Below are 141,824 nucleotides of genomic sequence, written 5' to 3' on the forward strand. Positions count from 1 at the left end.
TGACATCGGGCCATTTTTCCATGGTCTTCAGCGACCAGGCGGGGGCACTGTGGGATCTTCATCCCCCGTAGACTCTGAGTCCCCGTTTCTGCTGAATTACCTAGATCCCATGAAGACAGATCGTGAACTATTTCTAACTTATTCAAACTGCTCGAGTGAGTTCACAGCGGATCAGTGCTTCGTGTCTTTGTGACCATCACATTTTTCATCTGACAGGAGGAGTCCTAAGGCCAGATTTACTGAGGCATCCAGCCCTGGCTCTAGCTACAAGGGATTCTTTCCAAATCCTGGAGACAAGTGGGGTGGGAGGAGGGGAAGGTCCCTTGTCTGCAAGTTTCATTATGCATCGTCTTTTTTTTTAAATATCATCTATCTTTATTTTCTGGTGATAATTTCTAATTAGTGCTTCTAAAAGTGTAAGCAACTTTGTCTATGTTGACTGAATGGAGAAATGCTGAAAGAAGCTGTGCGCTCTTTCACAGGATCGCAAAGAGATGAAACCCTTGATAGTGTCTCACCTGATATCTCTTTCACAGTATGCTCTTCAAATGTAATCAACTTTTGGGGCATGCTCTGCATCCAACTGTGCATACAATGCTCACATCGGAATTAATAGAAGCATGATGATACTTTTGAAGTGAGAATCTGGGACAGAAAAGTTAAATTCTTGCTGGTAAAATCAATGACAAAAGCTTCTTTGGCTTTAGTTGTCACTTTAGAGGCATTTGTACGTTTAAGGCTAGAAAGAATAATTTTTATGGGTATATGTGTCTTAGTAACATCCTAAGAAACAAACAAACAAAAAAAAACCCCATTAACTTTGGATACATTTTATACAAGGAATTTAGAAACATGTCTTTGTGGCGTCCCTTTTAGCAGAAGTTTGTTGCTGTGTTTAACCCCACTGCCTCAACCCCAGCCCTACCCTGGGGGATAGGGAATTGTTTGTGATTGATGGGATCATAATACATGTGGACAAGGTGCTCGGCTTGAATTTATATTGGTGACCATAGATCTGGCATTTAGTAATGCTCCTATTGTGTTTTTGTTGAGTCTATTGAATTGCTAAGAGTCCTTCAGGAGATCTTTCACATGCTTGTCCTTCCATCATGCCAGCAGGATGGGAAAATGCTGTTCCCTACATTCAGGTCACAAGGTCAAGAGCAGATTTCCACCCTTCCTAGATGGCTGCTCATCCTCATGCCCAGGGGAGTTGCTCTGTGTCACTCAGAGAAGAGATCCAAACCCGGGCTGCTTCCAGGCAAAGACTCACTCTACTGAGTCCTCCTTCCTCTCCCCGTAATGGAGGTGGTCTCTGGATGATTTCACATACCTGCGGTCCCCTGCCTTGACTCCGAGGCCACCGCAGGGGAGACAGAAGCTGAGCCGCACCAACTCCTGCAAACACACATCATCTCACGCACGCACAGGCTGAGCCAGTGGCTTGGCATTATCCAGGCAGTTATGGACATGAGTCCCAGACAGCAAGTACATTGTCTAACCAGGGGCAGGGGCCAAATAACAATGAGTTTTGGGCTCCTTTTCCATTTTTCTTAGGATTAACTCTTGTCATTGGATGTTGATGAAGTGAAGCTAAGCAGCGAAAGATCTCAGACCTGAAACTCTCCTAATCTCTGTGTAAGGGTGGAAGGAAGAAGGACCCAGTAGGGTGGTGGGGAGCCAGGCAGGGAGATTGTGTGCCCCCTCTCGGCTCACGCCTCCAGGGCAGTGGGCAACACAAATCTCAAGTGACTTCAGCCATGGGACATGGTCCCTGTGGGTGCAGTGTCATCTTCCCCACCACTCCATGCAGTTGTTCTGAACACTGTCACAGCAGAGGGGTATTGATCCTTGACATGCTCCCATCCTTGCAAATCTCTCTGCATGCAGAGCACCTAATTACTTCTTGCATAATTAACCTCTCCACTTGTTAAAACAGCCTGAGACCCACCAAAGCTCTCACCAATAGCTGGCTTACAGGACAGAGAGGACTAAACAGAGTAGGACAGCTCTTCTGATCTGCAGCCTTACTCAGAAGGGACACTACTATCAAGTGTAAGCCAGTGAGGTTTAGGGTCCCTTCCTGAAGGAGGATGCCTTTTCAGCTGGCACTGATCATTTGCTTAAACGGGAATCTCTGTAGGAAGAAATGAGGAGAGTCAAAACACTTGGATGCTCTCATGGCATGAAGTAAGGGGATGCTTGGAATAGGCCTCCTCGTTCAGACTGTCCTGTCCTCCCTAGGACCAACTGAATCGCAGCCCACACTGGCAGCTGGATTCGAGGCTCTCTGTGGACTCCACCCCCCCCGCCCTGGCCCTGATGATTTTTCCTGTCCTGTTCTATTAGCCAGATGAAGCAAGCACACATTTCCCAGAACAAGCTGCATGCCTGCCACTTCTACTATGTAAAATCAACCAGCAGCAGCTTGCTGCAGAGATTTCGTAAGAGGGAGGAAGTCACGAGCCAGAGGCACTTGGTCAAGGGTTTCTCTGGCTGCAGCTCTGCCTGGAAGACGCTCCTGTCCCTTGTCTCATGAGCTGGACCAGATATGCAATCACGAGCAGACAGTGGCGGGTGATGGGAGTATCTTCCATTTAGGCAGAACAACCTCCTGTCTCCATGGACAGAAGAGCTGAGATGCAGCTCCTTGCACCCAAATCATCCATCCTTCCATTGCACCATGGCCTCCTACTTAGCCTCCAGCTGGTGTTGTGGCCAAGGGGATGAGAAAGGCAAGAGTGGGATGTAATTCTGTCACCTTGCACTGACAGTGAGCGTTCATCCTTTGCAGCTTCCTCTGAGCATTTGTAGCAGTGATTTTCCCGTCTCAACTCTGTCCGGCTCTGCAGGTGAATTCCTGAAAGCGCTGTGAACTAACTGTGGTTCCTAAAGGTCTGAAGAATGAGGACATTATTTACTTTTGGCTGTCGATGGGCATCAAATGGTGTGAAAGAAATGTATGCCTCAGCTCCATCAATCTCTGGGACCAAAATAACAGATAAAAGAAGAAAATCAGTGGGAGTTATCATTATATGGAGTTGCCATGGAAATAGCATGAGAGAACTTGGAGGAGAGCTAGCACACCATGTCTCCAGGAGGGCAAAAATCCCCTGCTAGCCTCACTCCTTTTTATCACATTAACAAGCAATATTTCTTGCTTTAGCAAGAGGTAAGAAAACATCAAAGCACAGTTCTGACATTTTTACCTATCCCTTGATTTCCCTGACCAAGACCTCCCTGACCCCTCAAGAAGCAGAAATGTGGACTCTAGTGCTATTGGAAAGTTGTCCTGGAAACCATTTCATAATTTCACTAAAATGGTAAGAGGGATATAATCTTCCCCAGAAAATATTTATTGACTTTTGTAAAATCATATGAAAAAAATGAAAAAACTTTGTGTAAAAAATGTACTACTCTAAGACCTTTTCCAAAGAAAAAGGTTGTATTTCAATAAAAGGGGTTTTTAATGCTGATTTCAAAGGAAAAGCATTACAATTCAAATTATCTCAGAGTTTTGGTGAAGTTGCTGTCTTACACTGTTACACCATTCTAGGAAGCTCATTTTACTCTCCTCTCTCAGTCTCTAAATCCCACTTTTAAACTGCCTCATCCCCTCTGGTCGAGATAAGACAACTGTGTCTGCTCATGCACTATATCCTGAGACTCCACAAACACAGCTCTGAAGCATGATGTTGTGTGGGGGTGGCATCCTCCAACACACACATCCAGTTCTCCACTCTGTGCTTCCTGGCAGGCTGTGAGTGACCCCTCTGGAGGGTAGTCCCCACCCAGGACTATCTGTGATCATAGAATCCTACAATGGTTTAGGTTGGAAGGGACCCCTGAAGGCCATCTAGTCCAACCCCTGTGCAAGAAGCAGGGACATCTCCAACCAGACCAGGTTGCTCAGAGCCCTGTACAACCTGGCCTTGAATGTTTCCAGGGATGGGGCATCTCCCACCTCTCTGGGCAACCTGTTCCGGTGTTTTACCACCTTCATTGTAATTTTTTTTCCCTTGTTGTCAAACAAAATCATTGTCCTCTCCTATAAGGCCTCACATTGAATTCTACTGCATTATCATTCTGATGTTGCAATATTTTTTTCCCAAATACCGCCTTCCCCACCCCTCACTCCTACCCTTCTCTGGGACTTTGGCTACTACGGGATGTGACAGAGCATGTCTAGAGGTAAGAAGGGCCCTCAGCCTGCAGCCAGGCTCCCAAGGGGAGAGGTCAGACAGGGAAGCCTGGGGCAGGGCAGCAGTAAAGCCTTCGTATTTGTACCTGCTCCCTTTCACCAGAGTAAATAAATGGGAAAGGAAAGATGTCCAGGAGCCTCCAATGAGACCTCGTCACTCACCAGTACAAATGCTTTATCCCTACATCAGTGCTGCAAGGGCAAGTGAGATGAAAGGAAGCAGAACAACAAGAGAGGAAGCCAAAGAGCATGGTCCCCAAATGCTCCTTCGAGAGCCAATTCAAGTTATATCCCAGCTGCTGACCACAGTTCTGGCTCAGAGCCCCATTTCAGCAACTGAATTTCCATCACGTTTGTGACTCCACTTGCTGGGACCCCAAGTGATATACAACCCTGAATTTGGAAACTTCTCTCCTACATGATAGCTAAAGCTGTGGAATTAATTTGTACGAGATGACAACTCTGGCCTGGGCTGCTGCTTTGGCTTAGAGTCATCGCATTTGCCATGATGGCAGTAATTTCAACTTTTTTTTCCCTAAAACCATCTAAAAGAAAGAAAGGAAGAGGGGACAAGGGGAGGAAGGTCTCTTTTGACATCTGCATTTCTTAGGCAAAAGTCTTACAGTTATCTAAGGTGTTACCAGCAACCAAGGTTTTTCCTCAGAACAAAACTTGTGTGCTAAGTTCTTGTTGATTGTTTTGTCTGTTTGCTCAGCATCAATTTAAGATAAAATTATACCCATAATTTTATAAATGCTATTTATAAAGCTCGGAATACATTTTATGCATATTTTGTGACAAAATGGATCCATTTTTACCCCTATGAAATGACAAGTCCCAAACACTGAATAATTCCAAAGGGGCTATTTTTATGGCACTTAGTGGTACATTTGTTGCTGAGTAGCAGCTCTCTGTCTATAGCCATGGGAATAGACATCATTTTTAGCGTGTCATAATTCTGGAGCTGGATTCATTCCAGAAGAGTTTGTCATAACAGTAGGCTGTGCAATGGCTATTTATGACAAATGGATTCATGGATAATGGGATCAAATATTTTGGAAAACAAAATCTTTGCATCAGGACTGTCTGGGGAGCTCCCATGCATCCCCTTGTTGCATCTCCCAGGACAGGGAGCTGTAGTCACTGGGAAACTCTCTGGCTGGGTGGCAGTTCCCAGGACAGTTTCCTCATCTCCCTGATGTGCTTGGTCATATATTGCTGCTTTCAGTAGAGTTATCTGGAAGCAGCTGCCTCCAGTGTCTCTCTAGGATTGTTATTTTCACATATTTCTTTACAGGGGAAGGGAAAATATCCAGAGCCTTTTCAAATGCTACTGCCTTACCATCAGGAGCAAGAGTAATTTGAAAGGTGAAAAAAAAAAAAAATCCCTGTCCGTATCTATGCAATTTTTTTTGCTACATTCTGTGCATTCTGGGCTTCCATTCAAAATAAATATTTTTTTTTTAACCAAAAAGTAAATCATACGCTACAGAAAAATCTTACGTTTTTCTCTCTTGTTCAGAAATAGCACCATTGCAATGTGAAATAAATGAACTCCTGCCTCCTGTTAACAAACTAGCTCTGTGGAGAGCTGTCTCCAGCCCAATAACTCTCTTGGTTCAAGACTGGGACGTCATTCCTGGATCCAGAGAAAGATCTTCTGTGCAATCATCAACAAGCTGATACCATCCATGCCTGGAGTGTGCAACTGAGGAGAGAAGCAGGAAACAGGGCACTGCCTGCTCTGAAGGTGAACAGTGCCACCGCCATGCCTAGGGAGATGAGAGAGGTGAGGCATGAAGCTACGTAAGGGTCAACGCACGGTCAGACCAGCAAATACACCTGGGAAGAACAAAACCGCCTCTGGGCACACCCATGTGCCTGAAACTATACCTGTTTTTTTCAGCTATCTTTCCTCCAAAATCTGTTTTCCTATTCAAATCAAGCAAGCACTCCCAAACCTGCAAGACTGCTTTCCTTGTTTTGAAATCGGCTGGGCAGCTTCCCAACTGGAGGGTGTTTTAGGCCAGGTTCCCAAGAAACGGTATCTCATAAAATCGGCGTTTCTATTCTTCCCCTCCCTGAGGCAGGGAAGGGTGCTCAGAGCGGTCTCAGCTGCTCTTGCGGCTCAGGATTTCACCCCTCCTGGGAAGCAGTGCTGAGGATGTCCTTGGAGAAAAGAGCATTGCTCTCTGTGAAGACATACATCAAAGTCTTGCACAAAGCAGATGGCAACACAGCAGGAGTAGAGTCATGCTTGAGATTTCCAGGGAGATCTTTGTTCCCTGGGCCCTGGTGTAGGGAGGAGACATGGTCTGGCTCAAAGCAGCATCTCTGGTTCCTCTCCTGTGTTTAACTGTGTTGCAGCCATCACAGCATAAACCCTGTTGGAAGGGGTTTGGCAGTCTCCCCTTCCAACACCCGCCAAGGCAAAGGGACACTACGTGAGTTATGGGGCAGCCAAGGCACTATGTCAAATCGACCACTCTCACATCACCCTTCCCTGAAACAGCACAGCCACGGCATCAGCCCTCTCCCTCCTACACCTCCACAGCATTTTTCCTTCCCCTTGGATTTTCCCATGCATGGGTATCGGTGCGCAGGTGGAAGCAAGGCACTGGAGAATGAGAGGCATGGTTTTATATGAACTTAATTTCCCCAAATAAATACAGTAACCATCCCCTTTGAGGTACCCTGGCTAAATAACACTACAGCTTATGAAAGGGATTTCAATGAACCAGCACATGTTAATTTTGAAAGACGTTTCTTGGCAAAGCTGAGTCATAAAGAGGATTGAGAAACTCTGTGATCAGTGATTAAACAGCTAGAAAGATCTGCCAGCAGGAAAGTGTGCCCAAAATTGTCGTGCTATACACTGCCTTTCATTTCAATGCTTTGCTTTGGGAAAAAGGTTTCATTTGTTTAATTTGTCTGAGTAAAATGTATTTCAAATTTCAGATCCTCTCCTCTCTTACAGCAACATTCAATTCTGTTGATCTTTTATTTCATCAGTCATGTGGGAAGGTGACTGAACTCTTTGTCTAACGATAGAAGATGTTTCAATTGCTTTTTCGGACTCCAGTTAGGAAAGGTGTTAAATTAAGCACTAGGGATATAAAAAAAAAAATTGATAAGTTTGGAAAGCTCTGCAAAAATACTCAAGGGAGAGCAGTTGCCATGGCAACGCTTCTGTTTTCCCTTGGGATAACAGAAGTATGTGCTGAAGATAACACACACCTCACTTAGACCCAGACCCACTTAGCTTCCAAGTCCAGGCCCGGGGAGGGGGGGTGGTGCAGCTGCCCACGTAGCAGAAGAATGGGCTCTGCTCTCCCACCACCGGGAGCCCCAGTGTCGGGTCACACTGCCCATGTGACACCGCACATCCAACCTCACACTGTCAGCCAAGTCACGACACAGGTCAGGGTGCTGCAGCGTATGGCTGAGGAACCGCTTTTCCGCACCAGCTGCCTCTCGATGGCCTCACAGCTCCAGAGCATCTCTGCTGCTTCTTGGTCTCACAAAGCAAGTGGGGTTGGTGAGAAGCTCACAGCTTACAGTGTCCAGTGGCATCAGCCTGTGGGATCCCAGAGTGGGAGAAGGCCCATGGCACTTCTAAATCCACACTTCAGGCCAGGCTGCAGGGGATGTAAAACAGGAGGCACTGGCCTGATCGTATGCTTGGTACATGGCTGTGAGTTGATCTAAACACATGAGAATTCAGATCCTCAAAGACACTGAAACACCCAAATCCCAGTGGTATCTTTCAGGATTTGGTTTCTGGGATCTTTCACTTTTGAAAAATCTGCACCAATCTGAGAATTCAGGCTCCTCCACCCAGTCTTCTCACTGAGACTGCATAGAAGACACGTCTAAGGCCATCCTGGCACCTTGGGCTGCTGATCAGCCAGACCTCACACTCAGTCTAAGAACAGTGCAGCTCCTTCCAACCCATTCACTTAAGTTTCTCCTAACGGAAACTTGAGGATGGGCTGCACGCATGCAGCTCTCCACCTAGGCATGGGGTAAGGATGTGGAATTAGACAGACGGCACCTTGGGAATCAAGCTGCATTTGCACTGACCCATCTTCTGCAGCAGCTCCCACAGAGGACTAGGAAAATAGCATTCGCCATGGCTGAAACCTGTCTTGTGCAACAGACTCTGCTGAGAGCAAAGCAGAGATTATGAATGAGCTGACAAAACCAGCCTGCTGTTGGCATAGGCACCAAGCAGAGACAGAGTAGCTACACTGGAAGTGTTTCATCCATTACTGTCAGATAAGTCACTTTTACCACTGATCCTGCTCCAATAAATCATGTTGCCAAGCAGTTTTATAGAGGCGTTATACATCCAAAGCTACTTATGGTCCCGTTAAAAGAGATGCATTTCTTTTTTAGCTCAGTGTGGCTGAAATGCTGTCACAGAAGAAAGAGAGTTGCTGCTCGGAGTGCTATTGTAAAAGAGGTATTACTGTAATTACAGCAGGGGGGACCATGTGAGCTAGGAGCCACCATCTTCTTCCCCTGTCCCATCGCCTTCAGGCAGCTTTGCAAAGCTGAAAATTTGCTACCACAAGCACAATAGCTGCTCATGCGCCCTTTGCCATGGTGATTGATGAAAATGGGGAAATAATGATGTTACTTCCCCGCTCACCATAAATCGTCCATCCCCTCAAAGTGACTAGAGTATTATAAGTCTGGCTAGATTTATATGGACAACTTAACCAATTAGCTCTTTTATAAAGGCTGTCTTCTTCTTAATGCAGTGTTAGATATATTTAGGCATGTGTCTACAGAAGAAAGTACTTCTTCCAGAAGCTAACAAAGCTCTCATTCTAGGAAACTTAAAATCTTGGTCTGCAAATGCTCACCCTGTGGCTGTGTTTGCATTAGCAAGTTATTCACTGACAGCAGAAGCCAACCAACAGATGAAAGCAGGGGGTCTGGAGACCCCTACACATACACTACATACCTGTGTATATGTGTACATATACACATATTTATACAGGTACACATGGACATATATATAAATATATATGGATTGCCACTGTTGAGGCCAGCAGAAAAACTCTCACAGATTATATTACTAACAAGTGGGGCCGCTTAGGAAGCCAGCATATTCAGTATGTCTAAATCTACATGGCATGTGTGTAATTCCCATCAAGATTAGGCTTTTGAATTTGGCTCTGTTTAAATGTGGCCCTTCCTGTGGCCAGCCCTATTGCTGTCACACCCACACTGTGCTCCACACTGTGCTGGGAGGGACCTGCCTGGCTGCTAATCAGCAGCAAGGCCACTCCTGTCTCTGGAAGGCAGAGATAATTCCCAAGGCGTTACCCCGCTAAGCCTGTCCAGCTCAGCACCAAGTGCAGGCATTTGGAGGTACTCCCCTTCCCCGCCAAGCGGGATGATGGGAGAGAGGCCGGGGGCAGCAATGCAGCCTTCGCTGCGCATGCCCACTGCACCTCAGCAACCCAGCAAGGCAGCCGCCAACAGCACCGAGGTGCCTAAGCAAGAAGAAACATCCTTCTTCCAGTTTCCCCTACATGGTCTTCTTAAATCCACGCACTACTGTTAACATCATGACTCCCTGTCAAACATCAGAAAAGCATCAAAATGTCCCCATTTCATTTTGCTGGAGACAGAAAATGGCACTACACAGGCACAGAAGAGAAGTGAGGAGGTCTCCAGGCAATCTACTGCACTATTATTCCTCGGAGAACAAATACTGGAGGGACAGATAAAAATCTTTTTTTTTTTTTTTTTAAAAAACATTAGTTCAGGAGTCAATTGTGTGTAACGGAGCAGCTGAGACCACGCTGGCCTCAGGGCAAAATCCAGAGCGCACCTCTGACTCCTGGCCCCAGCACAAAGAGGTTGCTGGAAACCCTCTAATGTCAACGACAAGTCTGGCTGTCCAAACAAACAAGCATCCACAGTGACGGAGGCATATCAGAAAGCTGGCTGACCTAGCTGCTTACGGAGCAGAGAGACAATCGGCTGGAAACCCTCAGACAAAGAGTATTTCTGCCCTTCCACACGCAAGGAACTTCTTGCCATAGGACAAAAGGATGCTGCAGATAGTAAGCTTACCTAGTCTAAAAAGCAACTGGACAAAAGCATGGCATAAAGTCTATCAGGGTCTACCAAGCACAATAACAAATATCCCTGAGCCACACTGTACTAAAGATGAGGGAGTATTTAGAGGACATATCAGCCCACAGTTGCAACAATCCTATGACCTGTCTCAGGTGTCCACTACTGTCCAGGACACTGAGCTAGATGGACCTCAATATGACAACTGAAGTCTAACACTTCCAGGCAGTAGGTCATGTTGAAAACCAGTCATGAATATTTGCCTGAACACTGCCTGTGAACTCCAGTCACAGGAACACACAAGTGAAAATACAATTTTCTAGTTTCTACATTAACACAAATACATTAGTCAAAGTCTCTCAGTGGCTGGAACCAACAAAGGAGGAGATTACTTCATCAGATCCCATCTTACGCAGTCAGACAATGCAGGGCCACACCAGGATCCTTAAAATAGCAATTTACTGGAAAAAAAACCATTATGATTACAGATGCTGTGACGTGATTAATACCCCAAACAGAAAGATAAACTGGCAATCTAAAGTCTTTCAAATCAACAACTCCCACTGAGCTCACAAAGTCAATGATCAGCACAAAAATTGCATATCATTATATTATTTTATTTATTTAAAAACTCTAGAAAATGTAGACAGAACACAGGCATCTTTGTGTGTGGAAGAAAAGGCAATAAGCTTTTGATATCACTTAACACTGTTTATGAAACTGTATCCTGCCTACTGCATGCAAGAGGCCAGCAGCAGGGCTGCACAGGCAGAGCCTACAGATGCGACTACTCTCACCACTGGGTCAGAAGCTCTTGCTCTCTATTCAGAAAGAGTGTATGCATATTATTAAAAAAAAAAAAAAACAAAAAAAAAAACCCAAAACCATGCTGTTGAGATGTGCATCTCTGTTCATACCAGATTCACTATTCATCTCCCTAACATCTCTGATTTCACAGAAGAAATTTTGAGAAATTTCAGGATATTGATCACTGCAGGATATTTATCACCAGTAGCCAGAAAGGACTGCGTCCACAGTTTATACACAAGTTACAAAATGAACTTGGGAATGCATAAACTGAACAGCACTGTGCCCCTCCATTCCTCATCCACACAAGTAAAAATAATCTGGGACATGAATAGGTCACTTTCAATTCATGGATGGCCTTCGCTCCTCAAAAAACTCCTTCAAAGGCCTAACTCTTTATCTGCCTTGATCTCCCCTTTGATTCTCCTCCTGGCACTGCAATCACTAACTGCAGCCCATAGCTCTTCCCTTGGTTTTTTTTTTTTTTTTTGAAAATTAAATGATATCTGCTCTTTTCACCCATCCTGACTAGCTGCTCTTGCATGCAGGTGACTCTTGTGAGGTCCGCAGCAAAGCTTTTATATGGCTTAGCAAGACAGAAAAGGGAAACACGTCAGAACCTCAGGTTTTCTCCTTTCACTGCTGAGATTTGTTCTTGGAAAGCAGGCACATGTCACAGCTTGACCAGCCAGAAACTGGGATACCATCTGACAAATCTCTTCCAGCTCCAGGGGGAAAATGGCTTTCAGAAAGCACCTGAACTTTGAGGCACTTCAGCATTACAAGAGTGCATCTCTTTTAGTAGAGGTAATAAATTACACAGGCACCCACGCTGGCATGGTATGTGAGCATGTCCCCACCACAGGCAACCTCTTAGCAGAGCCAACAGCTAAAATGCTGGCTTGATGCCTAACAGTTAAACATTGCCCGCCTTCCTAAGACAAGACCCACCTCTACTATTGTATCTGAAGTTTCTGAAAGGCTACTCACTATTTGATGTAAATCCCTGTTTTCAAGAACAGTCAAGTTTTCCTCCTCCTTTAAAGAACACAGCTGCTCTGGGTAGCCCTTCAGAAACTGACACCATTCAAGATGAGAGGTGTTTCAAAGAGCTGCACCCACAGTAGCTCCACTAGATGTCCAGCATTCTTCAAATGCACCCTCAGATCACAAGTAATAGGCACCTGCTTTTTTCACAGCCTGTATTTTTTTAATTCAATGAGATTACCACACACATTTCAGCTTTGTCCCTTGTGTTGGCTAGTTTTAAAGAAATGTTACACACAAGTAAGAGGAAGGTGACAAAATGATCTTGGGGTCTCCATGTCACATTGTCCAGCTGCTAGTTGAGATCAGGACATAACACACCCAAAAATGTCCCACCTCCAACAGGAGGACAGCTGCAAAGAGAAAACTGGATCTTCCTCTAAATGACATTTTGCAGCCAGATGACAGAAGTATTGCTCTCCTGCACACTATGAGACAATGTAAAGGATGCTTATTTTCACCATGCTGTGTTGATAGCAATACCCATGTCCCTTTAGACTGCTTTTGGAATGGCACAGATTAAAGCAGCATTTTACAGCTGCAGCAAGCTCAAGAAGATAAAAAATTCCCTGTATGCACTTTTGTCATGTTCTCTTGCCTGCCTCAGGTGAGACTAATAGTCTGCCAGCACTGGACGTGACTCCTGTCAGGCGCCAGTCTTGCTAATTAAGTATTTTTGGCTGTCTCGGCATTGAACTCTGGGAGCATGAGGGAGATAAAAGCAAGCCACTGAGAGATCACAAGAGTCTGTGTGGTTGAGGACCTGGTCTGCAATGAAGAAGCAGGACCATAAGAGGGGTCTGAAGTGTTCTTCTAAAATGGTCGGTTGATAAAAGACCAAGGCATAGGTGTGGAGGGAGGGAACGATGATTTTCTGCCTCTGCCAAATTGTTAGTTTATTTCAAAGAGGACAGGAACATAGCGTGCGGAGGTTATCAGTGCAAACCAGCACCACAGGAAGCCAGATGCTCACTCTTTCACAAACCAGACCTCATTGCGTCGCCCATAAGGCTTCATAGGGGGGTCGTAACCATTGCAGAAGTAGAAATCCTTGCGGTATGCAGCTTCACTCCCCAGAGCAGACTTCAGCTTGGCAGCATAGTTCACGTAATCCACCTCTTTGGCGTAGCCACCAAACTGCCTGCAAAGAAACCAAACACAGAAAGGAGGTGAGCAATCCTGGCATAGCACAGAAAGGAAGAGAGAGAGTACAATAAATAGCCACAATATATTTAGCCATGCATTTTGATAAAGGTCCAGCACGCACTTGTGCAGGTGCTGTTCTTTGTGAACCAGCACACTTTGATTAAGTCTCAAGAGTTACACAGCCAGGGCACAGTCAGCCATTGGCAGACCCTAAACAGACGCCTCAGGCTCATATATATCAGTCAGCAGAATGGCCTTGCCCTTTGAACCAACGCCCTACCAGATGAACAGCTTCCTAGAGCACAAGGTTATCTCCAAGTCTGCTCAGCCCACAGTCCTTACACCAGTGCTGTCAACAACCATGTTTGCTGTGGTGTGCACAACCTTCTGCTGGAAGCCAGATCATGAAGGGAAGCCAAACTCTAACTAGCCCAAGGAAAAGCGGAGGTTGCAGCAGAGATGTTAGCAATTACAGTCCACAATTCTATTTAACAGGGGTGGGCTGGAACTGGTCTGGTTTATGTTGACCTGCCACCAACAGGAACTGTTTCCACATCAGTTTGCCCCTCACCACCTTGCCTCAGGGCCAAGGTTTGAGACAAAACAGCCTGTTCTTGCAGAAGTGGCCCATGCCCACAGCAAAGGCCAGGCAGCTGTCGCAGGCAAGGGAGGAGCCAGATAGTTTAGAGTCAGCCAAAATAGTTCAAGCAAGGATGCAAGGGAACATCCAAGGGGTTAAATACAAGGTGAAGAGCTTATTGCTATTGTGATGCTAGTTTGAGTCCAGGTCGTCAGTCAACAGTTGAAAACATTCAAAGATTATTTGAAGCAATGCAACGGCTGCTTGCTTCCATGATGGATTCTGGCATGTGTCCATCTAAATGAGGCTTCAGCTGACACCTGTAGTTTGATGCAAACCACACCAAAGGACAGTCTTGATGACTAAGAATCATCTTGATCCCAGAAAGTGGGGAACAATAGTTTTCAGAGATCAGAAATTACTCAGTACCTTCATATTCACCCTCTCTTCCTCTTCACGCCCCCAGGTAAAACAGAAAGTCTTTCAGGGCTAATCTTCACACTCATTTTCCCAGTGGAAAAAAAAAAATCCATATTCCAAATCAATGCAGCATGACCAATAATTAAAAAATAAAAAATAATAAAAACCACCTGTCTTCAGTCTAGAAAGACCCCTCCATCTCCTTCTACCACACATACCCCTTGTCCAGCTAGTCACCTGGTAAAATTAACACTGCTCTCCAGAGCACGCTAGAGACCTCAACTCCTGGGACTAAAATCACAGGATGCATTCCTTACGTGGAGTAAATGGTCATCTCCTGTCTCTCTTCAATCTTAATGCTTTCATCACTAGGAGAAGGAGGGTTGGCTTGAAACTGGCTTGGGATCCGCAGATAGACCTTCACTTTCTGCTGTAAGGAGCCATCTTCAGCAGGAAAAGCAGTGATGGAGACAGGAGCAGTCATGCCCATTCCAACTCCTGAAAGAGACATACAGACATTACTAAAGAAGTCAAAAGTTCTCAGGAACTCACAGAATTAACAGAAGATATACAAAAGCTAATTTTAGTTTAGGAAAACTCCTCACACTGAACTCCTTGTACAGTCAGTCAAGACTGAAGTCCTCTGGGGCATGCAGAAGAGCCACACTAGGCTTCTGCTTGGGCCAAACTCATCTCTCCACAGATTACACAAAGATCCAGGGAGATAAGGGCCCCAGGTGACCTCTGGATGGCTTTTTATTAGTTGTCCTGCTTTTGTGGCTCTCAAACCATGCAGCTCATGCAGCCGAGACACTCTGTTCTTCTGACAAATCACCTCTAACACAACAGGGTCTATTCTTCCAGGGCAGGTCAGGGGCACATGCAGATCTACATCAGTATTTAAATTGTTATCATCTGCACTTAGTGCTGAGGTCATAGCCAATACTGGGTAATAGATGCTTTCCCTTAAACTCTTCCAAATGCTTCCAGACATCCCACAAGTCCCAGTACTCCATAACTCAGAGCTGTTCTGGCTTTCAGCAGGACTCTCCATGCTGTCCACCACTTCAGGAACAGCGTGCTTCTTTTCTGCTCATTGCTACCAAGAGGTACCCTATAGCACTGAAAAATATTTTTATTTTCTCTTCTTCTTTCAGCAGTAGGGAACCTTCAAACCTCAGGATCAGGCAGCCACAGAACCAGTTGAGATCAAGTCATTATAAGGGTGCTGAAGCAATGGAACAGGTTGCCCAGAGAGGTGGTGGATGCCCCATACATGGAGACGTTCAAGGTCAGGCTGGACGTGACTCTGAGCAACCTGATCTGGTTGGAGATGTCCCTGCTCCTTGCAGGGTTGTTGGACTAGATGACCTTTAAAGGTCCCTTCCAACTAAAACCATTTTATGATTCTATGATCTTTCTCATCTATTTTGCTTTGATACCATACCTGTCTCTGTGGCACATGTTAGAGAAGGCACCCTTTCTCCTACAACAACAGCGATCATCACCTTTCCAAAACATGCTGCTGTAAACGCTGTTTCTCTCTGCATCCAGCTCCCATACAGACTATACAACTCCCTCTACGAGATGCCTGAGAAAGGTGTGCAAGCAAATGTATATGCCTCAGAACTACTCCATGGTCTTCTCCTCCTGCTGTGGATGATTACTGATGCACGTATTTTAGAAAATTGAGAATAAGAAGCAATCACCTGGAAGAATTATTCTAAAACATTACAAAGTATTATTAAAAAGCAAGCTCATTGTTCATTACCCTTTCATGAATAAAAATAGCCAGCATATGTGATAAAATATCAGGGTCATAAAAGTTATTTCACTGCCTACAAGGGCACATCACAGAACTAAAGTGCCTCAGATACCCAGGATTTCATCAGCTACTGCTCACCCAGGGAGCTGCGATAGATACACGTGTGTCTGTCCTCACGTTATCCCAGCTGCAAGGTAACCCATTCCTGCTTAAACAAATAATTTTTGAGCTTTTACCCTGAAACTGAGATGGGTTAGGAGTGGACTCATAGCATGATTTGGCTGGGCACACCTTAATCTCTGCCAAGTTTACTTTTCCCAGAGAGGGGCCATCCTCATCACAATTTCACGGTGCCAGGACCCACAAGCCAGGCAGGCCCACGATGCCATTGCCTCCAAGACTTTCACCAAACCTCTGCTCGTGCTGGTCAATCACAAACATTCACCAAGCCCCGTGGGGTGAGGAGTATCTCTCACCCTTGTCGTTGGTTCCTCCGACGTACTTGAGGAGCTTGAGCACCCCTTCCTTCGAGGCTTCGTCGAACGGCTTCCCCGCCACCTCCACCGCCGCGAACCGCCCGCCCTCGCACGTCCTCTCCTCGTAGCTGAGCTGCTCCTGGGGAAGGAGACGACGATGAGGAAGCCGCCAGCTGCCCAGAGGAGCTGGGAGGAAGCTGCTGCCCGGAGGACACCCGCTCCTCCTCGCAGCGCCTTTATCCCGCCCGGCCGCCGCGGAAACTCCGGGAACCGAGCCCGGCCGCCCGCCCCGCCACCTACCTTCTCCCCCTTGCTCAGCACCCGGTAGGGCCATGCCTCCACCGTGCTCAGCAGGGAGTTCTTGATCATGCCCAGCATGCTGCCGTTCCGCTCGGCCCGGCCCGGCTCGGCTCGGCTGGGCTCGGGCGAGGTGGGAGGGCCCGTCGGGCGCCCCGCCGCCTGCAGCGCCCCGCACCGCCCCCAGGGGGCGCCCAAGGGCCGCCTGTGCCGCGGCCGAGGCGGGGCCGGGACTTGGAGAGCGGGGCGGGGCCGGTGCAGTCGGGACCGGTGGGAGTGGGGTCGGGGGGAGATGCGGCGGCGGCGGGCCGTGGGAGCGGAAAGGCGGCGGCCGCGGGGGTGAAGTGATGGAGGACGTCGGGAAGTGGGAAGTGTAATAAAGTGCGGGAGCAGGTGGTATTCATCTGAGGGAGAGAGGAAATCTGAAAGAAACAAGATACAAGGGAGGGGAAGCACTGCCAGAAGCATGTAACGTATAGCATGGAGCGGCACAGCTCCCCTGAAACTGCAATATCATAAAGTTTATTGTTATTTTTTTAATAATAAGGTGGGGACCACAGCTGCTTTCTTTCAAGACACTGAATCTAAGGCAGTGCTCCGTGTCTCTGTGGCTGCCATAGCTGTTAGGTACGGGGTAGATTTTACAAAGCTGCTGATGGTATTTGCTCTCCCACTGCTGACCTCTGCATGCGTTCACAGCCCAGCCAGGTCCCTTCCCAGAAATATAAGTAAATTAACACAACAGGGGGCTTAGCCAGCTTATGTAGCTGGGTATATATATGTGCATGGAGGACGTGGATTCTTCATGATCACAAGTGGGTTTTAGTTGTATCAGCGATGTCAAAGACAAGCACCAGGTAGAGAAAGTGGCTTGCCCAGGACTGTTTAAGAAGAGGGTAGTGGAGAAAGGAACCAAATACCAGTCACTGGGGCAGCCATGGATCAGACCATGCTCCCCAGGCAAATGATGCAGAGGCACCTCAAGATGCCTGCTCAGCTAGACTTCTGCCTCCTCAAAGAGAAGGTGAGCGGCATGGAAGCAGGCCGATGTGTAACTTTACTATACTCTTAAAAAAAAAAAGAGAAAATGATAAAAGAAATGTGCCATTAAAGCATTTCCATGTGGAGAGAGAGGGTGGTGCAAAGACAAAGAAGTTAAAGCAGCTAACCGTGGTCGTCTGATCCAACAGGCCATGTTCAGGTCGGGGAGCAGGGCTGGATCCCGGCATAGACTTTTACAGAGTGAATGACAGGGGCTGCTGTCAGTGGGGATAAGGCCACAGATCTAGTAAATTATTAACCATTTATATAATTTGGTTTATTCACCATTATGCAAGAAATTGCAAAACTGTAATATACCTTGCGTTCTGCACCTTATTTGTTCTCTTAAAACAGTGAGCTTCTCCATTAAACTGTGGAATTTTGCTAAAAATACCAACTTGCATGTATCAGTATAGGAATAAATGGACTGAGTCAGACCAGAGGTCCATCTTGCCCAGTCCTTTGTCTCTGGCAAAAACTGGTGGTGGACATCTAGGTAAAATGTAGAAGCATGCAGTCATCTGGTCTGGCCTCCCATCTCCAGCCATCTGTGACTGAGGGACTCCCCTGAGCCAGAAGTCTTACCTTTCTGTTTCATGTTGGATTTTATACACCCTCAGGCTGCCAGATAAAATGCTAATATCTAAAATAGGAACATGAAAGCTGACATTTATGTTGTATTCTTCCTCTCACAGGCCAAAGTGACCAGCAGTCTCGATAGCCCCAGGCAAAGTGCGTAAAACATCCCCTGGAGGGACCAGCAGTCTGTGCAAGTGTGCAGCTGATGCTCCAGCACAGCCTAGTAGCTCTGAATGCAGAATAACAAGGAGGAGGTTGATGAGGTCTTTCTCTCCTGTTATTCCTTGTAATTTAGGTAAATATATTCTGGGATCAAAATACTCTACATTTCCTGAGAAATTGTGCTGACATCTTCACCAAAGGCACAACTGTATCTTTTTATCAGTCTTTTCACAGGCTTGATTTTTCCCTTGTGTAGTTAAGCAGTGTTTAAATTCCCAAGCAAAAGCCAAAGAAAGACTTTCCAAGTTAGAATTTTGTTATTTTCTAAAAACCTGAACTTGGAGAATTTACATCCGGGAAATAGTTATCAGATTGTCTCATACACGCCTCATACTCCCCCTCCCCTCAACTCCCAGCTCACAGCTAAGATGCTGACTGTGTTAATTCTTCTGATTCATTTTGAAAGATTTCATATGAAACTAGTTTTTCCTCTTTCCCTCTGGAGGTTATTGTAGTGTCACTGAACTTCTTCCCATAAGCTCGGGCCTTGGGAATCCTCAAATAACTAGTTTGCATCCTCATTGTTTATGATTGGAGAGTGTTTGCAAAACAACTGTCATGCCAGCCTCCCCCACAACCATTTAGACATAATCCATTCTTTATTTCTGTTCTTGTAAATTGCATCATCCAGACCTTTTAAAAAAATAGTTTTCCCCTCTTACTCTCCTGCCTATATTTCAACAGATTTCAGGTGCACAGTTGGCTGCAATGCTGAGTGGGAATCTGTATTGGATTTACCTTTAGAGACCTGAAGGGCAAGCCCACTTTATTGTCTTTTCAGTGCAGAATTTGATTTCTGCACTGTTTTTTATCACTGGTACTATCATCAAGTAGCCACAGGCAAAGACAAGTCTAAGACAGGGTATTCTCGGTACTCCCTGAGGCACCAAAGTCCTTGAGTTATATAGTTATTCTTTTTCTACAGATCTTAATTGTGCTAAAGGATGTTGGAAAATGTCTGGAGGTCAGTGCTTGCATGTGAAGATAGTCTGCAAATTAGACATCAACTGAATTATTATCTGTGATTTTAGGAACTGAACTGTCTCTTAAGCTATTTTAGAAAATCCTTCTAGACACCTATCTATGCCATTAGATATCAAAATAGTTTTGAAAAAACACCCCCTGGTTTCCAAGGGTCTTGGCAGAAGTCAATGCAATGTCCTTCAGAGTGCTGGAAATTCTGAACATATCTGCTGAATAACAAAGCTTTGAGTGCCCAGTTCCAGGTAGCTAAAAAAAAGCTCTTTGCACAAGACAGATGTTCAAATTAGGTCCCTAGAATCTGACACATCTTCAGTCTTGAAAGATGATGCACAGACCAAGGTTATCCAACCCTATCCACCCTCTGAACATGTGAATGGGGCATTCTTTGCACTGATGGAGAATAGGTTAAGGCTGTATTTTAAAACATAGCTTCCTCTCCCTCTCCCTGCCCAGCTGCAAGTGCCAAACACTAATCTATCTTTCTGCATTCATCAGGCGTTCAGCACTTTTGAAGATGAAATTCCCCAGCTGTGTCAGATGGAGTGCTGTAAAATTAGGACACAGGGAAATTCACCTGATCTTTATAGAAAGAGCTTCCTCTGGTAAGGAGAAAGAATGACTGTATAGCCTGAAGATAGTCACACTCAAGTAGACTGAGCTTGTCAACTCATTCTGCATGGGACACAAACAGCTATCACTGAAGAAAAGGGTTAGAGTTTACCTACTGACCTAAGCTTGAAAGGCAGCAACAAAATGCAGAAGTTCTGGTGTCCTTAGTAAAGCTGACTTATACTTGCTTTACTGTATCCTCTCTAGCAGCGTCCTGTGGAGAAAGGGTTAAGCAGATGAAAAAAAAAATAAAGGTTTCCCTTTTTTTTTTTCTGGTAGAGAATTAACTTCTCTGAGGTCTCCTGCGAGCATACAACCTTCTCCTATGCATCGGAAGTCTCCGCAGCTGAGTATTGCCACGCCTCTGGCTCTGCAGAGCGTTCAGTCGGAGAGGAAGGACAGTTTTGCTGATGACATTGAGGCGTTCGTTCAGTTCTTCCAGCCTTTTCCTTATCGACTGGACTTCCCTCACAAGATTGTCCACAGCCGCGGAGACAGGGCGGAGACTACAGAGAGAGTAATACAGGAGAATAACTCAGCGTGAGGAGTGTTCCTGAGCATAGAAAATAATTTACCATCACCTCGGGTTTGGTGGTGGGGAAGTTGCAAGGAACTATTAAAAGATGCTTCCAAAGCCACCCTGACCCTTGAGCGGTGGGAATTAATCTGAGATGCCCCTATCTGAACCCAGAAAACCATGAGCTTCAGGACCAGAATGAGCAACGTGCTCTTTCCATCACCACCAAAGCACAGCTGGCTCAGCGCAGAATGACAGCTGGTTTATGAGCTCCCAGAAGCACTTCACAGCACTCCTGCTTTAAGAGGGGAGATGAAAACCATTCTGCGTGGCTGAAACGAGCAAGGGTAGAGAAGAAGAGAGCAGCAATGCATGGGATAACTTATGAGGACTTCCAGGTGAAGGACTGTCTGCTGAGTGCCATGGTGCAGCTGTGACTGCACAGACCCGTGGTCACTCCAGGCTGTGACTCTGCCTGAGCTGAGGGAGGGGAAGAACCAGGTTTTACATCAGGATTTGGCAAGGTGAGGGCCACAATGATGCACCAGCATGCTTGGGGTAACCCTGACCCTTCCTTTGAGTGTTACAAAGACCTGATGATCATTCTAATCTTACCTAATATTAATTAGTATTAATTAGTCTTGCTGTTAACCAGGAACAGACATGGAGGGTAGGCCAGTGATTCCTGAGGATTACTGTCAGTCCTTAACATTTCTAACGGACTAGCTTGTGTCCTTACTGGCAAACTCTCAATTCAAAGCCCTATGCAGAAAATATGGCTGAATAGGCTCATTACATCTCCCTGGACTAAAGTTGGAGCTTTCCAAATACATGACTTAATATTGGCTCTGATAATCTTAGACATCAATGAATTTCAGCACTGGCAGTGTGAAAGTTGTGATGAATTCTGGGCTAATAACAACAGCCAGGGAGAAATCCACTTGATGCCAAAGGTCAACGTATAATCTATCAACCATATCCTTCTAAAGCCTTAATCTCTACAGATACTGTGTGACCTTCTGACTATGCCATTTTATTCTTCTAGCCTTTCCTCTTCAACTGGTTCAACGTGTAGCAGTTGCAGAAAGATTATTATTTTTTTTTCTGTTTCCTAAAGAGAAAGCTGAGTTATGGAAGAGGATGACTTGTTTTATGAACAATTCTGATGTAATTGATATGAGGTTTCTAGAAATTCCCAGATTCCCTTCTCCTCTCTCTCTTTCATTGCCTTTCCCACTTAGTTTCCAGAAATATGAGACTGAAGTGAGTGTACTCAATCATTAATATTTCCTGTAATGCAAAGTGGGAAATAAGAGAACATGGACTAGTGAATAGCTTTCTCAGATCTAGGTGGTACAGAGACTGAAATAAAAAGCATTACAGGCCAAATTAGCTTCTCCCTGCCCTGGGGCCAAGTCTATGTATGGATTTGTGGCACAATTCATTTTTCCATACTGTTCTCACAGGAGGTGCTGAGGACAGCCTACATTTTCTTTAGGATAATTCTTATAATACAGTCCTAACAACAGGGCATATTTGGCAATAAGTAGTCAGCAGAATATTCAGTTTACTAGGGTAACCAGAACTGCTAGCACAACAGATACCAAGACAGTGGGATTAATCTCCCCACACTTGAGCAATCTGAAAGGTAAACAAGATGAATCTCACTCAGGGAAGAACACCCAGGAGAGGACTGAATCCCACCTCTACATGAAGAGAGTTACCTGGAGAACTCAGGCAGTAAAGCATTTGGGTTGTTCAGCAGGGTGTGCTTCATTTGCCAGAAGATGCCATTTCCCCATTTCTCAAGTGTTTGAGTAATGCTGTTAATGCCTTCTATGTTGACCCTGTCAGCTGGGTTAGCAGGACAGCCATGGAAGAGAGGAAAATAAATGTGACAGAACAAGAAAACATGAGCCAGTGGTCTGAGTTTGATTCCATGCCCCATCACTTGAACTGAGTTGCAATGAAATGACAAATATTAAACATAGGGAGGATCTAAATTTAAAAGCAGGTAACTCTCCCGCACAACATAATTCTCTGCCTCCAGGTACCCAAGTTTTCTGCTGTCACTGGATTACCCCAGTAGATTATTTCTAAAACCATTTTTTCTCTCCAGAAATCTCAGCAGCTACCTAGGAATCAAGAGCACTCATGAATGAGCACTTTGTGTCTCACTCCAAAGGCAAAATAGGTGAATCTTCAGCTCTGAGTTACTGAACACCTCCCAGGCTGACCCACCACCTCTTACCGCCTTCTCTGTAGTTCCATTTCTGATGCTGGTCCAGAAAGTCCTCCTGGGATTTACTGCAGGGCAAGAGGATGAAGAAGAGAAAAAGAGGAAGAGTCACCATGATGGCTGTTTGTAGGCTCTTGACTTCCCCTTGCTCTGTGGAGACAAAAAAAAATCTTGCTAGCTGCTTTATTTCTCTCTTTCCTCTCTTTCACCACCTCTCACCTGTCACCCCAACATCAAATTTCACTCTGATGATGTATTTCTTTAAAACATTTTTCAAGTTGCTCAGCCTAGCTTTTACAGAAGCACAGGGACTGTTCTTTTTCACAAGTGCAAACCTCCTTACCTTTTTTTTCAAGCCACTGAGTGGTACAGAGATGCTTCATCAACTGGCGGCAGCTAGGAAAGTAGCTTTGCTTCTTATGTAGCCATGTTGGGACAGCACCTTTTAGCTATAAATGTTCTATCAATGTCAGGAGGCAGTACTACAAGGTACAGAAATAGCCACATCCCCACTTTGCAATTAGAGAAAGCGAGGTTCAAACCAGTGAAGCAATTAATTAAGGATTTAATAGAGGCCAGAATAAAAAAAAAAAGTTATTTTTGATCCGATCCACTAACCAGTGGTAATAACTGCGATGCTGCCCAGTGATGGAGCCTCAAAGGCAACCCCACCCCCTATCTACTGTTTCCACCTTGCCCTGATGTCAGGGGGTCAGTTCCTCCTGAGCAAATCTGCAGAGTAGGCAAGACAGATATATGAACTGATGTGAGCATTTACCTAAGCTTCGTGTCCTCTTTTGAATTTACCATCATTCTCAAGCCAATGGAAGTTAACTCTAACCTACAGGCCCTCCTGGACAAGTACTATCTCTAAATGTAAGCGAATAGGTCAGTCTCTCCACAGCTTACTCATGCTAATTTGTCATTCTGTCTTAATTAAGTATTCCCTCCGTGTTGAATCTGATATTTTATTTTAATTTTTTTTTAAATGTCATGAACAGCTGTTCTGGTAGAAGCTGGCTGGAAATACCAATTATGTGCATATTGAACATAGCAAACAGAAAAAATGCATTGCCAAGTTCATGGGTTTTAGTGATTATTTCAGTCATCTGTAGTCACAGTGATGGAGTGGCTCATGTGAGAAGTAAGCACATTCAGAAAATCCAAATTATTTCCCTGTTCAGGTACATGCATCAAAAGTCTAAGAACTCACTGCAAAATATAAGGACATTAAATTGCTTTTTGAATATCATATAACCCTCATCCCCATCTGGAAATAATTCAGCCACCTCAAAACCTACTAGAAGCTGTAGCAGATAAAGCAATACATAAATAAATCCTTTTGCTTTGTGCCTTTCTTGCATTCAATCACTAGAGTATTTTAATTGCAACTGCATTTATTTTTCCATATATTTAAAATAGAAGTATGAATATAAGCATACTGATGGAAAATGTCATGCTACTTTAAAAATATTACTTTCCACCTGTCAGGATGTATTTTGTACTCAGTATTCTTCTTCTAATTGCAGTACTCATTTAAAGGAAAAAAAAATAAATTACCTTCTTCCTATCTCTCACATACATACACCTCTTCCTCCCCTCAATTCAGAGCTGCCAAAATGAAGATCTCTAAGAAGGTTTGATGATATCACCGAGGCACATAATGAAAATGTCTTCATGGACCTCTTGAAACTATTTACATTGACACCACAACTCCTCTGCCTCTCTGCATTTCCAGATAAGTACCTTTATTTTTTCTCTTTCTTTTGATGACTATGCACTGCACATGCCTTTTTAATCTTCCCTGATGGGAAAGGACTTACCAGATGCCAACGTCTCTAATTGCAAATGATTTGAAAATGCTGCCAGCATCAAGGAGGCAGCGTGGCTTCCCAGCTCATTTTAAAACATCCTGAAGAGATTGTCCATTCCTTACCCTTTCCACTTCCCACCTGTTTCAATACCCCAGGGACGGGATACTTTGATCTTTCCATATTTGTTAAAAGAAGGGTGGTGATAAATTCCACCTACATCTGATGCTGAAAATCCACCCTACTTGACCTGAAACTTTTTAAAATATCAAGTGTCCAAGTGAATCACAAGACCCACACACTCTATTTGCAGGGCCCCTCACGAGCCAGTTTCTTTGTATCTTTGCTCCCTGCATTCCTGAGGGCCTACTGTAATTTATTATCATAGTAAACATCAGGTTATAATCATCTTTGAAACAGATTCCCATACCTCAGACACTTACAGAGAAATTGAGCAATCTTCCCCCTCTTAGGTGGAATTGTAGAAGGCAAATGGATATTCACTAACAAAGTTTCTAGCAAAAAAAAAGTATGCGGGGTCATCGGTAATAGGAACCAGATCCCAAGCCTGTTGCAAATATGTCTTTGTATCCGTTGCAGTGTCACACTGGAAAATACTGTCAAAGGATGGACAAGCAGGGAAACCTCTCTTACATCCTTCAATGAAAAAGCTTCTAAGTCCAGAGAATAACAATAATAACATAGTAGCTTTGTTATTGTTACTGTTAATTACAATAACATGGCATGCTCTCTGGCAGAAAATGACATCATATTCTGCCCTTGGAGCAGAGTAGGCTTAGTGATTCACTGGACAGTCCCTTCATCTGCAAGCAATGAATACAGACATATTCATCTCATTATTACACATATTTTTTTTTTTTTCTTTTAACCTCTCAATTCCTTGCTCCGACATGATAAAAAAATCTCTGCTAGCTCAATACCCTGAACACAGCCCAGCCGGGATCAGCAGTTGTGTCATCCAAGCCTGAATCCCTGCCCCAAAGCCAAGAAGTGTTGTCAGGATTTGAACTCATATTTCTATATCCCTCTCCTGTTCACCCTTTCTATTTCTTGCTACTCCAGTATATTCCATTTCCAGTGCTCAGTCATCCCCACACAAAGCAGGGAATGACAACTGAGCGCTGAAATTTCACTGGTACCTGCCCCAGACTGACACACCGAGGTCAAATTTGATGACTAAAGTTCACTAGTGCTCATGGGTTGTGTGGCCTGCTAGGATGTGGGGGAGTTGCCTGGGTTATCCTCTCCTAGCTTCATTTCAGAGAGCCCTCTCTCACCTGAAGCCTGAGGAGAACACACGGACACGCAAGCCATTGCATTATGACTCAGAGCTTGCCTGCCCCCTTCTATCTCAAGAGGGCTTGAAACCTTTCCCTGCACTTCTGACTGCTCTGAACGCATACACCCTCCCGATGCCATGCATGAGCATCCTGCTGTGTTAGCTCAAGCCGGTGCTTGCTTTGAGAGGAGAATTTTGTTGGTTAGAGTTAGCAATCACTGTAGTGATACCGAAAATGAAGGATTTTTTTCTGCAATATTGGACTGCAAGTGAATTAGCTTTGTGGTTTTCATTTGAGATCTGCTCTCCTCTCATTATTTTCCCAAGTTCCTTTTGAGCTACTTTCAAAGTAAAGCTGAACAGTGATATTGGGTTTTGGGTCATTTGCTGAGAAATAAAATATACTTTTAAATGAATCAGGGAGTTTGATCTCAGGTAAATCAAAAATACATAAAATGTAGCTCTCACTCCAACAGTAATGGATATTTAAGCATCAAAATAAGTTTAACATTCTCAATTTTGTAAAGGATCTCAATAGATAATAAAGATATTTTTGCAGACTGTTGGGATTTCTCTATCTTTATTTCCATACACGATATTTTAACAGTATTTTAAGGTTATATTGCTTACATATACCCATCTAAAATCTTCTGGTTTATGTATGAAGTCAAAGAAGGTTTAGGTGCTATGAACCAAACGGCTTCACATTAAAAAAGCATATAGTAGATGCACACAATTTCTCAGTTAATGCCTGTTCTGCCAGAGCTCCCAGGCTGGGATCCTGAAAAAAACTCTGAGCTTTCAGAGGAGAAAGCTGCCAAGACTGCAAGTCCAGAACAATAAAAAAATTTGCAAGCTCTACTTCCAAAGTGGATGGCATTTGTTAGCTCTGCAAGCAAAAGACGTCAGGGTAATATAAACATTAGCATATGCTTGTACTATTATGTAATGGTGGAAAGATCAAGAAAAATGCCAAAAGCAATTTAAAAAATGAGATCCTACGATATTAACCCAGCCACAATGGTACAGCTAGGATATCACCTGTTTTAAAGGTCCTTGTTAAAAATCTATTGTAATGTGTTATTCTTTGGTTTATAGGTGTGTGGGTATAATGCTGTATGTTGGTACATGCATGCACCGAGCTTTGGGTTATGTAGGAAGCACAATATATTGACTTTTTCAAGTCTGGCAACATATTTGAATTACACAGTGCTTTTGCATATAATTAAGAGTGACACTACTCTTTTTCTACCTGAATGTTATGTGAAAGCTCTTTGCACCTGAGTCCCTCAAACAGCCTGACCCTCCTGCTAAACGAAGGGATCTGATTGACAGCCCTGATGATGGACAGCTAGGGTGATGCTGTTGCCAGCAGGCAGGCATACTGATGCTAAAGAAGAAGGAAAAAAAAGCTATCTAGGTGTAAAGCACACATCTACTGCAAATCATAACATTAGTAAGGTACTGTTGGTCTTGAGGAGGAAATATACACCTTCTGCCTCTTCTCCAGGTGTACCTGCTTTCTCAGGATTATCTCCATCTCTCTCTCATTTAGAACTTCCCTCTTAAGAAGTTTCCTCTCTCCCTGGACAGGCACCTTACACTCTCCATGTCTGGCTGTCTGTCTCTCTCTCAGGATTTGCTTTCTCTTCTTTTCTTCTTTCACTCTGCACACCCCTGTTCTCTGGAAATGTAGGTAGCAATCCTCCAACCTCCAAGTCCATGCCAGTCTGCACAAGTCCCCTTCTCTCCTGGCTCTTCCCACAGGTGCGTTTAGAGTCCCTCAACCCAACAAGCTCTTTCCAAGGTGCATGGATGTGTCTCCTCCAGAAGAAGAAACAAAAAGAAGGCAGAGAATTGCACACAAGTGTTACCTGTGCTCTTGAGGCCAGTCCTTCTGTCACGAGGCTTCCAAATCTCTGCCTCCCTGCTCCTCTTCTCTGGATTTCAGCTTGCAATAAGTGACGTATCCCTCTTCATTTCCCCGCTTTCCACGTTTCCACAGTCTTTCTGTGGAGCCTCCTCCAGCTGTACCTCTCCTACCCCTCCCTCCCACTCCTGCAAGCTAGCCATCTCCCCCACACATGGGAGCCTTATGGGAAGGAAAGCCTGGGCGGTGGAGCCTCTCTTGAAAGCAGCTCCGTCTGCAAGGACACCCGTATATCTTTGCCCCTGGTTCTTCTGGGCAGCTCTCAACCGCTGGCTCTCCGGCACAGCTGTACAACTTCTCTTACGAGTCACAGTTTCCACTATGCAGTGCTTCTCTCTGGCTGCTTGAACCCTCCGGCCATCCAGCCATGAATTTATTCACCACGTTGTTCCTGCCTTTTAACAAACATGCCAATTAATTCCCTGCTGATTAGTTCATTCCCGATGCGCTCTGCCAAATCTATTTCTGGTGGAATAAACAAGGAGGGATGAATCAGCTGCAGTGTTGTTATTTTTTTTTCCCCCTGCCCCCCTCCCCCAGGTCTGTGCCTGCCAAATCAAACAGGCTCAGGTCTGGTCAGTACTCAATAAAGAGATTTCCAAAGAAACAGAAGGTGTTAAAGGGATGTTTTGTGTGAAGCAGGAGGTGGACCCCTGACTCTGGTCCTATGTCTGTGTCAAAATGACATTTCACTGTGATTTGAGAGGATGTGCAGCCGCCACAGCCCGAAGCTACGCAATAGCTGCACACCCAGGCTCATGACTGGACCCATGGCACTGCTTGCGAGTCCCTTGGCCAAATCTGCATTCTTCCTGATATTACTTCTCCAGTATCAGCTGGCAACACCAACCTCTCTGTTTCCTGACCAGCCTATTCTTATTTAACTCAATTTTACGCAGCCAAAATGTCTGCACTCAGCAGTGAGGAAAAAAAAAAAAAAAAGATGCTTTTCTCACAGCGTGAAGGACTGTCCAGCCACTCAGAATAAAAGCAAACACTCAGAAGTAAGGAGCCAGAGGATATGTGCAAGTGTTACAGACAGAGCAGTTACAAACGTAGTATTATGATTGCAACAAAGTGATGCTGGTTTACGCCAGGTGAGGAGCCAATCGGGAGGAAAGCTGAGTGGCATCCTTCCTAAGCACCGTCCAGAAACATCAACCAGCACTATCACTTAGTCAGCCACTTAAATCCACTCAAAAGAGAGGTCAACCGGGACCACACTCAGGGGTATCTGCTTCTCTGACACCAGAAGCATGTGGTTTTGGCTGCTCCTGCTCCCCCAGTCCCACTGGCTCTGTGGCGGGGAAATTTCTGAGACTGCCTTGTTTATGGAGCCTTGCCACTGAAGCAGCAGGACACTCATTTGCAAAGTTATAAAACACCAGTTTTCAAAAGCAGCCCACAACATACAGGCTTAACACAGACCAGCCTCCGGAGGAACTGGAAACCTATTTTTTCAGAGCTCAAACAAGCAAACAAAATGTCCAGGCAACAGGCAAATAACCCAAACAATAATCTGTCTCCAGCTGTTCCCCATTCAGCATGCAGCAAACACAGTCCTGTCATGCTGCTGTTGCAACTCCCTGCAAAGAGGAAACAAACTGCTGATGGCCAGCGTGGGATGGGGATGCTGGATGGAGGAACGTTCTGAGCAAGGACCCCTCCACGGCATGGCACAGAGACGTCTGCTGAGCAAACCTGATGGGGAAACCCACACAGGAGCAGTAACCCACTCCCGAAACCCTGGTCCAAATCCAACTCCTGCTGGTGAAGGGTCGCAGCGTGTGCCCGATATCCTGGTTTTGTGCTGGAGGTGTGCTACCTCAGCCTGGCTCTCTAGAAAGCAGAGAAATTCCCCATACCCTGTGCCTCCTCAGGGGTTAGGAGGGGAGGCAGAACAGGAGGGAGCTGTAGCGCTTCCCTTTCCTGTCTCCTGCCTGCTGCCATCTACATCTTCACATCCCGGTGATGTGAAAGGAGCACTGCCCAGCCCACTGTCACCACCATGGCTACATTCAGATAGGGACACCCAGCGCCCATGTACCATCACTGTACCATACTAAGCAAAGACTGGGAACCTTAATATAACCAACTAACAGGAAACTCACATTTTAATTTGTTGCCACAGCTCAATGACTGTGTTGTAAGCAAATGCAGGGTGTTTAATCTGCTCTCCTGCATGAGGATTGCTGCTTGCAGTCGATTTTCTAAACTTGAGTAATCTCAGCATGAAGCTGGTAGCTTGTGATAGGCAAACAGGCTACTGCACACGTCTGCCTATGGTTCTCTCAGGACACACAAGAGCTCCGAGACAGCAAAATCCCCCCAGCGAGAACAACATCTGCAGAAACATTTGTGCTCATTTTCCCAGACCCTGATTTACCCTGCAGCCTTTGGGCAGGTGCAGATTTAGCAAGCTGAGGGCAAAAAGGGCTCAAACCCAGGGGCATGTGGCACTGCAGTAGCTGTGAGTCTCCTCAGCGCTGCTGCTGTGTTTGGACCTGGCTGCCATATACACACTGAGCCAAAATACCCTCGGAGTGGAAAAGCTGGACACCATGAGTGAGATGGAGTCACAGAGGAATTCCTGACACCTCTCAGGGACCAGAGGGCTGGCTGGCTGGGAGATGTTAACAGCCGTAGGGCTGGAGACTTTTTAAAAGTCCTTACAAGAGCCAGCATGGATTTCAAGAAAGCTCTGAAGTGCCACAGATGCTCCTGTGCAATTATCAGGATTCTCAGTCTTTGGAGCTGCCCCAGGGATGGCCAGCCACTGCTGGGCTCTGACTTGCCTCAGCCTCGTGCACAAGCTGGGAAGCAGCCTGCCTCAAACAGCTCCTCTCTCCCCAGCCTGGCTTATGGGGTCGGTCACCTCCACCATCGCAGTGCTGGTTCTCCTGCCTGCCCCTGTGCAAACCGCCACTGCTTGGAGGTCTTGCCCACACAGCTGCAGTTACTTCTTTCTCACGTCAGATCAAGGCAAGTGCTGAGCACCTGTTAAGTGTTGCTCTCCGCTCTGGTACCACTTCATGCCTGCTTTGGACTGCTGCAAATCAGTGACTGAAATGTCTCTGCTGCGTGAGGCTTCCTCCCTTGCCCAGCTGGGATGAAAGCAAGGGCTGTCTGTGTGTCGCTGCTGCAGGCACGGGCACCTTCAAAAGGACTCAGACCACCTGTGGCATAGCCACGAGCTCATGCAGGGAGGCAAGGCTGTCAGAGGAAGCCACAAAGAACAACAGGGGACACAGGCCTGGCACTGAGAGCCTACACAGCACTTCACAGCATGTATTGACCAGGTGCTGTCAGACCAGCTGGTCAGAAGGCAGAGGGTAACTCCCAAGGGTGCATCAAGATGTATGCTGGGTGCTGGGAAGTTTGCAGGATATTGCAGCAGATGCTGCCTCCCCTTGTGGATAATATATCCCTCTCCTTATCTTCATTTATTGTTTTTCCAATACACTATTGGGCACTCCTCTCCAGGCTCACAGCCACAGGACCCCCAGCAATAGAAGAACAACACTGGGACTGGAAGAGTCTCTAGAAATGGACCCTTCAGAGGTTTGGCTGAGGCAGCCCCGCATAGTAACTCCTTCAACTAACACACACTGTGCCTGCCCTGTGACAGCACGTGGGCACACCACACAGCCTTGGGACTTTTGCTCCTGCTGGGGTGTTCAAAGGGCATTGATTTTACTACCTGGGCTCATTAGAAACTCTACAATCATCTGCACTATTTAAAATTTCCTAATGTGTGCTTGCTGTAGGTACCAGCAAACTTGGAGTGTTTTGCACCTGCTAGAAATGTCACTTTTCCTGGTTTTACTTGCTTTTGTTGTTTCTTCATGTTAGCCTTCACTGCTTGATTGCATTTTATGTTGTTGTTTGAACAAGTATTTCCTATTTATTGCAATATCTGCTGCCATGTGAATCCTCTGTCATGGAGGGACTCAGCCAGGCATGGGAGGAAAGAGGATGGTGCTCTTGTCCCCATCCATGTACCCATGCAAAGGAGAAGGGCAGGACAAGAACAGGTAAAAGCATTAGTGTAGCATTAACAGGAGTGCAAACATGCAGGTTATTTCTTCTCTCCAGACACCTGGAGGAAGGGACAGCTGAGAACAGCTCCTCTTCCAGCAGCTCATCAGGAGGCGATTGCCCCTCTGATCTTACGGCAGAACTGCATCCACAATCACTCCATCCTGCTGCTCTGCCCGTGACCTGCTTGAGGACCTTCAATAGCAGTGGTTAATGCCGGTCCTTTCGGTACCAGAGGTTCTTGTGCAGGCAAGCTGGAGAAGGCTGTAATTTCTGGCAGAAAGGTGGCAAAAAGCAAAGCCGCAGAATGTGGGGCCTCACCAGTTAACCCTGCCCCGCTGCAGCCCAACCCAAACCTTTCTCTATTTGTTTGCATTAGTCCCGTCCTTTACTAAGTGATTGGCACCTGTACAAGGGAAATCACTACGAAAACAGCAGGACTTTTCATCTGTGGGACGATCAGTGTAGGCTGGTCCAGTGCCTGGAGTGGAAGAGAACTGAACAAACTGATTAACTGATTGCAAGGGAGGAGGGGTGTTATGCATAGCCTGTCCCAGAAAGAAATAAAGGAGGAGAAAAAAAGATAGCTGCAACCTGGGTGCAGGGCTGGAGTGCATTATCTGGGATTTCTGGATAAGGCAGCTGTCCCCACATATCGCGTTCCTGCTACTGTTCAAGGACATCACCCCCGTCCTTTCACGTGGACTGACAGCAAGAAGTTACTGAAAGAGGTAACACTGAAAAGGTTTCCTTATGGTGTGTCCCACCATTTTTAAGCTAAGCACAAAGTCTTCTGCACTGCCTCTGTTATGTGCACCCTGTATATCACTACAATTTGTGTAGGTCAGGTGAATATTGCATACCTATACAGCAACTCCAACACGCCAGCATTTCAAAGGGCATGGATCAGGGAAGAAATCAGGCATTCAGCAGGCCACAGCAGATTTTCCTCAGGCTGGGTCTTCACTCTACACAGAACAGCAGGTACCAGTGTGGGCAGAGAGGGCTTGCACAGGCTTAACACTGATGAGGGGCTAGTGGCTGCGGATTTTCATGCTTTTTGGCTTGTAACACTTTTCTAAACAACCACACTGCCAATCCAAAGCTCTCAGACTTCCAAGCTTAACTCCAAGTATCTCATTTTTCAGCATCTGGCTTTTTCAAACTGCTTTGGAAAAAAAAAAAATTAAAATGAACAGCAACATTCACATAAATGAATGATTTATTTGCAACTTCAGTTTTATTTTCACAGCTTTTTGATTGATATTAGTACACTTGACAGGTCCAATCTATATGCAAATCAGCTTACATTCACAATGTAAAGAAAGAAAACTTCATTTCTCATGCTTTGCAAATCATTACATCCTCTGAACACTTTGCTTAGTCATATGTTCCTCAAAAGCATCAGTTTTCACCACAAATCACTTGTCCTTGCTATCCATTAGCCTCAGAGATCTCAGGGCTTGGGGAATGAGCCATTTTTGTGGGGATGCATGAAATCAGGAGTGGGCTATGCTGTACTGCAAATGTACAAGCAGTGGATGTGTGTGTGCCAGTTGTTAAGAGATCACAAATGAGGACACCAGATTTTTTGGTTCCCGTTTCTGGCTGTTTTCTGCCACACCTTTGCTGCCAGTTGTAATCGATGCCAGAAACATTTTCTTAGAAAGCTGTTCTTCTTGTTCCTGTGTGTCACAGACTTTGCTAACTGAGCCTTGAAAAGGATCCAGGACCTCTCCTGTAAATATTTACATAGATACAGGATCGTCACTGCTCTTAAATCAAAAAGTGGAGGAGGGGAAATGGCATATGGAACAGAAAAACTCTGTATTCACAAAGACCTCAAAGGGAAGGGAAAAAGAACAACTCTGATGGCTTCTCCAGAGTTTGCCACCTGGGACTGCCCCCCTAAGCGCTGTGTTCTCAGGAAGGCCCTGTTCTGAAGCCTGATAACATCAATGGAAAAAAATCCCTCTGGTACCAAAAGGTTTTGGATCAGGAACTACTCTATTTCCAGTTCACATATCTGGAAAAAAAAAATTATCTTCACCAGCTAGACCACCTGGTGTCTCTCTTCTGCTCCTTTGTTATTGTTATTATTTAAACAGTTTCAGGACAGATGTGGACAGGAAAGGGTAAGTACATTATTCACAGGAACAGTGCCTTAAACAGGGGAAAGCAGCAGCAGCAGCAGAGGCTGAGGAAACTTGATGTGTTCTTTAGCCAATCAGACTCTCTTTTGATGTATTTAGCCAACACTTCTGTCTCTTCTTCTGTGACAAAGGAGTCAGCCTTGAGAGTTCTCACACAGATCATGACCTGAAGAAGTGGTGGTGTTAGATGGCCCGTGCATGGGTCTGGGAATCAGGAGCTTGTGGCTTTGGGGAAGCCACAAAACCCTCCTTGCGCAATTTTCCCACCGTAGGAAAGGAAGAGTTCACTTGTTAGCTTACGGCGGAAGGCTGTGGTGAAGACCGAGGGCAGATTTGAAGTACAGCCTGGCGGTCTCTTGTAATTAAGCAAAAAAAAACCCATTGCAAAATAAAAGGAAAGCAACAAATAAGATTTATTCCAAGCAAAAACTTCTAAGAATGAAGGCATATATTTATACCAAGAATAACTTAAAGGACTGGGACTTCCTGTGTAAACCACTTCGGACAACAAGCGTATTTTTGCATGTGTCTGTGCCCTGCACGCTCGCGCAGGCTGTCCTTGGTCACGGCTCGCTGCCACCAGCCCCCACCGCCCTGCGGGTCTCTGCCCCCGTAAAACAACAGGGAGGAAACAAAAGGCGATGGAGAGCTTTGGTTTCAGTAAGAATCCCAAAGTTTATGCCAGGTGGGCAGCCATCTTTGCACGAGAGTGGCACCGAATGAAGCCTGCCCACTCCACGCAGGAGCAGACCCACGGGAAGAGGCCGTCAGGGCCCTGCCGCCTGCACCCCTCAGACCCCCTGGCTGCCCACCGAGCAGCCCTCACCCGCAGCTCCCCGTCACAGGGACCGCCGGGGCTGCCCCCCGCCAGCCCTCTCCCTCTGCCCCAGCAGAGTGAACCCGCGCGGGCAAGGAGCGGCGCGGCCCCCCGAGCCCACGCCGGGCTGGGTGGGAAAAGCAGAGGGAGAGCTTCGGAGCGGCAGAACTACAACTCCCAGCAGGCCGCGGGAAGACGCGGAGAGGGAGGGGTGGCGCGCATGCACACTGCTCCTCTCCACCATGGCTACGGTGCTGTCCCGGGCGCTGAAGCTGCCTGGTAAGGGGTCGGCACCCGCGGGAGGGAGGGGAGCGTGGGGCCGACCCGATCCAAGCCGAGGCAGCCACATCTGGGTCTGCCCGCGGCGGCGGGGAGGTGCGGTTGTCACTGCCGGGGGGCGAGGGGATGCGTTGCCATGGTGATGTGGCCATGTGGGGCGAGGCCCTACCTCCCCGGGGGCGCAGGCGGTGCGAGGGGGCCCGGCGGCCTCCGTCCGGATCCCGTGGCGGAGGGGGCGGGCTGCAGGGGACGGGGCAGCGCCTCGGGGCTCCGGGGGCCTCGTATGTGGCGGCGGGGGGGGCTTGGGTCTGGCTGCGGCCTGGTGAGGAGCCGCGCCGGGTCTCGCAGGCCGCGCGGGAATGGGCACAGGGCTCAAAACGGCCGCCCCCACCGCGAGAAAGCGTTAGTCCCTCTCTGATCCACTCCTGCCGGGTTTTACCCCCAAAAGCCTGTCCAGAAGTTCGGTAAGCGCTACTGCAATTACCCAAGTAAATGTTTAAGGTCTGCCTGCCACCTCTGCGTACCTTTCAGCCAGAGATCTTTAGCGAGATGAAAGGACGTTCAAGCATAAGGGACCATTGTGTGCGGGAACCTGCTCTTCCAAAGATAAGGCAGTGAGCAGCAGTCCAACAACCGTTCTCTTCAGCGAAAAGATTAGAAAGGAATGCAAATACATTGCAAAACCAGATCTTGAGAGCATACTAGTTGCTGTTGAATGAGCTGGAGACAGTGCCAGTGTGCCTGGCTGCATTAATCCAGTGAGAAATTGCCTCGTTGCCCCTCCTGATCATGTCTTGCCTTCAGGACAGCCATGGGACAGAGACATGGCTCCGCTGTGCGCTGCTGGGAGAAGTCTCCTTCCCAGCACCGTGTACGCACACTATGGTCCTGCAGTGCCCTAGTCTGTGAAGCTGCACTCAGTGGGCAGGTCATACTTTCCTTCTCCATTTGTCCATGAAGATCATAGTAATATTTTCAGGGCCCTTCCCGCCAGCTTTTAGTAACCCATACCAGGAGTCAGTATTTTTTAGTTTATGTAGTGCCTGTCAGATCTCGTTCAAAGAAGTTTTGTTTGGAAATCAGTTTCTTCCTGGTTATATATATGTTTGTCTAAATGGGAAGGAATACATTTTACTTAAATTTATGTAGGAAAAGTGTCAATTGGTAGGCATAAGTGTATGTGTGTTGGGGTGTGACCACTGGGAAACTGGACAATAACAAGTATAGATCTCTTCCAGGACCTCTGGAACCAGTGTGATCTAGTTGATATCTGCTGTTGAGAGGCACTGATTTGGAAAAGAGCACAGGCCTTGCAACTGCAGTTAAGAAAACTGTTCTTGCATCCATCTTTAGGTTAAATTGCATATATCATACCTTGTTTGTGTGGTTAACTCTTGAAAAATGCAGCTTTCAACAGCAATGAGAAAGCAGAAAGCCTATTGCTATAGCTGTTTTTTTTCCTGCTGCATCTTATTAAATTGATTACATCAATATGTGGCAATTTGTCTCCCCACGGGCTTAGAGATACGTCTGCAGTACGCAGTGACTGGTGCCTGCCAACTACCAGCTGGGAACAAAAAAAAAATAATAAATAGAATGTGAAATGAGTACAAAGGATACTAGAAACAATATGTCATTGTTGGAATAATGAAGACAAAATTATACTTGTCTAAAGTCCAAGATTTGCTCTTTTCACTCCAACGTGAGTGCAAAGAAAAACCTTTCTAGTAAGTAAAAAACAGAAGAAAGATTACAATTAATACATTTCAAGCCACCAGCACTAGAAATGAGTATGTCATTATGAGTGGGACCTGATTCCAACACACATCACCTCACAGATGCCTCCTTTCCAAATCATGATCACATGATTCATCTTTTCTTCTATGAGAGGTCACATTCTTCTGCAATAGTTGCAAGAGCTGTCTGTGTGAAAAGTACTGGTAGGAAAATGAACAGGGGAATTTTAAAATCATAAAGTGTAGTTTAGAGTCACCTGCCCTTGAAAGTTGGTAAGTTTGGGGCATTTTCTCTCTCTTCTGCCTTTGAAAAACTCCTTCTTTAGTATTTGCTTGTTCTTGCAGTTGCTGCAAAAAAAAAAAAAAATCTGGGGCGACATGACCAGTAACTTAGCCACAGACTACGAGCAAAAATTTCTCAGATTGATTGTTACCACAGGCCAGTGACTGGCAACCTCTGTTTTATCACTGCTGCCTTGGAAAAAAAAATGGAATACAATTTAGACCAGGTCAGAACAGAAGCAGTTTATTTACTATACCTGTTTTATTTAGTGCATTTGTCGTGAAGGTTGCGCAGTGATTATCGTTTCAGGAAATAGGGTGAGAGTTTGACCAAGAGGCCAACTCGAGTCTTAGCATTTCTGCTTCTGTGATGGAAAGTTGAAAACTGCATGACAGTATTGGATTTTCTGACAGCTGATCACCTGCAACAGAGGCAGTTTTAGCTTTCTTTTGATGAACAAACTGTCTTCAGTTAGCCCGAACCTTGTTGTTGAGCAGAACAGAAAGAAATTGACTTCTGGAGCACTTTAAATAAATCATAATTCCCTAAATGATGTGAGACTGCCCTTGTTTTCATACATCCTTTACTGCTATTTCTGTCTCTGTGCTTTTCTGTTGAAAAATAATTTGGGAGTGATTAGTGGAAGCCAGGTGTGGTATCCCTACTTCCCACAACAAGTGACCTAAAACTGAGGTGAAGAGTCACATTCCTTCTGCTCTCTCTCCAGCCAGGTGAATCATGAGTTATGTATTCCTTGCACTGCAGAACAGCCTTGGGAGGCCGGGCTGAGCACGTCCTTGCCAGCCCTCCAGACACATTCCCAAAACAGCTACAGGTAGATTGTTAGGGCTCTTTCCAAACAGTGGGAGATCAGGGCTTGAGTCCTCTGAGATTTGGATACGCAGGTGAGTTTCCCATGTGCTAAGAGAGTACTCCAGCAACCGTTGTTAAAAGTCAATGTCTTTGCTCCTTTTGGCTTAAAGAAAAATCAGCAGGGCCTTTTATGCCTGACCTTACTGAGTGGCTGTGTCTTGTGAGAGTGCCAGCTAGCCTTCTGAGGAAAGATAGGGAGAAGGAATGCCAGTTTCTGGTTCCTGGTCAGTCTTAGACATGAAATAAGACTGAGCAGCTCTCTGCTTTTTAGGTCTCCTCTAACTCCATAGATCCTTTCCTATGTATATCACCAAAAGCTGTAAGTCATTACTATGTAGTAGCTGCTTTCTAGTCTCTAATCATTGGTTCTCAGCAGGAAAGGTGTTCCTGTTACAGATCATCTGTGGTTGACACCACTGTTGATGTTGCCGATATCTCACTCCCTGACAGTTCAAGGAGTGAGTGAGACATAGTTTTGAGGTCCTTTCTATCTCCTGGAGATCCAGAACAAAACTGTTCCAGATAGAGCTTATTCTTGTCGATGCTTTTAGTTGCCCCAAGGATGAAAAACAGGTTTCAGTCTTCTGGGTTAACTGTCTGGAATTAAAATAATTCAACAAAAAACAGTATATCTGAAGTGTAAGTATTCTGTTGAGTTGGTTTACTCAAAGCACACTAGTTTCCAATATCAGCAGCAGTCTACTTAACATAACTGTCTGACTTTGATTTCCCAGGCTAAATACCATTTACTCTTGGGCCAGCAGCATTTGCTTTTCATACCACTCTGACCTGGCTTGAACTGGCACATCTGGATCTGTAGCGAGAAGCTGCAAATACCCTGCCAGCGAGTCCTCTCTGGAATATCTTGTTTTCACCGAGTACTCTTTCAGCAACTTGTCAGCACAACCTATTGTATAGACATCCGGGAAGTTCACACTGTGCTGTCACTGTGGTCTCTGAGCGGAGAACTGTGTGCCACCGAGGTCAGTGGCCTTCTGTGCTGCTCGCAGGATGGAGCCAAGGTTATAAAGACTTCCTGAAAAGCCCACACTTTGAACGCGTGTTTAGGCCAGATCTGTATGAGACAACACAGTGTCTCACAGGGGGTACGCCAGACCATCCCATAGGAATGTAATATCTTTTCTCTGGGTGCTCTCCCTCCACAAGCAACAGCTTTTTGGAGTGTGTATGTGCACCAGATTGTTTTGATGCGAGTCGAGTCCCTAGTTCAAAAAGGAAGGGTCTGATTTTGATAGATGATCTAATCAGATATCTTTATTTCCCTCTGTTCAGTGTGGGTGGGTTGTCCTGGCTGCCTCACTTAGTGTGGGGCATTTGTCCTTTAGTGGGATTGACAGTTTTTCTTAAATCCTAAAATGAACACTGAATACTATTTATAAGTGATACAGGAAGGGGAAGTGAAGGTCCTTTTGTGGGGTGAGAAATGAGAAAAAAAATGAGATGCACGTGCTGCAAAATAGATTCTAGGTGGTGTATAATAGGTATATTCTACTAACTAGATACTACAGTACATTTGTAACTGTGAGTCTGCCTTTTAACAGGAAAACCAGAAGTAAAGCATATTATCTTATGCAGGAATAATCATGAAAGCCCTTAAATTTCCACTCTGTAAAGCCTTCTCATCATCTTAGAGTCAGAAAGTGGTTACAGCTTGCGTATTTTTGCTTATTATTTATGCCTTGCATGTGTCACTTCAAGCATTTTCAGGCACAAGTTAGCTCCTGTTTCGGGTCCGCTTTAGGCAAAGGGAAATGAGGCAAATATCTGGGATAGCAAAGTCCTACCTTGGAACAGAAGAGAGAGAAATAGACTGAGACTCTGCAATCATTGGAGCAGTGGCCATGGCTCCATGCCCAGCCTGGTGGTGCAGGGCAGCTCCCTGGGACGTGATCCTCCACTCGTAGCTCAGGGCAGTGAGTCTGCGTGATGTTGCCTGCCCTCATAAACAGATGGCCCTGGCCTTACGCCAGTATGCACGACTGGGCTCTGCACCTGCCCTCGTCACACTCCCCGTGGCTGTCTAGGGCTTGGGGGAGAAGTCGTCCATGTGCCAGGCATCTGCAGCAGAGACACCGAGAGCTGAGCTACTTTCTCGTACCACCACCTGAAGGCATCAGTACTAAGTTATCTATCTCAGCAAGGCCAAGCACAAGCTGTCAACTCTGGTGGGAGCAGGAACAGAGCAGGAGCACTGTGGTTTCCTACTGCAGGGGCTGGAGTGCTCCCTCTTGCAGTACTAAGCCATGCTGAGAGAGGGTAGTGTCTTAGAAGGGCAGCCCTCATCCCTTCAGACACCAGCATATTACTGGTCCAAAATGGCAAAATCACTTTGCCCTCATCTTCAAGGAATCAATGCCCATTTTTACCAGCACTGCAGAGAAACTGTACATAGTGCGCTATCTCTTCTATCCCTTATGAAGCAGGGCAGCAGATATGGCATACTAGAAGGCAGCATTGCTTGGACCAGGCAGGAGGACCAAGGGAAAAATGAGTTGCCAAGTGAGGCCCCCTCAGAGAACACAGACTACAAGCGAAGGAATGTGGTGGGATTAAAGGAGTTCAGAGTGTGAAGTCAAGACAGTGCTGCGGTTTAGGTACTCAGAGCATTAAGTATGATTTCATGTCAGTGTGTCTCATTACCAAACAGGAAAGTATTAGAATTAAATCAGCCATGAATTCTATATATATACATATACATATGTGTGTGTGTGTGTATGTATATAGATATTATATATATACACCTTTATCTAGGGGAAATAAACTGTTATCATCTTTTTTCCTGCAACTACTACTCTGAAACATGGACAGACCTTGTCTTTTCTCTCATGCCTCTCACTTGGATCCATGCAAAATGCAGACTGTGCTATTCTCCCTTCTGTATCACTTCCTGCTGCAGCCTTTTGTCCACTGAGATCTTGCAAAAGCGAGGATCTTCTGCTTAATTGTCTCTCTCTCTCTCTTTCCTCAGGAAAGAAGAGCCCAGACCTCGGGGAATATGATCCCCTCACTCAGGCTGACAGTGATGAAAGTGAGGATGACCTGGTGCTCAACATCCAGAAGAATGGGGGGGTCAAGAATGGGAAGAGCCCCCCTGAGGAGGTGCAGGATGCTGACTCTGATGTGGAGGTTGGGATGACAAAGCAGCACTCATCAGAGAGCGTGCCCGAGGGTTATCCTGCAGAGACAGTTGGGAGTTTGGAGCAGAAGGCTACTCCCTCCCTCATGCCATACCTGCGCACAGCAATCTTTTTGCTCACTGTGGTGATCTCGATGATTCTTGTGTTGGTCTGCGCTTTTCTAATTCCCTGTCCCCCTAGAGACTTGCATAACACCTGGAACCGCAACCTAGGTCAGGGAGCAGGTGAGAAAGCCCCAGGAACAGCATCTGGCGTGGGGGAGGTGGCAGCTCCCAGGCTGGGCATCGGCGGGAGAGACCTATCTGGGAGAGCCAGCTCGGAGCAGAGGCCCTTCCTCACCACTGCAGATGCTCCGAGGTAATAGACAGGCAGCTGCGTCCTGTTCACTCTTCAAGCTGAGACCTGTGAAATCTGGCATCATTAGATAACAGTGCCACAAAATCTTCTTTCTGTCAACACCAAACAGCATTTTGACTCTTCTCCCATCCTGCCTTTTTTGTTCGGATGGTGCTCTCTTCCAGATGGAGATGGCCCAGCCCACTTTAAAACATAGCACCTCCCTCTCTACACCCTGGGTTTCACCAGCACCTCTGCACTGAAGTGTGTGGGTGTGTTTGAGAGGAGAGGGATAGAAGTCTTTGTGTCTTCTAACTGGCTTAACTAACCTTATTTCTTTTGTCTTCTTGTCCTGCTTGAATCCATAAATCAACATTCGGGATCTTTTGTTGTCCTATACAGGCCACTGGTAACATTTCTAAAGTATCTACTGTTCTGACTTCTGCAGTAATGTAACAGCAGTTTGTGAAATAATTTCTACCAGATCTAGATATGTCTCTCCCTCCTTGCTTTCTGCCTTTGGCTTCCAAATCTAAGCCTTTTGTAAGATACGTGGCTCCCACATCACCTCAGAAAGTGAAGTGGGAAGCAGAAATCTTCTTCTGTTAGCTCCTCCATTTTTCCCTTTCCTTTTTCTGATGCAGATACTACATTTCTGCTTTTCCATGCCATGAAAGATCTTGCCATGGTGGGAGCTGCCTAGCATTGGTGGTTTCCTAGCAGACTCTGTGAGGCTTGGCTGTCCACGAGTCTCTTTTCTGGGCCAACCCTCCTCTCCCAGTGTGGAAAATGGACTGGGTGGCCCTTTTGACAATAGTGGTGGTGATTCGCTGTGACTGTTGCAGGTGGTGTGTTATCCCCACTGGAGCTGTGTGATGTGAACGGCGATGGGCTCCCTGACATCCTCATTGTCTTCACTGCCTTGATGAATGCTAGTGTCATGGGTAAGCACAGCGGCTTGTTTCCGTTACTCTTTCTGTATGTGTCAGTACAGATCTTTGTATGTCTTACACACAGGAAGAGTTCCTGCCACTGCAAATCCGCTGCATTGCTCTTTCCAGAGTTCCATAAAATGGCTGCTGTTCTGTGCCTGTGCTTTGTCATGCTGCTCATAATTTTCATTGCAAGCCTGTGCTCCCATACCTGTTAAGTCAATGTCATCTACTTCTCCTTATCTCATCTTGGGGCAAGTCCATCTCTTTGTCCTGTATTTGTGCACACTTGGTTTTGGGGCAGAGAAAAAGTGATCAGAAAGCACTGCTCTACAATTAGCCATTGGAAATAAGGTAGGTTTTTTCCCCGCCTTGTTGTCTCTCAGAGCCCTTCACAAAAGAGCTCAGTCTAACTACTTCCATTTTACAGGCACAGAGCTGGAAGCACAGAGCAGGGAAGCAGCTTGACAAAGGTCACAGATGGGATTCAGTGGTAGAGTCTGAACTCTTTCCTGATCTGTGGTCCAGTGTCCTGATTGTTACCAAGGGTGGTTGGTGACAAGAACAATGGTGGCAGAGCTGATTGTTGGAGTGCTCTGGTTCTTCTGAACTAGCCAGTTCCTTGCCAACAGGGAGCATTATGGATTTTTTTGAACAGCTATAGGTCAGTGTTGCAGAAGACACCCTCACCTTGCTGCCGCCTTCTCCAGGTCACTCCATATCCTTGCCAGGTTCCAAGTCATTGTTAATTCACAGATAATAGACTGGCTGATGTCAGGGAGTCTACTGTGACTGACTTTAGCAGGTATCGATCTGCCTCCTCCTCCTGGCTGCTTTTGCTTTCTCTGTTAACCCTCGCACCCCTCAGGTAACACAGCAGCAGCCTGGCCATTGTTACGCAGGGGCTGCCGAGTCCGGTGCCATCCTGTTGTGCTGGGTTTCTGAAGTCCTGAAGGTTCCCAGCTGCCTGTTGTTCTGCATCTGCCCAGCCTGGCATCACCTGAGATTACATGAATCTGTTCAGTCTCAGAAACATATTCAGCATAGCTTGCACAGCCTGAGCAGAAGTCTTGTGGGAGCAAAATGCCTTGGCTCTTCAAAGAATAGGGTAATAAAAATGTAGTTAGAAGGTAGGGAGAATACTGCTTCTCCATGGCCCAAGCAAGGCCCTTGGCATTTCACAGCCAGTCCTGTAGAGCAGAGAGACAACTGTAGAGTAAGTTAAAGAAGAAAGTGAGAGAGGGAGATAAAGGCTGTAAAGGCTGTATTCAGTTTGTGGAGGTTTTCCTTATGTTCTGTATTTTGCCTTTGCATTGTATTTTTCTTTCATCACAGACACATGTACAGTTCTCAGCATGCTCTGAATGGAATTAATCATACCTAGCTGCATCCGGGGCTATAGCTATGCTGGAAGACAAAAAGCAGGTACTAAAGCAGGTGTAAGCATGTCACAATCCTAAACGCACATAGTGGACACCACCCCTCCTTGGTTCCTCTGTGCCTAGCTGACACATTTCTTGCTCTGAGCTCAGGTCTAACCTCATGGTTGTCTGCACTGCTGGCTGACAGCCCGACTTGTCTGGAAATCCCTGCTAGGCTCCGCAGGCAGAGAGACTCAGCTTTGGGGTGGGATTTGACCTTTGCTTTCAGGCGTTGTGGATGTGACTGGCTTGAGCCACTCAGCTCCAGGAGCTAGAGCTGGAACTCAAGCGCAAAGATCAAAGGCAGTATGGACGTAGCCTCTCATGCCAAGGGATTTCACTCTCTCTCTCCCCTCTCTCTTCCAGGTGTCTCTAGGCCCTCCGTAACTGTGGTGGCACTTTCTGGTATGAATGGCAGCACACTGTGGTCCATCCAGCTTCCGGAGGAGACTCGGAGTGTGCAATGCAAAGGGCTGTCACTGGGGGCACCCGGAGAGCCGGTCTGCCTTGTTACAGGAACATCGAAATTCCTCAGCCTTCTCAGTGCCTCCACAGGTAGAGTCAACTACCAGCATATTAGAAATATGCTGCTGCTTCTTTTTTTTATTTATTTTATTTAAAGGACTAATAAGCATGAGTGATTCAGTGCTGACACTTCATGGTCACTGTTATCTAGTGACACACAGAAAAGAGTCAAAAGCAGTAATGAGTTTCTGGTTACACAGGGTAAGAGAGAATCCATATAATTGCTGCTCTGTGGCAGCCTCTTCATCCTGCCATCTCAGAACGTTTCAAAGTGTTAATTTTATCCTGTAGCATCCCCATGGCATAAAGGATATGTAAGGTCTGTTCTCATCAGCATTGAGCTGTTAGTACAACTCAGCACCTACCTAACAGCACTGAAAAACTGAACATCATTCTTGAAGAAGTTATATAAGGACATATGCTACAGCCAGTAAACTTCCAGAGAAATTAGCCCCATAGAAGAATTAATTAGATGTGAATTAATATTGCATTTTTAATCACTTGATCATGTGCACTTCCATTCTCTGATTCCTGGCTGTTTTACCACATTAATTCACTGGCAGAAATTTTCATAGGTAGGTAGAGGGATGGTTTTGGAATCAGAACACAGAATGGAGAGATACAAGAAACCTTGGGTTTAAGTGATAGATCTAGTCAATGAGCAGCGGCACTTACCTTTCAAATGTTTTTAGGGACCAGATTACTTGCATAGTGTTTGCATGGACTGTAGGCTGTCTCATTTACCAGCAGTAGTAGCGTTAGTAATGTGCGCAAGTGTTTGCCGGTCCGATTTTGGTTTCCTTTCTCATGCAAAGGAAAACCCTATTCTACACAGCAGCAGCAGTAACAGAAAAGTATCTTTAAACTCTGACTGAGAATCATGAAGAATCATGGAAGATTCAAAAAGAATCATGGAGAAGTGAAAGCATTTAATTTCATTTTGCTTTTTTTAAGATAATTTGCAAATTTGCAAGTCAAGTTTTACTGAGTTTCCAGCTGGGTCCATGCTGGACAGCTGAACAATTTGACATCACGTCTGCTAACATGCTTTCACCCTAAGGTGGAGTGAGCATGCTATGCTGGAGTCGCTGTTTGCTACTGGGAATTTAACTGAGACACAGATTTGCACTTTGAATATCAGAACTGTCCATCTGTGCCCTTTCCTGGCATCTACCTACAGGCTTTACTGCTGGCTGAGGAAAACAACTGTTGTCCTACTGAGCAGCACTGTCATTTAGGTTCTCCTTCAAAGAGTGAACCTCAAATATTCTCTGCTATTTCAGGAAGTGTTTTGGGCTCAGGTCTTTCTAGAGAGATGCTAAGAAGGTAGCACAGCAGGACTTGAGGCGTGACTCAAAGATTATCTGAAGAAATGCTAGGGGAAGAACTTTGCTTCCCGCTGCAGCTTGCCCCAGTTTGTAAGCTTGTCTTTCTTCTTCTCAGATAATGGTGGAAACAACCTTTCTTGCTCCCTCCTTCAAGAAGGTTTTGTGGAACCTTCTGGGGATGCCCACTGGTTCCCCAAGTGCTGCAGGTCTCTTTCACCCTGTTCTTCCCACAGGCAAGACCATCTGGACACTGAACTCTATCCACCTTTCAAGTGGAATCCTGGCTGCACCAGCTGCAACTCTTCCGGATGTGGATGGAGATGGGATTAGGGATATTGTTGTTCTGGCCCTCAAAGAGACACAGGTACAGCATATCCCTGCTCAAGGTCTGAAAGAACTTTGATTATCTAGAGAAAGAACAGGGAGCCTGATGTGGAAAGGCTGTAGTTAATAGCTGCAAGAGCCCCTGATTTTTGTTGCCTTAGATTTCCCTGAAAAACACCCTGTTTCTTTCAATAGGTCAGAGCACTGAGATCAAGCAGTAATGACACTACCTGCATTTGTTGTCAGCTGTGAATGAACAGAAGGGTCATTATTTACCCCTGACTGAGACTTGAAAATTTTCTGTTTCTGTTCAGTGAATGCTTGGTTTGGAGTGTTTCTCAGCAGTGTAGATGGCCATGTTGAGATACATCTCTGGAGAAAGCATTCTGTTTATCCAAAAGAAATAAATACTTGTGTGATTAATTCAGATGCAGATTTCCTCTATGCTCATCCCTCCCCACAATTTTAGCATGACCGTTGTTAGAAGAGTGCAGATTTTTGAAGTCCCTTCCATCTTTGATATATTTGCGATCAAGAGAAAAGCCTGACTGTGAGAGTCCCAGGAAGCCAGACTGAGCAAAGAGAAAGAGACCACTAGCTAGACCTTGCTGAGGGGAGAAGAGCAGTGGAGCTTCATGCTGTGGGGACTGGGCATGAAAGCACTGCTAAAAATCTCTACATCTCTCTCTTTGCAGCCTGATATGTTTTTCGTCTTGGTGTCAGGAAAGACTGGGACTGCTTTGGGTGGGCCTGTGAGGTACAGCACCAATGGAGAAGGGAAAGTGATTGGCCCACAAGTCCACATCACCAGCCGGGGAGCCATCTACATCCTGTTTGGTTTTGGTAAGATGCACCTTGCCTCTCCAGAACTTCACCTTTCAGATAAAACATTAATTTTACCTAAAATGCCCTAGAGTATCCCTAGGATGTCTTTACCATGCTTTCTTCTGTAAAAGGTAGGAGTAGAGGGCATGGGAACAAGTCTCACTGCCATGGTGTGGAAAAGTGCAGGAGCATTAATACCTGCCAGCCTGGAATACCTTGGAGTTTCCCAAAGACACATCATACCAGGGAATTTCCAGCTCTGGGCATTTCTTTGCCTTCTACCACAACCACAGTGGTCCCAGTGACCCTCTGTGCTACTAGGGAGTTAACTTTTGCAGGCAGGACTTCTCATCTTTACTCTTCCTGGCAGGTAATGTTCAAGCAGTTGCTCTGAGAGATATCTTCACCCAAGCCAGAAACCGAGACAACTTTCCTGAAATGTTGCAGCAGGAGGAGCCAGAGTGGGAAAAGCGCAGATCTGTCAACCTGTCAGAGCTCATTGACATTTACAGGTAGGAGATAACCTTGTCATCTTGCTCCTGCTGGGAAAGGAAGGAGAGGGTAGGCACCTCTTAGTGCTCCTAGAGATGGGCCCTCCTACTTCAGTACTATCCTTCTTTCCATTGCCCAGTTGATAACAGTACTCTGGGGAACCCATTATTTCCTCCCTGTCCTGTGGTTGTCCTAGCAAAAGTGCAGAGTATGGTAAAAGGGAGTCCTTTGCAACTCCTGCTCCTTGTTCCTTTCTTACACCCCCTATGCATGCCTGGAGGGAAAAAAAAAAAAAGGTTTCCAGCTAATAGAGTCCCTTTGGGAAGCTCAGTCTATATACAGCATTGTGGGCCTGGATTTCTCAGCTCCTTCTTCTTTACTGCCAAATTGTGGTCAAGGTCAGCCTGGATAGGAATAAAGGGAGGGTTCACAAATGTGAACCCCAACACTCCACGCTTTTATAATAATTTAAGATGTTCAGAAGAGCCCACAGCTGAATTTAACCCATTTAACTGAGGAACCCCTAAAGGAAGCTACGCTCCATCACTGGGGAAAAGATGGGCTTCTACAAGAATAGTTCAAATCTTAGGTAGGATGAATTGCTATGTGGATGGGCAGCTAGTGCTGAGATGTGCAGATACAAGTCTCAGAATCTCCTCTCTGCTTTCCATTTGTCCCAGTGGGGGTGTTGACTTCCTGCAGACAATGAAGGCTCCTGACACAAACTGCAGCAACCTGCTCATCACAACCAAAGAGGGCTTGGTCTTACTGCAGGGACAGGACCTGGAGCCTCGCTGGACCCTGGAACTGCAGAACATCAGCAGGTTATATACTGGGAACATTTTTCTGTCCTATTTCTTCCTGTAGCACTTCCTGCCTTTCACTTTTAAGCACATAGGCCTCTTAGAAAGCAATTGAGAAGAATTTTCCATGTCGGCAGAGAAGTCTAAAACCTGGAGGTGTGCAGATTCATCGCTGAGCAAGTAAGGAGGGCAGAGGGAGTAAGGAACAGAAGCTTGGAAACCTGAGCTGTGTGGTTGTGAGTGATCACAAATACGGGGCTTGATTCAGGTCCCTAACATTGATGTGAGGCACTGGAATTCAGGGGATTACTGGTGTGTGATTCAGTGGATCTGCAGTCCAGGTCTGCCACTTGCCAGCTCAGTGGAGAGGAGCAGTTGCATTAGTGATATTAAGTATTTAGAGAAGGTGTCTGAGTATGGCCCGTAGATCTTAATGTTCCTTGCAAGTTGAAAATGAGCACTCTGATGGCTTAAAATAATACTGCTCATCTTCTAATTTCACACATGGAAATTAAGTAATTTGCCAGATCTCGTGAGCTGATAATAGCCAGCAATTTCATCTTGCCTAGTATTAAATATTTGCATAGGGCAGTTGCACACAGTTGAGAGAAATTATATGGTAAACAAATTGCTTGCTGTACTATCTAGAGGAAAGAAAGCAGCTCTCACCTCGGTGTTACCTGAGTGTCAAGAGCATCAATAGGAAGAAGGTATTAGAACTTCATTAAGAAAAAAAAGAAAGGGTGTTCAGTAAGGTTTGATTTTTAAGGGCTGATGACATAAGCAATGGCTTTAGGAATAGCTTATGGCCAGTGATCTTGCTATGGGGAAAGAGATGGACTAAAAGTGTTTTGGGCCCAGAGCCTGCAGACTTCTGGACATGTCTGTGGTCTAGTTCAAAGGGTAAGTATGTACTGACTAAGCAAAGCCAGTTCATAGATGCTGTGAAATAAGATATACACAAGAAAATTCTAAATGGACCCACTAATTAATTGGAAAAATTTTATGAGTTCAAATCAAGAAGGGTTGAAAACTGCTTTACTTGTTCCATTCACAGAGTCACATCATGGTTGAAGTTGGAAGGCACCTCTGGAGGTTGCTTAGTCCAACCTACCTGCTCAAGCAGGCTCAACTAGAGCAAGTTGCTCAGGACTGTGTGCTGTCAGGTTTTAGTTATCTCCAAGGATGGAGACCCGACAACCTCTGTGGGCAACTAGTATTCCAGGTTGCTGCACTCTAGCCCTGTTTTTTCTGGTTCTGTGACCTCCAAGGGACAGAGTACAGCACATGTACAGGAGCTGCCAGGTAGGCATTGAAAAATAATGAAGGCAATTCTTGTTCAAGGCCACTGTGCTAAAGTGCTGGACTGCCTGTTTTCTCAGAGTTAAGAGAGATTAAATCTGGTGGACTGAATATATTGTGGACAAGCATTTATTTAAGAGGGTAATTTTTTTTTAGGACTTGAGGAAGTTCTGCTTAAGTAACACAGGCTGGGGGACAAATTCAGCTCAGGGGTGTCACCAGATAGTCAAATAGACCCAATCCCAGTTCCTCATCAGACAAAGCTTACAGAGCCAGCTGAGCTCCCCTTTTCCTGGGTAAACCTGCCCCAAGCACACCACTCCAGCCAGGCACACTGAGCCCAGCTCTTTGGGAACAGTCTCCAAGAAAAGCAACCTAGCTGCTGCAGATGTGCTGCATTTCCAGATAGCTTTTGACAAGATCCCTGGAAAACTATAAAGGAGAATCAGTAGTCATAAAACAAGGATGAAGTTCAGAGACCATGAAATTGAGTAAGCACTTGAAAATTGTGTTGTAAATGGATATTTCAGATGAGAAAGGATTAATAGCGGGTTACTGTGGGGATTACTGTTGGTCAGGAATAATTACTAGCCTCTGGTTCATTTGCGAAAGTGCCCAGGGGATTTTTCAGTTGATTGGTAGCATCTAAAATAACATGTGCCTGCCTGCATTCAGTTTATGGGATCTGCCACTGACTGTAACTCATAAGGGACACAAGAAGAGGCACCTAGGAGAGGTTTTAAGTTTATACACATAGGATAGAACTACCTGCTACTTCCTGTTGCTACTGGAGAGCTTTTAAGCTATAGGAGTGTCCCGTGATACTGCCTTGAAAGCATTGGTTCTGGTTGCCAAAGGTGTCTGTAAAGGGAATGACATTGATACAGTAGGTATAAATAGTCAAGCCACTGCTGTACTATGGCATTGCTGTTCAGGCACCATTGTGGTATGCACATTTTAAAAGGAAAGCTGGAAAAATGGAGAAAAGGGCTGGGAAAAAAAAACGCTTTGGCATGGAAGATTTAAGTCAATGGGTTTATACAATCAAAGAGAAGCTTGAGAGGTGAGTTCATAAGCACGTGTAAGTAATGGGAGCTAACAGGCATTTTAATCTTGCCATAGCAAGAACAAGTGCCTTGGAGCAAAAGTCATTCATGTTCAAGAAAATGAAAATGCAAGCATATTTATTTGGGTGAGATTAGTCATTAGAACTGACTGTCACAAGAAGTGATGAATTCATTTCATCTTTGTATTTCTCTAGCAAGCCTCACTCTCATGGCTGGTAGAACTAGTCAAACTCAGCCTACTGATACTTGGTTAACTGGGTGAAGTACAGCCATCTGTCATTAACAAGAAGAGAGAGGACATGTTCTGATGATCCTGCCTTGCCATAAAATTTCTGATTCTATGAGTTTTGAGGAATCGTCTGTGCTTATTTAGAACCTTGTGTCTGGCTGTGGTGAATTTAAGGAAGACAGAGATAAGACTCAGAAAGCCAAAGGCAAGGAAGATGTTTAGAAAACAGTTATAATGAGAGATATTCAAGTAATAGTGTTATGTCACCCAGAAGGGAGACGATGAGAGGGAACTTAATTTAAATTGCTGAAGGTTATAAAAAGGCTTGTAAAACCGCCAGCAGTAAGAAAACAAAGAATCATGGGCTGACATTAATAGTGAGTATATTAAGAGCCATTTCACACAGTTAAGGCAGCCTGGGAATTACACATCTGCTGATGCGTTTTGAAAGGGCTGGTAATTTTTTATGACCATAGCAAAACTGTACAGGTTCTGGTGCGAAGGAAAGAATAATACAGAGTCATGTCACGGGGTGCTAAACAGATGTCTGCACAGCCCAGCAAGGGATGATCCCTGCACAGATGACTCTGAAGAATGGCTAACAAGCACCATGGGCTGCTCGGTCATTTTTCACTTTTCTGATCCACCAACAAATGGTTCCTGCCAGTCAGAACAGTTCTGAGTGAATGAAAGGTCTTATTCAGTATGGCAAATTCTGCCTTTTTAGAAGGCAGAATGGAGGATGAAAGCAACTGTACTGCCTCCATCTGGAATCTCTGCTTTTCTTCCATGGGACTGAGTGTTTCTTTTTCCAAATTTGCAGCCAGCCTGTACCAGGTTACTTTGGTGCTGACCAAACTCTGGACTTCATGCTGCAAGCACAGACTGGAGATGGGAACAAAAAGGTAAAACAAGTGAAGGCAAGGAGGGCAGTGGCAGCATAGGAGTGAGGGAGGTTGGGTTGAAAGGGACAATCATTCCTTGCTCCTCGCTCTTCCCATTTCTGTGGCTGACAGGCATAAAAGGGAACAGCACAGGCCATGCCACTGCAAGGGGTCTCTCTGTACACCCACACCTGGATTCCCATTAATGCTAGATCTCTCCCCTGCCTTGAGGTGGTGGTGATAGACGGCAAATCCGGCCTCCCTGTTTGGAACCAGGAACTTCCGTGGCAGAAGCAACAACTCGATGCGCTGTCAGTCATGACCTTGGACAAGAAGTCTGTTTTTCTCTTCTGGGCTGATGAAGCACAGCCTGTGTTACAAAGTTTGGTGAGCAAGCATCCTGTCTTCACTTTGAGGTTTCTCTGTGAGGCACATGCAGTCTCTGTCTTCTATTCCTAAAGTAATTTAACTTTAAAATTGCAATATTAAGGCTGTCAGGGACATCTTTTCCTCTTGCTTTGACACTGACTTTTCTGAGCCTGAACATAGGAGTTTTTGTGTGCAAATTCTTCACCAGAAAGCTTAATTGACAGAAAGTTCACATCCACAAAACCAAAACTTTCTGCCTGAATTTTGTTCTTTTCTGCAACACTTAGGTATTTTTACTGCAGATTTATTTCCAGCTTGAGTGCTTCTTCTCTGCACACAGGCAGCCTAGTCAGCATGGAGACTCAGACTTCCAGATTTCAGCTTCACCTATCAAACTGACTTTGACAGAGCCAGATCTCAGCCTTACCAAACAGAAGTTGTGGAGCAAATTCTGTTTTAGAACAAAAAACTTTCTACAATTTCATGTTTGTAAAACCATAGAGTTTTTGATTATTTAATCCATGTAAAGACAAGACACTGCAGTGTCAGAAAACTTATTTCTTTGGCAAAGCTAGACTCCTCTTTGCCAGCCAGCTGTAATGTTTGTGTATCCTTTGTTCCAGCAGCAACCTGGGCCCGGACCTGAGCGCCCAGGTCTGCACCACCTTTATCTCCTCCATCCTGTTTTTCCTACAGTCCTTTTGGACCTCACCAATGCAACAGACAAAGTCATTGCTTCAGCAGGTGAGTACAAATGGAGGAGAAATTACCTAGGCTAAAAGAAATATGGAGGGAGAGGTGGCTGTGAGAAATAATGGGATGTAGTTGTGCCTTTAAAGGTAGCACCTCAGGTCCACCACACATAGGCCAGCAATGGGAAATAAGATTCATCTGCCTCCTGAAGGAAGGTCCTGTCCAACCCCTACATTGAAAATAAAAGACCCACCGAGTTTCTTGCACATATTTAAGCAATGAAAGGTTTGAGTTTGATTTCATGCATGTTTTACATCAGAGAAGTTCCCTTGCGTTCCACAGAGCTATTTACAATTTAAGGCAGTGCATGAAGAATCACTATGAAACTTTTCTCTGTCACCTCATATACACTTCTGGCTTTGTTGGTCATCTTCTGCTCTCTGGCATAGCAGCTGTGCTGTTTCTTCCACTTTCTTTTTGAAAGGGGGAATCCAAAATGTTTAAACCTGTGTTTTCAGGGAAAAAATAGATCTGTATATAACATCTGCATTCTACATTGTAGAATACGTGTACATTCGTCACCAACATTGTACAGTCCCTGTTGGATTTCCTTGCCCTTTCTAAAGCAGTTCAACCAACAGCCAGCCTATTGAGCATGGCAAGATGTGGGATAAAAGATCAGTTTATTCAGCACTGAGTCCTGTAGGCCAGGAAGTATCACTGCTACGTAGTGATTCATCTAATTGGATTTGTATCAAAAACACAGCTCAGGTAAGAACAACAGGAATATAATTTTTAGAGGAATTTATTAGAAACTGGGATTTCTAAGGTCTGTAGAGGTCATTCTGCAGTGATTGGAGTGAACTGCAATTTCCCCTTCTATAGAGGTAAAACAAGATCTGCTAACAGATGTGGGAAGAAAAGCTCTCTGAAAGTGAACTGCATTATTGAAATATGTGCATCTCCTATGTCAAGCTCAAAAACATCATCTGGAACCAAACCCTTCAACTTCTGATCTAAATTTCAGTTTATTTCCATGGAAAATTTTTAACTTAAAATAAGTTTCCCTGATTTACAGAGGTACATGCCGTTGTAAAGTCAAACTGAATATACCCCCAGTCCAGTGGATGTTTTGACTGAGTAAAGACTGTAAGATTTATTTTATAAGAAATGTAATCATTTACTCCTCACTAACATTTTCTCTCCCTTTTCTGATGCATCAGTTGGAATTAATGATCTCCAGAAGGATGCGTTTCACATCACTGTGACAACAACTGCAACCTCTGAAAAACAGCCAGGATTTCTCTCAGTCAGCAAGCTGGGCCTGAAGTGGGCCATGATGAGTCAAGGTCGAATGGTGTGGCTAAAGGACACCACGACTCCCAAAATCAGCCGTGGAGAAGTGAGACGATTTCTTGCCCGGCTGAAATTTGTTGACTTTCTTCAGAAGGTGAGATTGTGTAGGAATCCCTACATCCCTGCATCATAATTTTTGGTGGCGTTCAAAGAGACTGTTTGCAAGATGATGGTCTCCCCCTTTGGGCATAAGCTGGATAGATTGTGAGGCCCAGCTGTACTTTGGCAATTAGACAAGGAGGGGGATCTTAGAAAGAACCAGGGGTGATGATCACAAGGGACAGAGAGACTCTTAGAGGGAACAGGGAGGTGGGATAGAGGTTGCTTGATTTGACATGGCCGAGCAAGAGTCCTCCATGTAGCAGTGCCCAGGTTCAGTTGCTGACCTGTGAATTAACACTTTTCTCTACCAGACCGGATGATAATAGGTTTTGGCTTTACTTTTTGTTTCCCTTTCCTTCTCCAGCTCTAGCCTGGTGGTTCCTCAGGTTTTGATTGGACCTGTGGCCTGTATGGAGAATACAGGAAGCTGCTCTGTGGATCTTCAGGAAAACCACTGTGTAGAGGGAATGGGGGCTAAAAGCACTTCCCCTTTCTTCAACTTTCCAGGGAATGCTGCTGGAGGCAAGTTTGCCCTAGGCAAACCTGTCCTGTACCAGAGGAACCTTGTTCAGCATCTCCCCCTCCATATGTTGTTCTTGCATGCTTCCTTCCAGGTAACACAGAAATGTGAATTTAGATTTTATATACATATATATATAAAACCTGGTTTTATATATATATATATCAATTTATACAATATATGTATATTTTTTGTATGTTTAATTTATGAATGAGATTTAGGACCCTCCTTTTTATGTCCAAGCAGTATTCCCAGGCAGTCAAACAAGCTGTAGGCCTAGAGTGGGCCATGATGACTCAAGGCAAATGGTGTGGCTAAAGAACACCACCTGCTTTAATCTTTATATTTTTTTGAGAGAAGCCTCTGTCTGGTTCCTGCAGGGCTAGTCTTGTCTACAGTCTTTCCTGGGCTCTCAGTCCTATTCTCCATTCTGTCCACAAACTCAGAAACAAACTAGCCCTCTAGCTGAATTACCTGATATAAAGAAAGATGTTACCCACAGCATTTGCCATCCCTTGCACTTGTATATTTCTTTCCCCACTCCCAAGTTCAGGACAGGTTCGTGTGGGTGATGTAGAAGCGATAGGTTCACATCTTACTTCTATCCGTCCCTAAGCTTTTTATGAACCCAAAGTATCACTATAACATTACACTGCAGTCAAATGGGCTGAGTCCCCCTTTGCAAATGCATCACAGCCCTTTTGGGATAGATTCCCAGCAGCTCCCCACTGGTACTGTAAGATCACACTAGATCCATTCACAGCAAAGCTGATTCTCACAACACTGATTCAGGGTTGAGAGGCTTAGACAAGACAGAACTGGAAAGCTTTTCTGTGCATTTTACCCCTTTCTGGGCTCAACTTTACCATTCCCTTACCAGCCCAGTCCTGTGTGCAGTTCCAGGAGGAACGGACTACCGCCAAGGCACATTTGCTCACCGTATGTTTAGTGCTTTTAACTGTGCCTCAGTGTGCCATCAGTCTCCTGTGTTGTAGTTGCAGAGCATCTGCATTAATTTTCTTGTAACAGATACGACCATATAAAAAGCAACCACTTTGGTGCCCCAGCAGCTCCCCACAGTGCAGGGCAACAACATACAAACTGTTTTCCCAGTATGCCTTTCTAGGTCTGACCTAGATACACCTGGCAGAGCCAAGTGGAGGTGAGGATTGCAATGGACTCTCCTGTCCTCCTGCTGGCATGTGCCCTTACAGCCTCCCTGCACTTCCCTGTGAGTGGTGAGGTGATGGCAGGACTTTGACGCTCCCTCCAGATGGGCACATCTACCATGGGTTTGCTCTCCCAGGCTCTTGACACCTCTCCTTGCTATATCACCCTCTCTCTTCTCCTTCCCTGCATCTCCATATAAAGCTTCCAGGATAGCCCTTCAGGATTAGCTGCAAGCCCCAAGGCTGGTCCTTGGGCCCTGCTCTCTTAATGTCAGAGCCTGTGAACAGTTTGTATATGTTTAATGGTATTTTTGTGTAAATAGCTTTGTATATATTAGCACAACTGTAGCAACGGCTCTAGGCCTGGCATTTTCTTCCAGACATAGGTTACTGTTTATAGTCAGTTATTACAGCTGCATAACAGGGACTGAAAGTGTGAGGACCAGTAACATATGAGGATTAGACAGGAGTGCCCCTTCCCTCCTGTCTAGCCACCACCTTGCTGGGAAAGGTGAAGCAGCTGTTACCTGAAGTAGTTCCTCTTCTGAGATTCTTCCTGAGAGAACTGATATTCAAGTGCAGTGATGTTAGCTCCTCCAATAGTGTGAACTCACCCTGCCCGCACACACACACACACGCATCCCCACTGTGAATAAAGACTCTGTCTGTATATTGTTGGGAAAATGTATTTGAACTGTGAACTGCAGTGGAGCAAATAAATACTGTGTACAGCATCATGTGTCACGTGAACCCGTGTTTCACCTTGGAGAGATTATGAGTTTGCTTGATTTGGTGATTGCTTGTGATATTTTTACAATGGGGAAAAGGGGACGGATTAAGAGAAACAAAGGAAAAAGCAAAAGCCCGGCCAAGGATTCTTAAAGGTTGTGGAGAAGCACAGTAGAAAGAGACAGACAGGAAAGTACCTCAGAATGCGAGACTTTGGGGGAAAAATCAAGAAGGGAGGATGTGGGGAGTCATTACAGATAAGAAAGAGGAGAAAGATATCTGAAAGCAACCTCCCATTCCTACTGCAGCAGCACTTTCAATCTGAGGTCAGAGAGAAGAGGAGATTGGGCCTGGAAATGAAGAATAAACAGGGTGTTCAGAGAGGATTACAGCCAATCAATATGAGCACTGATGCCCTTCACTGTCGCACTGAACCAGGGGAGGTTGCGGGAAGGTCAATGTGACACCTAAAGAAGCCCAGCACTGCAATTTGCCAGCTGGATGGCGCTGACTATTCCCAGGTGCAATACTACTGGGATTAGGACAACTGTCTCAACTCTGTCTGAAAGTGCTTAGAGACAGCTAGCACCAACAACATGTCCCTCCAGTTTCATCCTTCCCTGCTGAGGACACCTGTCAAACTGTGATCAGGGAGGACCCACCCTGCTGCTGTTGGCACTGGTGTTGCCCTGGCCCAGTGCCCACCTTCTCGCTCCCCAAACGGCAGAGAAAGGAAGAGCTCCTCAAGAACTTTCTAACAGTGGTGCTAGTGTTTGGTTCAGAGCTCTTGTGCTTCCCAAACCCCGCTGCTCTGTCCCTGTGCACGCATCCCTAACAGCGATCCTCCCCAATTGTCTGTCCCAAGACCTCATCCACTTCCAGCTCTGGTTCCCGCTGTAGCACTTTCTGCTGCAGCTCAGAGTAGAAGTCGACTCCCTCAGAGATTGAATGGAGGGGCTTGTCTTGGGGCTCGTAGTAGCTGCTTATTTGCTGCTGTATGAAGAACTGGTGGTGCTGAGGTTGATCTTTGAAGCTCCCATCATAGCCCTTGATGTGGTTCCTTTTGAACTCCAGCACCGTCTTGGTGTAAGTGTTGAGAGTGGTGACAGCAGAAGCCATGCAGCAGGTGAAGGAGACCCAGGCCATGCTAAAGAAGAGACACAAGAACAGTAAATGTGGTGAGAAGCCAAGTAGGGTAAGGAATTGAACTGCACGCACTGTGACACACCCTGATTTGCCAGGCAGAAGCTGCTGGGCACAGACAGGAACTAGGAAGACCGGCGGTGTCAGACCCATAACATTATCGTTCTTAGGGGTCATCCCACCATGAGATCCTTCTTAGAATGCTGGGGTAAATGCTGGTTAAAGGGAAGGGAGGGATACGGGGAAAATAAAAGGGGCAGCAGGAAAGTCTATAATGGGTCAGGGCAGGACAGCACAACTTGGAAGCAAGTTCTGTATTGCAGGGCTGCTCAGTGTCTTCCTGGACATGAGGCACGTCCATGAGCATAACCAGATGGTTGTGCTGACATTTGATGTCCACAGCTAGCACTTATCACCGGAGTGTTAAGTCTTGAGAATCAATGTGGTCATATTCAGTACAGCATTGCAAATTGAGCCTGCACTTTCCATGGGCATAGCAAGACTCATTCAACTGTTCTCCAAGTCAGTTATAGCATATCAACTGAGATTGGCTTCTTTAGCCTTTAGAGGTAGGAACCCTGAGCCAACTACTTTTTGCAGCTGCCCCTCCTGGCTACAGTGTCCGCATCTTTAAGCACCTGTCTAGGCTTGATACTGCAGGAATAGGCCCTTTGGACATTGGCTAGTGAAGATGGCAAACCAGCATGGAACTTAGTTAATAAACTGCAGAAAAACAAGGCCTGTTTGAGAGCATCGTCACAGGTGTGACACTGGCCTGTAACACAGGGAAGAGCTGAGACCAAAGAGGGCAAACGAGCACAGGGTCTAACCTGATTAGTCAGCAGGGTGGAAGGCACTTGTTTAGGTGTGACCCCATTGTTTTGCCAGTCCTTGGTAGCTACTCATTTAAGTAACTCAGCAACTAGTTTTTTAAAGCAGGGGATGAGACAAAGACAGGAGATTAGCAGTAGGAGAGCCACGGTACACCTGTCTTTGGAAACACAGAAAGTCAGGAAGGGAGGAGGTGGGTTTTGTCAGGGTGTAGCATAGCTGAAGCCCAAAAGACTGGGGAGGAGATGATGGCTTCAGAGCTCACGTACTAGAATGCCCAGCCGTAGTCCCACGAGTGTGGTCTCCAGTCCTCTGGTCCCAGACTAACCGTTGCCTGAAAGACTTGAGTGTACATCATGTGTGCAACCATCCCAAGGAGACCTGGACACAAAAAAAACCAAGAAAGCAAAGAAGTTACAGCAGGAGCCAGAGCAGCATACTTCAGCCTTGTGTGGGAGAGGAGGCTCTCCTGCTGCTGTGATTCCAAGCCTGCAGTAACACACTTACCCGAGAGCACCGAGGAGACAGCAGCAAAGGCGTTGAGCTTCAACCCACAGACAGGATTGCCAGTATGCAGCATTTCCACCACCAGGAGGATGAAGCTGATGAGCAGCAAGCTGATGTACAGCATCTCTGAACCCAGCGACAGCCACAGGATTCCTGCCAGGAAACAGAGACTCTTCGCATCAATATAGGATGGCTTGTTCAAGGGAGAGTACTCCCTCTTCCCAACCCAATCCTAAAAGGATGTCCTTTAGAAAGAAGGCAAAGAAGAAAAAAAACCAACCACCCAAAAGCAATCTCCCCAGCCTGTGAGCAAGGGCTCAAACTATGCCAAAGGAGAAAGAGAGTCTGTCTCGGGAGATGGCTTGACTGTTCTGGTACTGCAGAAGCTGGGAGGAACTAAAACAGCTGTCTGTAAACAACCCAGGGTTATTCATAAACAGCAAGGAAGAAGCCATGGAGGAGAAGGCAGGAGGAAAGCTGTTGAGTATTAGCACAAGACCTAGTGGTCATAGGTTGGCCGTGAACACATCTGAGCTGGATGTTAGAAGATTCTTACTCATTAGCGTAGTGATGTTCAGAGTAGGTTTCTAATAGCAGCAATGGAAGGAAATTACTTTTAACCTAAGATTCAACTGGTTAAGAAAAGAACTGTATGATGCTTCCGCAGCAGTGGCTGGGACCTGGCCTCTGGAATTCAGGAGGCCCCTTGCAGGCCTATATTTCTTGGGGCAGATATCCCTCTAGGGCAATAACATTAACCACCCACTCTGCTGTTTGAACAGAGTACAGGTACTTTCATGCTGGGATATCCATGGGACTTTAATGATACCACAGTCCTCAGCTGAGCTCACTGTGCAGTAGGACTTGGAGGAGAAGGAGAAAAGATCCTCTGTAATGCTGGGTTGTGGAAGAGCACAGGATTAACTGAGGAAGAAATATTAATCTGACAAATGAAGCAGCACTGTGAACACTACTGTTAGCAACTATTAATGACCACAGAGGAGACATTCAGCTGGGGAAAAGGAGTGTGAACAAAACTCTCATTAATGCGGCACTGACTTGACTCCTCACCATCATTAGCGCCGGAGAGTCACCCAGCTCTTTAGCAGGAATTGCTGAACTGCATTTCCTGCTTAAAGGAACTGGCTTGCTTGCTGCAAGCACCATCAGGGAGACTATTTCACTAGAGTTCAGACTGCCAAAAGTGTCCTGGAGGCTTCAGGCACCACGCATGCACAGCGGTCTCTGTGTCACTTTCCCTGTGAGTCCAGGCTCACCACGCATGCTGTGTAATCCGCTCTTGTACCACTGCCTATGTAGCGTGGAGCTGCTCTGCGGGTGCCCAGCTCGGCCAGCCCAGCCTGCAGTCAGCACTCACACTGCCTTCTCCAACTGTATAATGGCAGCTGCGCTGGAGGCCAAGGTCATCTTAAGATGATGCTATATGCTGGAAGGGGCAAAAGTGGGTGATAGAGCTGTTAAGACCACAGTGTCATTATGAATGTCATGCTTAAGCTCACGGTGATCTTCCAATTAATTTGGTAGGAGCTCAGTTTCTTACAGAACATGGCCTTTCTATGTTGGGCTGCAATCAGACAAGGAGCAGTAGGAGGAGTGTGAGGGGGGACAAACAGAAAGATTTACAAAGACACATCACGTGGTTGCATAAACCTCCTTTCTTAGGAAAACAGTCCATAAGGAAGACATTGGAAGCAACAGAGCCAGAGGCCTGGGCAGGGAGTGAAGGGCAAGAAGGTGAGAAAGAAGAAAAATGTGTTGCCACTCCCTATGAAGTGAGCATTTTGTGGTGAATGCAAGAGTCATTCAGTAAATGCAGTTAAGTCATTCATTTTATGACGAAGTGGAGATCTGCATGACTTTAAAATGATCTTGTAACACCAGCAGTACTTGAATTGCATGAGTACTGTTTGCCAAAAGAATAAGCAGGGGAGGTTTTTCTGCCCTGCTATTATGCCAAGACTGACCCAGGTTAATCTGTACAGCGATGCCACTGCACGCCACTCACACTGGACCCCTCGCCTGGCAACACACATCACTTTATAAAAGCAAGTCAGCAGTCTTTGCCAGTGTTTTTAAAATAGGTGAAACAAGTCAGAAAAAGAATCTTAGAATCATAGAATGGTTAGGGTTGGAAGGGACCTTCAAAGGTCATCTAGTCCAACCCCGCTGCAAGAAGCAGGGACATCTTCAAGTAGATCAGGTTGCTCAGAGCCTCATCCAACCTGGCCTTGAACGTTTTCAGGGATGGGGCATCCACCACCTCTTTGGGCAACCTGTTCCAGTGTTCTACCACCCTCATTGTAAAAATTTTTTTTCCTAATATCTAATCTAAATCTATCTCCCTCTACTTTGAATCCACTGCCCCTAGTTCTGTCACAACAGGCCTTGCTGAAGAGTCTCTCCCTGTCTTTCCTGTAGGCCCCTTTGAGGTACTGAAAGACCGCTATAAGGTCTCCCCAGAGCCTCCTCTTCCCCAGGCTGAACAGCCCCAACTCTCTCAGCCTGTCCTCACAGGAGAGGCACTCCAGCCCTCTGATCATCTTCGTGGCCCTTCTCTGGACTCTAAGAGGTCCATGTCCTTCTTATGTTGGGGGCTCCAGAACTGGACACAGTACTCCAGGTGGGGTCTCACCAGGGCAGAGTAGACCACCTCCCTCGACCTACTGGCAACACTCCTCTTGATGCAGCCCAGGATGCAGTTGGCCTTCTGGGCTGCAAGGGTGCATTGCCTGCTCATGTTGAGCTTCTCATCCACCAGCATTCCCAAGTCCCTCATCTCAGGGCTGGTCTCGATCCATTCCCCGCCCAGCCTATATTTGTGCCTGGGATTGCCACGACCCAGGTGCAGGACCTTGCACTTGGCCTGATTGAACTTCATGAGGTTGGCACGGGCCCACCTCTCCAGCCTGTCAAGGTCCCTCTGGATGGCATCCTGCCCTGAAAGCACTCATCTCCCTGCTGGCTTTTGCAGTTCCCTAGTGTTTGTTCCAGCCCTTCCTCTCATGGCTTGAACGCTGACACGGATTCTGCATCTCAGGCCTTTTCCTTCACATATGAACATCCTCTGAAATGACTTGCCTCCAGCCTCCATCTCAGGGAATTGTTAGCAAGCTCACACCAATTGAAAAGCGTTCAGTAAGTAAAATCCCCATTGCATATGTACACATACATCTAGGTTATCCCCAGGATAATTTAAAACTTGTGAGAAAGACAGGAGGGATGAGCTCCCTAACACAAATTAAGTTTTGTATTTGAAGAGGCAAGGACTTTACCCTGAAAGTGTAACTTGCAGATGTCCTGATCATTTACCACAAAGTAAGAGGTCATTCGGCTTCCAGAGTCACCACATTAGACCCCCAAACTGAAGCACTGGGTCAACATGTAGCCTATGTGGGAGGGACTGCCATCAGGTGGCATCCATCCACTTCCTGCTTCCACTACAGCAAGATGACAAGCTCAGACTGGGCAACTTATTAGATGAGACAAATCCCACTATATATGGGAGGAGGTCTGAGGTTTCCAACACTGACCACACAGATGGCAGTGGTTTAGGCAAACATCTGGGAGGAAATCTTTGCTCTTTTCACAACCATGAGGCCAGGATTTCATGCCTGGCTCTTTGGGGACCCACCCTGCTGTCCTCACACAGGTGAAATGTTGCAGTCTGCCCATCCCAAGGAGGTGCACTGGGCAGCTACAGTGAGGTATGGGGATTTACTCTTACCTCTCTCCGCTGGTGGTGAAAGCTCAATAAAGCTACGACATTTCTCTTCTGAAACACAAAAAACAAGGTATTAGTTTGCAAAGCAATGCAGAGTACATCAGGGAAAAGAAAATCTCTTCATCCCACTCTCTTTTTACTGCATATCTGCAGTCACCGCTGAGTCTATCCATCAGATCTTCTCACCTCTGCTCTCTTTCTGACTGTCTTTCCAGACCTTCTCTGGGGCAAAGCAGGGGAAGGCAATGTCTGCCTAGAAAACTAGAAGTGGTCTTTCCAGAAAAAAACTTCAGCAATTTGTAAATCTTACGAGCCCCTGGTGAATATAAAAATCTGTTGCTATTCTTTCACAACATTACTGGTGGTCAGGCCTACTAAGGATGTAGCTTATAAAAGACTGCAGATCCATTACCTCTGCTGAGGACGTGAATTCCCACTCACCCCGGTCTCAGCAGAGCAGTTCTAGCACTGCTTCCTAAAGAAAGCGAGAAAAACCCCAAAAACTTCCCAAGTAAAATGTTGCATCACAGAGCTATGAGTCCCTCTTCTGTGGCAGAGAATCACACAGAAATACGGTCTCCTGTCCTTACATTTTAGGCATGCTATTTGGGCAAATGATGTTCATATTTGCTGTGGCTTTTTATGTTGGCCAGATGCACACTATTGTCTCAGCTGAGGGTCCATCATTATTATCTGTAAGTCTCGCTTACTCCTTACTGCATTACTACAGACTGTATTTGAGGGTCCTCTCCTCTACTTGGCACAGTATTTTCTCCCAGAAGTATCAGCCTGCCGCTTTTCATGTAAGAATCTCATTTTCTTAATTTCTATCCCCAGTTCTAATCTCTCCCAATCTCCTGTATTACTTCCATCATCCACAGCTCTCAGGATGCTACTGTTTAGTGCCATCTGCACTCCTCATTAACTTGCAGTTTGCTACTTCACCTAGAACTTTAATGAGGTTATTCAGTAATGGCTCATCTAAACTGATCCTGAGATTAGCCTGAATAATGAAATCCTTTCTCCAGCTCAGCGCAAACTCCTTTTGCTTATAGTAGCCCCTTTTTTGCTGCTGTTGTTGTCTCTGCACTTGCTTCAAAGACCCACAGCAGTGGGTGGGTTGTACTCGATTTACAGGAAGCGGAGGACTGAGGCTGACGATGTGCTCTGCTGCAATCCAGATGTAACGGGCTCCCTGCGTTCCTTCAGGCATTGGGGTTATTCCAGGACTGCTCGGTGGCCAGACAAGTCTTTCAGAGAAAGCTGTCAAGGGATGTAGTCCCAGTCCCACAAGCACCATGGAAACACGCCCCAACCCAAACCAGTCCCAAATAAACACATCTCCTTCCATAGAATGTCTGGAGACGCTCATAACGAAGCAGTCCTCTTGTTAGAACATTAGAGTTTCAAGCACATTGCCTCCTGTTCCCACCCCCCTTCTGTCTGCTTTTATTCACCAGTTCTTTATTTTCAAATTCTGACAGAAACAGATAAGAAAATGAGAAATGCTATACTAGAGTGGTGACTTAGTTAAAGAAGGTGAGATGTTTGTGCTTGAAGAGAGCTGAAGGGAGGGTGGTGGGCTCAGGGGAATGGGCCTGGTGAAAGCAACTTTCATCACTGTATCTTTAGATACAAATCTCCCTGTTGGCCACCTTCCAGGTCAGTTCTGATGCTTGATGTGTGTGCCAGGCCGCAAAGAGCATCTGTGCACTGCAGAGCATCCACCTGTGCTGGTGTGGCACAAGTTTCAGCAGAATGACTTCAGCAGAGCTGGGCAGGAGCAAGTCAAGGGTGAAGGGAGGCACAAAAGGGGTCTAGTACAGGTTGCACGACCAGCCCCTGGTATTCCCGTGTTTACAGTGCCAATCCCATATGGCCAAAAATCACAAATAAAACCTGTCACAATATTATAAAAACAACTGAAAAAATTACAATACTGCAACTCTAATTCTCATGTCAATTTGCCTTCTAGCTTTAGTTCCTCTGAGTTCAGATCTTCCAGGTTTTCTTTGTATCTATAAGGCAGTACTTCTCTTTCTCTCTTTATTTTTTTTTTTAAGAAAAGCCCAGTCCCTGTTCAACTCACAAAACCTCTCAGTTTGGTGATTTAAGGGGAACAACTATTGCTGTCCTCGCATTAACAACACTGCATAAAATCACCCCGCTTAGATTTTGGAGGGAAAATGCACAAATGCACCCTGAAGAGCATGAAGTAAGCTAAGTGTAGGAATGGAGATATGGGGAAAGGGAAAGGAGGCTCCCTCCAGTTTACATCAGGATGAATGATGCCATCACAAAGTCACTGCCACCACTAGCACCACGTGCACTTCATAGCCCCTATTCCAGACCGAAGGGTACACCAGAGACAACCATTCTCCCCTGCCCCACTCCGTAACACCCTCATAAAGGACAGAAATGTAATATACAGCAATGCACAGGGCAGATGCTATCTAGGAAAATGAAGAGGGCTTTTCTCCCAAGTGTTGTCAGCCTCCCACCTTTCATTTCCACTTTTCATTTACTCCATTCTTTGTGGAGTAAATACAAGGGAAGAAGCTGTGGCTGCCTGGGCAAGAAGCTACCTGGCCCTTCCATGCTCTCTTCACAGGAAAGCCACATTCCCGTGTGGAAGTATCTGAAGGCAAAGCGGTCATCTCCGGTCTCCCAGCTGTAGTGCACCACATCCTGGGATGAAACATTGCTAGCACCTGCGTCAGATGGCATGGGGACACCAATGCACTTGGTGGCTTTGCTCTTCCCACACAAAGGCTTGGGCACTTTCTGGGTCCCTGTGCACCAGTAGCTGCCGAGCAAGGCAGTGGTGGAGAGGCTGAGAGCCAGCAGGTTCAGGATGACAGCCAGGAAAGCACGGCGCCATGGCAATCCCTTCAGCAGCTCCATCTACAACACACAAATAGGTGGCACTGTCACACCAACCACTTCTCCCACTCCGCATTACAAATCCCATCTCTTCCCAGCACACATCTGTGGGGATATAAGCACTCTGTCCTCCTCAAAACATCCTAACAATTCACTCAGCATGGACAAACCATTTCCTGAAAGCCAAGGCGATGGAGCAACAGGTCAGCTTCAACCAAAGTACACTGAATATCTGTACTGGGGAAGCGAGAGTGACCCAGTAGACATAGCAGGGCTGAGTGCATTGGGGTGTGTAAGCACATCAGCAAAATTAAAGGGACATCATGTTCACTCTGTCTCAGAGATGGTGGTGAAAAACTGTTAACCAGCTCCCCCAAATACCATGTGTTGCCTTTAGATAGGGCATGATGAATGCTCTGTCCAACTAAATAAGAATTCTTGTTGCCCAGTGTCCCAAAGCACTTTTTCAAGCAGTTCATCATTGTACCTAGGGAGGTAGGGAGTGTATTGATTTCACAGTGGAGAAAGGCAGGAAAATGTTCCCGTATCACTGAAGGTCGCACATCAAAGCAGTGACCTGCTCAGGAGGGACACTCAACTATCCATATCTGCCAGCTCAAGTTCAAGCCCCAGCACCTCCCTGCAGCAAGCACTGCTCTGCACACCAGAAATTTGGTAGGGTGGTGGGATGACAATGTCTCTGTTCTCACACAAAGTGCTGGAGGGATTTTTTTGAAGAGCAAACATTGCCATAAACACGCTTCCCAGTTTCATCTCATCATAAAAAGTAATGCAGAAAGCAGTTTGTGTACCAAGGTCCTGTGGTCTTTCTCACTCAGAGGGAAGCTTAAGATATTACGGTTCCTGCAAAACCTGTCACTGACTTCTGAGAACCCCAACTTATCACTCCATGGATTGATTAGATGTCATCTACCCACACATCAACTTTCATATAATCAACGCATGCCTCTTCCCACATGGCACTCCCTATGTTTGGCACAACTTCATCCAGATACTCCTACCCTTTCCTATTTATGACTCTCAAAATCCATTTGTCCATGAATAGATTCAGTTTGTACAGACATTGCCTGCTGACGGTACTCTTCACATAACTTTGACTGACTCACCCAGTGTTGAATGTGTGAGAAAGGCCCAGCATACTGTGGACACTACTATGAATAAACGATACGAGACGGAGCTCTGCATTGTTTGTGCCTGCACCGCAGCTAGAAGTGGTGCAGTTAGAAGTATTTGTTCTGCTAACCAGCAAGCACAAAAATGTGGTTAACAAAGATGGTGCTGAAGCTCCTCTGGGAAAGCAAGACTTCATTACCATCTCATCACATTGAGAAAATGGTGCCTAATCCATAACACCCTCACTGAAGGCAAGAAAATACCCAGCTCCTGAAAAATTCCTGCATTGTTTTATGCTCTGATTTCTTTTGTCTCTTCCTCAGAGCACTTATTTCCTTCAGCAATGGAGATGTTGCACCCTGGAAATGGTAACATCTTAGTGATACCATAACTAATGACTTCCATGATCTGAAGGCGTGTTGGATATCACCATTTTCACAGAGCTGACACCTACTAGGAACAGTTAATTATATGAAAGCTTCTGGCTAATGTTGGTGGCAAACTCCTCACTGAAAGTTTTTTCAATGGAAAATTTAGCTTATGATTGAAAAGGAACTTATAAATAAAATTGCTTTCCTCAAAAACATTATTTTTCCTCTGAAAATAGAAACCTTCGGCACACAAAGTTTTTCAGTTTTTCATCAATGCTTGATTATAAGATTTTCTGTTTTCAGGTTTTGGTTTGCTCATGCTTTTCTTTAAAAAAAAATCTTTCCTATTGACAAAAATAATTTTTCTAATTTAAATCTCCAATAGTGGGAAAAATATTATCTCCAGTTATTTGTGATAGTAGTTGAAAGGCCATATAATTTCAGAACAAGTGACAAGGAAAAAGGCAAAAAAAATACAAGAAACAAATGAATCAGAAGAAGGAACTGGATCAAGGATGCAGAGGACATAGGGAATGAGAAGCAAGTCTGAACCACTCCTTCATGAGAACATTGTCAGAAAAGTTTCCCTCCATAAAAGCCAAGCACTTACTGACAGTAACTGACCATAGTATCCAGATAGCCCCAAAAGGAAAGAGAGTTGAATTTACCTTGGCAGCAGGTCCCTGAAGTCCTGTTAATTTGTAGGAGCAATACAGAAATGGGACTCACGCTTTGTCTGCTGTTTTCCTCATCTCTAGATCCTCCAAGAAACCCAATTGATTCAAAACCCCTTTCTCCTTAGTGTCCTCCCCTCCTCCCTCAAACTCTCAGTGATTATTAAATGCTATCCCTCCAGCCAGCAGCTGTTTTGTGGAAAATGGTCATTTTGTAATCCACAATGCAATCATGGAACAGCTGCTCGGGGAGATTATACGGGAAGCGATTGGTGCTGCGGGCTGGGATTAAGTGCAGAAGGGTGACCTGTATTGACTGAGCAGAAAGTTTGCATAAAACACAGAAAGACCCCAGCCATCTCCATGTGGTGGCTGTTTGGGAGCTTGCATGGAGAGAGCTGGTGGCTTTCTGGCCAGTGCTTCAGAGGATGAGTGACCTTGGCTCAGAAACTACCAGCACTCTTGGGGTCAAGTCACCCCTTGCCCTGTGCACTGTCTCTGCAGAATGGCAAAGGCCACAAGCCCCACCCCAGCTCTAGGACATCTTTCTGGCCAGACCTGCCAGTCGCAGAAAGGGGAGAAGAAAAAAATGGGGAGAGGAAAGTTGATGCAACTGCTTCTGCTCTGAGGGCTGAGGATTTCAGACTGTGAAGAGATGCCAATACAGCTCTCATTGTGGGCACTGGAGATTTTAATGTAAAAAGGAGCCCCTTAGCAAAAGCGCTGATGACTGGCAGACTGGCACCGTGGCATCACCACTGTTACACAGGTATGTGAAATGGTGATGAGCCAAAGAAGTCCAATACTCAAAGAAGGGGAGCATGGGGAAGACTGTCAGCATCCCTCAGAGTGGCAGCTTTTACCAAGGTGCAAAGTTCACCAGGAATCCCTGCACCCAACAGCTTCACATCAGATGAATTTGGGAAGCTAGTAAGGAGAAACAGAACAATTCACACTCTCCCAAAGTCCCCTCTAAGCTCTTGTTCTGAAAGTTCAAAGGCTCCCACAACACCTGTGCATGTTGATACACCTCGTTTGGTATCAGAACAGTGAAAAGTAAGAATGGCATCACCTCTTAGGAGGAAGAACTGTCCCTAGAGGGCATGGAGCTGTGCCGCATTGAAACAAACTGCAAGGGAAAGGAGCACCCCAAAGATGCACACCCTGTCCTCCCCACAAAGGTTTTGCCCAGCGCCAAGCATATGAGGCTCCCACCACCACTGGGAGGGAGGGAGGCAGATTCCCTTGCGTGCCTGCCCTGCTGCTTTGCCAGGACAGAGGGAACCAGCGGTCCATCTGCTCTCATCCTCGGCTTCCAACGCCAGAGCCCAGAGGCTGGGAGCAGAGGTGTACCAATAGTGCTGGGTGACAGCACAGCCTGTGACAGCCCCTGCACAGCACAGGGACCAGACGGAGTCCACAGGTTCAGGGTCCCATACGTGGACTGTGCTGTCACAGACTGTTGACCCTTCCTGCCCTGAGCAGAACAGCCGGTAGCTCTGCGGCTATTTTAATCCTAGTCGCTGCATAAGCTCCTCTAATATAGATAATCATTTCTAAAACAGGCTAACTGAAAGCAATGCTAAATGTTTCTGTGCTCCATGGACTGCCTGTTTTTTGATTAATAAAAAGGTTCTGTTTGACACAGATGTACTTAATTTACTGAAGTAGGTAGAATAACATCTGATGCTGTTTAAAAGGAGAGAGATTTTTTTTTTTTTTCCATTGTTCAGTCTCTCCACATCTGGACACCTTAAGTTTAGCTTCTAAATGCTCAGTAAAAAAAAAAAAGCCTGTTTTTTTTAGGCTCAAGAATAGGTGAAGTCCATCTCTCCTCCAGTAATCCTTAATGTTAACGTCTTAATAATTTTAGGCTTGATGAGAGTCTCATTAAAATCCAGGACGCTATGTCAGTTTCTAAAGCTGGGATCACTGCATATATATTGATTACATGAGATTGAATTAGATTTATATGGCTAAGAATTCAGGTTTAAATAAATTTATCAGAAATCTGCTATGGTTTCAAAAATACGCATCCATCAGATTTAGCATTCTGAACAATGGCAGATATTTATCCTTCCAGAAGATGGCAATCTTTCTCCAGTCTTGTTTTTGGGAGTTGCTGCTGCTCATATGTGTGCTGGGGGAGGCAACACTTAAGTTTAGATTTCTATTCCTTCCTTTTTTTTTTTTTTCTCTATCTTTCTCTTTTTTTTTTCCCCCCCATTTTTATGAACACAACCTCTTTACCTTGCCTGTGATGTGGGGAGTGGGTCCTTCTCTTTGAGTTATCTGAGCCTGGGGAGACTTCTGAAATCACTAGGGAAATCAAAAAAGAGGAATGAATTCAGGAGTTTAGCAGGGCATTTGCTGCCCCTTCTGCTCTGCATGGAACTATTATTTCTAAAACATTTTCCAATATTTTGTCAAGTACCATATTAACTTTCTTAATGTATTTTCATCCCCAGATTATTGTACACAGCTCATAGAACATCAACACCAGTGCATATTTTACGATGTACATCAAACTTCCCTTAGTAAAATTTTATGGTTTGTTTTTTGTTTTTTTTTTTTCAAATCTCCGCTCCAACCTCACCTTGATCTGACCAATTATGGACAGGAAAACTAAACTGTATCTATCTTTCACCCTACTGCGCCTTTCAGTGTTCTCCTCTTTGTATCTGATATTTCCCACCATAACTTGGCTTGGCTAGAGATTTTGGATGTCTCTTTCTCTTTGAACTCAGCGGCAGCCAGTCCCTGGTGACTTGTTTAAAGTTCGCCCATTGAAGTGAATGCCCATAGCAGTTGATTTCCTGTGCAATCAGCCAAGCACTTGGCTTATAGAAACAAAACAAGGAAACGAAATGCAAAACATAGTCTTAGCACAACATCTCTATGGAGATTGCCAACTCTAAAAAAGCCTGAGTGTTTACAAGTGATGCATTTTTATCCTGGCTCTATCCCATATATATTTGGGGTGTATCCTGCCCCAAAGTAACACCCTCAACTCCCAAGGGTGGTGTTGGTGGACAAGAAGGGCAAGGAGCCCTTACCAGACAGGGCCTAAAAATTGCAATACTTAACTGGCAGATCTCAAGAGGCACATAGCTCTTCATAGCCCTTCATTCAGCAATCCTCCCCAGGGATATCAGGGATCATACGCTGTCCTGACATTGGCCCTTCAGCTGTCCTGAAGAGCAAAAGAGAGGAGGAAGAGTGGCTATTTACACTCATAATGTCACTTTGTGAAACCTGGACAAAGATGGGCTCATACTCACCCCTCATTCCACACATTCCTCGCACATGACACTTCCCACCACTCCTGTTTTTGCTGTTTTTACAGGAAGACTGTCCAGTGCCACAGTCCCCTCCCTTACTGCCACACAGAAAGCAGGATGTCTCTGGGTGACAGTGACACTGAGAGAGACAGACTTCTCAAACCCAGTGACAGACTGCAAATGCCAGATTTCTCCCTGAGCTCTGAATAATTCCACTCAGATTGTAACCTTTATTTAGCTGTTTGCATGATGCATTAACTCTTGCTCTGCAAATGACCTCACCAGGCATATTTTTCTAGTCTAAGTACATTTAAAGGTGAATTCTGTTTTTAAACATGAACAGCTTACATTGCTAGACATCAAGTCTGTGGCAGAACCGAAATAAAGATTGAATTGGAATAAGTAAATGCATCTTAAAGATGAACAAATAAGCTTGCCATCAGTTTGGACCTAACAACTTTTTTTCTCTTATTTTATTTTTTCTTCTTCCCCCCCCCCCCCCCCTCAAAATAAGTCTGGATTTTTTTCTGATCTTTATCATTATCAATCATTCAAAAGCACACAGAAAGTACACATGAAAAGAAAAAAAATCAAATGCAACAACACAGATTTTGAGGACTCACTAAAGATTCTAGGTGCCTCAATTTCTAGGCAGGCAACATAAGACTATTTAAAGAGGATTGATTTTGACAGAGTACTTAAACTCTGGCAGCTCTAGGATGTGTTTGTCTGAGCACACAGGGAAAAAAAAAGGTTCTTTATTAAATTTAGCCAACCATAAACTGTAAGCAGACAAGAAAAAGACAACTTTTTATATAGATCTACAACGCTATTAAAGGGGAGTCAGTCCAGAAAAGGGTTCAGGCAAACCCTCAAGTAGACAAACACTTACCTTATCCACTGCTCACTATCCCCATCTGCTCTTCTGAGGCATCCAGTGAAATTCTACAAGATGTTCATGGACTCTCCCCACTATTCCTTTCTCTCTGACCGAACATGTTAGCAGCCAAGAAATTCCATGAGATCTGACCAGATGCTTTGAAATGTACAAAGTCTGTCATTTTATTGATGGGTTAATTCTTTCTGAGCTCGCTAATTCATCACAGTACATTATATCAGCCGCAGGATTGGCAGGGCGTCCACTTCTGCAGAATGCGTCTCTGTAATTTGGTAGTCCCCTTTATGAAAATTGTTGCCAACTTTAAATCTACCACTTACGGGATCTCAGTCTGTTACTCCACAGAATCACAAACACTCAGACTTAATGGCTGTCACAGGCTCATGGGGTTTTTTTTATCGCCGAGAGGGACCATTACAACAACGTAGTCTCCTTTCTGGTGTAACAGGATCCAAATAACTTCGGACAATCATTTCTAGTGATACACAGAGCTCCTGCTGGATCTATAGCACATATTTTTTACAACTAACTAGTATTGACTGTGTAACAGCCTAGGATGTAAAACCCACCACATCCTTAGAAAAGTTATTCCAATGGTCAATTAACCTCATTCTTAAAATTTTGCTCTTGATTTGTAAGCACAGTGTCTGCTTTAGTTTTCCAACCTCACCAGGCTGCTCCAATGCACAAATAAATAGCCGGTGAAATTATTTCCTAAAAATGTTATTGTAAGAGTCACAAATCAATGCATTTCATTAGAGGCACACAGTGTGATCTAACAAGCTGGCTGACAGCCCAAATTCCTGGTTCTGTACTTGGCTCTGACACGTAATTTTCCCCTCCCATCGGCCAAGTCATTAGTGGTGCATTTACACTGCAGTCAAAGCAGTGGCAGTGATGGGGAGTAAACACTCAGTGCTTGTTTTAATTGGGTGTTGCTAGCAATTTCGCTCCAGCAATATGGAGCACAATGCAGAGTAGAAAACTCAGCCCAGAAACAGAGTAGAGTAAGCTGTGCTGAACTCCACATTGCCACGGCTGGGCTGATCGTTCAAAAATAGTTCTTGTTTTCCTAAAGTTGGGTCTTCACACACATTCCCACAGACACAAATATACAGCACAGCTGATCCTTGTTAATGTTGGAATCAGCACAAAGCTGGTGGGAAAGAGACACTCTGTTTTGATAATGACAAAACTCAAAGACCTAAAATTAATCTGTGCAAAGAGTACATCACATATGCAGGTGATCTTGGAGTCAAAGAAACGTTTAATATCAGTTTTAAAGAAAAAAAAAAAAAGAAACAGTACAGTTGAGCCACACTGCACTTTGCTTTCATGTATGGAAACGAGTAAGACAAAGTAATTGTTCTTCGCTTCAATTTATCTTTTCCTCTATTTCACTATGGTGAATCAGAATAAGCAGAGCCAGAGGAAGCCTCCAAAGATTATCTAGTCAATCTATCTGCACCAATACAACATAGGCACCCTGAAGACCTTCAAGCCTACCGTTAAAATTTTCTGCAAGGCAGATACTACTCCATCCTGGATTGAAGGCAGTATATTCCCTTGTAATATCTTGATTTCAACCAAATCACAATATCCAACAGAAAAGTTTTCCATCTCTGCTAAATGCCATGGTCTCCATCCCACATCTGAATTATTTACTCACATGGACTGTCCCCTTGAGGCCATTGCAATTACACGGTTTACTAAAGTTATACTCACGCGCTAGTATTTGAGGAATCAGTGCTTCAAAGGAAGACTCTAAGCTAGCAGGAGAGGTTTGGAAATCAAAAAGAGTGAGTAAGACAGAGAGTTAGCTTTTTTGAGGTGAGGCGTGGGAGGTGTTTTCGTTCTTTAGCTATTAAAAACTCCTTGCTTTGGCAAGAGAAAAAAAAAAAAGGGGGAAAGAAAATTGGGAGGGGAAGGATTCATGAATAAAGAGGCAGCATGGCAAGAGGTACAGCAGCCAGGGTGGCCAGAAGGCACAAGCGAGTTTCTCAGGAGCAGAGAAGGTAGTGAGCACAGGTCAGAGGAGTCAAATTCTAATATGCTGGTCTAAAGGGAATAATAAATCCAGCTTTCCTTACAGCGCTGAGCAGAGATGTTATGTTACAGTAAGTGCTTTGAAAACAACAGTATTAGATATTATAATTGAACCTTTTATCTTTCTCGATGTCCTGGTAATTATCCAGGACTGAGGGCATGTCCTTTTTTTCCCAGATTTAATGAGGATTTTGGATCCCTTTCCATTCCTTCATGGCATTTTGGAGGTGTGGCTTTACCAATAGTACTGCTGGTGAGTGCCATCCCTCGTGCTCAAGCTTCCCATGCCCTTGCACACTGTGGCGAGCAACACAGCAGGACTACCTGTGCACTGAGGAGGGGACAGATCGGGACAGGGCAGTGGTGACATAAGTTTGGGTCCCCGGCCCCTGCACCTTGGAGGCCTAGAGGGAGCAGGCGGTGCCGGGAGCAGGCAGCATCATTGCCACAGGCGTGGGGCGGATGCAGCCGTGGCTGGGGAACTGCAGGGTGGCCAGGCTTCCCCATATGTCCTGGGGGAAGGGAGGGCCCCGATCAGTGGAAACGGAAACAAGAAATATTTTGGAGACTGCTGGTCGAGAATTTGGGCGTCTCCCTCTCTTCTGTTGTTTTTTTTTTGTTGTTGTTGTTGCTTTTTTTTATTGTGTTTTTTTTCTTTTCTCTCTCCTCCTCGTTTCTCCGTACCTCCCTGTTTCCTGGCAGCCAGGCTTCCACTTGCCTGGGCAACCCCAGTCCCACGCGTGGAGTGGGAACATCACGAGCAGAAGGGGTCCAGGAGTGGTGACACCATCCTGAGCCAGGGGAGGCCACAGCCAGGGCCCCTTGTGCAAATGCATTGTAACCTGGACCTTAAATCATGTGCTATTGTTTCCATCAGGCCCACAGTTCAAATAAAAATAATATACAACTGTCCTTCCTGGCCCCCATTATTTTTTTCTGAGCAGACTCAAGCTGCAATTACTCAAAGGCTCATTATTTATCCGAATTCAGGGAGGATTTTGTCATAGATGGCAAAAGGCGTGTTCCTGACAGAAAAAAAAAAATGGTGATTTATTTTAAAGCAAGACACTGCTCAAAGGGTGTATTTTTTAAAGAAAAAAGTAATAAAGATTTTTTTTTTAATGTGGATAAAACAGAATACTCCCCTGCCAGCCTTGTTCTCTGAAACAGCTAAGTGGTTTTGACTGAAATTAAAAACAAAACCAAAAAGAACCCAGTAAAACAGCTGAAGCAGACGTGAGCTAGAAGATGTCGGCTCCAGGTTTGGCAAAGGCAAAAGCAACCAAAGCCAAACCTTGTGACGGGATGTGTCAAGTGACTATTATAATAAAGAGGCAACACTACTAGCAATGTCTTCTATGTTCTGTGCACCCATTAACATGCTAATCTCAACATTAGTCTTTCCCAGGAAGAAAAGGATAATAATTGCTGAGCTTTACAACTAAGCATTAAGCGTAGTGGCTAAACAGCTTGACTGAACAAGAATTATTTGCCATCACCTGAACAGGGTAAGCATAAAGGAAGGAGAACATTTGGCTAGCATGTTACCACGGGCAAAGCTTAGAGAAATTAGGTCAGGCAGAATGGAAAGAAAACTTCAGAAACCTCTTCCAAACTGTGAAAAGTAGTCGTCTGTGGAACAGTCTCTCATGGGAAGTAAGGGATGCCTATTGCTTAAATCATACACAACCAGACTGGATAATGCACTGGAAAATGTACTGTAGGCAAGAATCTTGCAGGAACTGGGCTGGATTAGAATGTAAGAAGATGGACTGGATGAGAGGGAAGATTTTCCCCTATCTAATTTATATGATTTTTTTTTTAATTGGCTGTAGTTCACATTGCTTGAAATTCCTTCACACAAGTTCCAGAATCTCTGCACGAGGCAGAAGATGGGGATAGAGAGAGAGAGGTGAGTGCATTTCCCGGATGACAGGAAAAAAAAAAGAAGCCTGCACCTTCACAGGGGCTGTGAAACAAGAAAGACTTGCTGGAGAGAACAGGAGGGAACACAGCTCAGAGGGGCTGCTCCCACTGTGCTGAGGCATGTGCAGGTGAGCTACACTGAGAACATTGTGGGTGAAGATTAGGGATTAGATCAATGGTAAAGAGGGTGGTTTTGAGAGAGCCATGACCCTGCTTAAGCATGCTGCCATCACTTGTGGTCAGTCTTCAGCACTGGGCAAGAGGTGGGAAGGCTCAGCTCTAGCTCTCTGCGTGACTCTCCCCTACCAGTTTTCACCAAAGGATTTTTGAGTTAGCAGAATGTTTGATTAGTGGCTTCTCTCCCACTCTCCTTCCTTTTAAAGCAAGAGTTTTCTGGTTTTGCTTTGGTTTGAAATCAGCTTTCAGAGGATTGATTAAAACAGAGACTGCGGAGCTGGTCTTTCATTCCTTCATTAATCTAGTGCTGGACACAACAAACATCCTTAATTACTCCCATCAGTCCTGAAGCCTCACATGTAGCTTTACCAATGCACCACAATCCTGACTTTCAAAATCCCTAGCATTTCAGTTCATGACTGGATGCTGTCACAGGTCAGCCGCTCCTCTTTCATGCGACTCCAAGTAGGTCACCGGCCTGTGCTACAGCCCTTTACCACTCCCGGCAAGTCTGTCTGTGTTACAATCCTAAGGATGCCCCAGGGCTCTCCTAATAGGTACCTGAAGTCCAACCTGTATTAAGCAATCCTCAGTCAGCCCTAGGAAAGTCCATCTGTCCTATTATACCACTTGTTCTACTATTCCAGCCTTGGAACACCTACTGGTGACTGGTTTGGGCTAACACAGCAGTCCAGCATAACACCTCCCTCTGCAATCGTCATGCTCCAGGTTTGCGACGACAGTGATGTTTGAAGTGCAATATCGCCAAGATTCTCAACAAACCATTCTGGAATTTACTGGTGTTTCTCTCCACCCACAGTCTGTTACAGACCTTAAAATGTGTGCTTCACAGCTTTGCTGGAGCAGATCTGCTGTTCCCCTCTTCAGAGATTAAAATGTATTTTATAATTATTAAATGAAAATTAAACTCTGAAGTGATTGAACTTCCCACAATCCCTCATAGCCACTTTTACAGCTGGCTTAACCTCTGCACTGAAGATCTGGAGACTGTTCTTTTAAAAGCTCAAATGCGGTCCTCAAGAGGCTTTGAGATCCTCTAGGACAGAAAAACTACTGAAGTTTTTTTGTTGTTGCTGAAGAAAAAAAAAGCTGTGGCTTGGAAATCAAATCCGGTAAGGCACAAGATGTCCCAGACAGCATAAATTGCTGTCTTGGGGATGTATCTTGGTGAGCGGAGGTAGGGATGTCAGAGGAGCCATACCTCCAATCTGGCCTTCTTTACTGTATTTCCTAATGGAAAGATTCCTGTACTACTCCTTCTCCACCTCCTCACTCTCAGGCTTTCACTGGGGCCCTGACTCAGATACCCAGCTCACTAGCATATAACCAAAATGTACATCCAGGGAAAGTGGCTTGACGCCTGCAGGATCTCAGCCAGCTTATTCCATCACTGCTTGGAAAATGGCCATGGCTTGGAATGCCAATGTCCACCCTCAAAAAGCTTCTCTCCCTACAGGCCCTCTCGGCTACTAGGTTATGTGTAGGCACTGAGAATTTCCACAGAAGAGAGCAGCAGGGAGCTCAGGGAGTAGCACTTTCGTCTCCTACCCTGGAGGCGGAGAGATTTAATCAAGTGCTTTCTGCAGAGCTTAGGGCTCCTAGCAGTGATGATGGAGAATAATGAGTTTATTTCCAATCATTAGGAGGTTCTCACAGACGTTTCCCTGTAGTGATCACACCCTTCAGGGATACGGGTGCATCTGCCAGACACTGCAGATACCTGCTCTGGCCTCATGCACAGCATTTACCTTCAGACTCTCTCCCACCCACACTAAGGCCATGGTTTCTCTTACATCTCTGTCTTTTTAGGATGACACTCAAGCTGCAATGAAAGACTTCAAATTACAAGGAACTTAGTGTCCCTAAACTGCCCCACTGGCTAACTAGCCTCACAGTTCAAGAGTGCACACCCTATTTCTAGATGGCCTTCCACTGCTGGCCACTGAGGTGACTTCTATGTTAGTAAGCTGAGCAGCTCAGGCCATGCACTCAAGCCCTGACATGCAATTTTCTGCATTGTTAAACTGTTAGCATGCTTTGTGGCAAGTTTTGGCTCGTGGCAGCTAGTACTCTTCGAACAACAGCAGAGCTGAGTCTGACACCACAAGTTAGGGCATCACTCCCAGCAAGTGATTTGGGCAAGGCTACCTTCTTTGGGGGAGAAGAAATTTTATTCAGAAGGATGCTGTGCCACGTGCCCTCGGGTTCAGAGAACTGGCCCTCTCTGGATCTCTTTATTTGCCAGTGTAGGTGTAACCGAGATTTCTACGATACCTTTTCTGCCAGCATTGTTTACTATTGGAAATCTCTCTCCCGAGTGAAGTATTTGTAGACTGTGATTAAACAAGTTGTTAACTTTCTCTTATATAAACTATATTTTGAGTGCTTCCCAGGTTTTGACATCATTTGAGAAATACGAACAGGAAAACAGAAGACAGTACTCCAGTACGATCTCACCAGCCACGCCTGCACTCCAGGTCCTCCCTAGCTTCCCTTCACCTTACGAGCATAGCACAAGGCACAAGTCCTCCTGTCCTCACCTGTGTACCTCATTTCTAAGGTCAGGAATCCTGCAGGTGTGGGCCAACAGGACAATACACTAATCTGGTCCTTAACATGAGCTCTCAGGGGAAGGAGAGTTTAAAGGATGCTAAGTTACACTTCTGCTCAGCTTGGACACAGAGGTTAGTGAGACTGAAAAAATGAAAAAGTCTCACTTGCTATTCCACTTGTACATTTAGGAGTGATGTCTTTCCTAAACTGTTGGGTTTTCTTAGCCTAAAGATTATTTACCAGGATGCCCATATCTTCTACAGTGGCACTGTGTTCCAGAATACTGTCCCCAATCTCCCTGGCGCATCCCAAGTACACACTTTGCTACAAGAAGGTAGCCATGGCATTTTGTCGTTGAAATGGACTCAAGGGATCCATTGCTACCTGTGCAGTTTGAGCTGATCTTGCTGTTGTTGCCCTCCCCACTGTTATTTGTGTGACATGCAAATATGCCAGCAATTAAAGATTCCTGATAAATAAGTTCAGTACCACCAGGCTAAAAGTTTACCTCCATAGAAACCCCACCAGAAGCACTTGCTGATAGCAGGATCCCCCCTAGCAGGTACTTTCTGAAGTCTCACCACTGATAAATAAGCTTTCAAGCCATACAATTGAGGCTATGTTGATTGTCTTTGCCTATAACCCTGCCATCCACAAGAAGGTTCCTGTATCACAGCTCATCGACTCTTACAGGCCACGGTCTTGATCATTACATCACAATGCAAAAATAACTGTACCACAAATGTAAAGATGGCTTTCTACATAAGGCATTGTGCCTGAACACGGTTCCAAGCTCAGCTGTACAGGTCTACAGAAATGCCACTCCACCTCTCATCTTTATGAGTAGAGCAAGGCTCAATCATTTCTGTTTGCAGGGATGTTGGCAACACCAAACCAGGGAGTCGCTGCAGGGCACTCAGTGACAGATGTTAGGTGTGCACGTAGACAGTGTCACCCTGTCACTACATTCACGGTCATGACTTGGAGATGCACTGATGCAAGCACTGCACTGTTGCAAAACAAATATTACCGAGTTTCAGCCTCACCAGCCCTCTGGTGTGACACAGCTGTCACCGTGCCTCAGCACAATTGTCACCACCTTGCTAGGCAACCATCACAACATGGGAATGGCCTGTCAGTATAGGGCAGGAAGGTCACAAGGCCAAATCTTCAACAGCAATCTCCAGGATTTCTATTGTAGAGCGTCCCTCAGCTGAGGAAACAGAGATTTTCTCCTGCAAGCAGTATTTGCACGGGTAATTAAAAAATTTTTAAAAAAGGGAAAATAAAAGCCTCAGCCTGCTTTGCAAGCACAAGTGCAGTTTGAAACTATGAAGCTGAATTTTCCAGCCACCAGAATGAGTTTCACTCTGTATCTGCCCCTTTTCTCTCTTCCCCCAGACAAATACTGCACTCTCTGAGTCAAATACAAAGTTTTAGGGGTTAAATCCAGCGCCCTTGGAAAACATCATACCTGCCACACTGGGAGGTTATTGTCAGCACAAAGACTTCCCTTTGAAAAATGACAGGTAACTTCTGCTGGGGCACTGCTGCTTAGAGGTACAAGGCTTTGCCTTCAGCAGAGGTGGCATTAAGCGCTGAGCGCTAGATAAAAACTAAGAAAGCATGAGACTTATTGTGCCTAACCCTTATCTCCAGAAACACCTTTGACATGCAGAATGTTTGTTCACCGTGATTACCTGGGTGGAGAGGTTACTGTTGCTTAAATTATTTACTTTTTAAAACCACAGCTATTTGCCTCCGCCCTTCTCATGCTGCCCTGTGCACCCCAGCACTAACACACCTTAGCACAACTGGGGGACACTGGGAAGGCCTGTAGAGAGGGCTAGGAGGGTGGCTCATCGGGGATTCATCTGGCAAGAGACAAACTTCCACTGGGACCAGTGGAAGAAAGTGGTAGAAAGTGGTAGAAAGACATCTATTCCTTCCCCTGCCCCTGCCAGATCAGAGGCTGGGGTGAGTTTCAGTTAATTAAATAAACGCAGCCGTACAGGCCTCACACACTGCACACAGGGTGGATGTGCTCTCTCCCATGCTTACTGGTGGGAAGTAGATCTGGCTCCCTCCTCCCAATGCTCTGTGCATCCCAGAGACTCTTGTAACATTCCTTACCAGCTGCCTGAAAGTCCATGGTTCTGGATATGCTGGTGACCCTGCCACCACCACCATACTGACAAGAAACACCTTGGAGTGCAGAAGAGAGATGGAAAATCGGCACTAGGTTACTTTTAGAAGGAGCCTGTGTTCCCTGAGGTCACTGGCAACAATTGTATTGGATTTTTATGGCTATGGGTTACACCCATAGTCTTCGTCCCAGCCAAAGCAAGTTCATTTTCTGGCCTGCAGTGTGTTCTTCTGTGTCCAGTCCAGTTTTGGAAACCAGAACTGATAGGCTAGGCTTCCATTACTGGGTTTCCCTTGGGAAGCTGTTCTACACACCAACAAAAGTCAGTTGCTAGCAAAGATTTCCTGATATTCAAGTGAAAATTTCCTTTCACTCAAACTCTTTCCATTACTCCAGCTATTTGCTGTTGGATCTTCTCCCTCAAGCAGTGTATTCTGCTTGCCTCCATCCTTCACTGTGTGTGCAAGCCCAGATTTTCAGAAGAACTGACTGTCCCAGTCCTGCCCTGCCCTGGTTCCCTCCCCTGTCAAAAGGAAGCACAGCGCTTGCAATGCTGGGAGCAAGAGCTAGATTTTCAGAAGTGAGAAGAAAACCACCATTCCAGAGCAGTCTGTGAGAGCAGCAGCTGTGACCATCTCCAGCTGCCCATAGCAGGTGAAGAGCCTACAGTCCTCATGTGACAGGACTGGTTGCCTCCAGAGGCAGATCTCTGCTCCTGTTGACAGCCATGTGGTCACCAGCAACAGAATAACCGAGGTGGGAAGGTCAGCATCACATGTTTAGAAATATTCCCCAAAGTATCCAAACTGAAGAGCACAGGAAAAGAAAATGGCTTCTTCCAGGACAACCCTTGCCCAACAAGGGTTGAGGACAACCCCAACTCTGAAATGGGGACCCAGGTCTCTGTGATGGTCACACTAGTGATCACTATTGCATTTCAGCATTACGCCTACCTCTAAGGACAGTGGTGGCTCGTTATATTTCTGACCAGCACATAGCACGTTGGGGCCCTAGCTTCTCAGCATTGCCATAGAGCAGAGAACAGCAATAATCATTAGTAATAATATGCTTTGGTTTGTTTCCTCAAATTGTTAGAGTAAGATGTCAGTAAGAGCATTAAGCATTGTGTTTGTTTTTCATACTAGTGCAAATTTAACCCCAGTGCCACAAAGGCATTCCTTTGGGTATATGAAGCCTTAGGGACACTTTAGCTGTACCCATGTTCCCTAAAATACATATCTATTCCAGATGTTCTGGTGATTTTAGCATGATAAAAGAAAAAACAAAGAACAAACAACTCACTTATTCCCCATAGTAATTAACATCTTGTTCCCTCAGCAATCTTCTCAGGGAAGTAGCCACAATATGTGAGTCAAACTGAGGTAGCCTGTAGGCTGAATATGGCCCAGATATGGCAGACCATTATACTACATTACATTATATGGGGCAGACAAGTCCCTATAAAATGCGTCATGGTTTAAGTCACTCTCATTCGGCGGTTTATTACTATCCTCTCAGCTAAGACACAGGAGCTGAACAGTGCCTGTAGTAGTATGAAGTGAAACAGGACAGCGTAAATCATATCCTGCAATAATTAACTTTTAAAAAGATGAATGGATGCCTTTTAACGTCTCGGGGTTGAGAACTAGAAAATTGATACAACTCTTTTATAATACATTCCTTCACCTCTTGAGTGCATGTACATACACATACATCTATTCTTCTCAGAATAATGCACATTTACTTTAAGAGTAAGAATTCAACAACCAACCATGAACGGTTCCCAATTTATACTAACGTACAACCATATAACCTCTGTAGCCTGCTCAGATTTGCAATAAAGAAGAACATTGAGGCAGATGTTTCCAAGCAAGCAGGCATACAATATGAGTGCAACAGTACCTTGGTGCAATGCCAGAAGTTAAGATAGCAGGACCCATTCAAGTCCCAGAGACTCAATACAGAGTGAAACACCTGAGGCTATTGCACAGCCAGAACAGTGAGCTCCCCCAGAAAAGGGACCTATTACTGGGCGAAGGGAGCTGCTGGCCATTATCAGAACATAAAAGCAGACAGAATCCCATTGAGAAACAAATAGGACATTCTTCTCACTATATATATATATTTTTTTTTAAGGAAAAGACACACCTGCTTCATCTGAGCAAGGCCTTAAATATCAGACCAGCAGCTCAACGATCTCGATCTTTGTCCTGTTAGTCATGACAGGGGCATTTACAACCATGATGAGTGTGGTTGCTAGCATTGTAAAGCACTCAGTAATGCAGTCACAGATGAAAGCACATACAGGCTAAGAAAATGCAGAGATAACAAGTAAGTCTCTGTTCCAAGGTATTTAAAATGGAATTATGAATTAGCCACCTTCCTGGCAAGCAGAGGTCATATTACAGCAATTTACTCTAAGTGGGCAGGGACAATGCAGGGGACCAAAAGTTTTATTCTTCTATGGTGGAAAATCAGTTGTGGAACCTACACAATGCTTCAGATAGCTTCATTTAACTGTTGCTGCGTACGTTTAACACCACAGAAGAATAAAGTTCCCATTTTGAATTGCTTTCAAAGTGGGCATTTGGAGATCTCAAAACTAGGAAGCCCTATAACCCAAATAACAGTTGTCTTGTGGGGAATAAAGTCTGTAATATTGAAGCTTGGCACTTGTGAAAGGAGGTAGGTCACAAGCTTCTTCATGGACTGCCCTCACAAAGCCCTTTTCTGCCATGCCTGCACATGTATTTAGACAGAAGGTTACATGGGTTGGATTTCAAAGCAAAGAATGCCAGAAGAGATCTTCCAGCTGTGAATGGCCTCCAGATGCAGGCTTTTCTTCTCCAGGCCTGGGGGAGGGGATGAGAATGCCTTACAGTTTGTCTCATAAAATTAAATGGAAAAACATTGTCTACTGAAGAGAGTGGGCAGGCAGAGAAGGTGGAGTCAGAAACTGGGAAGAACAGAACAGGAAAAAAAAAGCAGAACCACAGCTGAAACAGTTCAGGACAGGCATAATCTTAAGAGCTGTAGTGTCTGATTAGAGGCTGGTCATTAAGACATGGCAGATATCAGCAATCAAGGCTGAATTGGAAAGGGTCGAATAAGCCAAAAGGTAGTTTTGTTTGCAGAAAGTGTATTCTCCCCCTCCCAGAGTTGTGACAGGATCTTACGTTGTGAAACACCCCTGGAGAGGCTGCGGCCAGGACCGCTTGCTGGTTGAAGCTGCACTAAGCCACAACCGATGTTTCTGTTGCCAGCACCACACAGTCCTGAACTTGTAGCTAGTTATCTTTTTCCTCTGCAAAGATTGTCTGTGGACAGTATGTACCTCCCTCTAGTTTATTCATGCAAAATTATTCTCCTCAATTGAAATTTGGCCCCAAGCAATGAAGATGTGCAAGCTGGAAAGACCAGCATCCCTGGGGACAAATTTTACTCTCAGTTATTTCTGCAAATGTTCTACTCATGGTTGCAAATACGCAGAATCTGAATTTCATTGCTGATATGGAACTTGGCATTCCCTGCTTGGACAGGTGTAACTGTCTGGATCAGTCAGCCAGAGTGTATTTACTACTTGTGCAGCAAGGGAAGACTATGTCTCTCTTCTGTCTCCTAAATGTCTAAGGACATCTACTGCCCTGGCAAAGCTAATAGAGAAAACAATGCTTTTCTTATTTTAAAAACATGAGCACAATCTTTGCTTACTTTCACTCAAAAGTCTCTATTTCTGGTTTATGATGTGGCCTAGCACAGAACATTAGGAATGTCCATAAGAGATGTCAGGTCTCCATCTGGAAGTTTGTGGTCTTCTCCAGCTCATTGCTTCACTTTCCACTTCTCCTGTAATATCTCACCAGCTGTCAGATAATAATTTGGGAAATGATTGTAGGAAAAAAAAAAAAAAGGGTTTTACTAAAAATATAAGATGATCCGTACTAGTTGAGACTGAAGAACCAGTATCTCCTCCCAAGAAACAGAGAAAGCTAAACTACATCCCATCACCTTCCACCAGCCTGCCCTTTGGGACACTTCTGATGCAAAGGTAGCATCTGTGCTGCTGCATTCAGCAGTGACCAAAGGAAATACACTGCATAGATGCGCCCAACCCATTCAGGCATAGTCTTCCACAATAGTCTGTGGCAATGAGTTCCATTATCCCTTGACGCTTACGTGGAAAAATCCATAGTTTGTTTGTTTTAAACTTGTTGCCTAGTCATTTTATCAGGTGCTATTAGTTTTTGTGATATAGGACTGCATGAATGTTAGTTCTCTGTTGACATTCTCTGTCTCATGTGTGATTCCCTTTCAGGCATCTCTTTTCCAAGATTAGCAATCTATGCTTGCCCAGAAACTATCTCCTACTTCTGATCACTGTTGACGTCTTCTCTATTCTTACTAGTGTTTCTCTATGCACTTCAAAGGAGTAACCAGAAGCACTCACAACTTTCAAACTTTTAGCAGACTATGAAGTACACAGAAGTGTAATCATGTTATTTGTTTCTTCTGTACTCATTCCTAACATTTCTATTTGCCTTTTTGACCTCTACAGAGTCTTAAGAGAGTGTTTTCAGCAGATTGTCTGCAATGAATCCAAGATCTCTTTCTCTGCTGGCAGCAGCTGACTTAGAGCCATTCAGTGGATCTGTAAAGCCAGGCTGTTTTGTTCTTTGTGGAATTCCTTTGCATTTGCTACCACTGAATCTCATTTGCCAGGGAGTGCCCAGTCTCTCAGTGCCAGGAGACCTTCAGCAACCCTTTGCAGTCAGATTTAGATTGCCTCTCTGGAATAATTGTGGGCCACAAGTAAACTGTTAACTTGCTGTTGACGTTCCTCTCCAGATCACGACAAGTGTGTTGAATAGCACTCATGTTAGCACAGAGCCCTGCAAGGTCCTTCTGATGAGCTCTTTGTCGAGACTGACCATTTGAAGTATGCAGGTTGACACTTGTTTTCTTACTTGTGATCCCATTTGGCAGAGCTCTCCACAGCCAGGGCCCACCTTTGAGAGTGATCCAGCGCATGGAACTGCCAGGCTCCAGCCTTTTCCAGATGCAGTGTGCTCAGATAGCAGGTATGTGAGGACACTTTCTGCAATAACTAAACCTAATTGCTTTAATGGTCTGGACCTTAAATCTAGCAAATAAAGGGATGGAACGAACTGGACACAGTTGCTTGCTGGTTTCTATGTTGCTGAGTTCCAGGGGATGTGAGGGCTGCACAGGAAAAACAGAGTTACTGTATGGAAAAGGTTGGGGCTGTTCACATCATCTGCACCATCCCCCTGCAACTCCTCCCCTCTCTCGACTTGGATGGTTTCTGATGTGTCCCTTCCCTTTCACTGCCACTGATGAAAAGCAGGCAAGGATGCCTTGGGCAAGTTTTCACCAGCTGTGAACAAGCCTGCACACAGAAGAATCCTCCTTGAACCATCCATCAAGAGTGGGATGGATCAGAAAACAGATCAGTGGGCCAAGTGTGAGCACAGCACACCCTGCACTCTTCTTTGCCAAACCACAGGCTCTCTGAGCCAAGATCACTTAAAGGTTTGTCACCCTGATATCTTTTTCTGAAACACCCCAGCTCCTCCACAGACTCTCTCAGCTGGGATTCTGACCTGCAAAATGTGTCATCTGTTCCTGATTTTGTAGCTGTAAATAACCTCATGGTCATGTGGCCCATGGTTTCAGGTGCCACACTGTCTCCAAAGTGAGAGGGGCCACCTTGGGGGAAAGCAAACAGGAAAGTATCCCAGGCATGAAAATGCTTCTGTGGTTCTTGAGACAGGAATTTCTCTCACACCCATCCCCTCCCCTCTATTCCTCCCCACTGCTCTGTGCAGCTGAAACCCAGCAGCAGCAACAGTGGGCAAGTTTAGTCACTCCTCCACCTGGGTATCGATTACACCTGCAGGTGGAAACCAAGTGATCAAAAAAAAAGATGTTGGCTTTGCCAGAGGACTCTCCCCGACTCCCAATTTGGAGTCTGGTGCCAGTCCTCACCCTGTTGCATTTCAGCATGCCAGCTCTTCCCATGACAATCTGGCAGATGTTTATTCAGGCAGAGTCATTTCACTTCACATGTGTTCAGCCTTCATGGAAGGCAGAGAAATTCCAGAGCTGCTTTCCTTAGCAGCATGGAGCAACCCAACACCACTGAGAGCTGGGACAGGCAGAAAACAACAGCTTCTTTGTGTTTGGGTCAAACCCTTCTATTACTTGTTTCTGCCTGCTGACGTTTCCCTAGACTGCAAAAGGATTTTTAAATTACGGCGATAAACTGGCCTTTCTTGTAGTAAGAACTCAGCTTTACAAATAGCACATGGTACCCAGCAGGGCACCGCCTGAGCAGCAGCCTGTCTTCAGACACTGCTCTCCTGGGAGAAGAAACCCCCACAGACCTCCTGTGACACAGTGCCTCTCAGCTCCATGACTCTCTCCAGGGGTTTTGGGAGGGACACAGTACGTGTGTGCACAGCATCAGCTGCTCCTGGGACAGACTCTGCTGCCAGCCAGCACGGGGAGTGGGACAACCAGCAGCTGCTGCTTCTGTGAGTATTAGGTGGGATCAGTTTCTAGCAAAGACAAAGGCTAGGAATTCATCTCTCCAATGCACCCATATATCCTACTCCCTCATAAGAGAACAGCGGAGACAGTAGTAAAACCCTTGTGAGAGATGGAGATGCAGGTCAGCTACAAAAGACTTTGCAGCTTCCTTTTTCATTGCTGTTTCCACCCTGCTTTCCCTCTGCAATCACTTATTTTTGGTAGTTGTGACACGCAGAGGTCTCCGTTAACTTTCAGAACTCCATCACGCTCATTCTTTGGTCCATGGCATGGATGTTACCTCCACATTGAGCCATGAAGGTGATAGCACTGGACTGGAACAAACAGATGGGGTAGAGCACAAGGAACCTCCCTAAGCAGCAGTACAGCCCACAAGCACTCACTGCCTGATCAGAGCTGGTCTGCCCAGCTGCACCGCTGCTTTGAGTCACACAGAGCCCATCCTTGCCATGAAACTTGGAGGGGTCAAAGGAGATCAATACCTCCCTTCCCCTCCACTCTGACTGCTTTTCTTACAGAGCAAAGCACTCCACAGCCAGCCAGCCAGATGGAGCTGCTGGTGATGCCTGCTGAGAATAGCTGCTCTGCAAGTGGTCTGTGAGGCAGAATGATCTCCTTCTCCATCACTTGTGGAAAATATCACCAGTTTAAGGAGTATAACGAGCATAAGGTGTTTGAGTTACATCTCAAGTACCATATGGGGGTTCCTAACACATGGCTCGCTGCCTCTTTAGCCACAATAATAGAAACAGGATGTCAAAGTGGCCTATCACCCTGCTTGCACATTGCTCCCACCGACACACGCACAGCACCACTGCGAGAAGGATCAGATCCTGCACTCAGAAGCTTTTGCCCTGTTCTTCTGGAAGTGATGAAGATGATAGTGCCCCTCACTCCTCTATATTTCACCTTGACCCAGTACACTCATCATTCATAGAAAATCTGGCCACTGCAAAGCTATTGTTGCAGGTTATTCAGCTTGTGCTTTGTTTTGCTTGGTTTCACCCTCTAGTCCAATTTTGACCAGTGTAGACCCACACTCTTGCATATCACAGAAGACATAATGTTTGTTCTCAGCAAGGTAGTACCTACAGCTTTGGGGTTACCCTTAAGCTTCAGTCCAAAGTTCAAAAATCCCCTCAAATAATCACATCCTCCTCAGCATCTCTTCAGTCCAACTCCAAGAGTCCTTTTTCTCCACCTGAAAGAATTATTTACTAGTTCACCATGTCCTTTGCTTCCATTCATTCAGTCTCATTTTTTTCTCTGGTTGATCATATATTTCACAGGGCTGGCGGTGCCCAGACACACCTATAAAATTCAAGCAATCATTTTGTGCCATTGAGACATTTTTCTGATTTTCGTTCCACACTCACAAAGCATCACCCTTCATAAGCACACTTGAAGTAAAAAACACCCAGGCTTTTACATCTCTGTGCTATCTAATCACCCTCAGAGCCAGGCAATGTGGTGAATGCTCCCTTTATCCTCTTCCTTGTCTAGGTCATGTCTTCCCCCACGGTCCCAGCATGAAACTGCACAGGGACCTGATGCCTCTGAGTTTGACTAGTATGAAGGTACCACAGACTGGTGTCCTGGTTTCAGCAGGGATGGAGTTAATTTTCTTCTCAGTAGCCAGTGTGTTTTGGATTTCATGTGTGAAGAATGTTGATAAAAACATTCTGATGATACGAGTTGTTGTTAATAAGACCAAGGACACTGTCTGGCTTTCCAAGTCTCGTTAAGGTCTCGTTAACGTGTAGATGCGGGAAGCTGGGCGAAAGACAGACAGAATAATTGATCCAAACTGGCCAAAGAGAGTATTCCATGCCATAAACGTCATGCTCAGTATATAAGTGGGGGTTGCCCATGGGAGTGGGTATCATTTTCGGGTATTCCTTTTCTGTTCGGACATTCTTGTCGGGTATCCGTTCGGGCACCCTTGGCATTCTTTTCTTCTCTCTTGCTTGCTGGCATCATTCCCTCTACCTTGCTAGCTTGCTCTCCCCACTTTGCTTGCTGCTCGGTGTTGTTCCTGTGATCGCTGCTCAGGACGGGCTGTGTCAGTCATTCGGACATTGGGTGGTGAGATATTGTACATTGTTCATTTTGTATATTTTGTATATATTAATATCCTTATATCCTGTTAGCTTTGTAGTTTTTAGTATTTTTAGTAAATTGTTTTTATCTCAACCCACGAGTTTTCCTTTCTTTCCAATTTCTCTCCCCCGTCCCACTGGGTAGGGAGAGGGTGAATAAGAAACTGTGTGGTGATCCGGGCTAAACCACCACACTAGCCAGGCAATTCCTCAGTCCCACAGCACTGCTGGGACTACGCTGAAGCAATGCTGCCCTGCCACAGTATTTGACACAAATCCTCTCAGCAATGACAACCTTCAGCTTTCACTGTCATTACAACTGATAGGGCCTCTCTCCGGGCAAAATATGTTTCTGAAATTTGTGAATGTGAGAGGGACATCAGCATCTGAAAAGCTGTAAATTACATTGTCTGCCTTCTCCCCCACTAAGTGCTATATCACATTGCAAGCTCTTCTCCAGCTCTCTGTCTGCTGTCACTGTTAAGTTGCTTCCAGCTTTATTTCTCTTGCAAGTTCCAAAGGCTCCCACCCTCTGAATAGCTAACTTTGGGTTTATTTTCCCCCAGATAATAGGTTTGCATTTTTCCAGTTTGAATCTCATGTTATTATTTCCTGCCCATATCCTGCCTCAAACACAAGGGAGCCACGAAAGTGGTGACTGTACATTACAAAAGGAGAAGGAATGGAGTCATGAAAATTTTTGTCTTTGTCAACGCATAAGGCGTGTGTGTACAAGGGGAAGCAAAGCATAATTTATGTTCCCTCTCAAAAGATCAGTGGACAGCTGGCAAGAAGCAGCGGATGAGGTAGCAAGGAGGGAGAGAGCGCTTAGTTCAATGCTCAGTCTCTGTAAGATGTTTTCCCCCTCACAAATTCTCTCTTTACCACCCATTTCTTGACATGGTGGCACTGTTTCAATCCCTGATTCAAAATCAGAAAGACTGCCATGAAGTCAACGCGTGTTGTTCCAGTTCTATGCTGCTGCGAATAAACTCAGAAGCTGGCCCATGGCGTGACACGTGTAGATGTTTCCTCTTTCAGAAGGGAACCATGCCTCTGCAGTCGCAGGAATTGTTTCCGTCTTTGTCAAGGAATGAAAAAGAAAACCTAGAGATCCTCCCCTCCCTTCTGCCATGCACCAGCAACAGGAGGGAGAGGACTTCTCAGCCTCCTGCCAGCCTTCTGAACTTTGCTCAGGGACTTGGATCTCAGAGGCACTTTCCTCATTGACTGCATCACCCATGGCGTTCAGCCCTCTCTGCCCTGCCCCGACCCTGTCAATGCCCAGCCTGTCTTTCCATGTCAGCTACACTTTCCTGTTTTCCTTCTCCTCCCTCCTCACTATGCACTGAGCTTGGTGCTTTTCCCTTCCTACCAATTCTTTCCTTCACTGGAGACCATTACAGGTACCACTGCTCTCCCTGGCAAGCCTTCCCTGGGCTTTTATTTTAGTTGAGTTGAGCAAGTGATCTGCCTGCTTGGTTTGTTCATATGCTGGATCCCTTGCAATCTTTCCCATTTATCTTTCTAGGCTAGCACTCTCCCTTCCAGCATACATGTAGAGACTGTGACATGGCAATGTTACATAAATAAATGCATCCTAAGATGAAAAAAAAAAGCAAGATATCTTAGAGGGTGAGAGGCAAGTACAGTTAGCTTTCACATACCCTCCAACACCTTATCTCTGGCTGCAGGAGGAGGTCCTACAGCTTTCTCAGGACACCACTATCTGCTCTAAGAAGAAAGTCCACCAAACCTTGAGTAGAGATAATACCTGCAAACAGCCCATGGGCGCAGCAGGTAAATAGAAAGATGTCCCATTATCAAACCTCAACTGCAGCACAAATGGCACTTGGCCTTGCCTTAGCCTCTTCACCAAGGTCTGCTTCTACAGCCAGGACAGGACAGTTGCAGTTCAGGATGGTCTGCAGGTAATTCCCTTTGTCAGCACTAAATGAAAGGGGAAAAATACTGCACTGTCAACTCATGCCATTTCTTGGTGTTTGGGGGATTTTTTTTCCTCCACTTACATGCTAAAACATGTAAGTGAAGAAATCAGTAGCATGTTCTCCACAGTACAGCAGCCACAGAAGGCAGAGGTAGAAATGAGCCAGAAGCAGAACAAAGCAATTAAAAAAAACCTCCTTGGCTGCCAGAATGGATGAGAAAGACCTCCATGCGCAGGTGGAAAATACCACCAGCCACTACCTCTTTGATGTGGAATGAGACAGGTTCTCAGGAAAAGTGACAGCTCAGATGGGTCTGCCAGGGCAGAGGTACCATTTGCACATTTACAAACAAACGGGCTGGGTTGTTTCCAATAGAAAAAAAAAGAAAGGAAGATATTGAGGCAGAGGTTAAAGTAAGGGAAACTGAGATAGGGAGTGCAGTTTCCCCAGTCTCATAAAAGCAGGGGAAGATCTCATTTCAGGTGGCTCTTGTCTCACCACACCTTCTTTTGCTCCAGGGCATGGAAGAAAGTTGCATTTCCCAAGGTTCAGGCCTCTATTCCAGCACCAGCCAGCTCATGCTGCCTCCTCCAGGTGTTCAGAATCTCAGCCTGAAGATCCCATTCAGCCTGAGGATCACATTCAGCCCATCCAACAGTGCCTGGGAAGGCAAAGCACTTCTGGGCTAACTGACTCTCTGAGAACTAGTCCAATCCTCTCAGCCAGTTACAAATAGATTGTCATTTACCCAGTCTGGCAGAATCCCCAAAGCCGCTGCAGAGACCCCAATGCCAAAGTCAGTACTCTACACCAACATGAGATGCCAATCCACCCACTGCACAGACGAACCATAATCCATCCTTATCCCCCTTTCCAACATAAGAACAAAGTGTATGGTCCTTTTCACATGGTAGGACAAAACTAAATTCTAATCACTATGCAAATTGTGGTAGGAATGGTCTCCTTATCTCACGCTCATATTCATTTTTTATCCTGTTAAGAAACAAGGAAAGTTTTGGGGCTTCCCAGATATGGCAGGTGGGATGTGGGAATGCATTCTGACACAGATCCCACTCGTAATGCTCAAGTCCTGGAGGGAACTATTGCAATTCTTGCCTGTTAAAGCTTTGTGACAAACCATTCCTACACAAATACTATAAACCCAGGGCATTTTCAACTCTGTACCTATCATCCACTTTCAAAAGATCAATCAGTCTGGCAGACTTCAGTGATTTTTGAAAAATCAGACGTAGATGTTTCTGTAGGTTTTGTTCTTCATAGAGTTTACCAAAGTACTTGAGCCAGAGATCATCCCTGCCACCACAAAACAAAAAAAAAAAATCCACCAGACTGTGCACAGGAAGAGTTACAGCTGTTCAGTGTTGACTGCAATCCACTCCTTTCTTGTACCACTGAGCTTGTAAAGTTAGCTTCCCTAAATACTGGAAGTTTATCAGTCCTTGAGGGGACAGGAACATGACAAGACACATTAGAGAAATGACCAAAACCATAAAGGTGTGACTTCCAATATCTGCTTCCTCAGAACTGAGTGAAGCTATAAATAAGGGAACCATCGCCCTTTCCTCTCCAGTGGATGAATGCTCCCGTTTGAAGCCCTGCAGGGTCATGCGTGACAAATGCAGTTTATCATATGGCTCTGAGATGTATCATACGTCTCTGCGAATTACTGTATCACATGGATAACCCCAGGACACACACACACAAACACATCAGTTACACCAGTACAGAGCAGTATGAAACTTGTTGGTTTCTATTTTAAACCCACATATTAGCTCAGGCTCAACCCCGCCTTCTCCATGTCATGACAAGCGGAGAAGTAGCAAACACCATAGAGCATATCACTTCGATTTGTCCTGCAACCAGCCAGCAGGATCTTGCCCAGAGTAAATAACACATACAAGAGAGAGGAAAGGATTTAAGTATCTTTACCTGGAAAGACATGCTGTTTAGACTGGGGGGTGCTTAACATGTGATGTGTGTTTGCAGATAGTTATCCAGAAAAGCAGGTCCAAATAGCCTATGTTGAATTCCTGTTGAATCTGTACTTGAAAGCATCTCAGAGAGTATGTGAACTCAGCTACAGACCTCTCCCAAGCACAGATTTTGGCATCTGAAGAAAGTGTAGGGAGACCATGGCCTACTTCCCCTGGCACGCACCCCCTCTAAAAACGATCTGTTCTGGATGCTTCCAGCCGAGCCTAACCGTGGCTCCTCCACCCCTAACTCCACACCCCATCTCCCACTCCCTATCATCCATTCCTCCTTTGATCTGGGCTTGCGAAAGTTTAATGTTTGTCTTATCTAATATCATTGTGGATGCTCATCTTGTTACACCAAGGGCTACTGTTCACACACAGCAGTGATGTCTGCAGACGTGTGGGACATGGCAAAACAAGCAGACATAGAGCAGCTGCAAGCTGCTTGTTTGGGAAGAGCTTTAGCAAAGGCATGGAATGCATGGGAAAGCTTCACCATCTCATTGCCCTTGGAAATGCCAATCCAGATTCCCATAACTTAAAGTCTCATGGCTTTGACCCGACTATCTCCTCTTAGTTGGCTGTAGTTATTCAGAAAAGCCTGTGAAATGAGTGATGCTTAAGTTAAGGGACACTATGGATTATGGTGTGGGGATCTTAGGCAATCCAGCCTTAGCATGTCAAACTGGCAGCATGCTTTAGACTTCTGATCCCACACTGAGACTTTTCACATCATGGGTTTTCTATTGCAACCTGCCTTGTGAATACCACACACCGTAGAGGGAGAAGTTGCCAGAAACACACAGAAAGACCAGCCTCTTCTCTAGATGTGTGGATAGAGCTGGTTCTCCGTCACACACATATAAAGGCTTATTGAGCGAAAGCTTCATCCACAGGAAAACAGCTACAGAAAACATGGCAAATCTTATCAATTTGAAATATTCTTCTACTTTTCCTATTGGTAGGAAGTTCTTTCACTTCTATCCTGTCTCCCTGTCCAGATGCAAGATGGAAATATCCCAAAGAGCTACCAATCTGCTCAGTGGAAGCTGAGCTCTCCCCTGACCTCATTGTACCCTGACATTAGGGGGGGTACCCTCACTTGCTTAAACCATCATCTTGCCCATATGCAGCACCTCTCCGAAAGAGGAGCAGCTATCTGCACCTTTATTCACTAGACACAGGCTGTTATTCCCTCTCATACCCAGCCTGACAGGTATAGCAACAGGGTTGAAGCCAATTGCTGGCAGGGTACCAGTGCTCCTCCAGGGCCACAGTCACAGCCTATGTGGCCTGTTTGGTTACTTTTCTTTACTCTGCTGGCTGGGCACCAACATTTCCAGATGGCAAGCTAGGGAGCAACGCTCCTGTGGGCAAGCTGACGCTGACACTGCAGAACCCCACTGCCTCCTTGCAAAGCGTCTGATGCTGGCCATTGCCTGACACAGCCTCACAGGCTAGAGAGCCTTTTGTACAAAACAAGTTTGCTCTCTCTGGACAAATAATGCTTTGCCAGTCACAGGTCACTTCATACCTGACTTCTTGATGCTGGTGTTCTGGCTGCTGGGTCTCAGATAAGCAATTCTGCAAGTGTGCAGGCAGCTGCCCTCTGGCAGGTGGGCAGTCACTTGTGAACAGGTCTGGGGCAGAGGATGCTCCACCACAGCTGAACTCTGGTCCACAGAGTCTGCTTTGGGACCGTATGCTCCAGTATTTTCTGTGGAGCTGAGCATCCCTCACTCCAATAAACTCTGCTGAGAGAATAGGGAAAAGCAAATGGACAGTGCAGTTCAATGCAAACACCACCTCCTTCCGCAGGGGAAGCAAATATATTTTCCTTTCCCTGGATATCGTATTCATGTATATCACCAAGAAGCACATTCTAATCCATAGGTACTAAACACAGTTGGGCTTATTCTATCCTCAAGGAACAAAAACCTGTCTTTATTTTCCATCAATAGCAAAATTCCCATGAGACTGTCTGAGCACAAAGTCTTTGCCCACCATGTGTGTCACCTCTGATACTGTTTTATCCATAGCTCTGTTTTTAAGGAGCTTGCTATAGTCTAAAATTAGACCAAACACATATCAATAAAACCAGAGAGAACAAATAATTGAAAAATAGCAAAGTCTTTTAAGCTGTGTAGACTTCAAAGAGCACTAGCTTTGTCTTTCAAATAAAGGCAATCCAGTGTCTTCCTCGTTAAAGTGGGAAAGGCCTTTGCCAGGCATTTTATCAGTATCTGCTTATCTCTTTCCAGGCCTCTGCAAAAGCAGGCTTGATTCCTTGCAGTAGGAGATCACCAACTCTATCACAATATGGATCACATTTTAACCCAAATGCTTTCTGAAAAACTTCTTCTCCCTTCACCCACATCTCAAGCACATCCCCACTCAGTCTTGCCTGTAGCAAGACAACTAGACCAGCCAATTCTCTGCAAATGTAAAGGATCTATTTTTAGAGGTCTTTAAGATGACAAGAAATGCTGACCTCAGAAAACTGTGAATCACAAACTCCTTATTTCATCTTCCTTGCCTGCTCTCCCTCCACGGAAGCAAACCAGCACCATCTGGCCAACTTGCTCCAGAGTCACAAGGCCAGAGCTGCATCTTGAGCATCTCCGCTTCTTGGTGTATTCCCAAAAGTCTCGTTCATTCCAACCTCACAGGTCTGACTTGCATTCCCTCACGCCACCAACCTCAGGACTTTACTCTGTGCAGCATGAGGAGGGATGTGATGACTCCCCCCAGCCACACCATGTCCCCTGCCAACCAGCTGTTTGTTTGTTTGAGTGCTTGTATTGTTGAAGTCCCGTTGCCACATTTGTAACTATGCTTTTTTTTTTTTTATGACAACCAGAAGTTCAGTTTTATAAACAGATGCTGTTGTGGGCCTCGATTACTCAGCTGGATCAGCGTCAGTCGTTTTTCCAGGCTGCGGTCTCTGTGCTGCACACTGAGTCAGACACAGCCCTGCACAGATTTCTTTGAATCGGTAGTTTCCTCCCAGCAACTCTTGACTCCCTGCCAACAAAGCAGGGCGTAGCTCATTAATTTTTTTTTTTTCTTCTTCTTCTTCTCCTTCTCTTTAAAGGCAGACTGATTCATAGTAACTCCTTTAAAACAGAGCGGAAAGACACCACCCTCCCACACCACCGGTGGAAACTTAAACCACCAGCAGGTCACTCCCCTTCACTACAGCTCTGAGCTCCGGGACATCGGCACTGCAGCCCAGCGTGCTTCTGCTCCCACAGGTGTCAGGACCGATCCCAGCACACACGGTAAGAGCTGCTCTCAAAAACCTTCCACAACTTTTCTCCCTTGCTGGTAGCCACTGCCCTCACCCAGCAGCTCCAGCCTGCTTTTCTCCTCTGCTCCGCCACTTTCCTTCAACTCGGCACACGAGCTGGCCATGGGACGCACCTTAACCTTTCAGTTTTTGCTTTGAAATCCAGCTGCCTTACGGGGCAAAGCGACACTGCAAGGCACCCAGGGTTGCAACCCTAGAGCAGCAATGCAACAGGGAGCAGCAATGTTATTCTTGCCTCCAGGGCATCTGCAGCCAGGGCACAGGCACAGGGTGCCCAACCTGGGCCAGCCCCACCTTAGGAGCTGCTGCACGCTTTTGGAGTAGCATTGTTTACAAGTGTGGGAAAACGCCTTCTTGAAATTAGGGCTGCTGGTTCAGCGTTTCTGGCTCTCACTCACATTTTTCTGCATGTCTCTCTCTCCCCTCCATCAGTAGTTTGCCAAGCTTTAATCTGAAACAACAATAGGCATTTCAAGTGAAGTCTGAGAGTCCCCAAAGGTGCAGACTTTGGGGTACAGTGGAGAGGAACTCTTTCTCTTGGGGTCCCAGCTCCTGAGACTGAAGCCAAGCCCCAAGTCTTAAGCAAAGCCACACGATGGGTAGAAATGCATGCTACGCCTTCCTTGGCAGCACAAGCCCTGGAGCAGGGAGCACTGAGAGGCGAAGTGAGGGAGCGGGTGGAATTGCCAAGAGCACCGCGGGCTGCACGAATAGGGTGTGGTGGGGGGAGGCGCTGATGGGAAGTGTAGGATTGCAGAAACTGGCAATTTTCCCTATTCACCTGCCTTTTTCCACACAATTACCCCCTCCCTCCTCTTCTTCACCAGTTCTCTCACTTCATCCGTCTGCTTTGGTTTGTATCCTGTGGTCAAATCTGAAGTATTTTTGAGGTCTGAGAAAGGCAGTGTAGCAAAGACAGCTTGTTGGCACCAGGCTTTGGTTTCTGTGGTAGGAACCCAACCCGCCTCTGCACAGTTTCATGGATCTGAAGGAGACTGAAACAGTATTTAGCCCAATCTGGCCAGGAATGGCTGGGGCTCGGGCTGGTGCTGTGGACAGTTACTATATGACTGGCCAGGAAGTTGAGTTGACCTTAACCTTGTGGCAGAAGGATGGATTTTGTGAATTTTGAGGCCCCCTCTGGCACTATTACTTGTGGCTCGGTCAAGCAGAGGTGCCTCCTGCCTGAGAAATAGGTGAGTTTGAGTGGTAAGGAAGCTGATTGAGGCAGTGTTTCAGGGGCAGTCAGCAATCAGTCTGGGTAGAAAGCATTGTTATTTACCATGATTAACAATAAAATCAGTTTGAAAAAAAAATGTTGTGGCCATAGAGCAACATTCACTCAAAAGCTTTGAATTCCTCAAGGCACCTCTGAGAGCAGCTTTGCCCAAGGAACTGCCCACTTAACATTTCTGAATGGAGTGGGATTTTTTTCTCAGCAAACACACAAGATGGAGCTGGGAATGAAGAGTGTGAAAACTTGGAGCCCATTAGCTATTTCTCCTATGATATCAGGAGTTTAAGTCAGTCAAATGCCTCCACCCAGCCCACCTCACACAGCTGCCAAACCTGGGGGCTGCATACACTGAGAGAGAGCAGGCTTAAAGGCAGCTTCTTTCTGTTTGCTCCCTTGGGGATCAGCATAGGAAAAGGATAAAAATGGAGGTATCTTACTATCATTAATGCTGCAGTGCCTGAAAGCACACCCTGAAATGCAGCTCCTTCATCCAAGGCACTGCACACCCATCTAAGGAGTTCTTCCTGGTAGGCTCCTGTGGAAGCTCCCCCCCAACACGTGGCACACAACCCGAGCCATTCATCCAGGCTCCCCTCATGTGAGAGCTGGGCATGGCCACAAGGCACGTGCCATCCCGAGGTAGACATCTGAGAGAGATGGAGCTGAGCCACACCCAAGGACGCATTCATGGAGGAGGGACTTTGAGATCTTGTGGAGAAACACCCAGTCTTGGAGCGGGTACCTCAGAGCTGCAGGGTTGCTACTGCTCCCCAGTACCCTGCTGAGGACAGAGAGCTCTGGGCTTGGAAAACCGGCCCTGCTGGCCTAGCCGGTGGTCTTTGAATTCTGCAGCTTGCGAGCAATGCAAGTGCACACAGGAGTTGCTGTTTGGTGGCCTGGGGTGGAGCAGAGGTTGTATTTTGAAACAGTTCTACGAGATCGACTGATAATAGCTGGCGGGTTTTTTTTTGGTAAAAAGCCCACCTTGGGGCCTTGTTTATAATGAGACGGGGGAGATTTGCTGCAAGCATGAATCCTTCTTTCTGTTTATGACCCTCCCAGTTGCAAGGCTGGCACATGGCACTCAGCCTGCGCCTGCTTGAGTTTTCCCAGAGCAAAAATGGGAGGGGTGGCAGGGTACAGCCTGCTTACTTAGGTCTGCTCAGTCCCACGGGGCTTCACAGGCCCCATCGACCTCACGCAGCAGCCGCGAACCCCCATCCAAGGCATGTTTCCACTTGCCCACCCCCCCAGTTCCCTTTGGCTGCTAGATGGGTGCTCTCTTCGCTGAGTGGTAACACCCAATGGTGAAAGGTGATGTGGGGCTGGCATTTGTCCTCGGATACTCAAGTGCCCCACAGAGCAAGAAACAGAACAACTGGACCCCTTTGGTCTCAACAGGCTCCTGTGCCTGTACCCTTCAATAGGGAGGTGACAGCACTGTCACCCAACACAACACAGGGGAGGCTGCAGGGCATGGCACTCCTAATTTTTTTTTCTTCCTCATGTTCTCCTGTGAAAAAGGTAGTGAAAAAGGACTAAAAGATGAGATTTCTTTACCCTTCCCTCAAGGCGGGGAAAAGTAAGAGACCCAGAGGTGCTCTTTTATACCTCTAAAAGGAAGGGCAAGGAGGGGGCTTTCCTATCTCCCCATCTGCAGATGGATGTTTAATACTTCATGGGTCTTTTCTGCTGAGGCAAAGCAGCCTGCACAGAAAAGGAGGCTCTTCTCCATGGCTCTGCTCTTTTGACAGCCCCTGCCAGAAATGATAACTGACTGGTAGCCACAATGCTGTAATACTTGCCCTGAATAAACGTGCTGAAGCACCCACTCAAATACGACTATACAAATCCTCTGCCAGAGCTGGTCCACACCCAGTCATCCCACGGCATGACACCAGGTCCAACAGCAGTTTCCCATATAAATGGCCCAGAGGGAAATCTAGAGTGCCTCCTTTCTTAAACTGCTTTCTGCTGTTACACCGCAGCTGGGGGCTGCGATCTGGAGCATGATTTCTTCAAACCCCTCTGGGAGAGTTTTGGAAAGTATCTCCTTAGTTAGAACAGCTGGACAATGAACAAAGGAAACCCTGGTCAAATTTGCAGCTCCACACACCCTCCTCCTCCTGAAGTGTTTGCAGCAGGACAGAGAGTACATGGAAGCTTCTCTCTGAGTAAGACTAAATGTAGCCAATGCCTTGTCATGATAGGGAGGGACAGGTTAGGACAATTCAGCTCCAGAACGCATGTTGCCCGAGAGAGTGACTGGTTTGCCAAGCTCATCATTAGGATCTATCTCCTTCCTCTATGAAAACCAGTCTGTACCGCAGGCATGGGGAGACACTCACGATGAGAGCCCATGGACAGATCGTGGGCTAGGTCATCTCCAGCCATGCAGAGAAATGCAAGAAACTCTGAGCACTGAAGTGGCTGATGGCAAGTGAGCAGTGACTCACGCCGAAGGCTTAGCTCTTGTGATGTGGGGCCACCTGGCAATACATTGGATTAGAGGAAATGCAGGACAAGGACCGTTGCTGTCCTTTTGCCCTCGCAGGGCAGAGTCTGCTCAAGGAGGGGAACTGTGAACACAAATGGGTCCAGCATCCACATTCTTCTCGTTCTGGAGGGACACCTCCCCTACGAGCCCCAGCCCCTCCAGCAGCTGCAGACAGGTTGGCATGATGTGCCTTGACAAGGGGAGTTCCTGATGCCTCGTGGAAAGCTGTTTCCACGTGTGACATGAGCTAGAATGACTCATACCATTCTGCCAGCCCATACTAATCACAAGAAAACAGATGGGGCATTTTACTTCATGGTCACCTTCAGCCCACCCCACACAGAGCACTGAACAACTCCAGGCTGCACAGTATCTTCTTACTTCTGCTTTATACCTAGAGGATGCTATTTTACTCACACTTCTCCTAGTCCACCGCGTGTGCACTCTAGGTTGAAAGAAGGAGCTATTACACAATTTTGCAATTTAATCCTGCACAGCCTTTTCCAAGCTGGTTTGTAGGAACAAGGACACCCTGGAGGCAGACTGACCCAAAAGCACAGACTCTTAGATGCTTAAGTCACATTGACTTCAGTGTCTTTTAGGCTGTACTGGCACATTCAGAGGTTTTGCAGTCTTGAGAGAGAGGGACGCTATCTGATAAGGAGCCACTTCTTTTTCAGAGTTACCTTCCCTTGAAAAAAAAAAAGGGAAGATCTTTATGAAACTGTCTATGTAAATCAGAGAATTGCAGTTTTAATTGAAAAGTGCAGCCAAAAGCACAGCTGATGTGGGGTCCACAGACCTTCCACCTCTATCTAAAGGCTGTTGCAAGGAAGAAAATCAGGAAGTCCCACCAGAGATGATCTGTGCGCTTTTGCTTACACCACACTGCAACATGACCTGTCAGAGCTGTCGGATGGTTTCTCCCACGCGGGCACTGTCAGTGTCAAAGTCGCACGGATAGATATGTACACCCATAAGGAAGCTGTGTGTGAGCACGTATGCAGACAGACACACAGTTCAGCTCCGCTCGCAGGGAAACCACAGCTTCATGCCCCCATTCATAGAGGGAGACAGGCAGAGCTGCAGATGCACGCCCTTACACACACCACATCATTGCCCAGACCGTCAGTCCTCCCAAAAAAATGTTTCTTGTGTATCTCGTCATCTTGTCTGAACCCCTGTGAGTCCCAGCAACTCCTGTGTCTAATTAACCCACTCAGGGACCAGCCAAAGTGCTAAGGGGTGAGGGTGCTCCCCATCATGCCTCCAAAGGTGTAGAGGAACGCTCCTGTTCTTCCGTTAGCTCTGAGGTCCCCTTACTCACACCTCCCTCTTACTGACTGCCCACCAGTCCCAGCCCTTCCATGGCATGTCTAGTGTGAAGAGTGACAGTGTTTTCCTCCAGCAGTGGCTGCTGGCTGCCTGCCAGGCCCCAGGCAGCCGTCTCTTCCCCTTCCTACTACCAAGCCAGCTTTGCAGTTTTAGTTGATGTCACGTGGCTGAGCGCTCGAGGGTGGTTTCTTCTGGAGAAAATGCCAATTTCTCACTGTCTGTCCTAGGAGCGCTGATATTTCCCCACTCTCATATGAATCATGAGCATGAGAGCTGGAAAATCCTTGTGTGTCATCTTTTGTGACTCCCCCTTGCATCTCTCAGCGAGTGGAGGTTCTTTAGTACAAGTGGACTCTTGATGACTTTGGTCCCACAAGAAATGATTCACATGCTGAGGCTTTACCACTCCCTGGGAAGGCAATTCCCATGGTCCCTTGGAGACGGTACCACCAGGAAATGCTTCCCAAGAACCAGACAAAATCTGCCTTTTACTTAAGCTTATTTGCAGTTGTAGCCCCTCAGGCTGCTCTACACTTTCATTTCAGTTGACGTTTGTCTGCTACTTTTACAGCCTCATTGCACCCGATGTGGTGACCACAGCCACCACCCATGCATGCAAAAAATCTTCTCACTGCCATAAACCAGAGGGTCCAAAGGTCTCTGTGTCCCCACACACACCTCCTGCCCAACCCTTTTCCCACACATGTGAAAGCTCTTTCCAGAGGCACCAGCCTACTCAGCCACATGTCTATCAAAAGCATCTGACTTGTAAATTGAGTCAGGCCAGTCTGTCAAAACCAGGTTGTCAACACAGTGCTGGTGTATAGTGGTTTATAAAAGTCCGGAGTCAGCAAGGACTCTGGATTCAGCTGGATCTGAAGCAAGACACAGAGTAAAGGGTGAAGAAGCAAGACACAAAGCAAAACATGAAAGCAAAAAGATCCTTCCCTGTGGTTGTTTAAAGTTGTCATGAGCTTTCTAGTAACAATGTGATGGGTCCAAAATCATCATGCCACCAGAATATCACAGAGATCTTTGCATCCTGACAAATGGCCCTAGGCATGATGAGGATTCATGCTCATATTGCACACAATGACAAGGTGTGCAGTTGTAGCAGGGTTAAGATGCAGTCAGGGCCTCAGCTCAGTCAAAAGGCAGATCTACAAATTCTACAGAAGGTTTTATCCCACTCCGAGGTTTCCCTTACTGGTAGCATCATGGCAGCGTTGCTATTTGTAGGTTGGCTTTGCACTGAGGAATGCACCAGTGACAGAGGTGGCAGTTTGTGGCTGTCTCAAACAATATCAAATAGTTTTTATCTTCTGTCCTGTCCTCTCTAATTTTCCCCTTCCTTTCCAAGCGGCCTTGGACCTAATTCAAACCACCAGTATTCCTGATGTGACTCTGTGCCATCTCAGACAGTGGCCAAGTTCACATGCTTTCTCTAAATATTGGACCTCCTACTGCCACTATCAGAGATGGTAGCAGTACTGGGTGAGACAGACCACTGGTCTAACTGACTGCTGCATGCCTTATATTCTGTGCTGACAGCTGGGAAGGCAGAATTTATTTAATCTCAGTTACTTTCAATCTATGGAGATTTTTGTTGACAATCTGGCCAAAAGCATTTGCTTCTTCCCTGAAATGCCATCTTTGCCTTGTTGAGAAACTGAATGTATCAAACTCAAGGGACTTCAGCTGAAAAACAGTTTTAGAGGAGTCAGAGGTCACCACAGTGCTCACAGGTGGTGCAATTTAGATGTCCTCTGCTCCCTAGACACTATGGGCTGCTATAAACTATTGAATGAGTTTTCCTCTCAGCCAGCATCTCTCACAGTACGCCTCACCAACTCACCAGGGGAGAGGCAGTCCCAGGCAGGAACCTCAGTTCAGAGAGGAGAATGGGAATTGAAATCAAATGAGCTACATCCCTTAGAAACACTTCAGATATGAAATATTTCAGATTTACTTGGGAGTGCTCTGATTTTTCACCCCAAACAACCCGATAATTCCTGCAGAAACGTTCTCTACTCCTTTCACTGCAGTGCACTTTCTGCCAGAAGCAAAGGACCACTACCTAATCTGGCTTACGCCTCTTGAGTAACACACTCCCTATATTTGAGGAATTATACCATTGGCCTTTGTCATATCTCCAAGTGGCACTTTGCATTCCACCCTGACGCTTTCCTAAGCAGCAAACCAAGGGCAAGGACTCACTTCTTCAGACTTCCCTCCAGATAGAAGGATCCAAAACACTTAAGTAGACAGAGAGGAGATATGGGTGACTACACTTTACCTGTACAAGAAGACTTTGTCTTATTTTTTAAGAGATAGTGCTTGCCTGCTTGAACTTGAACTAGGGTGCAGCAGAGCTATGTGTTGTTCCTCTATATGTGTACTCTCCTGCATGGTCATATTCTCTACACAGATAAGTCTGTCATGCTTATCTTTAGGCTTTTTTTGTGTTGAAGGCTGCTATGGTGATTGTTATTCATGGTTACTGTTGGTGTGGCTTGTTATTTTTCTTCATCCGTCATCCCAGAAAAAGGAAACTCAGTTCCCTGTCATCAGTGCAAGATCTTTTCTTGACTCACACAGACTGTTCAGCAGGTGCATGACCTTCACTCCTTCTTCCCTACCAGCCTGTCCTACCTCAGTAGTGATTCTACTCTCATGTCTCAGCTCTGTTTTTCTTGGCTTAGCTGGGGTCTCTCCTCTGGAAGACATGCCAGGAAGCTCAGTGCAGAATCTACAACGTAGTTGCTTGACTGGTTCTTGAGAAGCAGTCCTAAACCTGACAGAGTGTCCTGAACACTGGCAGGGTTAAATAATTGTGGTTTTGGGAGCTTTGGGGTGACTCATTGGAAAAAACTGGCAGCTCTAGGAAGGCTAAGACTGACTCATAGCCCAGGAAGAGTCTGAGGAGCTCCAAATTGAGCTGCATTTTAGGTATGGGAATGGAAGAAAAAGCATTTGCATGCAATTGTATCCTATTGCTCCAGCAATGTGACCCCACCCTGTAGCAGAGAAAGATGTCTCACACTTAACAAATGGAAAGAGTATCCTGTCAGTCACCAATGCTCTGCCAGCCTCTCTGTCTAATGGGAGGAAAAGTCTGTGCTGTACCATCAGAGACAGAAATGACTCTATTTCAATGCCGTTCAATCACCCACTGCTCCTTTGGGACTGTTCTCTAGTGTTTTATTTAAAAGGCAGGGAGAGATGAAGGAAGGGGAAAGCGAATGAATAGAGAGGGAGGCTTGTGCTTTTACTCACGAAGAATCAAAACTAAGCTGTGAGCACACATCCCTGGTGCGGTTTGCATTTGATAGCGTGTGTATTCAGGGAGAGGTGCTGACGTTCTCAGGAAGCAAATGCACTGAAAGCACCTGAGAACTAACAGTGCTCTCAAGCAGTGCAAGAACGGGGCAGAAAAAGCAAAGGGAATAAAGGATTTGGTTTTTTTCTTAGTGTATTGGTCAAAGTTCTGGGCATGGTGCGTTGGGGTTTTTTTTTACCTTGAAAAGTAACATTTATTTTAATTTCTGAATGCAATCAGAAAATGCATTTAAAAGGACTGTTCTAGTCCTTTAGGGTGTCATGAAAGTAGGGTTTTAGTCTTTCAAGTTCAGGACTTTTTTGAAGGTCCTCAAAAATAATCAGCAAAAGAACTGCTGAATTAGTTTTTAAAGAGGTCATGGAAAACTAGGTCCATCTAAGAAAAAAGAAAGTTTAGCCATTGTTCAGTAAAGGCAAATTTCAGAACAGGCAAATAAGCCGCGATTTGATGTATGCATACCAATACATTATGGTGGGATAAGCATTCATTATAGTTTGTGTATGAACCAAGGTAATCAGAAAAAAGGATGACATATAGTCAAATAGATGGGAAGATTTGACTCAGAGGCTCTATTCAAGGCACCTACTGCAGATATATAACTTAGTCATGGCAACAGCAATAGTTTCTCAGCTCAAGGTGCAGTGGCAATATCCATATCAGTTGCCATCCAGCATTTTGAAACCTTCGTTCCTTCTGCAATCAATGGAAAGAAGGGGTTTAATGCTCAGGTCAGGTGTGTTCATGTGGTAGCCTGCATATGGTATTGTGAACCTGAATTTCAGCAATGCTAAACTCATAAATCACTGTCACTAGTCAGAGGGGAGCTCCTAAGAAGACTGTACTTTCTCCAAAATCATCAGTAAGGGAGATACTGTGACAAGAGAGGGCACAGTGACCAGGCCATCCAGGCAAAGCAAGGTCTAGAGCATGAGGAGTTTGCTAGGACACCCCAAAGCAGATAAGCAGGCCCAGCCCATGTTCATCAAACCAGGGCTAAACAACTCCAGAGAATTCTTCCCGGTGAAGGAAACCTCATAGCGGACAAGTTCTTGCTGAGGAGATGGGATCAGTCATCAAACCTAATCTGTCCTTCTAAGGAGTGGCCTTGTTTGGGTGGGAGGAGGGACCTAACAGAGCTGGTTCCTTGACATCCTGAAATCAAGGAATTCCTCCTGGTCATCAGCTAATGCTGAACTGAACAAAGAGCCACTGATGGAAAAGCCTGCCTGTCTGCCTGCTGTGGTTTGGGAAACTGTATCCAAAGCATTGCAAGGAATAGCTGCAGTGCTTTACAGGAATACACTCCCACACATGGCCACAATGAGAGGAAAAACAGGAGTGGAGAAGGTAGAGTCATTGCGTAAAAACCCCCACATTTATAGGACTTTTACAAAGCCTTGTGTTACAGTTTGCGTGAAAGACATAATAAAATATAATTGTGGTGTTCTATGTTACCACACCCTGTATAAATGGTGACAGCATCAAACCATACCTGAGTCATCTGGACCAAAATAACTTGACAGCCAACATTAATCAAATACTTGATACTGTCCTTCGGTACAATTTCAGCACCAGCACGACCAAGAGAAAGAGCAACACAGCCCTGTGAAATTTTCTAGGTCTGTCACCGACCACAGAGTAGATCCAGTAAACTCTTCTGCCTGACTTTTGTAGCCATACTGCCTGATTACTAATAAATGCCTGTAAGGAGGGGAAATACACTCATTCACTTTGTGTGAATTCCTTGCACTCATTCTCACAACTTAGATTTATTCCTTGTATTTCACGTTTTCAGGGGAGAAGTCAGCAGCCTTGAGAGCAGTGTCATGAGAGCTATCTAAAGCACATTCCTCTCCCAAAAACCTTACCTTTCCAATCAGATGTTCATCAATGACAGGGAATCTTACAAAAAGTAAAAGCTTGCAGGATACAGAGGAAAAAAAAAAAAAACAAAAAAAAAACCAAAGAGGAATTTGCATTACAAGAGAATCTTATTGCAGTAATAAAGTGATCTGCATGTTTCAAGTTTTAAAAGGGAAACAGGCAATTTTCACTGCAAACCTAAGCATCTTCCTCTGCCCCAGAACACCTCAGTGCTGTTTCTGCTGTGATTCTTCTCCTCTTCAGGTAATGGAGTGAGACATTGAGTAGGGGTAGTCCCCCAGTCCACTCTCCACCGCTGCTCAACACCTGATGCACCTAGGAACATGCAGTCCTCTGCTCCACACCACCCATCCGCATCCCAGACCAGATGGAGGAGGCTGTACTGAGAGAGGGAAAGGGAGAAGAGGAAGATAAGATCTCTCCTGACCTCCATGAATCCTGCGGGCAAAAACTCCTCCTCCTGGCATGTAGGCCTGGAATATGTCATTTTTACTTTGCATAACCACACACCAGTTCTAGCGACCTGTGTATATACTCAGGCTATTTTTAAAATGCCCACAAGCTAACTACCCCTCCTCTACATCTCTTCCCAAACAGGTTCCTTTACCTCCAGGCTTTCTTTAACATCTTGAGCAACTCCCTTGCAGGTTTTGAAAAAGGTTTTAGCTATGATATTTGTGACTACATGCTTCCAGAATGGATTTAAGATTGACCTGTTTTCTCACACGTAAATAAAGCCTATAGTAACACCGTTCTTTGATTCAGCCCTTTCCTTCACCTTCTCCCTCTGTTCTTGTTCTCCTCCAGAGCTTTCTGTATTAGTGACACCACCTAGAAGGGAACCCAAGATGTTGGTGCTACTGGCTGGTATCTTTGTGGTTCACATCGCCACTGTCGTCATGCTCTTCGTCTCCACCATTGCCAACGTAAGCACAGACCACCCTGGACGATGGAGGGCGATGGGGAGGGGGGGGGGGAGACCAGCAAATGCCAGCTCCGGAGCGGTGTTCATCATCCCATCTGGCGCCCAGGCTGCTGCACAGCTGGACGCTCCCCCACGGGGGTCAGGGGTCCACCGCCAGCACAGCCCCCAGCCCCGCTCCCCATGGAACGGCCCCAGCAAAGTGGGGGCAGCCGACCCTCCCCCCCCCAAATCGGGGAAATCCGGGGTGAGGCTGACCCCTGGCGGCTCGGCGGGGGTGGGGCGGTCGGGGGCGTAGGGGTGTCGGGGCTGGCGGTCAACTGAAAACTGGCCAGAAGAGCGAGGCAGCCCTCCTCCCCTCCTTGTGCAACTGTTCCGTCCCCTTTCAGGTTTGGATGGTGGGTTCTTCCAGCTGGGGAACGAGCTCGTCGGGACTCTGGATGCTGTGCAACAGGAGCTGTGAGCAGCTGCAAGTCAGCAGTCGGGATGCAGGTAAGTTACGTCTCCATTTTCGTTGCAGTGATGGAATTGCAGGACCTTGGCAGGCAATACCCAGGCTGAGTCCTGACCTTTTCAAATCTCTTCCCTGTGTGTTCACAGCTTCCCTTAAAGCCGTGCAAGCCTTTATGATCCTCTCGATAATTTTCTCCGTCATTGCGCTCGTCACGTTCATTGTCCAGCTGTTCACCCTGGAGAAAGGCAAACGTTTCTACATCACTGGAGCTATCATGCTGGTTTGCTGTAAGTATGCATGCCTTGCGATGGCTCTGTGTGCATCCCTCTGCCTCTGCAAGTGCAAGTACCTGCACATCTGCCACACACAGCCGTCGGCAGAGGTTGTCAGGCAGCTAGAAGTTTCAGCTGGCCCAGTTTTTTATTTAAAAAAAAAAAAGAGTTTTTACTGTATATAATGAAAATATTTCCAGATTTTTATTAGAAGACCCCAGTGGGTTTTGCCAAATACTTTTGAAAGACAATAAAAAAGATTCAAGTATTTTGAGGGGGCAGGGGACTATGCAGACAGCTACTGTTCATGGGATTCAACATGTAGCACCAAACTGTCTGCAGATCTTGTTATTGATTTCCTCCTAACAAAGGTTATTCCCCATGGCACCCACTAAACAAGCCTCAAGCATCTTATGTCATCACCTCTGCAAGAGAAATCCTCCATAAATAAGGCTAACGGGCAGGAGCCCCTCTCTCGTATGGCACAAGACATGCATTATCCTCAGCAGTGCCTGGTTCTGAGCAACCTGATCTAGTTGGGGATGTCCCTGCTCCTTGCAGGGGGCTTGGACTAGATGACCTTTGAAGGTCCCTTCCAACCCTAACCATTATGATCTCAGGGGACAATGGTACTTCAGGAGTCCTGTGGCAATGCTGGTTTCTGTGCGTGTTCCAACTCTCTCTGTTTTCCCCCTTCCTTCCCACAGGGCTGTGCATTCTGGTTGGAGTCTCCATTTACACAGCTCGGTTCACAGGCAGGGTGCCCATGTCCACAAGTTCTCACCACGGCTACTGCTTCATATTGGCCTGGATCTGCTTTTGCTTCAGCTTCATCATCGGCATCCTCTACCTTGTTCTTAGGAAAAAATAAGGCTGATGGGAGTCCAGGGGAGAGGGTTGGCTAATGGGAATGGGGAAGAATTGCTCTGCTGAGAGAACTGTTGGGCCAATACACAGAAACAGCCACCATCATCACCACTGCAACCGCCACAGAAAAATCATTAACAAAGCTAGAATCCTGAGAAACTCCTCCACCAAAGAGAGGGAGAAACAGCTCCAACTGATCTAGCACTCCTGGGCCTGTTGCACCAGAAATCTGCAGGTAACCCAGCTGGTCTCCAAAGTTTTGTCATACATTCACAGAGCTTCAAGCTCAGCAGTGATGATTGAAGGGCACCACAAAAACAAGGGTTACATCTTTTTTTCCTTCCTAGAGCCCTTCTCATTTACCTTTCAGTGTGCCTTGTGGGTTGGGCAGTGAGGCTTATGACCCATTTTTTTTTGTCCATTGAAACAAATGGGATGGGCCTTTTGTTACATTTTTATACATATATATGCACATATGTGGAAGTTAAAGATGTTAAATTGAGAAGCAACCCAATAGAAATCAGATTAAATTAATATTAAAAATATCTACAGAAATAAGGCAGCAAATTTTTCTGCTGCTCTGTTTTACTATTTGACATTCCCATAGTTGAATCAGATTCAGGTAGGAAGGGCAAATATAAAGGTGTGCATGATGGGGAGAGAGAGAAAAAGAGAGAGAGAGAGAGGGAGGGAGGGAGTGAAGATACACAGGGGTTCCTAATTACAGAGGATGCAGTTGTTCAATGATGCACATGCAGGGAGGGAATCATTTGGGTGTGTGTCTACACTAAAATCTTCCGTTCAGCTCCAGAACGTGGTAACAGCACCGCAATATCACAGATCTTTACTGAGACAAGTCCTTATCTGTAGGCAGGGTTTTTTTCCCACATCATCACCCAGGACACAGTTTTGATTGAGAGCCCTGCCTTGTGGCACAGCTCATTTCAAAAGCAGATGTTACTGGTTAGCAGAGGAAATGTATTCCCTAATGAGAGATTTGGAGAGATGAGGCAGGGCTTGTGAGTTCTGCTCCTTGTTGCACAGCCTTAGGCCAGTCACTTCACCTGGTGCTTTTCCATCTGCCAAATTCTTCCATAAAACTATACCTACCTCCCAGGGTTGCTGAGAGATTTTGAGCCCACTCTGTAATACAAGGTCCCCATGTGAAAGGCTGACATGGGAAAGTAAGCCGTTGGTACTGCTGCAACCCACAAATTTCTGTCAATTTAAAGAATCTCAGTCATAAGAGGCATTTACAAGGGACAAGAGGTCAAAACTTCCTATGACTCCACCCACAACTAAAAGGCAAAGAGTATAAAAAAACATGCAGGTGCAGATTGTGCATGGATGCTATTTACCTCTCTCTCTCTCTTCTTCTCTCTCTTTCTGTTACATTTTCTTCTTATGTAGACTTTATCAGTTTGGTGGATATATTCTAGTACTGTATGTTGCTGTTTCATTAACAAAGGTTATTTCATATATAGTCATTGTAAATATTTTGAAATGCATATTTTTAACTTTGAGGGTACAAAAATAAAATCTGATTCCCTTTATTATAAAGAGTTTTGCTTTGGTGCTTTTTTTCAGTAGCGTTTCAAATATTTGTTAACAGAGGTATTTGCTCTTCCCTCTGAATCAAAGCTCATTCCTTTAAGTTGATGCAGAATTACCATGTTCTCTTGCTTGTCAGTATAGGAGATTTCCCATTTTGGAGGGAAGGAGGAAGCAGAACAACTCTCACAACTCCTGTTTCAGGCTCTCTGGAAGCTCAAGCAGATAGTGTGAGCAATGGTCACTCAGTCCTAGAGCCAAGCTTCGCTTTGCACTCAGGAGAGCTGGAAATACTTTCACACTCTAGCAGATTCTCGTCTCCGTGGAAGCTGGTGCCTAAAATGCTGCAGGATTTACTACGTCTTAGACCAACCTTCAGCACAAGTGAGTCCCAAAGCTAAATCACCGAGGTGTTTGCCTGGCCACTTGACTTGGTATAGCTGTTGCCTCCTTAGATTTGTCTGGCCAGTAACTGCTCACATTAACAGGTTTGAAATTATCTGTACATGTTCAGGGGAGTGTTGCAAAAGCCTCTGCACAAAGCTCCGGGGAGAGTCTCGCTCTGTGAATGGCAGAAGCCAAAACCAGCCAAGCAAAGTAACTGACTCCGGGGCTGATCAAGGGGTGATGACAGCGCTGCAAACAGAAAGGCAGCAGCACCATTACAGAATGCAGCTGCCTGCCAGCACACCCAGAGCAGGAGAATGGCTTGATTCCCTTGCAGCAAAGAAAACAAAGAAAAAAAAAAAACAAAACCACAAAACACCAGCACCACCAACCAACAACAAAAAACCCCAAGCATGCAAGGAATGGGGAGATGATGTGAGGCATAAAAGTTGATGCTAGGAGTGGTGTAAAAGATTATGGGTCACTGCCAGCACTGGAATAAATCTCCACTGCTGGCATCCGGGGGCAGTTAGCCCAAGAATCATTTAACAGAGGAAAGTAAGACAAAATTGGCATGAAATATTACCCCCCTCAAAACATATCGAGCCCAGGGGGCAGCACAGAATTGCATGCTGCAGTTGTGCTAGTTGTCTTTAGAAGGCTGCCTAATCTTGTGATTATTTGAATTTGCAGCTCTGCCTGCTCAGATAATAAGAGCAGTCAGAGTACCAGTTGATTGCTGGAAGAACTGGGGAGGAATTTTAATCCTAAACCCTCTGTTCCTGCATTGCACAGTTGGCAAGGTACATCACCGCAGGCAGCTCAGCTCTCCCGACATTGTCAGAGCCATGGTATTGGATTAGATACACCAGTGATCTGATGCATGATGACAACTCTCATGTTGCACAATTCACCCGAAGTATGTGGGTATCTGGTATAAATACACACCTTGTCATCTGTTACACTGCTTAGGAAACTTGATTGCCTTTCTGCTCAACCTAGCGTGGAAGGCTGTAGCTGGCAGGCTTCCTCCTTTTGACTCTCTCTCAGGCTTCTCATGTGGACCAGGCTAGTCAGGGAACAGAGGGGTCAATCCTCTGGGATGAGAGGCCTCCAGCCAGCATCTTCCCAGAGGCAAACACAGGAGGCATGCTCCTCAGCAGAGATTTATGAGAACCCAAGATACTTCATCTGGTCTCTAAGGCTAACCCCAGTGTCAGGATTTCAGTAACCGAGCCAGATCTATCTGCAGTAAGGTGGAGGGTAATAGGCAATGCTGTGGGGCTCTGCCCTTCGAATATAGTCACTCTCATACAGATGACCTGGGGAGCATAAAGCAGTGAGAGATGCTAAAGGAAGGGATTTTTGGGGGTGCTCCTGCCTCTCTCCACCTTCCAGATAAATCTCCCGGTGGATAGAAGCCTGGCTTTTGGAGTTCACAGATGGATATGACTTTTTTTTTTTCCCTGAGTTTCATGGGACATCATAGATTATTTCTTCCTCTGGAACTGACTCCCAGCATAACCCATTACCTTCACATGCTCACTGTAGAGCTTTTGGGCCTTGTTCTGATGATAAGATGAAGCTGAGAAGGCTGAGCTGTAATTCAGTGAGTAAAAAGACTTCCTAGGGCTTTGGGAGGGTAGGGGGATGTGTGGCTCTGAGACACAGGGGAATATCAAGTGAATTAGGCAGTATCTTGTTGTCAATACCCAGAGGCCGTACATAAAAGGCATGAATAAACACACTGGCAGCTTAGCCAAGCAAGGAAAAGGTGGTGCTGTAGGCATGGTCTGTGAGAACAGAGGTCAGCATGAAGAGAGTTGGAGCTGGCAAAGAGGCTCCCATGTACTCTTCACACTGCAGCAGCCATGGCAGGTCTCCCTCATGTTCCTGGGCAATGCAAGGTTCCCTGAGGGCTGCTGACAGCTTGCAAATCCTTCTGATGTCCCTAAAGCTGGGGCTCCTCAGCATTTTGGTGGCATGGTTAGTAGCTCTGAGGATTGGGTCCAAAGCTCTCACTATTTTTGTTTACAGACTCAGAGAGGTAAAAGGTAGCCTCAGCACACCTTGATTATATTTTTTAGGGGGTTCTGTTTCTAAACAGCATTCTGAAACAGGAGTTGCTTCACGTGCATCGCGCAGAGGATGACCAACCATGCAGCACAGCAAGCAGCTTTGCAGCAAAGAAACCAGAACCCTTGCACTTTGCATTCCTGCTCTGAAAAGGGCTTGCAGGCCCAGGGTGTGGAGAGGGGTGGGTAGAGGTGAGAGGCAGGAGCGAAGTCCTCAGGACCATCCCAGAAGCAAGGAGCTTGGGCACTACCTAGCCAAGAGAGCAGACTGGCAGTGAGTCATTAGACACCATTCAAGAAAGGGCAGCAGAAAGAAATGGGAGATCAGATGTATGGACAGGAGGGAGAAGGAGATGGACAGGAAGAACAAACACTGCAGAAGACCTGAAGATTATCAGGACCCTGGTGACTTGGGGGAGGACAAGCAGTTCAGTGGAGAGGTGTATGGAGTTTGGGATACCTGAGACCCACTGCAACCGTCTACCAAGCAGATAGACCCTGGTCGGGCAGCACGCTGGCTTCCCCAGGGGCAGTACCAGAGGCTCATGTGCACAATCCTGCCGAAAACTGGGGCAAACCATTGTAAACTGTCCGGCCCCGAGAACCTGCAGGTGGCCTTTCAACCCCTTGATGGCTGCAGACCCTGGTTCCCTGCGTTGTCACTAGGGGTCAGTGCAAGCCCAGCAAATGCCTCTGCTGAATGTCTCTCACGATTTGCGACATGAGCATTCCCAGCCAGGGACAAGGCTGCTCTGTCACAGTATAATTCAGAAATAGGAGCGTGCCCCAGCCTCTCCTCAGACGGGCTCCCTGCTTGCCTGTGACATGTCAGGTAGAAGATGGAAGAGGCATGTCAGGTGCATCTTGTCCCGCGAAGGAGGTAACATCGTGGGAGTAATGGCCAGTAAGAAACCTGTAGGGCAAATGGAAATGGAAGGAGAAACTCTACAGGGGAATGAGCAAAAACTTTCTAGCCGTCAGGACACTGAAAGCTGTTCTGGAGTCAAGGAGATAGAGGTTTTCCCCTTACTTCTCCAGTTAATGCCATCCCCTCTGCTCTGTAGTGTCAGAGAAACTGAGGCAGAGCTATTGCACCGAGCTAGAGGCAGAGAATGGAGGCGGTGCTGGGGTGGCCTGAAGATAGAAAGAGTACAGTCCTTTATGAGCTCCATAGTCCCCTCTTCAGAGGGGGACCCTTTCCAGCTAACTCCCTTTCACTCCCAGTGGCTTTTCTCAGTTTCCCAAAGAGCAAGCCCCGGGTTCCTGAACACTGATTGCAGCAGGCCAGTAGCTAAATCTGTATTAAGGTAACCAGCTTTCAGGGATGTGGTTTTAATACTGATGAGTTGCCAGTGATATCTGTGGAAGCTGCAGAGGCTCAGCAAAGTCCATCAATTTAAGTATCTCATTTTAAACACCCAAGCCAGAAAAACTGAACACAAGCACCCAGTAGGGACCTTGAAACTCCACATCAGGGAGACAAAAAGATTAGAAAAGTCACTGCTTTTTTTTTTCTTTTTTTTTTTTTTTTGCATGTGCCTACCAGAAGATTTGCAATGACCTTGCTGCAATAAAGGCAAAGCTTGTGTTTGCGGTGCAGTAAATCTAGTGGTCCCCACTGTATAACTGCATGCCCATAGAGAGACATGACTGCTCTCTTGGTGGGGAAAAGGGAATCATGGGATGGAAGTCTGGTAGAGCCTAAAAAACAGGAGATAAATGAAGAAGAGCATAGGAAGTGAGTTTTTGCACTCAAATTCAGATGATTCTGCAAGTTATAAAGCATCTGTTTGATCCAGTCATCAAAGCTCTGGCAGAGGTGAGAGAGGTCTAGGAAAAGGCCATGGCTTTGGGGAGTTCTGGGAGCTTCTGTTGTGCTTTGGACAAGTGCCTCCTCCTGCCCTCTCAGCCTAACCTCTCAGGTGTTGGAGAGGACATCTCCCCATCCCTGCAGCACCCTTGTCACGCAGCCCCCTCAGCTGTCACCTCCCAGGCTCCCTCTGTACAAGCGGGACCTGCTGGCCTCGTTTTGCACACAGGGATTGGGATAAGGAAAAGGGAAAGGCTGTGGGCATGTGAAGCTGTTCAGAGGAGATCTGTGGGGCAGGACTGATCCTGCTACCTCCTACCCCATGCCTCCCCCAGCAGCAGAGAGCTCAGAAGGCAAGGAGCGGGAGCAAGAGGGGGTCAGCTGCTTGGGTCACACTTGCTGTGTGCGAGCACAGGTAAAGCTGGTGGCCTACTTATGCCTCACCACCTTCCCAGATGCTGTCCTGGGCAGCTGCCTGCTTCACCCATGCTGCTGGCTAACGAGCAGCAATGAATGACGAAAAGAAACAGGCCTGCAAGGAGAACCTTTCCAAATTACTTTCACAATGTGACTAGCAAACAAAGGCATTCAGGATTCATAAACCCTCAAGTAGATATTGGTTATGAAGAATCAAGCACAGTCACATCCAGATCCAGCATTCTTCACAACAGAACCAGTGCAGCATAAGGAGCGAGACCGGGCTGACCCATAGTGCCATTGGAGCAGTTACTGCACACTGGCCCTTATGAAGATTCACATTCAGGTGATTATAGCTTTGGCACATACTAAGCACCTACACTGAACTTCTACCATGCTGGGTCTCTCTGTCTCATTTTATTTTTCCACTCACAGAGAAAAAAAAAACCAGATTTTTGGACTATCTGCTTCTAAGGCAAAGCTTAATGAAAAGCAGATGCTTTCTACTGTGACTCTTCCCTTTCATCCTTCCCTAGACGACTTCTACCCTCTCCCTACTGTGGAGATGGAAGCAAAACTTGGCAGAGCAGCAAGCTGGGAGTCATGCAGGAGCCCTTTGTTGCCCAGGGAAAAATCAATGCCACTTAGGCCAACACATATGGCATAGATAAAAGCACTACTTGCTCAGAGAAGCCGCCACCAGGAAAGGTAGCCTGTTCCTAATTTTCTGACCATTCTAGTTGTGTTGCACATATCTCCAATTATCAGCAAAGCTTTTGTGCCATAGTAGAATCAGATATAGATGTAATTCAGGTGGAAAACACTGCACAGTCACACACGTCATGCTGGGTGGAGCTAAGAGAACAAATCCACATCCCTGTATTTTAACATAATCCTTTTTGCCAGGATCACTCATCTTAATGGGATCCAAACAAAATGGAGCTCTTCTTTCACCAGAGTGCTCTCTCTATGAGAAGGTGCAATGGATGGGAAGCCACAGACCCTTACCTCTTGCTTCTCATCTGTTTCACTGTCTGGAATTGCTTCGTTTATAACAGCATCCTTCATATACATGAATTAATATCAATTTTCATAGTTTCACGTACTCTGTTTTACGAAGATTGAGAGCATGGCTGCAAATTCACCTCCATCAGGTCTGAGAAGACAGATTTCTAGTATGAGAGAGAGAGAAGATACCACCTCTGTCTTCTGAGTCTACCAAAACCTTATGCATGATTGTTCCCAACATGCAAAACATGTCTACTATCTGCATTCCCACCTTCAAGACCATCAGATTAACAGGCACAGTGTAGGTTCCACTTGTCATTATTTACCTAAGAGCACCCTTCTCCTGATCTGATCCCCAGTCCTTCCAGGGGTGGGCTGGCTGGCATAAGCTATGCCACCCCCCACCACACAACTTCCTTGGGGACGGCCTTCCTCTTGCTTCCTGGTGCTGCCACCTTTCAGAGCTCCCACAGGTACTCAAAGAGCAGATGTCTCAGCTTTAATCCTCAAAGCCATCAGCAATTATCTTGCACCACATTTCTTCTCCATCACATGCGCACTCCTAGTTCCCACCAATGCTGAAAGCTTCCAACAGCCTTTGCCGTTTCAAAGGGCACTGCAGACAGCCATTTACACTTTAAATAGATATTAAAATGAAGCCACCTGCACGCCTTCCAGTTCCCGAACTGCAGAGCAGAGTGATGGATAATGGAAGTGTACCAACACATCAACAGTTTCCACTAGCAACTGCTGCAGAATAGCATGATACCAACTTCAAATATGGACAGGGAATGGTTTTTGATATCAAATGCCAATTTCAACCTCACAAGAATCTCTAAAAATAAGCATTTTATTCCCATCTGCCCTTGATTTTACACCAAATGAATTGTGGAGAAGGATCAAACACTATAAAAAGAAACAATAATACAGGTACAGTTTTAATTACCTGATCCTATATTCTTGCCCTTTCTATTGGACCCGCTGCCTCATTCAGCACACAGAAGTGCTCCACGGATGAGACTATCTTCCTTATTCACTCTGTGGCCGTATTTATCTGCACACCAGCAGCACACTGTGCAGTATACAGAACTCTGCTTCCCTCCTGGGCTTTTTGATTTGCCTCGTTATTATCACCGCTGAGCAGTTCCAAACTCAAAAGGATTTTTGTCTTCCAGTCATCCCTACAAAACCAAACCATTATCACAGGCATTTTAGAGACAGAGGAATTGATTCATAGGCAGATCATAGCTAAAAAGCTGCAATGCTGACCATTAATTCTGGCCACCACTGTGGTTGACCACCTCAGCATACAAAAGAAAACAGCTCATGGCCACTACTGAAAAGTTGAGAGTATGTGATTTGCTCAGCATCACATTCAGAGTCTGAGGTAAAGGCAGAGACAGAAGAGTGGGTCTCTACAACCCACTGTAATGTTCTCAATATGGCTAGCTGTATTCGTCTTCTTGCCTGCACACAGAAGTAGAAGGAAGGTTGTGTACACAGCCACCAGTCACCTCAGGTCAGGATTCCTGATCTGGGAAACACCAGGAAACTTCCCAGCGATGTGAACCCTCTGGATGAGAAACACAAGAATACAAAGATAAATGTCAAAAGGATCGAGTAATCTTAGATGCTGCTATCAAGACACCATTAGCCCATGTATAGAAATCTCCATGCACTCAAAGCACAGCTCCCATGGGTTTCAGCTGTAGTGGTGATTTCTGCAAAGCAGAGTCCAAGGGTTCCCATCAGCCCCTTTCCTCTCCTGCAATGAGTCATGTCTGCGTATATCTCTCTTAAACAATTAAGCACAAGCTCTGTCTTTGCAGAGAATCAAGTGCTGCACATTTGCATCCCAACTTTATGCTTTCTTGTGCATTGAGCCCATCCAGATGGCAGGCTGTATTTGAGGCTTAATGATCTGCTTCCCCTCCCCCCAGTACAGGCACAGTAAGTCACTGGCAAATCTTCCCAATGATCTTTTAGAGGGAAGATAGATCAAATACATAAGTGTGTTTTAAAATATCAAGTCCTTGGGAAAATTATGGTCTGCAACATTGGTGTAGAGCATGGATACAACTCTATGACTCAAAATGCTTGCAAGTAAGCTTTCCCTGCCAGCCCACTCTTCCCAAGTCCTCATGCCCGGGACTCTTTCCTTCACCAGGCAAAGATTTTGCCAGACTTGGCTCGCCTACTCCACTCCTGGTCACCACAGTTCCCTGCCCCCTCCAAAAAAAAAGCTCTTTTAGCAGAGAAAGGCAGTTTCCAAAACTTTTGGAAAAATCTCGAGGAGAAAAGTTAGAGTTGGGTCTGTTTGAAGGCTGGGCACCGCTCACCACTGAGGCTGCTGGAGCCCTGGCTTCTAGGGCAGAATTTCATATACCCAGGTAATGACCAAGAGTTGTACATGTTCATGACATGAGACCTGGCTGCATCTTCTGCCCACAGAGCACTGCACAGAATACGAGGATCTGCTCACAAGACCAGACCTCAAACACTGGAAAGAGATCTTAAGACATCTTTATGTGTGGCCACATAAGATATTTTTCTCATTTGATGAGAGGGTAAAGTGGCGCACACAAACTTATTCTTAGTAAATAGCCACAGCAAACTGACTGTCCCCCCACAATATCACACAGAAAGCCGTGGCAGAGGCAAGCGCTGCCTCTGAATTGTCTTGACAGCACTTAACAGCCTTAACGTGAAGATACCTCTGTGTCCAGCCTTGGGACTTCCATCTCATTCTCTTCAAACTTTCCAATATCTGCAAAGGCTTCACTCTTTGCAGTCCTTATTGGTACTGAGCCCTGACCTCTCCGAAAAGCTGCTCCCACTGTGCCTGCGCAGTAAGGCAGGATCCTGTGCTGAAATACCATGTCCTCTTGTATTTAAATATCGGTGAATGGTCCAGGATACCAAAACAAATAATTGATGTTCACACCAAACTTAATTATGACATTTTCCAGTTAGTCAATTTTGTTTCTCAAATTAAGGATTTTTATCATAAGAAGACTGTTTTCCAGTGTGTGCAGTATACATATAAGAAGAAATTCTCTCCTGTGGAGCTCAATGTGTTTCTGTCCACTTAAGCTGGATCTGACAACTTAAGTTATTTGTATGCCTTGAGCTAACCATCTGCATAGGAATAAGCATCAACTGTAGCTTACATGTAATATACTGAAAAAAAATTTAAATATATCTACATGTGCATTCAAACAAAATGTCAATGATGTTTCTCAAAAAATATGGGAGCAAGGACCAGGGGCCAGCAAAATAAATTTCAGCTTTTAAGTGACAGACAATGGAAGTGATCCAGTCTTGCATCTCATAAGTACTGGCAGATTGGCCAGGATTTGAATGGTAACAAAGAGATTCAATACACGGCCCTGGTTTCAATTAATGAGCATGTGTCCATATGGCTCTGCGTGTATGTGTTTATACTGAATGTTCTTTCCTGTTAACGGGTGTTGCGTAAGTACAAGCATACATGTGCGTGCCTGTGAAGACAGGTTCAGAAGTAGTTCAAAACATGCCCAGCAGCACGGGCAAAATATGGTGTTGACATCCAGGACAAAAGGGTTTGTATATTAGCTGTGGCAAGACCCTGGAAATATTGTATTTCAAACAGAAAACCTCTCTTCCCTGGCAGGAAATCAGACCCATGCAACAGCAGGGAAAGCAGCAAACCCGAGCCACTGACCACATGGGGTCTGCCACTGTCTTGGGGCAGGGTAGCAACAGTTGATGCTGGGGCAAACCCCACCCAGGGAGACAGAAGGACCAAATACCACCTGATCCCGGCTGACAAACTAGCCAGGCTGCCTTGCTCTGCCTACAGTGAGAGGAGAGAGAGAGACTGACAGTGCTTGCTGCTCGAGTGGCTGGTACCAGTCTCCTCTGGCAGGGGCAGATCCTGCCGTTCTGCCACCCTGGGCAGACTTCATCCCTAGAAAATGTCCCTCTCTGCCCATGCCTGCAGCCGGCCCACCTCTGTGCATGTCAGACTACGCACCTGCCTGAGATTTATCAACAGTGTGTCTTTCCCACAGCACTTGCTTTTCCTTTAGCTTTTTTTTTTTAAAAAAAAGAACAATGTAGTTGTCAGACATGTAGAATGAGGAATAGGCAAATGAGATAAAATACTTTGTACACAATAGGAAATTCAGACCTAGCAATTGTTAAACAATTTGTGCATCCTTAAGCTTTATTTAATTCCTTATTCCCTCCCCACCTCAGTTTCTCAACTTATAATTGGTTCTGCGAATGATAAGATAATTCCAAATTAAGATGTACTAATGAGGTTGATAATGACCATACAGAACCATTGGCTCTGATAAGGTGCTTACCTGCTATTTTAGGGTTGTCTTGCCTTTCCAGCTCTATGTTTCTTTCCCTCAAGAAGCATTAACTTTGCATTGTTCTAACTAATGCTTAATTTCAGCTCTTGTACTTTCATTTCTGTTGATATCAATGCCTAAATATTTGCTTTAAGTACCCCTCAAGCTCTTCTCTCCTTTTATTCCCAACAGTCACATACACGGTGGTCAGGACCTGGCAGTCCTGGCATATCTGTGGATTCCAAAGAGCAAGACGGCAGCCTGATATCATCAGTGAAAGACTGATAGATCTTTGGGTGACTTCAGGGATAGCTCAACCGCTTGGAAACAAGTCTGGGATCAGAGATCCTAAAAGCTCTGGGACTATGTGTAAGACAGTCACCCTTGCCCTGGCAGACCCCTGGTAGCATTGCCTAGCCCGCTTTTAATGTTAACTCTACCTGCAATTGAGCTAACCAGTTTCTGCATTAGCACCATGCATAAGCCACTTAGTTCTGCCAGCGCCAGCCCCTCTCCATCCTGGGAAGCATGTTGGATGCAACAACAACATGAGCACTTCAACATCTACTGCTCAAAACCATAGACTTGATTGCCACTCCTCCCTCACCTGCTGCACACTGAACATTTTTGGACTGTTTACAAGTGGAGACATTCTCCATCTTCTATACTGAACAGGCATTTTGGCATCTTCTCCAATGCGGAGATAATCCCCTGTGATAGTTATCAATGAAAGCCACAAAGTAATCTACAACCAATCCTTTACTTCAGATTTTCTTTACAGAAGCATTTCCAGTATCTGAGTGTCTCAGAAATACTCTCTGCACCTTGTGTTAATTTTTCCGCCCAGCTCTGTGCCCACTCTGTTTCCCCATAGGATCAAATGTACCCTGAATTATTATTTTCCCCTCACAACGATTATATAAAGTAGGAAAGTCTAATTCAGAGTGCTCAAATATGGCTTTAAGGGCTTTCATAAATCACAATCTAGAGTATCCAGCAGTGCAATGACAGAGATAAGCATGAACATAAGCCCTTCAGGGAACAGGTCTACCCTGTCCCAGCACAACCCCAAGCAGCACTTCTGAGTCCAAACCCCAGCACCACAAACCTTGACTGGACTGAAGAGTCCACTCTGAGGACTCACAACCTGAAGCAATGAGAAGTAAGGGATCTCAAGAGTCTCAGATGCTCCTAGGACCCCCAGGACACACGGGGGTGTGTCATTGAGTCATTTGGACTCCAAATGACTTAAGCATCAGGATACTGCCTGGAGCCTCTCAACCCACCAACAACTCTCCCAGAGCCAACATCTGCATCCTCTTATGCCTCTGTGCCATACCTGAGAGCCTCTTTGTATAATGTGACTCTTCAAGCCCTCACAGTACACGCAAGTCACCCAGTCCTTTCCTCTGTAAGAGCATGATGCCTTGAGGGAAAGCAGTCACCAAAGTCCTCAAGACACCTTGGCAGAGGGGCAACTGCCCACTCCTCTCCGTGCACTCCTGTGAAAGCCATCCTGGAGAGTTGAATTGATGAGGAAGTCACTGACAGGATAGGTTAACTCCACAGAGCCTGGATGGATAAAGATGACCAACCCCTATCTCTTTACCCCCACAGGAAACTTGCAAGTGGCTAATGAGAGTGTCTTCAAGAGGGGCACTTGTCTCAGAGAAAAGGCATTTGGGAGGCTCCCAGGAGGGAGACTATTGCACCAGTTGTGGGAGGTCATGAGGCTGAATGGAGAGAAGCCACTGAGAGAGAGAAGAGCAGGAAAACAGTAGACTTACAGCCACTGACTACACAAAAGAAAACCCTTATTTGACACCTTCACTTCAACAGGAGCACATTGACAACTCAAGGAGACTTCCATGAACAAAAATCACATCACAGACCCCTGAGGTTCCAGCTGTGCTTGGGAGTCCTTGAGGCAATGCATAGCTGGTGACAGGAGACGTGGGCCAGGAGGAAACGAGCAGGGTGGCAGGAGCGTGGACAAGTGAGAAATGCAGAGACGTGTATCTGTCTGCCCCAGCAGTGAAGCCAGGAGTGCGACTAGAGACCGGAGCTGAGGGATAACAAGAGGACTGGAGTGTTTTATGGATGGAATTAAATTCCAACATCATTTATTTTAAAAGCCTTTTTTTTTTCCCTTTGATGATGAGATGCAATTACAAGCCTAAATTAATATGCTAAGACAAGAGACAACAGATGGATACCAACCAGGAGGGGAATAAGAAGAGACAATGAAGCAATTCTGGTCAGTCTGACAGATCGTGAGCTCAGCAGCCTCCGACCCATCCATACCCATTCACAGGCACATCGATCTTTGTCCTTCAGACTCTGGTTTCACTATTTCCAGGAGAATTCTATTGCTGTTTTTGTTCTCATCAGCATGATTACTATTTATTTTACTCCAAATCTGTTAGAGACCAAGTGTCTGAGGTCTCACAATGATGGAATGCCTGGCCAGGAAAGAGGCTTGAAGTTTGGTAGATGAACCAAGGGAGAGGTCATAAAACCAGCTCAGAATTCATAAATGGTTGTGCCCCTGTATCTACAGCAGCTCGCACACAGCATGCCAGGCTTGCGGTCTGACCTGCAAGCATATGAGGAATCCACGTGGCATCTACATATCCAGAGCTGGTTTGAAGCTATAAATTTGCAGGCTCCAGCCTGATACCATGCTGGGGCTGTCGAGGGAAAAAAAAACAAGCAATTCTTCCACCCCAGTGATTCATTCTTCTGTGTCTCAGACATCACAGAGCTGAAGCCAACTGTACCTTTTCAAACGTTTTCTCCTTCAATTAAATACAGACCTAGGCACCCACAGCAAAGACTACTATCCTTTGAGAAAAAGCCAGCAACACTAAATACCTTGTTTTCATCCTTGTAAAATCTCTGAGGCCAATGCCAAGCGTGTGATGGATTTAATTCCTTGAAGAGCATGAAGGACTTCAGGGTTAAAACGTAGAAATCACTTAGCTGAGTTGAAATCATTGTCTTTATGGAAAGTAATGCAAGTTGATAATTTTGATAAGGATGACAAATTCACTTCTTCAAGCATAATTCATCCTAGAGAACTTGAGTGCACTTTCTGGATGGCAAACAGTAGCTACTATTAAATTTTTGCAAATGTCTTGACAAGCAATTAAAGTTATCACAGCACTTAGGCATTTCTTCCTCTAAGAGTATGGAATAACCCGAATATCTGGTAGCATCAGTAACTTGCAAAGGCGGGTGTACTGATTTTAAATGTACATAATAGGAGGAAAAATACAGAAAACAAAACTGTGATGCCCCTTCACTTGAAACAGTTCTCTCTCTCCGAGCTTTTGAAGAGAAACCCAGGCACTAACAAAGCCATCCACTCATTTTGCCTCTAACTTCAGTGGGACCAGGATATCAAGAAAGACATCACAGAAACTGAACCAGAAACAGAGGGGCAAAACCCCAGAGGAGTAAAGAGACTGTGGCATAAAGAGAGATAAGAATGACTGGCTTTGCTTGGTTTCAAGAGGCAATAAATAAGTGAGGGCTGCAACAGATAAAAATATCAAAGAAAGAAGGAGGCAAAATTACTGCCTTGTGCAGAAAATGGAAGGGCATTCAATTACCACAGAGGCAGGTATAGTGAAATATTTGCCACATGGCATCTAAATACCTTGTGGAAATTACTGTTGGAAGATGTCACCCAGGTTAAGAATTTAGCAAAATGTAGATCGGGATTCATGCATCTTGCAATAGATGGGAAATTTTAGGAGCTTCGTATTTATTGCAGAACATAGAAAAGAGCTTCTCAGTGGCAGGGATTAAGCAGAAATTATCCCTCCAGGCAGTTTATCCCTAAACAGTGTCCTGGGGGATGTTCCCCTTTCCTCTGAAGTGCTACAGACAAGCCAGAGGTAGTCTACCTCACCCTGATCTCACCTACAGGATAATTACAGGGAGGTGTTTTCACAGCCCAATGGCAGAACTGTATGATATTTAATCCAAGGCCATTGGAAATGCTTAGCAGCATAGAATCATCAGGGTTGGAAAGGATCTTTGAAGGTCACTTAGTTCAACCTCCCTGCAAGAAGCAGCAACATCTCCAACGAGATCAGGTTGCTTACAGCCTGATCCAACCCAGTCTTGAATGTTTCCAGGGATGGGGCATCCACCACCTCTCTGGGCAACCTGTTCCAGTGTTCCACCAGCCTCAGTGTAAAAAAAAATTTCCTAATATCAAGTCTGAATCTAACTCCCTCTATTTTAAAACCATTACCCCTTGTCCTGTTGCTACAGGCCTTGCTGAAGAGTTTTTCCCCATCTTTCCTGTAGGCTCCCTTGAGGTACCGGAAGACCGCTATAAGGTCTCTCCGGAGCCTCCTCTTCTCCAGGCTGAACAGCCCCAACTCTCTCAGCCTGTCCTCGTAGGAGAGGTGCTCCAGCCCTCTGATCATCTTCGTGGCCCGCCTCTGGACTCGCTCCAACATGTCCACGTCCTTCTTACGTTGCTATCAGGAGATCAATTATTACATGAAAAAAAAAAAAGGAATTAAAGAGTTTTGTCAGAAAACCATCAGGGAAGCAAACATCCTAAAAGATACATAGACCAAATTCTTATGTTGTTGTTGCTGAGATGGAAGAGGGCTCTTTCTCCTGTTCCTGCCCCAAATTTGTGCTGCAGCAGGGAGGCAGATTACAAAGAGCAAGTCCTTGCAGTCTTCCAGGTGAAAGAAGAAAGGTAGTGAAAGAACCTTTCCCCACTTCCCAATAATGTTAGTGGAAAAGTTCCTGCTAGATTGATTTGCATTGACCTACAGAGCCACATATGTGAATACAGTAAGTGTTGACTGCAGTGCCACAAAATAAGAGTAGCAGCCACAGTGCAATGGCTTAAGGCTATTGCATAGTTTATTGGACACAGAGAGGCTCTGCCCGCCTTGTGGGAGATGGGCTGGCAGCACTACTGTTGTTCCAGCGCCCCTCAGCCCCACAGCAGCTGGAAGAGGACAGCAGAGTTAAGGGGAACAGAGACCACGTTGGAGGTAGGTACCCAGCTCTTCTCATCAGCAGGGGTGTGAGAAAATCTGATCATGTCTGGCTATGCAGCTTTTTTCTTCAGTTGGATCCTGAAGTTTTGGTTCATGAAAAAGGAACATACATTCTGGTGATAAGGCTACAATCTCCGAGTATAAGGCCACTTACCTGTAGATGTAAATCACTTTTTTTTTTCTTTTACAATGTTCAAAAGCAACAATATAATCCTATTATTCTCTGGAGCAAGCAAAATAATCTCTTTCCTCCTGTGTCCCTTGTCACCCCAGAAATCTAAAAGATGACTAGGATAGGGAAGAACAGCCAGATGCTGTCTGAGAGAATATAACAGCGAATGGACAGTTGGGTGAGCTAGTTACCTGCTAGAGAACTTGGACAGATCTCCTCTGCACCTCATGAGCCAGCACAGACCATCTCAGCTGTTACAAGTTGCTTAACCCAGTGCACCCTGCTCTTGAGTCTGTCATGCTACACCAGCCTCGTTCCTCCCCCTCCTTGCCTGCCTCCTTCACACGTGCATGCACGCACTAAGGAGGACAAATTTCCACCTCTGAGTAAAAGGTGACATCTCTTCTCTTCAGGAGGGTCGTTCAGTGAGCTTAATCCAGGTTTTCAAAGCTCTCATGCTGTCCAATGGCTTGACTTGCTTCCTACTGCTCTGTAGCGCTTCAAGGTTCTTTGTTCTACAGGGATTTGATTTTTAGTGTCTCTGACATCAGAAAAGAAAGAATCTTTTTTCAGCATGTGTCAGGAGCTGGCTTAGGAGACTAAAGAAAGGTAAGGTCATTGGTTTAAACCAAGCCATATCATTGTGAAAATGCTAACGAGCCTGTGATAAGAAGGGGACTAAGGCTCTCTTGCTTGATACAAATTATTGGATCATAAAAAGGCTATAAAGTCCATCACCTCTGCACTATGTCACAGACAAGATCCTAATATCATCTACTATATCACCCAGATCTCTCTGTCAAAGATAGATCAGGCCCAGATCTGCTTGGCTTGCAATATCATACCATCTTCAAATTGATTAACCACTCAATTTTCTCAGCAGCCTGGAAGGGCATCTAATGGCTATTATTGCTATTCAATGCAAGAGAGAGTTGTGGCTGAGAGATTACTCAGAGTACAATCAGGACAGCGATATGAGAACAGCCTGGCTCTCAGGCCTCCTCCTGACCCCTACAGCTTCCACCCAGCTCTGCAACAAGATTAAGACTCAGCTCATGCCATGGGAAAATTTATACAAACTGCCTGCCCCCTCGGCTGCTTCTCTGACACCTACTGCTGCCAGAGCCATATTTCATAAGTAACTGCAATAATTCTTTTACCCACTTACGTGTAGCATTTTAGTAATCAGATTGGGGGGGTGCCTAGCCAGAAAGCAAGTAATCCAAATCTGCTATGGTTCTCAGCGTGATGGCAGGAGCAGCAGCACAAGGTTTGTCCCAGTTCTGCAGTGGGTCTCCCCTCTGGCTGCTCCTTGGCTGGCCTTGGACACATCACATCATTCATAATCCGTCCTGCAACCACTGAGCAATGAGTTCACAGCCAGCACCCCAAAGGGATGCCTTGCCCTGAAGGTTAAAAGGCATAGGGTTTATCTGAGCCTCCTGGGAACAGGTTTTTAATTCCCCAGAGTGTGGATGCACATGAACACACACACAAAATCTTACTGCATGTTGAATACCAGAAAGATCACATGTGCCCTCTCCAGCAGTATGTACTCTTTTCCTGCTGTAAGTCAGTCTCGTTCCTTCCTTCCAAACTGACCCTTGCCTCTTCCTCCCAAGAGGCAGCTGCCTCCTTCCTCAGCTGGCAAAAAAAGGAAATGTCTCACTGTTCCCTGATGGATTTCCACTGCTAGCAGCCTTTCACTGGCCAGCCCAGCACACACCTCACAGCCTCACTCATTCAGAAGAAAGCAGTTTCTTCCAGAGGTCCTGTATTGGCCTGTACTGGAATGTCCAGAAACACATGGATGAGGGACCTTGCATGACAGATTTCTTGAGGGGAGTGTTTACATCATAATTGTCTGTATCCTGTGATTTCTTAAAGGGGAGCAGCTCCTGTTCTCTAGATAGATCTGCAGAGATGACCTCCATCATGTCCTGTAGACTGCAGGAGGGTCAAAGTCTGACAACAACATGAAGAGGAAGGTTTGGTTTTCAGATCCAGAGAGAGAGCTGCTCCATACCTTGGTATCACAGGGATCAGCACACCTGGAGTGCAAGAAGGGAGTCTAACCTGGAAGAAACACTTTCTGATCATGATGTCTCTTGGAGGCATGACACCAGAGGAGATGTCTCTCTAGTCTAACCAAGCATGGCCAGTCTTATGTTCTTAAGAGTAACCAGTCAGCCAGTGGTGCTGCTTCAGCTAAAGTGATTAAAAAGAGAAGGCTTAAGGAAGGGTGATATCTAGAAAATGCAGCAGCAGTCTGACTCGGCTCTTCAGATGTCCTTCCTATCTCCTTCTTCCACCACTTTCCCTATTCTCCTCCACAGCGTCAGCCACCCTTGGAGAGTAGTTAAAAATCTGCTTCTGAGCTGCAGGCTTAAAAGGAAATGCTATGGCAAAGTCAAAGTTTCAATACATGCTAATTTGAAGTTAATTCCAACTCCAAAACGCTCCCTGAATTTTCTTTAACTGCACAGCAACAGCTTCCATTGCCTGCAGAGTAAATATGGCACTTATTAGGCCAAGCCAATTTTCTAAGTAAACATTACTGGGCAACAGAACGATACCATTTTAATAGACAGAACTGGTGGAGATGTGTGGAAAAATAATGAAAAAAGGCACACCAACATTTGCAAACTGTCCCCTTAAAAAACACAAACACACAAAATAAGTCTTATAAATGGCCATATACGTTTGGATAAAACTCAAAAAATGGAAATTTAAAATCTTCCGTGACCACCAGAGGGCTCTGGGTATGTGTGAGAAATGATCAGCTGTAGTCGACTCCTTAATTCATACCAAAACGCCTGTGTATGCTACATACCAGAATACCAGGCAAATCTCTCCATTCATTGCATTTCCTCCTATGCAATAAAAAAAAAAAAAAGAGAGAGAGAGAGAAAATTTATCTCTACAATTTTTTTTTGAGAAAATGCCCATGAACACTACCTCAGTAACATGACTGCTCTCTCCATGCCTTCACATGCAGGACAAGCCACCTTTCATCTTCACAAACTGAATATCAGAAAACAACAGACACTTCACAAAACACAAAGAGAGGGAGCAAGCGGGAGAGAAAAAAGCAAAGAAAGGGAAAAGAGGATGTTTCCTCGGGAAAGCATCATCATGCAATATGCAGGGCATCTGCCTACAATTCTCAAGGACGCTGCACGTAGACACACCCATTCACCAGCTAGCTAGGTGAATGTGATCCTAGACCCTCTGAGTCTGGGTGAACAAACAAAGAGAGATCTTTCTCCAGCACAGCAGCTTTTAGACCCCATGCTGGATGCCAGCAGCAATACCCAAGTTGCATAGCATGCACTGTTCCACTGGAGACAGTGGAATTGGGCTGGTTTCAGCAGGACCAACAGAAATGGTTGCTTTCCAGTCCCAGAAGACACCTGCAGCAAGTGATGCTGTTTGGTATGGTTTGGAGTAGGTTATATTCGACTTTTGCTTCTTTCCAAGGATAAAAATCCCCCCCGCCCCCCGCCCCGACAAGCCCAAGGGATGTATAACTAAATCAATTAATCTTGAGAAATAGACAGTCATGCATTCAGGACTACATGCTGCTTGGGAACCATGAGAGGATCAATTAGATTCTCCTAAGGGATTATGTCTCTTACCTCTCAGTGATTTTTGTGGTGATTCTGACACTCACTTAGAGAGATGGCATTTAGTCTTTAAACTGCTGACACAATGGAGGTCTCAAGGTGAAACTCAGCCATATGCTGAGCAGCAAATACCCTTACTGGGGCACATCCTACCAGCTGGTATGACTGAGGATGATGAAGACAGAACAAAACCACTGTGGGAATGGTCAGTAACCAGGAGTCTCTACAATATCTCATTAGTGAATTGTTAATGCTGTGCTTCCTCCAAACTTCTGCAGGCAGAGCCATGTCCCTGTATCTGCTGGTAAGTGCCAAAATGCGGAGAAGATACAGAGAAAGGGGAGGTAGTTTGCATTATCTATTGTTCATTGGGGTCAGTCTGCAGCACATAAACTGAGATAACAGCAAAGACAATAATTCCTATCATCTGGACCGAGCTGTCCTATGACCTCTCCATGTTAGAAGCAACCTTCAGCCAGAACCAAGAGGAACTAGAATAGATGTTTACTTATGTTATTTTTTTTTTTTAACTGGAGCTGGAATGATAGAGATAAGAGTAGATTATATCTACAAAAATATCCAGCAACCTAAAAATGCAGATAAAGTTATAAAAAAAAAAAAATTTAGGAGAGGTAGACATTTCCTCATCAGCCTTCTTTCACTATCTTACCTGGGGGCATCTATAGATCACATGAGAAGCCAGCCTTAGGCACACATCTTTTCTAAATCTGATTTGATATCTAAATTACAGATGCTGTCCCTTAGGTGTCCAACAGTCCAGGGAAGGTGAGATTATTTCCATTCCATAACCACCATTCACGTGGATTGTCCCCACTCTGTCTCAGTTACTACAAACTGTCGTAAACTCAGCTGGAAAGCTTGCCAGAACCCACCACTGGGCAAGTTCAAAGCACATATACTGCTACAAGTCTACAACCTGTGGGGCTACATGAAACAGCCAGCACAGAGGAGTCTTCCAGTTTGATCTGCTTCAGAGAGAGTGTCTACCTATACTTTCAAGAAAGGCTCCAAGAGCCCACAAGGCAATAAACCCTGAAGGCATCTTGCATAGATATCCAGCAGATTTCTATTCTTAGAATTATTCTAGCATAAAATGTTCCCCAGTTTGTCTTGCTGATGAAGATAGTTCTTAAAACTGGACATGATGAAAGATGCCATCACAAAAAAAAGTGCTATCTAGGATGCCCAAGGGGGGCACAAACAATGTGTGTGAACACAGCATGTGTCACAGTGTATAAGAAAACAACAGCATTATGCTCATGACCAATATCTTTCCAAGAAGCCAAGCAATATCTCCTGAAGCATCCAAGCTTCAGTTATGCATACCCAAGGGGTATGGAAGGTACTGATTATTGCATTTACCAGTGAGGACATTTTTGAAAATGTCCAAATGGCATAAACATCTAATTCCCATTCTCAAATTTGAACTAGACCTGTGGGGTAACATTCATCATACTAATTTTAGCTATCTAACAATTAGGCATCTGGGCAAAACTAATCACAAAAGGAGAGAAAGAGAAGCATCCAAAGGATCAGTGAATCTGATCACAAAACAAACAAGAAGTACTACTTGCTCAGTGCTCTGTGAGATCACAGAATGGTCATAGAATCATAGAATGGTTTGAACTGGAAGGGACCTTAAAGATCATCCAGTTTCAACCCTCAAGATGGAGGTATATTTCTTCTTGATCAAGTTACAGCATGACCTCACTGAAGGTGAGGCTGTTGATTCATGCTTCTCTCCCTGACTGTGAAAGGACCTCAAACAACAAGCTGTGCTTAAATGCTCAATTTTTCTACGAGTAAAGTTGAATGAGATTAACTCACCCTCCCTTTCTATCCATGTGTTAAAATATTTCACTATAAAAGAAACAGAAGCAGCTATTCTAGAAAAGAAGTTTCAGAAGATACTAAGAAAAATCCTCCCTTTAGCGGTTTTGAAAATGAAATAAGAATAATAGATATTTCAACTGTTCTGGCATGAAAAGATGTTAACAGCATGGCACTTTTAAAGAACTCTGAGATGACAAGACTGATTTTCCAGAAGTGATTCTTCAGTTTCATTTTGAAAATTCCCTGCAGAGGAAAAATCAGAAATATTGCTTTTCTTTCCCATTCACCAGGAAAAATGTTAAGAAGCCATCGACTTTGGCAAAGCCAGAGCTTCCAAGCCTGTGAAAACTAAAAATCTACAGCCAGTACTATCACAGCACAGAGGCAGCTCCTTAGGAGGAATTATTCTGCAAGTCCACCATTGAATCAGGCTGTTCATTCACATATGAGACATGGCAGAAACCTTGCAACAAGCTAGAAGACCTGATGCTAGCTATCTACCCCAAGATGGTGAGAGTAGTGGTCAGCAGGCTGGATTCAACCATGTGGGGTACCTGAGATGTCACAAGTAACACGAGCTGAACAGAAGAAAGCATGGGATGACCGTATGTCCAAGCAGGACTAGCCTGCAGCTCCTGAGTACTCCTGGATGCTCCCATCCATCTCCCGTAACATTCTTAAGAAAAATCTCGCTTTGCCTTCCTTTTGTAGGCATTTTTCTGGGAACAGTAAATCTACAATTTTGGTAACTAGAGGCAGGAGCTGCTTGAAAAACTAAGTGCAAAATGCCTCTCAGCCACTAGCAAGATTTATCCCTGAGGAAAGGGAAGCAGCTACTCCCTCTGGATGCTCTCAGTGCAGCCAAGGTTGTATAGCAGTGGGTGAAAGAAAACCCGTTGTTCTGCTTGTTGAGTACTGCCACAGGGGCACTGCTGGGGGGGCAGAGGGCAGAGGGCAGGCGAGAGCAGCTCCTGTATTGCCACTCGTCCTGAATCCCAACAACCTGATCTAAGACCTGGGCTCATCTGGCTTCTTGCCTCCCATCTGTGTCTCCAAATAGCAAGGGAGCTAAACAGGCACATAAATGCAGTGCTTCAGTCGACACTGAAGTTTACCCCATGCGATCACCATCGCCTGTGCAGTGAGGTTTGCTGCTTTCCCAGAGGGATGCACCCAGATATGCAAGAGTAACAAAATGCTAGTGACAAAGCCTTCCAGCATCTCATGTCGTTGTAATGGGAAAAGAAAGTGGTTATTGGCTCCTTTAGTCCTGTATTTTCTTGTGGATGATATCAGTTTTTAATAAGAAATGGATGCTCACATGATAACTCACACTCTTACCCTCCCTGTGCGTTTTCCTCAACGCAGCTGTGTGGATCCACTGGACCACGCATCTCCAGTCAAAATCCACATTCCCTCCTGTCCCCGTACAGGCACAAAGGCAAAAAAGCGTGTCAGAAACATCACAAGCAAGGGCCTCTCCCTTACCCCATTTCCAAGGAGCATCTTCTGAGAAGCCTGAGGTTTCCCTTAAATATCCCTCTTCCCAGTGGTGTCCAGCACCTCTCCAGCATCGCTGCCACGCACAGCCCACCCTACAACACAGAGCAGCTGAGTGTCCCTCAGAAGAGGCACAAAGGACGGGTGAAAATGCCTTCCTGCCATCTGCAGTTCAACACTAGAGTCTTCTGCACGTACCAAGGAGCCAACACTCCCCCCTTTTCTCTCTTCCACCTCCTTCCTAGAGAAAAACTCCATATATTCCTGTAAAATTAGGACTAATGCAGCATTGAAGGAAGAGTCAGAGGGACAGTCAGAGGGACATGTGGCCAAGCACAAGTGCTGCTTTGCTCTCCTAACACAGAATGAGTGACTTGTAGAGCCGCTCCAGAGCAGCCACAGTCATCATTACAGGTGTCTCATAGCAGAGACCTTATACGCTGGTCTCACTGTAGCGTGCTGCTGGCCTTGATGTGGTCTCCAGCCCCTGCCTTTGGAGGTGATGAAAGGCAGGAAACCACAAAAGACCACCACATCTCCCCTCTGTCCCTGTCCCCTCCTCTCTGAAATCCAACCTGGAGTGTCCTGAGGGAAGCCCCATCTGCTTCTCATTCCAGACCATGTCATGTCATAATTATTCCAAATCACACCTCATTTAGCTTGATATGTACCAGATTGGGAAAGACGCCCTAGTGAGAAGCGAGCATCTTGGCCGGACGCAGCGGCAAGGCGAGGCGAGAGGAAGTGTGAAGCGGAGAAATTAATGACGGGAGGGGAGCGGTGCCGCCAGGCAAGGGCGGGCGGCAGCGGGGCGGGCAGCCGCGGGGCCCCGCAGGCAGAGCCCAAAAGGCGGGCGGAGGGGAGGCGCCCCGCAGCCGAGACCCGCTCCCGCTCCCGCTCCCGCTCCCGCTCCCGCTCCCGCTCCCGCTCCCGCTCCCGCTCCCGCTCCGCCCGGCCGGGCTGGTACCCGCCGTGCCCGCAAGGTGGCGCCCGCCGCACCCCCGTGGCGGCGCAGGGCCCGGCCGCTTCCCCGAATGCGGCTCCGCCCGGCCCTGGGGCGGTCGTGAGAGCTGCGCCCCCGCCCCGTCCCCGCACCATCCTCCCCCTCCCAGCGTGGGTGTGCTCGCCCCCACTCCCCTGGCTGACCCTTGAGCAGAGGGGCCGCTGGCGGGTCCTGCGGAAAGAGTGAGGTGCCCCTGCCCCTACTGTCCCTGGGCTGCTGGCTGTCCCGGGTGAGAGGCCCAGGAGGACCCTTCTTCCCTGCACCCACCCCAGGGTCCCGCCGAGTCCCAAGGGGCTGGTGGGTCTGACGGCACAGGTTCATCCTGGTCCCGTTTGGGACACCAAGTCGTGCACTGCGGGGGAGTCCATCAACAGGTCGCTACAAAATTAATGCTTCAAAAATAACATTACTCAGACACTGCCTAGGGGCATAACACGTTCCTCCTTCCTGACTGAAGGCCTACACAAGTGTTTTTTAATGGGTGCACTTGTCATACTGCAGGAAAGCTTCAGTCCCTATTTTTCCACACAGGAATGGTGCCTGCAGGTGCCCGGAGACGTGCAGCACCCGCAGCTGATGCACCAGAAGACACGCTGAGTGCAAGGCAGCTGATCCAATACCTAAAGGGGGCCTAAGGGAAAGACGGGCAAAAACTCTTCAGTAGGGCTTGTTGTAATAAAACGAGGGATAATGGTTTTAAAATAGAGGGAGGTAGATTAGGTATTAGGAAAAAATTATTTACAATGAGTGTAATAGAACACTGGTACAGGTTGCCCAGACAGATGGTAGATGCCCCATCCCTGGAAATATTCAAGGCCAGGTTGGCCTCTGAGCAACCTGATTTAGTTGGAGATGTCCCTGCTCCTTGCAGGGGGCTTGGACTAGATGACCTTTAAAGGTCCCTTCCAACCCTAACGATTCTATGATCCTCCAGGATGGGTGCTGAGAACTGTGTGGCTTCACCATGGTGGGGACCAGCAACAAGTAAGGGAAGGTGCAAAAACATCAAGGATGTCGATCAACAGAGGTTGGTTTGAAAGCTGCTCTGCACCTCTCTGGGGCCCCTGGTGCAGAAGCCCCTGAGGAATTCTGCTTCAGTGTGAGTCAAAGGCAACTATATAACAGCAGCATCACTGTGACCTAGGCAAAAAGACATTTTCACAAAACATTTTGGAGAAGAGGGAAACTAGCCAGCATGGGGACAAAACATGAAGAAATGGCATCTTCACACGCACTGCTCACTTTCTGAAAAAAAAATTAAAAAAAAAAAAAAAGCCTTCTCTTTTGCTTGGGTCTGAGCTCCTGTGACTAAAATGGCTGTTGAGAAAGCCAGCGCTCCACTGTAGCTGGCTGCAAGCTGCATCTCTGCATTGATGCAGACATTGTGTCTGCAAAGCTGCTAGCCCTCCTCTCTGCCTCTTTTTCCTCCTCAGGATCCACTTTCTGAAAAGCCCATCAGGGACGAAGACCTGTGTTCAGCCTGTCCTCCCAGCTCACAGCTCCTCTGCTGCAGGGGGATGGGTTCAAATTCCGGAGGGAGAGAAGGAGGGAGGGAGAGAGAGAGGGAGGGAGGGAGAGAGGGAGGCAAAGCCACCTGGAATGCAATTAAACGGCTGCTGTGGGAAGAAGCTGGGCAGCAAAGGAAGGATGGTTTACTGATGCAAACTAAGCCAATATAAACACTTAAACTGATACAGGTGTCTGTGCTCTAAGAGATTGCCTGACTTAATTCAATTGTTTTGTAAACCGATTTAGTTAAATCTGTATAAAGGTGATGTTTAAGCAAGCCCAAACAGTGTTTAGACAGTCATTAATAAAACATATCACCATAAAACAAATACATATTACTTCCTTTTTGCTGACAAGCTATATCCTTTCACCCGTATTTCTTTTTCCCTCTGTTCTTTTCTTTAGAGGTTGTACATTCTTCTGTGTTGTGATTGTCTCTTTCTTTCTGTACTGTACAAAAATAAGGTTGTCTTCTTACTGTTGTGAAAAGTAGAGCTGGGGAGATGTTTATTCATTTTTATATAGCCTCCAATAAGATTCAACCCAAATCAATATTTTTAAGCAGATTGTAAGCAAAGTAGTTTATGCTGGATCCATGTCTTTCATTCTTTCCAAATCGACCTCTCTTACAGTTTGGAGTTATTTAATCACTCTGAAAAGATGTTCCTACTCTTCTTGTTTCCAATAAGGTCAGTTTTTTAAAAACAATATTAGTATTTTTTCAGTATTTTTGAGTCCTATTCCAAAGTCACCCAAATCAAATCTTTAGCTGCGTCCAAAATTTACTGTTTCAAAATTCCAAGATCTGTCCACAAACTTGGCCCAAATGTCAAATTAGTTCAGTCTTCTCCACCCGAACCCTTTCATTTTTTTAAACAAATGCACGATAGATGTAAAACAAATAATAAGATGAAATTACCAAACCCCTAGCGGAAGTCAACAACATCAGAACTAGCATAGGTCAATTCTTCCCTAGGCATGTCTTTTTTTGTGGTCTTTGATTCATCCAGAGGAGGAATTTTGGCAAGTGCTTCCTACATCCAGCTGTTTGCACATCTGCAGGATGCACTGGAGCTTGGGGAGTCAGGTGAGGAGTGGATGGAGCAGCCACACTAACCAGCAGAAATTGTCACTGACAAGAAAGAAGAAGAGGGACACATTTGAAAAAAAAAAAAAAAGGCATTGAGGGGGTTCTGGCAGACTTCAGGTATCAGGTGGGCAGCTCTGAAGGAGTTAGAGGAGGCCTGAGGGAAGGGTGCAGAAGCAAGGTGGGGCTGGGGCTGGTCTGAGGAGGGGGGATACGAAGCAGCCTTTGGACAGGTAGGTAAGCAGGAAGCATTCAAGCTCTGAGACACCAGTGTGACAGCTACGGGCTCTGGGATGAAAGGGGCCAGCAGTGCTGAATTGGGGTGGGGTGGCTGGAGGATGCACGTCTAACTAGGACTCTGGTTTGGTGGACAGAGGCAAGTCCACTGCTCCTACTGCAATCAAACTGTGTAGCAGACTGGCCTCCTACTCCGTGCCACACAGCTCTGCTAATTTATACCCTTGAAGTCAGGTGGCCCCAGTGCACAGTCTCATGGCATGTCAATACACCATGGGGCCACGGAGGCCCAGCCAAGCCCCCACAGCCTCATATTGCTACCGTCTGAAGAGCATAGATCCTGCCTGGGGAAACTGGTGTGTGCACAAAATCCCTTGGGAGAGGCTGTCACCCACACACTCCCAGCTGTCCCAAATTCCTGCTCCTTATCCATCCCAGAGCCCCTTTCCACTGCAAGATGAGGCTGCAGAGTGGTTCAGGTGCCAGCGCAGGGATTGGCTCCTGAAAGCCGTGCTGGAAAGGCTGCTCTGCTCCTAAGGACACATTCAGCATAAGCCTTGTGTACATTTGGTAGAGACCATAGTCCACAACCACCCAGCCTGCTGACATCACTGAAGGCCTCAAGGGTAGACAGTCCAAGCCAGGATTTGTGATTGTTTACCTTGACATCCATTTGGATACACTCCAAGTGTAGACAAGGGATTTAGATGTCCAGATTATTTGCCCTCATGGCAACCAACGCACAAACACAACTACTAGGAAGATTAGAGATATCCCATCTGCTTAAACTGCTCCCCTTTTCCTGCCAGCACTGATCACTCTCTGATAACCCTGATGATGGGGATTTAAGCCCCAGTGACACTAACTACGACTGGCATCAGCGTGATGATTACATTTCCCATGCGACCACCCTCCCAGCTCTGTGCAGTCGATCTCCGCTTGTCTCATGGCAGTCTCCTCTCTGTTGGTGGGGCCCCACACCTCAGCCCCCAGCAGCGGTTCCCGTTGGACTTGTGCAAGGCAGTAGACAAAAGTGTGGCAGAAAGATGGCTCTTGCCTTTTTATTTGGCTGTTTAACCAAATTGAGACAGTCCAGATCATGAGAAAAAAAAAACAGCAGACAACAGAATGAATTACGGGAAATTTAGATCTTAGTTGTCCTTGTATGATTGCAAGTTGTTATGCTAGTTTTATTCATATTTCGAAATGTCACCTCTTTGGGCTGTGGCCAAAAATATTAAGTTCTCGTCCAAGCTGGATAAACACAAGGCTTTGACCAGAAGTATCTTTACTAAGCTTTAGCTAAACCATTTGTTATCAGTAATTGCTATGAAATAAGAGACACTTTGTTCAGTCCTGCATCTTTGGAAGGAAACACAATAAGTGACTGTGAGTTTACAGTGCAACTACATAATGGTTTAGTCTCAAGCACGTTCCTTGGCAATAGACAATTCTGTTGTTAGACTGTGAACTCAGAGTGGGGTTTAGCACTTTTACCTTTCTGTGTCAATTGGACCCAGGGAGCAAAGCCTTCCATGACCTCAAGTACTCAGTGTTGTGGTTCTACCCCCCAGAAAAAGGGTACCTCTTTGCACTTGTGAACAATGTTTTCCAAGGACTGTGTGGGAATTTTGCCAACACTGAATCCATTAAAACCTTTTTCTAGCCCCAGTTACAGGTCTCCTAACCAAATAATGACTTAGCTCAGCCTGATTCCATTTGAGAGCCCAGATAAGAACACAGCAAAGAATAATCTCCCTGGGAGCCAGTCACACGTGTGCGCTGTGCTACTGCAGTCTTAAGCCTTCGTGCAGTGTACATATCAGGCTCTTGAAATGTTCCCCTCTGATCCCTCTCCTGGAGTGGACCAATTGCTGTAGATGATGGGGAGTTAGTGATGATGGTTGATGACTGCTTTAGGGCATGTGTTCCTGTACTACCAAAGAGGAGCAATTTGAATCATAGGCATCCCTTCCTTTTATTTTTCTGTCCTTCTGCAGTGGGCCCAGCACCCATTAAGATTGATTGTAGTTTACCTGCTCTCTTGTTATCCCATCTCAATACCTCAGCTATGAGATCCACCTCCTGTTCTTACTTTTGGCAGGTAAATGCAGCACGCCTGTGCATTCTCTAGTGCTTTTTGATGTCTTCACTTATTCTGTTGATGGGTCAGAGGACATTTTCAGTGTTGTCCAGACCCTGGGTGTATTCAAATAAATTACCTTTTTCTTTTTTTAATCTTCTAGGAAACACTATTTGCCCTTGAGGGCTGACAGTTATTCCCACGCACTCAAAAACAACAAAACCCAACCACAGTACATCCTTTGTAGTTAACTTTGCAGGTAAGAGCAAAGATAGTCAAAGTTGTGCTCGTGGAGGGCCACTTAAAGAGTGGAGAGAAGCAGTAACTAGGGGATAGTGTCATAATAATATTTATCTGAAGTGCAGCCCGTGAATGATGAAGGGATGTGTCACGATGACCACCAACACAAGCTTCGGCTTTTCACAAAGGTTTTCACAAGCTGAGTGTCGCCTGTGGACTGTAAGGGAGAAGCTGCAGTAGGACATGCATTGCAGGGCTTGTTAGAAGAATGAACTATGCAAGGAAACAGGCAGCTGCACAGCATATTGAGGACCCTCTCTAAAACTCAGTACTTTACTGCTCCTAGATCTCTTCTTTCATATGTTGTGCTGTTCAACAACCGAGACACTAATATGCAGGTGCTTCCAGCTCTATGCAATGAAGCAGGCTGGGGTTGTAGGTTTCACAGTAGAAGCTGTAAGACACTGAAACTGCAGAGATGGAAATCATTGCTGTGAAAGCACATTTCATCACTTTCTTCCCATGAGTGGAAATCCTTACACCTCCTGCCTCCTCACCCTCAATACCCCAAAAGACATTCAGCTGCATTGTGTAACAGGGAAAAACTTCATCTGCAAGACAGGTCCTCAACAGCAGGGCTTCTCCCTCACCCTTGGGGAGAGCTTTTGGGCACAGGCAAAGGAACTTTGTGTCACATAAAGCAAATCACTCTTTCTGAGTTAGATTGCCACAGAAAGCTTAAGTCATCAAATGACAGAGACAAGGAATAAGAGGGAAGATGGCAGAGAGAGGGTCAGTTGAGATGGAAGAACAATTTTGCAGATTTTTTTTGTTTGGGTTTTGAAGAATAAGAGCATTGTACTTCCAGCATATGATGCACAATAAATGCTGAAAGACCAAGCAGAGGAAAAAGGGGAAAAGGCCCTGAAAACCTTCAATACATTATTGAAACATGAGAAGGAAAAGGTTTTGTTTCCATGGCAACGGGTCCTATGGTGCTTCTGCTGGAGCAATCTACTAGAGAAAGAGGACTTTGTCCGTTAGGGATGCTGGAGAAGTGAAAGATGATTACAGACATCCCTTGCCTCAACTAGATGCACTTGAAAATATTCTATTTGATGTATGTAAGTGCTCAGATATTACATAGCCCCCAGAAATGGGTGTCTCCATAGATGACAGAGAATGAGCTCCAGGGCATGTGTAGGTGACTGTTGCAAGCCAAATCATAGAATCATAGAATCATGTCTGTGAAGGTTTGAGCACATTCTAGTTTTTTGCCCTTCCACCATGCTTCTTCAGTGTAGGAATATGGCCTAAGGTGTCAATAGAAGTATAAGTGTTAAAATCCTTCTTGACTGCAGATTTTGGACTATGAAATTGCAATTCTGTTCCAAGATAAGAGGACTTTACTCCCATCTGTCGCCTCCCATTGCCTGCATACACATATGTCAAGGCCAGGGTGGTACGTGGTAGCTGTTTTGCCACAGCAGCATGGCATTAAAGAATTCAAGAGGAAAAGGGAATTTGAAGATGAGGGAGAGTGAAATTAGGAGATACAGAAAATACTGATATAATAAGAACAGGACAGGACTCCAACCATAGCTTTCATCCTCTTGCAAAGAGCATCATTAGATCATCACTTACTAAAAACGATCAGCTTTAATACTAACTGAAACTATCTGTCTATGGTATGGTGGTGCTCGGAAGCCCAAAGAGAGACTGCTATGCATGTTGTAAAAAAAAAAAAACCTTGTCTCCAAAGAACTTAAAATCCAAGTATGTGAGAAAAAGATTTAGGTATCTCTATTTTGCAGATGGAAGGCAGGAATGAGGTGTAAGAGGTTAAAACACCTTGTCTAAAGGGCAGAGGAGTGTGTCATGTTCCCGTGGCCATGGAGCTGTTGTGCTGCCTGTATTTATTCCATCTGTACAACTTGAGTCGAGCACTCTGTGTCTTGCTGTGAGTGTCCCTGTGTCACTGCCCTGCCTCCAAGGGCTACTGAAAATGCTCCT

At 45.8% G+C, this 141,824-nt stretch overlaps 5 protein-coding genes across 10 annotated transcripts; 2 read left to right on the plus strand and 3 right to left on the minus strand.

The window, feature by feature from the left end:
• Positions 1-10,893: 10,893 nt before the first annotated feature.
• HEBP1 (heme binding protein 1) lies at positions 10,894-16,983 on the minus strand. Its single transcript, XM_086751477.1, has 4 exons — positions 16,839-16,983; positions 16,539-16,677; positions 14,615-14,795; positions 10,894-13,292 (listed from the first exon to the last, which is right to left on the minus strand). Exons 1-4 carry the CDS (start codon positions 16,914-16,916, stop codon positions 13,121-13,123), a joined length of 570 nt encoding a protein of 189 aa, XP_086607603.1. The 5' UTR covers positions 16,917-16,983; the 3' UTR covers positions 10,894-13,120.
• Positions 16,984-19,257: 2,274 nt separating this feature from the next.
• Positions 19,258-28,543, minus strand: LOC147602099 (uncharacterized). Of its 3 annotated transcripts, none has more exons than XM_086740100.1 (5): positions 28,012-28,543; positions 23,039-23,176; positions 22,512-22,641; positions 20,588-20,776; positions 19,258-20,484 (listed from the first exon to the last, which is right to left on the minus strand). In XM_086740100.1, exons 2-5 carry the CDS (start codon positions 23,139-23,141, stop codon positions 20,460-20,462), a joined length of 447 nt encoding a protein of 148 aa, XP_086596226.1. In that variant the 5' UTR covers positions 23,142-23,176; positions 28,012-28,543; the 3' UTR covers positions 19,258-20,459. The 3 variants fall into 3 exon arrangements, with proteins under 3 accessions (XP_086596226.1, XP_086596225.1, XP_086596224.1); XM_086740099.1 differs by adding an exon at positions 27,390-27,527 and having other exon boundaries at positions 19,258-20,776; XM_086740098.1 differs by having other exon boundaries at positions 19,258-20,776; positions 28,012-28,541.
• Positions 28,544-35,317: 6,774 nt separating this feature from the next.
• FAM234B (family with sequence similarity 234 member B) lies at positions 35,318-56,815 on the plus strand. 3 transcript variants are annotated; one of them, XM_086751486.1, is made up of 13 exons: positions 35,318-35,354; positions 41,236-41,628; positions 42,586-42,684; positions 44,460-44,648; positions 46,180-46,310; positions 46,966-47,113; positions 47,466-47,607; positions 48,268-48,411; positions 51,812-51,893; positions 52,104-52,259; positions 52,865-52,985; positions 54,158-54,384; positions 54,757-56,815. In XM_086751486.1, exons 1-13 carry the CDS (start codon positions 35,318-35,320, stop codon positions 54,760-54,762), a joined length of 1,875 nt encoding a protein of 624 aa, XP_086607612.1. In that variant the 3' UTR covers positions 54,763-56,815. The 3 variants fall into 3 exon arrangements, with proteins under 3 accessions (XP_086607612.1, XP_086607620.1, XP_086607624.1); XM_086751494.1 differs by having other exon boundaries at positions 52,868-52,985; XM_086751498.1 differs by lacking the exon at positions 35,318-35,354 and adding an exon at positions 35,725-35,818.
• On the minus strand, positions 56,752-68,208 carry GSG1 (germ cell associated 1). Of its 2 annotated transcripts, none has more exons than XM_086751509.1 (6): positions 68,090-68,208; positions 65,619-65,937; positions 63,037-63,084; positions 59,292-59,444; positions 59,054-59,165; positions 56,752-57,957 (listed from the first exon to the last, which is right to left on the minus strand). In XM_086751509.1, the coding sequence occupies exons 2-6, from the start codon at positions 65,935-65,937 to the stop codon at positions 57,642-57,644; spliced, it is 948 nt and encodes a 315-aa protein (XP_086607635.1). In that variant the 5' UTR covers positions 68,090-68,208; the 3' UTR covers positions 56,752-57,641. The 2 variants fall into 2 exon arrangements, with proteins under 2 accessions (XP_086607635.1, XP_086607645.1); XM_086751519.1 differs by having other exon boundaries at positions 68,151-68,202.
• A 28,665-nt stretch (positions 68,209-96,873) lies between these two features.
• Positions 96,874-111,436, plus strand: EMP1 (epithelial membrane protein 1). The gene is made up of 5 exons (XM_010130391.2): positions 96,874-97,039; positions 108,169-108,287; positions 108,673-108,775; positions 108,884-109,024; positions 109,717-111,436. Exons 2-5 carry the CDS (start codon positions 108,210-108,212, stop codon positions 109,878-109,880), a joined length of 486 nt encoding a protein of 161 aa, XP_010128693.1. The 5' UTR covers positions 96,874-97,039; positions 108,169-108,209; the 3' UTR covers positions 109,881-111,436.
• Positions 111,437-141,824: the final 30,388 nt, after the last annotated feature.

The sequence above is a fragment of the Chlamydotis macqueenii genome, chromosome 1 (assembly GCF_036417535.1).
Source record: "Chlamydotis macqueenii isolate bChlMac1 chromosome 1, bChlMac1.mat, whole genome shotgun sequence".
NCBI classification, from domain to species: Eukaryota; Metazoa; Chordata; class Aves; order Otidiformes; family Otididae; genus Chlamydotis; species Chlamydotis macqueenii.

Excerpts from the sequence above, each read along its gene's own strand:
- HEBP1 (XM_086751477.1), bottom strand. The coding sequence starts at position 16,916 with ATGCTGGGCATGATCAAGAACTCCCTGCTGAGCACGGTGGAGGCATGG. Across the intron at positions 14,796-16,538 it reads CGGAGGAACCAACGACAAGG|GAGTTGGAATGGGCATGACT; the intron begins GTGAGAGATACT and ends TGTCTCTTTCAG. Across the intron at positions 13,293-14,614 it reads GAGATGACCATTTACTCCAC|GCAGTTTGGTGGCTACGCCA; the intron begins GTAAGGAATGCA and ends GTTTCTTTGCAG.
- LOC147602099 (XM_086740099.1), bottom strand. The coding sequence starts at position 23,141 with ATGGTGACTCTTCCTCTTTTTCTCTTCTTCATCCTCTTGCCCTGCAGT. Across the intron at positions 22,642-23,038 it reads ATGGAACTACAGAGAAGGCG|CTGACAGGGTCAACATAGAA; the intron begins GTAAGAGGTGGT and ends CTGCTAACCCAG. Across the intron at positions 20,777-22,511 it reads TTACTGCCTGAGTTCTCCAG|TCTCCGCCCTGTCTCCGCGG; the intron begins GTAACTCTCTTC and ends CTCTCTCTGTAG.
- FAM234B (XM_086751486.1), top strand. The coding sequence starts at position 35,318 with ATGGCTACGGTGCTGTCCCGGGCGCTGAAGCTGCCTG. Across the intron at positions 48,412-51,811 it reads GAACTGCAGAACATCAGCAG|CCAGCCTGTACCAGGTTACT; the intron begins GTTATATACTGG and ends CCAAATTTGCAG. Across the intron at positions 51,894-52,103 it reads CTGGAGATGGGAACAAAAAG|GTGGTGGTGATAGACGGCAA; the intron begins GTAAAACAAGTG and ends CCCTGCCTTGAG.
- GSG1 (XM_086751509.1), bottom strand. The coding sequence starts at position 65,937 with ATGGAGCTGCTGAAGGGATTGCCATGGCGCCGTGCTTTCCTGGCTGTC. Across the intron at positions 63,085-65,618 it reads AGAGAGCATGGAAGGGCCAG|AAGAGAAATGTCGTAGCTTT; the intron begins GTAGCTTCTTGC and ends TTTGTGTTTCAG. Across the intron at positions 57,958-59,053 it reads GACTACGGCTGGGCATTCTA|CATGGCCTGGGTCTCCTTCA; the intron begins GTACGTGAGCTC and ends TCTCTTCTTTAG.
- EMP1 (XM_010130391.2), top strand. The coding sequence starts at position 108,210 with ATGTTGGTGCTACTGGCTGGTATCTTTGTGGTTCACATCGCCACTGTC. Across the intron at positions 108,288-108,672 it reads TCGTCTCCACCATTGCCAAC|GTTTGGATGGTGGGTTCTTC; the intron begins GTAAGCACAGAC and ends GTCCCCTTTCAG. Across the intron at positions 109,025-109,716 it reads AGCTATCATGCTGGTTTGCT|GGCTGTGCATTCTGGTTGGA; the intron begins GTAAGTATGCAT and ends TCCTTCCCACAG.